Source organism: Cheilinus undulatus, linkage group 11 (genome assembly GCF_018320785.1).
Source record: "Cheilinus undulatus linkage group 11, ASM1832078v1, whole genome shotgun sequence".
Taxonomy (NCBI): Eukaryota; Metazoa; Chordata; class Actinopteri; order Labriformes; family Labridae; genus Cheilinus; species Cheilinus undulatus.
In genome coordinates, this window is record NC_054875.1 from 18,521,156 (window position 1) to 18,643,051 (window position 121,896).

At 39.2% G+C, this 121,896-nt stretch overlaps 2 protein-coding genes and 1 pseudogene across 3 annotated transcripts in view; all 3 read left to right on the top strand.

Annotated features, from left to right (window-relative positions):
• The window catches only part of acot7 (acyl-CoA thioesterase 7), a 173,614-nt gene extending 137,450 nt beyond the window's left edge, over positions 1 to 36,164 (top strand). For both annotated transcript variants that reach the window (XM_041799647.1, XM_041799648.1), the window contains one exon: positions 35,678 to 36,164. In XM_041799647.1, coding sequence (XP_041655581.1) covers positions 35,678 to 35,797 — 120 coding nt within the window. In that variant the 3' untranslated portion in view covers positions 35,798 to 36,164. The remainder of the gene's footprint in view (positions 1 to 35,677) is intronic.
• A 7,251-nt stretch (positions 36,165 to 43,415) lies between these two features.
• Positions 43,416 to 120,089, top strand: LOC121517511 (probable G-protein coupled receptor 153). Its single transcript, XM_041799336.1, has 6 exons — positions 43,416 to 43,792; positions 84,381 to 84,998; positions 102,191 to 102,620; positions 108,063 to 108,252; positions 114,054 to 114,238; positions 117,213 to 120,089. Exons 2-6 carry the CDS (start codon positions 84,625 to 84,627, stop codon positions 118,068 to 118,070), a joined length of 2,037 nt encoding a protein of 678 aa, XP_041655270.1. The 5' UTR covers positions 43,416 to 43,792; positions 84,381 to 84,624; the 3' UTR covers positions 118,071 to 120,089.
• Positions 70,838 to 71,384, top strand: LOC121517163 (annotated as a pseudogene).
• Positions 120,090 to 121,896: the final 1,807 nt, after the last annotated feature.

Here is a 121,896-nt window from a genome sequence, read left to right on the forward strand (position 1 = left end):
GCATGCACAAGCACACATGCTGATTGTTTAAGCCAGACTGGAGGTAGCTGTGCCCAGATGCAGCTGAGTCGCGTTTGTGGAATGAGTTGAGGCTTAAGTGAAGGTTGTAGCTAGTTCAAGTCAGGTTAATTTAGGAAAGCTCAGCCTTCATTAGCTACTTTAATGGAATACCCCCAGGACATGTTTATCTGAAAACAGTGTCAGGTTGTGATGAAAAAACTCAAAACGGAACCCAAGTGTAGATAAAAACATACTAAATTTAATTAACAAAAATCCAAAGGAAAAACTTCAACAAAACTTACTTTCACCTAAAACATTAAACAAAACAGGTAACTGAAGTCTTTGCAAACACATGGAGGACTAGGCAGCAACGCATATATCAGACATCAAACAATGAACTGACACAAGACAGGGAGAAACACAGAACCTAAATACACAGGGACTGATTAGACACAGGGAGACAAGTGAGGACAATGAGACACAGGTGAGGGCTAACAAGACACAGGTGAAACTAGTGAGGGTAATCAAAGTGGAAGGAAACTCAGGCAGGAAGGAAGGAAGGAAGACAGGGAACAAATGCCAACACTCATAAATACCAAAGAGTACAAACTAGGAAACCTAAATACAGCATAAAAACTAAATACAACATTGGTCTGTCTTTTCAAAAGCTCAAACAGTGGAGCAGATGTGAGCTTCGGCTATTGTGTTTTTTGCTGTTTACATTCATGAGTTTTATTTTTTTATTTTTTATTTTTATCACCGCAGGCTTCCCGTGGGTTTTGTTTTAATGTCAGTGAATTACAGTGATTAGGGTTGTTGTGATGTACCTTTCAACCTCAATTTTATAAAGATAGGCTAAAATGTGTTTTTTAAATAAAATATCATCACTATAAAGGGAAGTCTAAATGAGCTAGGGCTGCCAGACTTCTGGGCCCCGTTCCTCGTACCTGGCTGACTCAGTTAGCTGGATAATTTAAGGATAACCTGACGTCATGTCAGGCTTGTTTCGTGCCTCGAAGCAGGTTAAGCTAAATCACTCTAGTAACAGATCAATAAACTTAAACCTGCTCCGGGGCAGGTTTATTTCAAGAAGCCGGATCTTAAGACACACAACCCAAAAGAAAAAAAAGAGGAAGCTCCATTCCTAAGAGACCAAGTCGATAGGAGCAATAATAATTCGTGCTGCATTTCATAGGGAAAGACTGATCCGAGATCGCCAAGATCCTTTATCATTTTCTGATGATTTTTTTTATGAGCATTACTGTTGCAGTCCCCAAGGCATTATTTATTTGCAACAGCTGATAGGGCCATACATTGCCAATACTACCTGGCGCAGCCGTGTACTTAGTGTCACGCAGACTTTGTGTAGGATTGTGTTTTTTTGCGAGTGACACATACGAGGAACATTTCTAATTCAACACCATGGAGCAAATGATATTTCCTTACCACACTGAATAATGTTCTTGTGTTTTATTTTTAATTTGTTCCCAAGTTTACTTGACATTTGGGTTTGTTTTATATGAAGCGATAAGAGGAGAAAAAGTGCACAATATATAAATATAAAAACAGATAGCTGGGCCTATAGGCTATATAAAACATATTGTCTCAAATTAGTATGCTTTCTAGTACCTTTAGAAAATACACAAGGTTCATTAATGATAGAAAGTAATTAATCTAGGTCATTAGGCTACGAGGTGTCATGTTTGTATAGTGGGTTCTTCATTAATATGCCAGGTTTACTTAAAGAGAAATACTTTAATAACGGTAACTTCATTCATTCACATCTTACAGGTACGGTTGTCTGTAAGCTTACAGCTCATCAGGCTCGTAAACACTATGCATGCTCCAACAACTATGGCAGCTCTTAAGGGAGGCAAAACATCTGTTGCTCATAACATTACTTGAGGTTACGGCAAACACACATTTAAATTAATAGCCTAGGCTATAGCCTTATACAGCAATGCATAACTATAGTCCTACATATTCCTTACTTGGGCATTTAACTTGTCCACAATCCTTTGCCAAACTGAATGTCTTGCCTTTGCTGCAGCCAAGGTGTTGGATTTCAAAGTTACAATGTTTTTGTAATTTTCAACGTGCATGCGCAAGTATCCTGATCACTCATGTCTGGTTCCAATTAACATCACTGATTTAGCGCGATTCAGCCGTGGAGGAACGGACTTAGCCAGCCTTCAATCATCAGGTTATTGAATCAGGTTAAAAGGACATTAGCTCTGATTATTTGAACCATGTACGAGGACCGGGGCCCAGATGTACCCTTTCAGATAAACATAGCAGGAATAAGCATTTGTGGCTGTTCATGTGTTAGGGGAAAAAGAATTGGGCAAGAGTACAATACAGAGTGTGTGTGTTTGTGTGTAAAATGAAGACAAATAAAGCATGTTTAATTTTGTGTGAGAGAGAGCAAGATTGCATGTGGATGGGCTGTGCTTGAACAGATCGCTAAGCACAAATTTGTGTGTTTATTTAAATGAGTGAGAGAGGGATGATGAAGCTCAATCAGAGCTATTTCTGGCTTTATGAGTATTTACTGAGAGCTTCAACACAGGATTAGATTGAACCGGGGGGGGGGCTGATGGCTGTAGGCTTTAGACAGGCATCACATGCAGGAAATAAGGGTTAACACATCAATTAACACCTGAGATTCCCCTGCCAGTGAGATGGGACTGTGAGCGATGGAAATGCAATGATGAAAACAATCAGCCTTGTTAGCCATGCAAAAAAAAAAAAAAGGGGGGGGGGGGATTTGTAATTCTGTAATTTTAGGTAGTTTTTTCACAGGTGCACATACTTTTCTCTGCATTCTCCAGTGAAAGAGTTGGAGAGACAAAAAGTAAAAGCAGTAAATTTGTTTAAGTCTGAAATAGGTTGTTGTGAGCTGACATTTTTTGAATCAGTCTTATAAGGATATTCATAGGAATTATTGGTCCTTTCTTTTTCAAGCTTTTAGTAATGACATTTTTCTTTTTTCAAAAAGAATGACAGTGTTTTTCAAATGATTAATGTTGCTTACCTGCACCCTGCAGTCCATCAGATTTAAACCCAAACTGCATGGAGAAGTTACCCAACACGGAGGATATGTTTATTTGTGCATCCATCTTGCAAATCTCCAGTCTGAAACATTTGTGCCTGGTCTGAGACCAGACCTGACCAGTCAGCATCATTTGAAGAAAATGAGACGGTAGCTGTGGGCAGGGTTTATTTGTGCTGGAAGCCATTAATAATAGCTGCTACAGAGTAGTTATAGTAAAGCAAAACTGTAAAACTGTCAATTTCTTACTCACCATTGTACTTTATGCTCTAAAGTCAGCTGGGCTTATTTAAGTACATATTGTCTTGGACATTGGTATGCCTTAAATTCTGTGGTGGGTAGAGTACACAGTTACAGTACTCAATTAAAAGTACTGTTACTTAACAATAATAATTACTCAAGTAGAAGTACTCATAAAAATAAGTACTTGAGTAAGAGTAAAAAAGTACCTTCTTACAAGACTACTCAGGTAGTGACTAACTTCATGAGTAACTTCATTTTGTACAATTTATTAAAATGTATTGCATTACGATATATTATTCAGGGGTAGTAATGTAAACTGCACATTGTCATAAATAAAGTAGCATAACTTGCCAAAAGTAAACGAAATAATAAACCTAACTTAATACATAAAGCAGCAGTCACGTTATGTTTGTTAATCACAATCATGAAATAAAAAATTCAATATAATGAGAAAAAATGGACTCTCTCGTTATAGTTACCTTATTTCTACATGATGATTTTAATCTCACATGAATTTGTACCTTGCAGTTCTTACTTTTTAATCACATTATATTTATTTCATCATGTGTTAATGATTTTTGGCTTGTATTTATGAAATTAATCTTATGAACTGTCCCCATTTCCGACTTTTGGTCTTTTTTTAATTTAATTTTTACTTTTTGCTCTAATTTATGAATTTTTATCCTGATTATCACTCAACAAATTTAGCCCACTAGCCCCACGTTATAAACATGTTAGGTATAATCACTGATATTAGAGACATGCCACACGCAGATGACAATATCACCTACGACATAACGTTAAATGGCGTGTAAAATCCCGCTTGTGGCAGAGTTGCATAGATGGTTGAACAACTGTGTCTTTGAAGTTAGCAAGTTAAAACAGAGCTTTGAACTAATACATTTAGCTAACTAGAAGTGCTTTTGTTAGCTTATTTAGCTTTCTTACCATAACAAGCTTTCTTGGATTTGACGTGCTATTTTTGAAGCTTGATATTTCCACCATTTTAGGTAGACAGGGTAGGCAGCATACTAATGTGGCTGTTGTTCCTCGTTGTTTGAAAGGCAAAGAGAGTCTTGGTGTTGGGCCAGGGATGAACCTGTTCATCTGAAGGAGACGCAGGTATTACATCTACAGCCATTATCTTCAACTGTTGATAGTTTGGGGGGGGGGAGGGGAATTCTGTGGTGCTAAGGATTTTACCTCACGCTGCTGTGAGAGCTCAGCTGAGTGTAAAAAGTGTAAAACAATACTTAATGAAAATAAAAAATACTTAATGAAAATAAATTATAGACAAGTAAAAGTAGCAACCAGCGTATTGCCCAATGTATGGAGTAAAAGTATTGTTTTTTCATCACAAATGTAAAGGAGTAGGAATAAAAAGTAATCTGTTCAATAACTACTCTTAGAAGTAGGATTTTTCAAAAAAACTACTCAAGTACATGTAACAGAGTAAATGTAACATGTTACTAACCACCTCTGCTTAATTTACAAAGCCATTCTCTTTAAATTCTGCATTGTATTTCCTTTTTTTTTTTTTTTTTTTTTTTAGCCTGAGGGCACAACTCCTGATTGTTGAACTTTGTGCAGTTTATTGTTTGCGGAGTCCAGACCGAGTTGGGAAAGAAGGAATTTAGATTTTCAGCACCTTTTGCTTGGAACAATCTGCAGGCTGAATTTAAACAGCAAAACTTGGTGGCCAAATATTTTTAAATCCCTGCTGAAGACTTTTGAATCCAAGTTGAGCTGTTTGGTAAGCTGAGTAGCCATTAGCTCAGAGGTAGCTTTAGTATAGCTGCAGTTTTATCACAACTGGAATGTGTTTCTTTATTTAAACAAGAGCAAAGCAGAGATCTTTTTCCTGATGGGCTTCAGCATAAATGTTAGACACTGATAGGTTCTGCCATTTACTACAGCAGTGCAAGCTGTTATATTTAAAGTAGAGCTGTGCATGTCTCCTACCTCATTTTGTCTTGTCCATCTAAATGGCCTGTCATAAATGTAACAGATATAACGTTTGTCCTACCACCTTTTAAGATTTTTTTAAAAAGTCCAGCCCTTCCTAAACACTTGGGAGGTTTCCCAGATGAATGTGAAATATATCCATGCAATTAATATATGAAAAATTCTGTCTGGCTCGTCAGGGTATGTTTTGACTCTTCTCCCAACCTGGTTCGGCATGAATTTGCAATAGTTATGGACAGGGTTTAGTTTTTCTGTGAGCCCGTATACACAATGGCTGCTTGTGATGTGATTAGCTTGGATGTAGCCACAGCCACATTTCTTCATTAAAACAAGAGACAAGTGCAAAGGATTGCAAAGAAAGTATTTTATGGCAGAAAAGATGTTTTCACACAAACTGCTTTGGCATGCGTTTGCAATAGTAACGGATAAGGTTTAGTTACATTGCAAGCCATGGCAGTGACTGCTGCCAGCGACACTGTCAGCTTGGATGTAACTTTAGCAATAGTTTTTATCAGATCTTGGCAGCATTACGTTTCTGAAGAGGCACAAAGATCTACACCGAAAGATTTTCTTGTTTTGCATGCCTACTTCCTCAGTCTGTCTTGTGGCTCTGATTGGCAACAGACAGAACTTTCATCCAGTCACCTTCTGAGAATTTTTTGAAAAGTCCTGCTCCTACCTAAGACTTTATATAGGAAGCTTCCCAGATTAATATGAAATGTAACTCATGCAATGGATATATGAAATGGTCATCTGGTGTGCCAGGTTAGGGCAACACTCTATACTTAGTGTTTGGGAAAGGCAGAACCTGTAAAAAAAAAAAAGAGCAAACAAACAACAAACTTATATGGGTTATCAGACAAATGTTCTGGCAGTCTCATTAATTATGGGCCAATCAGGGCAATAAAACATTTGACATAGGATGTGTGATGCTTCAACTTGTAATTCATGTTATAGCCATTTTGACAGTGCCACCCTAGGGAGTTAATGACATCATGCAAGCTCAACAGGTAATGGCAGAGAAAGTTGGTAAAATAGACAACTACCAAAGTCAGTCAGGAGAAGAGTACAAACTTCTCTTTCACCATGAAAAAGCTTTCAGTGTGATTCTTTGCTATTCTTATTATAAAGAAATGTTCAGTTCAGATGAAACCACCACTGTAGCTGTATCCATGCTGATCCCTTTACTGGCCACTGTTCTTTGCAGATATGCAGTACAAGTTAACCCCACCCACGCCCAAGACCTTTCACAAACTCATCAGTTACGCTTGATTCTAACTCCATAGTGTAAGAGGTTGGAGCTGGCATTTCTCATGTGATGTAGTGTATACTATGTCTGTGTGTAATGTTTTGCGAGAGCAAGATTAGTTCAGTAAAAGAACCCCACAGGCTTAAAACCCCAGCTGTATTAAAACACTTTGGATGCAGATACACAATATACAACAAATAGTGCCTCTTCTCAATTGTACTAACTAGAGCCCTGAACGGGACCCTTTTCTTAATCCTGCTTATGCCTGATCCCTCAGAAAGATTGAACACCTGGTTATTGCTTAGTAATAGCAATGTAAAGAGATATTTTTGACCGTATTTAGATATGTATTTTTAAGTCATACGGACATGATATTGTGTCCTGATCTCTAGAAAGTTTGTGTGTCATAAAAACTGCAGCACACTTCCATCAGTTCTTGCAGTCAGTAGGCTATTCTTTACTCTATTATGCCATGCTGTTCCCATCCTCATCATTAGATGCTTAATGCAATAAAGCCAATTTGCATGGAAAGGGGTGTATTTTCCCCAAATGTAACTGCATATGAGCAGTGTCTCTGCATGCCAGTGCGTTTGTGCAATGACAGGCTTACAACACAATAAGGGGAGCATTAAAGCTGTGCCTTTTGAGTTGTTTACAAAGTTTTAGTGCACACACTTTTTTTGTGGAGCTTTAATATAGCATCACACCTACTGTGTAATGCTGGCTAAACAGAGACAGACCCATATTCAAATAGTTTAAACAGCATCGGCAACTACAGCGACAAAACAGCAATTAAACTGGGATTTCTAAGTGAATGATTCTAACAGCAACATGTGATACATATCCTCTGTTAACTTGTTTAAGATGAGCATGGAGAAGTGCTTTAAAGGGATACTTCAACATTTTGGCAAATTTGTCCATTGCCATAATCCTTATAGTCTTAGTAATAGGTTCGTTGCCTTCAGTTGTCGGTGCAAGCTATTTTTAGATCGCCGCTGCTGAGTTCGGACCTGCTGTGCCAACTCAATGTAAGCAGACGGTATTCTGACTTTCCCTCATCAAACTCATCAAATACTCAATCCAACAACTCCAAAACGCTCTTGTGGACAAGTTGTGACCTGCACATTCACCATGCTATGAAACAATAATGTATAATTATGTAACATTACCACGCATGAAGCAAATACTCGGAACTATTTCTTGAGTAAACCACTGGGCGAAGTGACACAGTGCAGCAGCCATGTCTTGAGTGTAGTTCCGGCTTTGCATTTAGCTTTAAAACATCTCCATCTCGTAATGTTCCATGATTATTTCATAGCGTGGTGAATGTACAGGCCACAACTTGTCCACAAGAGCATTTTGGAGTTGTTGGATTGTGTATTTGATGAGTTTGATGAGAAAAAGCCGGAACACCATCTGCTTACATTGAGTTGGCACAGCAGGTCCGAACTTGGCAGCGGCGATCTAAAAATAGCTTGCACCGACAACTGAAGGTAACGAACCTATTACTAAGACTATAGGAATTATGGCAATGGACAAATTTGCCAAAATGTTAAAGTATCCCTTTAAAGACAGCTTACTTTGGTTGGGGATTGTGGAGCAGGTGTATCCTCTCATCCAAATATGTTTCCTTGTGGGTGTGTTTAAACAAAGTCTAGTTGTTTTCTGGCTCTGTAATGTACTCTTATGAGCTCATAGAAAATGGAATGCATTCAACTCAGGACATCACCACCAGCTCAGACATCTGACTTTCAAGGTAAATGACGTTCCTGAATGATGACTTGGCACAACATTTTGGGATTATATAGGAAATCTGTACATGTTTATGATTCCTTTCATGGCCCCAATTTCAATCCAGTACATCTAATAGTCTTCTCAGAGGTATCAAGGACAATTGGAGAAACAGTGTGGTGTGCAAATTGACACAGACAGACAAACACAAACACGAAGACATGGCGCCAATTACAGTAAGCCGTGTGCTTTTTATGTTTTTTTTTTTTTCTTGACAGGTTCTGACAGCTTAGTTCAAACACTGAAAACAAGGGAACTGCTCCCTTAGCTCTGTCTTCAGTTCATTACTCATCAGAGCAAAGCAGACAATGTGCAAAGTACTTCTGCAAATCTCAGTTAGAAAAAGCTAAACCTAGCTTGAGTTATGTGTGTAAAAATAATCTTTACTGCAATTAGCATTGAAGCCAGGCTAGCTGTTCAGCAATCTTGAAACTATACTTATTCAACAGACTCCTGGTTGTAGCCTTAGATTTACCCTTCTTTTTTACTTGTTCTAGTTGTTTATAGTGAGGATGGTTTTCAGCATCTGCGTCACTATGCTGTGATTCTGAATCCTTAACATTGATTTCTCATTGTGTAGCACATGCATGTAGTCAGTGTAGGGCTTTATGGACAACAGGATAGGCAACTGTAAATGGATTGGATACACATCAGAGATACCATACTCCATTCTCTAACAGTTACCTTACCAAAGCCCACTCTATTTCCCCACTTTTATCAAAAGCCAGGGAGATTTAATGCAGATTTATATCTGTGTATGGCTCCATTTGAAGAGCTTGCATGAACCTAACTGTTTGGTGGAAACATAGATGTATCCTCATGTAAAAACCCTCCCTGATAAAATTTTCATGACATTGTGGCAGATTGTGCTCCAGTTGTGCGCTATAAATAGCTGGATTGAAAGGACAGCTCTGCTATTTTTGACTGCAGGTGCTTTTCCCCAGTTCTCTCATCCTCGTTTTCTCCTCAGTGAGCTCGCTGCAGTTACTATTTTTAGATTTTCCCATTTTAGTTCGACGTGGGGGTTTGCTGTGTATTTGTTTGTAAAGGATGGGGGTTTGTGTTGTCGACTGGCTGCCACTAACACATATAGTTAAAGCTGAAGAAGGAAGAGAGGGTTTAAGAGGGGAAGATGTGTGTATATGTGTGGGTGTACGGTATGTGGGGATGGGTGGATGGGGGGGTTGCCTCACCCATCACTCTGGTCCAGTTTATAAAAGATCAGAGTGTGTCTTTGTTGTCATTCCTGGTGATTATTTAGGACAGCAGATGCCTAAAGGTAAAAAACAAACTGACTTGCAACCTGAAGGTCAGTTGGTTGTCAGTTTTATCTAAATATTACCTGGTTTGGAGAGATTTGTCTTTTCTGTGGTTTTAACTCCATAAAGCTTGAGTGTATGTGTACAACAAGATGAATGACAAGGTGGTTGCAACACTCTTTAGTAAGCAGTTCATGTGTGAATCCATCATGGACAACATACATTAGGTTTTGAGATCTTGTTATGTCTTTATCTCTCTTCTTTTTTTTCATGAATCCCCCTCCCCTCCCTCTTTAGTTCAGTCTCTCTCTCGATCCTTCCTTCAATCCCCCCAGCAGCCTTTTTTCTTTATTTCTCCCTCCTTCCTTTGCCTCCACTGTTCTCACTCCTTCTCTTTCCTTCTTGCTGCCAGAGACTCAGCTGGCCTCCTGTGACACAAAAACAAGCATGGTTGTCATGGCAACCTTCTGTAGACCACATGAAGTGATGCACATTTATTTTTAGATGCCTCCAATTCAAGACAATTAGCAACGGGTTAACGGGCAAGCTCAAGCCAGAGTTACAGATATTTCACACTGTACTGATCTCCTATGCTTGTGCGTCGGTTCATTAGTCTACAAAGAATGTTAAATCCTGAATATAAATAGTTAGGTTTTGTGGAGAAAATCATATTGGTTCAACCATTTTCTAGAATGCGTATATATGCATCTTAGTTTGTTAGCATGCACTCATGTGTTCATGCCTTATACATGCTTCCATCTTTAACAGAAATGTGTTCAGGATGTATCTCCTTCTATCCAAATTACAATTAGAGACCATTTATTTGCAGGCAAAAAGCATTGGTTGATCAGGTTTATTATTTTTTTTTTAATAATTTTTACATACTTCCTTGCAGCTAAATGCTCAGACACACTTGAAAATTTACTGTATGACGTATTTTAATTTGAAGAATATGATGTGTTTCCAGAAAACAATTAAACTAGAAAGTATAGTGGAGCTGTGGGTAAGTGTTAGGTTCCGATACCTCTCAATTGGATCTCCTGCAGTTGACACCGCAGTTGTGCTTTTTTTATGCAGTACTGATGTTGCTGAGATCAATATTATTGACAGTTTTGTTTAACTGGTTTATACTCTGAAGTAAAGACAGGAAAAGTGGCAGCATCAAATATTAATAAGGACTGAGCAGATAGAGTCATGGAGGAGCAAAGTTCTTTTCAGTAGTCAGAAGAAGCCAGCATAGAGGATTTGAGAGAAGTAATTTTTTTTTTAACTTTATAAATAAAACTCATTTTGTCATTGTCTTGAATGCCATCCTTTGTGCATCAGTTCCTCTCACCCCTCCCTCTCCTTCGCTCTCTGTCTTTCACACATAAACATATGTTAGTATCCATACCCATGTCAGTCCAGATGGCTATTATTTTCTTGAGCTGGTTGCTTTCAGCATAGTGCTACTTTTGAGACACTGGCATTTGGCAGTAGCCCTGATACCCCGTGCCTGCTCTAATAACAGCTTGTGCCAACACAATGAAACCCCTCTGTCACTTTGGTGGCATCATCTGCGTCAATTTTCCACAGCTTGTACTTGTTCCATGTTCACTCCATTAGTTTGTCAAATTCCTTTCAGAGGTCTACATGATCACACTATGATAAACTTTTGTGTTTTTATTTTTATTGTTGTCATTATTATTGGACCCAGTTTTGGTTTTTAGGTAGCAGTGTTGAAATAGATCATTTTATTTGTTTAGAGTAGAGCTGCGCCAAGTGTGCAAATCAGGGCTAATACTGATGTCAAATTACATATTGGTGTAATAAATCCATGCTGTCAGCTTTTTTTTCATGTTTGACCATTACATCATAATCCTCTTCTTTGTATCAGTAGTTAGGTATGCTTGATGCAAGAACTAAATTAATATGACACAATGGATGCACATCTGCTACTGGCATAAATCCATGTCCCATTTTTTGCAGATGGGCCAATGTCTGTCAACAGTGCCAATATGGGATGATACTGAGATTAAAATGATACATTGGTGCATCCCTATTTAGAGCAATGCATTGCAGCAGGCTGGGTAATTATAATTTCATGCTGTTTGATTGTCAGCTAGTGACTTGTTGTTTAGACAGAGGAGAGCTGTAGTTATTACAAGTCATATGATGTGGCTCAACTTTCTTATGATCATATTTTATATGTATTTTCAATTTCAATTTATGAATTTTATTTCATCCTATGCACAGATAAGCCTGTTTTAAACTATAGTTTAAAAAAAAAACAGAAAAAGCATAAACTCTGCAGTGTTGGTTTTGAAATAAGAAATAAGAAATATCCATTTGAACTAACCTTAATAAATCAGAAAACAACTCTTGCAAACTCTCCTCTGTGCTGTTTCCAAGGTTAGGGCTTATAACAATTTGTATCATTGTTTTATGATGATTAAAACTGGTAAGAACAAGGTGCCAAATTCTTTGATGCCAAAAACATCAAAAGAAATGGAACAGGGCCAGGGTTAGGGAATTTACTCAAAAAGTAATACACTACACCAAACAGCAGTATGCTGCGGCCAAACTTAAAGGGATATTTCGGGATTTTTGAAGTTGGGTCGTATGAGGTGCTTGACTATAGTAGTAGCATTAGCCTTCGGTGATTTCCGTGTAATTTGATCCTGTTGTTATTACGAGCTCAGAGAGAGCCGGCGCATAGCGACTGTAGATGGGAACGTTTTGTCCATGTAAATTGATGAGTTTTAGGATAAAATGGGCCAAGAAAATATGTTGGTTTGCCTGTGCGCTGTGTCAAAAACGTATACAGCATTTCATTTCTCCCAAAAACCCCCTCTGTGTCAGGTACTAATTTACGATGCAGCTAATGCTACTACCCAAATAATATTTTTAGTGCTAAAATAGAATTATTATTCTTGTCCATGAATTTTCAAATGTACTGATTTACAAGAAAAACTGAAAAAATAGTAAAGCACATTATTATTTCTTGATTAATATGTCAAATTATAGTTATTTACTTGTATTCCTGAACAGAAAAGTTAGTTTTAGTGGTTGAATGTTGTGCTTGATTCATTTCTGACTTCTCAGAGAAGCACAGTGAGCCGGTTCAAATATGGGTGAATTCAGTTTGAAATCCCTCATTCCTGTTCAAAATGGTAAAATGTGGAGAGCTCACTGAAAATGAAAGAGTCCGCATTAAAGCACTTCATGATGCTGGATGGTCTTTGAGACAAATATGACAGGTGGTCCAATTAATTTGCTAAGCACTGTATATCAATATATCGATTGGTTGATTAATGATCCAATCAGATCGATGGAATGTCAAAACATCAATCTAAATGGATGCTTCAAGCTATACTTTTATTTTGAAATCCCCCCCGTATGCCCATTGACAGTTTCCACCCCAGGCAGCATCCTCAACTAGCTAGCCGCAAGCAAACTAAGTAGTAGTCGTGGCTTAAAGTTTCGCGGCTAAGGGAAAGAGGATTTCCTCTCCTCTCTCTGCTGTGAGGATATATTTCAGACAGACACTACTGCAGGACGGGTCTCCCCTTAGTTTGCTGACTATATCTACGTCTTTATCTGTATATAACCACCGTATGAGATTGTTCACGGATAAGAACACTCCACCCGTTATGGCTGAGGAAGCGAGTGCTGTCTGCAGCAGACAGCAGATATACAGAGAGGAAAAAGTCCACTTCTGCAAATCTCCTTTGATGCACTTATTTTACATTGCCATCTCACGTTAGATTTATAATGAAAATAAGCTGTCCGAACTTAACGTGGTTCAAGCAGGACAACTGTTTTCTGTATACTCTCCACCCCCTCGCTCTTGTTATAAAGCTGCACATCATAAGAACGTCTTTTATAATAAAACTTTGCTCTAGTATTCTGTCTAACCTTTCCAGTTATTAAAATCAAGGATGCAATAAATGAAATATGATGAAGAATCATTATATAAATCATATGCCCCATATTTTACCTCATTTAAATCTCATAAGGTGAATAAACTAAATGAACTATCTGCCACATTAACAGGCCCCTGTGTAAGGTATAAAGGGCTGATATAGAGCAGAAATATCTGTTTTAAGTCCGCATGTGTGTAAATAAGTTTAAGAAAAAAAATCTAAAATGGGAACACAGGCCAAACATTTTGATCATTACTATAAAGGGTTGCAGAAAAAGTCCGTAGCTATTGGTGCTTTAGAGTGATCTAGGGATGTGGGGAAATAAAATGGCACTGAAAATGTTTGCTGTTTTAAATCAACATGTTTTAACACAAATGTGCATAGTTCCTAATTTAAAGGTAATCAGGGGTAAATCAGGTCTTTGTTGTTTTTGTTAAAAACATATTAAATAGAGACCTGTCAATAATTTAATTGCAGAAGAAGTTTTTTTTTTTTTTTTTTTTTTTTCCTGTAACTGTGTGAAATTTTTTGCAGAAAATCGCCTTATATCGTTCCTGGGCCCATATCAAATCGAAACGAAATCGTACCATGGCAGATTTTGTGATATCGGAAAAAATCGTATCACTGTCCAAAATATCGAAATCGTATCGTATTGGTTTGAAACTAGTGATTTACACCCCTACCTAACATGGCACTTTTTTCTCCATTTTCCACTCGTCTTCACAACCCAGATTATGACACGCACACTGATGATGTCACAGTTCGCAAGGAAGAACCAACTATTTTCTGGTTGTGGCTTATATAGAGAGCCACAGGTGATGACAGAAAAACTGGCATTGGTTAAATAAATAAATAAATAAATAAATAAATAAAGGTAAAGCAACCTCTGTCATATGGAGCAATTCTAGTTTTGGCCTGTGAATAACTTGAAGGATTGTTTACATGGTTGTGGCTGCCAGTCAAGGTTAAGATTTATGTAACTCATATGAAATTAACACATAAAAATAACCACTTTGTATGACACTGCAATATAGGAATAAAAGGCAAAAGCTCCTCAGCTCGTCAACCAAAACATGTTTTAAGGACATGCCTTTAATACAGCTGCATACCCAACCAGCTCCTGTAGACATACAAATATAACAAAGGCTGTAAAATTGATGCTAGCAATAGACAGGCCTAAGAAACTGCTTAGTCCTCCCTGTGTCAATGTTTTGTTGTTATATATTAGCCACAGGAGTATATCACCACTTCATTGAAAACATAGGTAACTTCTTTATATCTACCATTTTTATTATTTTATATTTGGGGCCGTAAAGAGATTAAAATTTTTAATTGCGATTAATCTTACAACTCTTATAATTAACTCATGAGTAATCATAAATGAATCACATCAGTTTTGTTTGTTCTAGATGCACCAATCGAGAATATTTCCCAAGATTCAAATACGCTTATAAACACATACGTGTACAAAAAGGCTTTCTTTATGTAATGTTTGTTCATGGCAACAACCCAAAACAATGAACAAACATTAATGTCCAAAAAAATCTCTAGATTAAGCTCAAAGATATTGAATGCTCCAAAAATATGCTGAGAGCATAACATGGTAAACTCATGCCCAACAAGCAACAACAGATGGAGATACTGACCTTAATGTAACATTATTAAATAACATCAGAATGTGGTGTTCAACTTCAGACCTCTAGAAGTTAACTCCTCTGTTGTTCTCAGCAGCTTAACACATAACAACGGATCTCATACATCACACATGTACATACGGCATGGTCAGTTAAGTTTAAATCACTTAAAGATCATTCCCTGGCTCCTTCACACTTAAAGCAGAGAATTTCAGCCTCACATGGGGGAAATAAAAGCTCACAGAAACATCCCTTTCCACCAAGAGGGCTTAACAGGATGATACAAGAAAAGATATAATAAACACAGTTACCGAATTTACACTAGAGAAATCAAGTCTCTGGTGAGAGCAGACATGAAGACGAGAAAGACATTTAGTATTTTACCTACAATAATGGCTCTTAAAGAAAGTTCATAAGTGCAGCCATTTGATGCAAATTGTTTTTAGCAGAATGTCACCCTTCACAAAATTAATTGCCTGTAATCCGTAGCCACCTACTGAAGTGTAAAGAGTGTTTAAGTTCAATAAATGCATGTAAGGCAGATATTGTCTTTTGTGACTAATTATGTTTAGAAGTCATGATCCCATTGTCAATTAAATTGATCATGTTTATGATTTTTACCACAGTCTAGCCATCCCTGTATTTATAGTCCATATATTGTCTTAGATAGTACTGTAACAATTTCTTTTAGTCAGACAGGAGCGTTTGTTTACCTGCTTTACATGTTTCAGCTACTTCCTGTAGCCTTCTTCAGAAGTGTCATGTGATGGTGCTGTGATGTGTCTTGTAGGCTGCTTTTAAGGTTTTGTCAGACAGTAGGGGGGAGGCTTATGCCCCCTACTGTCTGACACCTTCTCCAAGACCGCATCTCATGTGCGTGACAAGGTGTAGGCTCCCTCGTCCCGGTTTATGCTCCTTGGACCTCGTTTGCGGATCTTGATGGCCTCTCTGATCCAGTGGTGGTATTTGCTGCTTTCGGCACGGATGACCCTGGCGTTTTTCCAGTCCATGATGTGGTTTTGTCTTTTGCAGTGCTCAGATATGGCTGATTTCAAGTTTTCCTGCTCTGCTTATTCTTTTATTGCTCTTGTCTGTCTGTTTACACTTTCGGAGGAAGGCTACAGGAAGTAGCTGAAACATGTAAAGTAGGTAAACAAACGCTCCTGCCTGACTAAAAGAAATTGTTACAGTACAGTTCAAACAAAAGACGGAATAAATCTCTATCTGAGATTCAAAGAAAGTTTTGGACAAAGCGTTGTCAAGGCTTGCCAGGCATTAGAACAACAGCACAAGAAATTGGTGCTATAGAAACCATCTCTGTTTCCATCTGCGGTGCCGGGACGAAGGACTTACCCCACAGAGTTTATACATCAAAAACCTGAACAAGACCAAAAATGCTGAGGACATCGTGAAGAAGGCACGGATGGCCCTGGTAAAGGAGAGAATACGGTGCATAACAAATAACATCGCGCAAATCAATTCCGGCATAGCAGAAAAAAGACGATCTTTCAAACAGACCTATCATCCAAAAATGGAGTTAGAAAAGGACATGACGGATCATCTCAAACAGAAACACGAAAGGGAATTTATCAAAACCAAAGAGAGAGACATGCAAAAAATGTAAAAACTTACCACCAAAGCCAAAAAGAGGACCGCTAACCACACAGCAACTCCGGACAACTGGGTAAACAACACAAAGTCACACATACATGGAAACAACAGTGTTAGCTAAAGGACTCAACTATGCTGTCACACCAGAGGAAATACCGTACGAAATTTTCAATTTAGCCACAGAACTTGCATGTCAATCCATACACGATCAGGGAAAGATGGCAGAACTACACAACAAAGTAGCAGGCATACTAAAAACTGCACATTTACCACCCAGCAACGTCATGAAAGAGGAGAGGAGAGCCATAAACACACTAGCAAAACAACAAGATATCATCATACTTCCAGCAGATAAGCGCATCACCACAGTTGTTATGGACAGAGACAGTTATGAGGACTAAATGGAGAAACCTTTACAGGATGACAGCACTTACCATATTCCCAAGAAAGATCCATCTGAACAACTAAAAAGGGCACTCAGATCACTACTCAAGCCTCTATTGACCAGAAATAAAATAACCCAGGACACCTACAATCACCTCATACCCACAGCTACCATCACACCCTGGATATATGGAACTCCAAAAATACACAAAACTGGTACACCACTTCGCCCAATAATCCGCAGCATAGGATCAGTCACATACAACCTTTCAAAATCATTAGTTGAAATAATCAAACCACTACTAGGACTCATGGATCAGCACTGTAAAAACTCAGCAAGGACAAATCACTCCGGAAAAGAACCAAACTCACAACAGAAGACATAATGACACTCCTCAGATTCGTGGCCACATCCACTTATTTTCAATACCAAGGAACAATATACAAACAAAAAGAAGGATTTGCCATGGGAGACCCACCATCAGCAATATTGAGTATTTTTTTTATGGAAGACCTGGAACAACAAGCCATCACCACAGCACCATCTGACTGCAGAGTCACACTCTGGAAAAGATATGTTGACAACATTCTGGAAAAAATCAAAACAGGCTACACACAACAGCTCACAGACCATCTGAACACCATTGACCACACTGGCTGCATCAAATTCACACAAGAAGAGGAGTCAAACAAGGAAATAGCATTGTTTGACCTTAAAATACACCATAACAAGGACGGCAGAATACACATAAAAATACATAGGAAACCCACACACATGGACCAATACCTACTATGGACATCTGAGCACCCAACAGCACATACACTGTCAGTAGTCAGGACGCTATATAACTGGACCACCATCATCACAGATGCTCAGGACGAGGAGGAGGAGGAGGCACACATACACAATGCACTCACCAAATGTCAGTATCCACAATGGGCTATAGACAAAGGAAAACAGCGGGCACAAAACACTGAAAAGAAAAAGAGGAAACAGAACACTCACAACATCAACAAACCTGCGATAGTCATGTTACCAAACATCAGGGGGGGTCACAGAACGCATACAGAGAGCCATGAGGAAACACGACATAAACACTGCAGTCAAACCTCACACAAAACTCAGACAGTTACCAGTCAAACCAAAGGACAGAATACAGCCAGAACACAAGAGTGATGTAATATATATGAGATACCATGTCTATCATGCAATAAAACATATGTGGGGGAAACAGGAAGATCTTTTAGAACTCAGAAAAAAGAACACCAAAAAAAACTGTAAACAGACAAACAAGAGCAATAAAAGAACAAGCAGAGCAGGAAAACTTGAAATCAGCCATATCTGAGCACTGCAAAAGACAAAACTACATCATGGACTGGAAAAACGCCAGGGTCATCCGTGCCGAAAGCAACAAATACCACCGCTGGATCAGAGAGGCCATCGAGATCCGCAAACGAGGTCCGAGGAGCATAAACCGGGACGAGGGAGCCTACACCTTGTCACGCACATGGGATGCGGTCTTGGAGAAAGTGTCAGACAGTAGGGGGCATAAGCCTCCCCCCTACTGTCTGACAAAACCTTAAAAGCAGCCTACAAGACACATCACTAGGGATGCACCGATCCACTTTTTTTCAGTTCCGATCCGATTCCGATAAATATGTGCCAATACCAATACTGATTCCAATACATTTATATTTTTTAACAATTGATATTGTTGTTGGTATAATGTGTGAGGTTACATGAAGCTGTAGTAAACCACCCAGCTCCTCTTGTTAAAAAGCAAAAAAATGAAATTGAATTGAATTTTAATGTATTCCAAACAAATTTAGTTGAACTACTAAACACTGATTTACTAGTCGGTTAAAATAATTACCTATCATTTTTTATGAACATGTGCTTGAAATCCCTGTCTATAATGCTCTTTTAAACTGTAACGGACCTCCTGCCACTAGAGACTGCTGTAGCTTCAGTTAATGGCCGCAGCCTTCCTCTCTGACCTTTTACCCGATGTCAACAATCAGTAGTTTGTTGGTGGCTAATGGCAGTTAGCGACAGTTTTTAAGAGGAGTAAAATGGAAATAAAGTGGTAGGTAGGCTGTCAAGGGTTAAGCTCACGTATGACTACTCATCCGAAGTGAAAAGAGGCCAAATATCAGAGCATGATATTAATCTGCAAAGAGGAACGAAGGCGCTAGTGGCGCTAGCTTTCAATGCTAGCGCCGTCTGTTATCAGGCTAACGTCACACCCACTCTTCTTTGTGCTCTCTCATCTTTAGACTAGTTTTGACTATTCTAAATACAGATTTACATTTAATCTACTAGGTAATTATACCGCTAAGAATATCCAAACTAATACTCACTCAGTTACACACAGACTGTCTTGTGTTAGACTGTGGTGCGTTCATGGTCTACCACAAACTGTAGGATGGATTTGGATCGGTCACTTGGATCGGCGCCGCCAGTCAGATATCCCATCTATTATCCATCCATCCATCCATCTTCTTCCGCTTATCCGAGATCAGGTCACGGGGGCAGCAGCCTAAGCAGAGAATCCCAGACTTCCCTCTCTCTGGCCACTTCGTCCAGCTCTTCCCAGGGGATCCCAAGGCGTTCCCAGGCCAGCCGAGCGACATGGTCTCTCCAGCGTGTCCTGGGTCTTCCCCGGGGCCTCCTCCCAGTGGGACTTGGCCGGAACATCTCACCAGGGAGGCGTCCAGGAGGCATCCGGACCAGATGCCCGAGCTACCTCATCCAGCTCCTCTCAACGGCTCTACTCCAAGTCTCTCCCGGATGGCCAAGCTTCTCACCCTATCTCTAAGGGAGAGCCCAGACACCCTGCGGAGGAAACTAATTTCAGCTGCCTGTATCTGCGATCTCGTTCTTTCAGTCACAACCCACAGCTCATGACCACAGGTGAGGGTGGGAATGTAGATCAACTAGTAAATCGAGAGCTTCACCTTTCAACTCAGCTCTTTCTTCACCACGACAGACCGATGCAGAGACCGCATCACTGCTGACGCCACACCGATCCGCCTGTCGATCTCCTGCTCCATTCTTCCCTCACTCGTGAACAAGACTCCGAGATTCTTGAACTCATCCACTTGGGGCAGGATCTCATTCCCAACCTGGAGAGGTTATTCCACCCTTTTCTGACTGAGGACCATGGTCTCGGATTTGGAGGTGCTGATTCTCATCCCAGCCACTTCACAATCGGTTGCGAACCGTTCCAGTGAGAGCTGGAGGTCCCAGTCTAATGAAGCCAACAGGACCACATCATCCGCGAAAAGCAGAGACCTAATCCTGAGGCCACCAAACCTCAACGCCCTGGCTGCGCCTCGAGATTCTGTCCATAAAAGTTATGAACAGAACTGGTGACAAAGGGTAGCCCTGGCGGAGTCCAACACACACTGGGAACGAGTCCGACTTACTTCCAGCAATGCGGACCAAGCTAGGGCACCGGTCGTACAGGGACCGAACTGCCCTTATCAGGGGTCCGGCACCCCATACTCCCAGAGCACCCTCCACAGGGTCTATTAATTACGTCCATATCGGACCCGATACCGATATTGGATTGGATCGGTACCGGATCGGTCCCGTCCCTACATGTCACATTACCATCATGTGATTTTTCTGAGGAAGGCTACAGGAAGTAGCTGAAACATGTAAGGCAGGTAAACAAACGCTCCTGTCTGACTAAAAGAAATTGTTACAGTACAGTTTAAACAAAAGACAGAATGAATCTCTATCTAAGATATTGTCTTAGATGTATATATCTCTGCCTCTCTGCCTCATCTGCTTTTTTGGTGTTTGCATCATGCTCATTCCTTCAGCATCATTCAGCGACAGGAGGTTTAAAGTGGCATGATGCTTTCTTTTGCCGTGCTCTGAAAGATTCCTAACGTGACACGTCAGATCTGGAAAACCTTCAATACTAAGAATGCGGGAAAGGGCAGAGGCTTTTAAAAACACTCAGAGTATGATTGGATGAACATTCTGTCTGTCACATCTCTATGAGCCAATAAGAGCAACAAAACGTGACGTAGCCTCAACCGAGGTGCGCATGCGCAGCTAGCAAGGAATAACGTGAACCATGGTGACTATAGACATGTCAGTACATGACTTTTGTCATTTTTGAAAAGAAAACAACTCACTGCTGTTCTTTGTTCTTCTTTAAATGAAGAAATTTCATCAAGTTCTGATAAAACTGGCGCTTTAAGCAGCATTCACGCTAAGCTCTTCTACCATAATTGCACCGGCCTCTTGTTGCTGATTGCTTACGTCATGACTCCACCTGAAAGTACTGCCCCTCGTCACTGATTGGTCCTGTCACTTTCTAACCGGGCCCAAACGGTTCAGACGGGAGCTTTGCAAGATGGATTCGCCAGTGAGAAACATAGAAACAGACGTTTCCATCTGCTTTGCAAGGTTAAAAGATTCCAAAATTCAAATTCAAAGTAGCATGTTCAGTGCTTAACAAATTTTTTTGACCACCACCCAAAGTAAGGTTTATGCCACAGCTGTCCTAAACTAACAGCATTGGTAATTATTAAAATCATTTTTTATGTTTCTGCAATGGTTAATACACCAGTATGTAGAAGCTCTTTAACCCAAATGATATTTTTAGTGCTAAAATAGAATTACTATTATTGTTATCCATGAATTTTCAAATTTACTGTTTTACAAAAAACAGAAAAAAATAGTAAAGCACATTATTATTTCTTGATTAATATGTCAAATAATAGTTATTTACTTGCATTCCTGAACAGAAAAATTAGTTTTAGTGGTTGAATTTAGTTTGAAATTTTACAAGAAGCAGATGCAATTTCTCGTATGCTGGTGCATTTTATCATGTTTTTAGATTGAAAATTATCTCCCTCTTTCATTGTTTTTTTCTTGGAGCCTGCATGGTCTGCAATTACTGTCTACTATGTTCTGGTGTAATACACAGAGGACTGACACTGACAACTTTTTTGACACTTTATTCTCTATTTAATTTCATTTAATTTTTATTCTATTTGCATCTGATTTTTAGAAATTAAACTTGTTTCGGGCTTTGTAGCAAGCACTGACCTACTCTTTGCAGAAAAAAACTGCCTGTCACCTTTCAGCACTCACCTCAGCAACAGAGCTGTCTCCACTGCCCCTGCCTCTGATTTAATCTCAATCTCAACCACCTATATCAGGAGACATAGAGATGCATTGAGCATTCTTTCATACTGATAATTGAAATAAGCTTAATGTAGATTGTTCATATGAAGATTTCTGTGATGTAGTTCAGTCATGTTATCAGCATATCAAATACACAGGTAGTATAGCAGCCTAATAATTATGTAGGCTACATTAGAAATGGGCCACCTCCTTAAAAAATGACTGAGCAGTTTGACAGTTCAGATATTGTCAAATGTGTGTTAAGACCTGGAGTCTTTTTTTTAATGAACGCTGTCAGAGAGAGGAATAATGTCATGAGAGAGAAAAAAGTGAATAAAAAAGACCCTAAATATGTTTAGAACTACAAATGAACTTCCTTCTGTTGATTCTTGTTTTTATAATGTCACAATTCCAACCCTCATTCTTTATCTGGGCTTAGGACTGGCAAAAATGACTCAAGAGAGATAGTCTGGCAGTTACTTCAAATTGTATTTTTAGTTGTTTTTTAAATTCTATTTTTCATAAGTTTAGTTTTCTTAATTTTGGTTAAGTTTTGAAACTTATGGTCCATTTAAAAGCCTGCAACAAATCACAGTGAGACATGAACATTTTTAACCATTTGATTCATAATGTTTTTTCTTTTTTTCTTTGGTTCTAAATGAACCAAAGAGACAATAGAAAAACTGCCAAAGCGACGTGGAGGGGCGAACGTCTCCTGCTCCACTGCAGCTGAGAGGGACTATTGTGTGTTTTTGATTGATTTTCATCCCTATTTTTTACTTTATTGATCATATTGAAGCCTTTGGGCATCAGTTCTGCATATTCACAAAAACTCAAATAGTGGAGGATGCCTTTTTTTACTCAGTGGCTTTCTTTATTAGATTTAATTATGTCACTCTCTGTCACCTTAAACCACATAGCAATAGCTGTATATCTTGACTGCAGAGAAATACACTCTTCCAGTAATAGTTTGAACATAATAACTTTTGAAAAATCTACTGCTCACACAATATTTAATTAAATTTTTCTAAAATATATCTTCCACTAGTCTCAGGGCCGCAGCCCTTCAGAAGGATGTGCTTGGTAAGTACAGTACATTAGCAGAGTTAAAATAGGGTGATTAACGACCTCACTTTGAGGTAGTCTTCCCAGCTGTGTCAGGGTTTAATATAATAATTTGTTAATGACAATTTCAGTTTACTGTGCCTGCAGTCCAGTTGGCAATGTTAATTAATATAGCAATTATATGTGTTTAATCACTGCACACAATAACAGTATTAAGGCAGTTGCATATCCATATCTGCATAGTTAAAAACTCAAAAGTTATAATAATAATAATGATAATAATAATATCTTGAATTTATATAGCGCCTTTCAAGAAACCCAAGGATGCTTTACAGGAACACATAGACATGGACAAACTATGTGAGGGGTAGGATGAGTGTAAGGGGGGGTTTAGTGAAGACTGTAGGCTGTGGTGAACAGGGGGTGCTTGAGACGTTTTTTGAAAATGTCCAGAGATGGAGCGCTACGGATGTCTGCAGGAAGAGTGTTCCAGAGGGTGGGAGCTGCAGCGCTGAAGGCTCTGTCTCCATAGGTTTGGAGTTTGGTTTTGGGCATGGAAAGTAGGCCGGTATCTGAAGATCGAAGGTTACGGGATGGTGTGTATGGATGGAGGAGATCAGAAAGGTACTGGGGAGCCAGAGCATGGAGAGATTTGTATGTGAGGAGGAGGACTTTGTAGTTGATAGGGGACTTAATAGGGAGCCAGTGGAGGTGGATGAGGGTCGGAGTGATGTGTTGCCAGGGTCTAGTGCAGGTGGGAACTCTAGCTGCAGAGTTTTGGATGTACTGAAGCCTGTCCAGGGTTTTGCTGGGTACTCCAGACAGGACTCCATTACAGTAGTCCAGGCCAGAGGTTATGAAAGCATGAATGAGTGTTTCAGCCACAGAATCAGGGAGTGATGGTTAAGAGTCTGTAGATGTTCTTGAGATGATAGAAGGCAGATTTGGTAACAGACTTTATGTGGGACTAGAAGGAAAGGGTGGAGTCCAGGATGACGCCCAGGTTTCGGACCTCAGAGGACGTACAGATGGAGGTCCCATCCACATCGAGCATGAGATCTCCAACCTTCTGCAGCAGCGCTTTGGGGGCCACAACCATGAGCTCTGTTTTATTGCTGTTGAGTTTGAGTTGGTTAGATGTCACCCAGGCTTTGATGTCGTGGAGGCAGTTTACCAGGGAGTGGGGAGGGAGCTGGGTGGATGGTTTGGTGCTGAGGTAGAGTTGGGTGTCATCTGCATAAGAGAGGAAGCTGAGACCGTGTTTGTGAATAATCTGTCCAAGGGGAAGCATGTAGATGGTGAAAAGGAGAGGTCCAAGAACAGAGCCTTGAGGCACGCCCTGGTTAACTGGGGCGGGGGATGAGTGAGAGGTGCCAATGGTAACAAACTGTTTTCTTTGTGAGAGATATGAGTGAAACCAGGAGAGAGCTGTACCAGTGATGCCAAGATGGTGAGACAGGCGGTCGAGGAGGATGGTGTGGGATATTGTGTCGAAGGCAGCGGTTAGGTCAAGGAGAATGAGGAGGCTACTGTGTCCAGAATCTGCAGCTGTGAGGACGCCGTTGGTTATTTTGATAAGGGCGGTCTCAGTGCTGTGGTGAGTATGAAATCCTGATTGGAGAGGTTCATGGAGCTCATGGTTGGACATTGTTGCTGGAGTTGGGCAGCGACTGCTTTTTCGAGAATTTTGCTGATGAAGGGAAGGTTGGAGATCCGTCGATAGCTGGAGAGGTCCTCTGGGTCTGACCCGGGCTTCTTGATGATGGGGGTTACTGAGGCAGTTTTGAAGGATGAGGGGACAATTCCAGATGATAATAAGGTGTTGATGATGTCTACCATGATGGGGCACAGAACAGAGATGCTTTCACGAGTGGTGTGGGCATGGGGTCGAGAGAGCAGGTGGATGCCTTGGCCTTCTTGACCCATTCGGTCACTTGGAGAGTGTCCAGGGGTGTGAAGCAGGAAAGACAGCAGTGAGGCGGAGGAGCGGTGTCCTGGTGTGAAGTGAAATCCTGAGGTGGAGGTCCAGATGAAAGTTGCTACTGGATGGAGGCAAATTTATCCTGGAAAAATTGCAGGTTTCTAGGGCAGCGGTCGAAGTTGGCTGGGGAATGAAGGTTGTCAATGGGCCGGAGAAGGCGATTTATTGTGGAGAAGAGCATCCGGGGATGGTTTTGCTGGTCACTGATGAGAGATGAGTAGTAGCTGGACTTTGCTCTGGAGAGAGCTTCTTTGTAGGAGCGCACATGCTCTTTATAGGCCTCCAGATGGACGGTGAGGCCAGATTTTTTAGAAAGTCTCTCCAGCTGTCGACCAGAAGAGATGAGGTTGAGAAGCTGCTGGGGCGAGTATTTGAAGAGCACCATGTTAGCTGAGCAAGGAAGAAGTGGGAGCAAGTTATAATGTAATGTATAATGACTTGCATCACTGACTCAGGTCACCACTTTAGAGAAGATGCATGCTTACTATGTAGTGATTAAGAAGAAAAAAAAACCCTGGGTGTTACTGTTTCTTTATGACTTGTTCCATCATCATGTACTATTTAGATGGACGATATGTTTGTAAGAATAATTACTAATATAGCCAAAATAAGATAAACTGATATTCCTCACAGGATATGAAAGAAGTCTACACATGCAGAGATCAATGTTAACAGCTGTCAGTCTATACACAATCAGTGACTTTAACACAGTTGAAAGTGATCTGACAATTCTTGGTTGAGCATTTTGTTACAGATTTTGAGTAAGAAATTCACACTTTGAAAAAACAGCAAGAATTGTGTTATTGTTGAGATGCATTTCTAAAAACACTTGAATTGAAGGGAAGCGTGGTCTCTTTTTTCCTTGTAAGTCAACAAACTGGAATTATCCATTACTTTCAGTTGGATGGCAAAAGCAAAATTGACTGAGCAGTATGTTCACTGTTATGTAACCAGCATACAACAAACACACCAATAGTACATCTTTATGCACCTGAATCTGCTCTACAGGGAAGAGAATCTCACCATTTGTGGCTCAGGATCACTAATTTAATGTTTTCATTGCATTTGAGCCATGACCTCTGGGCTTGTCCCTTGCATGAAATTTTGTCAAATCTGTTCCTACTCTACTCTCTTGCTGAAGTTAAGGTGCCATCTGTTAATTTTATACCTAGAGTGCTGAGTGACAGGTGCTCTTTAATCTGTCAACCACCTGGTGTGCATAAACAGGACCTCCATCTAAAAACCCTCTTTTAAAACAGCTTAATATGTTACCTAACAAATAGCACACAAACATATGCACTCCCCCCCAAAAGTATTGGAGTGGTTGGCCCAATTTCTTTACTTTCGCTGTAGAGTGAAAACATTTGGGTTTGACATAAAAAGATGAATACGAGACAAGAGATCAACATTTCAGCTTTTATTTCCAGGTATTTACATCTGGATCTGATACACACTTAGGAGATAGCTTTATTTGTGATGGAACATCAAATTTTGAGGTGAGCAAAAGTATTGGAGCAGAGAGACTTAAATACATTGAAGTGAATAAGACTTAATATTTAGTTACAAATCCTTTTTTTGCAGTAACTGCATCAAGCCTGTGACCCACTGACATCACCAAACTTTTACATTCTTCTTTTGTGATACTTTATCAGGCTTTCACCACAGCCTCTTTCAATCGTTTGTTTTGGGGGGTTACTTCCTTCAGTCTCTTCTTTAGCAGGTAAAATGCATGCTGTAGAGGGTTTAGGTCTGGAGATTGACTTGGCCAGTCTAAAACCTTCCACTTCTTGCCTCTGATGAACTTCTTTGTAGTTTTGGCAGTGTGTTTTAGGTCATTATCTCGCTGCATGATGAAGGATCTCCCAATCAGTTTGGTTGCATCTTTCTCTAAATTGGCAGGCCAAATGTTTCTGTAGACTTCTGAATTTCTTTTGCTGCTACCATCATGTGTTACATCATCAATGAAAATTAATGAGCCCGTCTCAGAAGAAGCCATGCGAGCCCAAGCCATGACATTACCTGCACTTTGTTTCATAGATGAGCTTGTATATCTGGGATCATGAGCAGATTCTTTCTCTCTTCAAACTTCAGCCTTTCCATCACTTTGGTAAAGGTTCATTTTTGTCTAATCAGTCCATAAAACATTGTCCTAGAATCTTTCAGGGTGGTCCCTGTACTTTTTGGCAAATTCCAGCAGGACCTTCCTGTTCTTCTTGCTAATGAGTGGTTTACATCTTCTGGTGTAGCCTCTGTACTTTTGTTCATTAAGTCTTCTGTGATCAGTAGATGATGATACCTTCACTCCTGCTCCTGGAGGTTGTTGATGATGTCACTAACAGTTGTTTTAGGGTCTTTCTTTACAGCTCTCACAATGTTTCTGTCATCAACTGCTGCTGTTTTCCTGGGTCTAACCATTCACGACTGTTACTGAGTACACCAGTGGTTTCTTTCTTCTTCAGGACATTCCTAAAGATTATATTGGCTATGGCCAATGTTTTTGCCATGGCCCTGATTGATTTTACATCTTCTCTCAGTTTCACAATCACCTGTTTTTCACCCATAGACAGCCCTCTGGTTTTCATATTGGAATCACCTCTATAAATGCAGTCTGCACAGGCAAAACCCAAATCTGAAACTGAGCGTAGACATCCAGCACTATTTATTGTGTGACTAATCAAATGTCATTGGCACACCTGGGCAACAGAACACATCTGTCAGTCAAATTTTCTAATACTTTTGCTCACATGAAAAATGAGAACAAATAAACAAATAATATCTTCAAAGTGGTGTATCAGATCAAGACATAAATACCTGGAAAGCTGAAATGTTGATCTGTTGTCTCATATTCATCTTTTGATGTCAAACCCAAATGATTTTAGTCTACAGCAAAAATAAAGGAATCAGGCTAACCGTTTCAATACTTTTGGAGGGGACTGTAGGTGCACATCCTTACATACAGCACACTCCCCTGTTCCCCCAGAACAGTATGCAGAGGTAGTGGGAGAGCTAGCAGCACCATGAAAGTAAGTGTTGACATTGTTGCTGGTTGTGGAATTATTGTTAGAGTTATGAGGTTGCTAGGTAGTCTAATTATACTGTGGAGGCTAAGTGCCTCCACCTATGAATCAGCAACCAAACTGAGATAAGGAGACGATTTTTTCTCTTCATTAGCCTTAGTGTGCTTTGCACATTTAAAAATAGAACACAGAATTCTAAGTGCCATCAATAGTAAAGTTTAATGCCAATGTATTTCATAAATGGAAGGCCACATCTACATTTTTACATTTTTTTAGCAGACACTTTTGTCCACAGTGATGTTTATCTGTAAGTTAAACACAGGCAACACAAGCAAGGAGGAAACAATGTCAGTAAGTGCCAACAAATAGTTTCAAGCCCCGTCTCATAGAGGTGCTGATGGGCAATGCATAGAGGCCATGTTTAGATGGTACAGAATAGATCTTTTTTAATCATCATCATTAACAGCAACAGCTCTTTAATATCATTATCATCATCATCATTATCATCAGTATTGTTTAAATATCATCAGCGGCATCAAGATCATTTTGTGCAAACATGTTCATCACAGATCTATTTTTTTTTTTCTTTTTTTTTTTAAAAGGAAAGGGGCTCTTCAGGGACTTTAGACAGACTTTGTGCACATGAGTTTAGTTTGTCCAAGCTGTATTTCAGTTGAACAAGGTAACTGGTTGTAATGACATGGAGCTTAGTCTTACAAAGGTTGAGCTAAAGGGGCAGTTCTTTCCTTCATCTGATGCAGTGGTTCTCAACCTTTTTTCAGTGATGTACCTCCAGAGGAATATTTTTTCAGCCAAGTACCCCCAACGCAAAGCATTTTTGGCTGAAAAAAATATGTTAAACAGTGCTGTATTATAAGTATCTGGTTTATTAGTGGGGATGCTGAGTCGGCATCCACACTATTAATATTCGCGTCTGCCATTTTCTTTATTAGTGGGGATGCTGAGTAAGCATCCAGACTATTGATATTCGCGTCAGCCATTTTCTGTATCATTATTAGTGGGGATGCTGAGTAAGCATCCACACTATTGATATTCACGTCGTCCATTTTTTTTATTGCTGCGAATGCCTTTAGCATCCACAGCTATTGTTATTCTGCGTGAAAATTCTTTATATTTATTCTTCCGCTCACTTTTTCGCCGTGCTTCTTCTCCCACAAAATTCAACCGATTTTCACCGTTCAAATTTCAAAAGATTCAGCTTCATTAGGGACAATACTGCTATGACTTTTCTAAGAAATATTCATTAAACATTCTGAGATATTCAGTTTTTTTCACCAAAATTTCCCCCCGTAGAAATCAATGGGTAGAATGTTCAAAAGGGCTTCAACCTCCACATTTCACACATCTTCTAACCTTCATTCAACACCTTATAACTCATTCATACTTTCACTTACAGACTCCATTCCAGCTCTTAAATATTCACGGAGATTTGCCTATCTCAGAATGATTCAGCTCCTTCGTATCTTTCATCGTTTCTTCACAGCGATCCTTTAAATTCACTAAACCATTTTTCTCCTGTCACTTCTAACCCCATTCATTTCAATGGGAGAGAACTTTTGGCAGTTAATTCAGGGTGCATTCACACCAGAGCTGTTTGGTCTGCTTTAAATGAACTCTGGTCCATTTCCCCGGATAGTCCGGTTCGTTTGGGGTGGTGTGAAAGCTCACACGAACTCTGGTGCGGACCAAACAAGCGGACTCTGGTCCGCTTAAAACAGGGAGTCTCGGTCCGCTTCCAAACGAGCCCTGGTGCAGTTCGTTAGAGGTGTGAAAGCAAAGCGGACCAACTTGTAAACCAAAGGCAGGAAGTGGCATAAAGCGTAATGATATACGGATTTATATGTGATTAAATATGCTCAAATACATGTCGGTACCTCGCTTGGTGTCTGGGTAGCCATGGCAACACGTCGTAGTCCATGCTGATTTATTTGTCTCATGTAAAGGACAACATGCTAGACAGCTAACCACCTTGCTGGCTGCTCATAATGCAACATTGCAAGAGAAGAAACCACAAGACAGTGTAAATTCGGTGTTTTTTTATTGTTTATGTGGAAGAAAAGACCGAAGAAGTTTCATCTTCTTCTATGCCTTTTGTTCTTCTTAGTCAGCGTTTGTTCGTGGAGAAAGTGCCACTAGCAGGCAGAGGTTGTTGGTGTTCAGACGGTTTGGTCCACTTGACCAAAAGAGCAGTGTGAAAGTGAACCAAATCAAACCAGGGACACACAGAGGGCTGGGCTGAGCCCAGTCAGGTACAATGAGGAGGATGGACCTGTCAAACTTTGTCACTGTAGATCCAATTCTGACACCTCATTTATCATGGATTATTTTTTCTTTCTCATTTTAGCTCTTTCAAAGACATTTCTGATCAGCTACTGTTTAATCAGGTTAGAATTCTTTACAACAAGCTTTTTACAACCACTACATCAAGAGTCTCTATTGGTAACTACTTTGCAGTTGAAACAACAGCAGTTGGCCCTGGGCCTTTAAACAGTATATTAAGCTGGTTTAAAGGATTATTTTTAGTTGCATTTTCCAAAGTACTTTCTATTTGATTAAAACTTGTCTTTCTTTTCTTTACTGATGCAGGTTTTTTTTTAACATTACAATAAGCTTCTGCCCTACAAACTTCATTCCCACTATTAGCAGTTTGGCATTAGCCATTCAAAATGACATTTAGCTTCTTTTGAAGATTTTTCCTACCCACCATTAGGACTTCAGCACGAGCCATTCAAGATAGCATTTACCTTCTTTGGCAGAATTTTAAAAACCCTGCATTAGCAGTTTTACTTGAGCCAAACTGCAAAGCACTTAGCTTCTTTCACAGATTTTTCATACCCACCACTAGCAGTTTGGCATTAGCCATTCAAGATAGTATTTAGCTTCTTTCAGGGAATATTGAAAACCCTGCATTAGCAGTTTGGCTTTAGCCATTCAACATGACATTTAGCTTCTTTCTGAGATTTTTGTCTACCCATCATTAGCAGTGTCGCATCAGTGATTCAAGATTACATTTAGCTTCTTTCAGGGAAAATTAATAACTCTGCATTAGCAGTTTGGCTTTAGCCATTCAAAATTACATTGAGCTTCATTCTAAGATTATTCATACCCACTATTAGTTGTTCAGTTTTAGCCATTCAAGATAACCTTTAGGTTCTTTTTCAGATTTTTCAAACCCACCATTAGCAGGTAGGTGTCAGCCATTCAAGAATTCATTTAGCTTCTTTCAGGGATTTTTTCAACCCAGCATTAGCAGGTCTGTGTGGCTGTTCAAGATTACCTTTAGCTTCTTTCAGGGTGTTTTTCTACTCAGCATTAGCAGTTCAGCGCAGCTGTTCAGCAAATTAGCAAATCAGCGCAATTTCTTCAGAAATTGCATTCTCTAGTTATTATTCTTCTTACGTGTCCGCTATCTCCTCCTTCATACTTTGTCATATCAACACTGTTTAAGCTTTAAAAAATTCAGTTTGTTTGTAATTTGATTGCTATGACTTTTCTCATTTCTGACTTTTATAATTTTTAGAATATTTAACTTTGTTTAACAATGTTAAACAGATAGCAGAATTTCACAAATCTGCTTTCTTCAACTCCTCATTACTTTGGCATTCCTTGGGCTATTTGCACTATTCTACTACCATACTCTTCAGCTTCTTGTGATCTTTTCAGCTATTTTTAATACTTTTTATAGTATTTATACTTTTTGAACTATTTGGCTTTTTCTAAAACTAAAATAACACTATTTCAGATGCATCAGCTCTTCGAATCCTCTAAAACTCTTTCAACTTCTAAGACTTTTAACTTCAGCTCATTGCCATGTACAGACTTCATTTTTGCTTTAAAACAAAGACAAACTCTTTAGCTATTTAGGAATGATTCACATTTTTTATATCTTCTATAGATTTCTAAAAATCACTGATCAAACTTCAATGAAGATTTTGGCTCTCTCACACGTTAACAGTGGAGTAGATGAGAGGCTTAGAGTGATGAAATCACTGCTAGAGCGGGCCAGAGCTCAGGATTCGAAAGCAAAACTTCCCAAACAAACTGCTCTTCTAAAAAAATGTTTGCTCCAGAGAAATAATTTAAATTGCAAACATTGCCACACATCTCCTCTTGCTCACACAAAAAATTTGAGGTCAAAGGATCAACAGTTATGGCACAGTGAGCTTCAAAGCGTGAATGACACCCCTACAGCTGGCTGTCTCCTTTAATATAAATTTTCATCCTGAGGTTCTCAGTGGGGGGCTTTCAGAACCCCTTTTTGAACTCGCTCTTGAACCATGATTTTTTGCTTCCCACACATAAAAAAACATATCACCGCGTTCAGCAACTTCTGCTGATTCTCATGATATCTTTGGTACTCTGCTAGGTTTTACAACCAAAGCTTAAATTGACTTGAGTGCATGTACTCCTCTCTCAACTCAGTTTTCTGAGGTGTCTCAAACTGAAAATTTAACAGGTGTGACTAATTAGCTTTGATCTCAGCTGTGACTGATTAGCTATGATGTAATGCGGGCACTCGTTACCATAGCAACCTAGGAGCCCTACACAAACACACAAATAAATGTATCAACACTCCCCTTTATCTATCACATACATGTAGCTTATACTATAATAGATTTAAAACTGTTAACCAGTGATACTCCACGTGTGGCTCTTTTGTGACTATTTGTGGCTCTTTTATATCTTGATTTTAAATATTATTCCCCCAGAAAACCTTAAAAGGGAAATTGCCAATTTTCACCCATTTAAGCTACCTTTTGCCATTAATCACCACTTTTTTCAACTTTTTTTACCCATTTTGACCAGTTTTTTGCAACTTTTTGCCCATTATTTGCCACTTTTATCCCATTTTTGCCCCGTCATCATTTTTGTTGCCATTCTTCAACCATTTAAGCTGCCTGTTGCCATTAAATACCACTTGCTTCCTCTTTTTTGCCTTTTTTTGCCACTTCTTTTTGCCACTATATCCCATTTTTGTCCTTTTCACCATCAGTGTGGGGCGCCGGTAGTTGAGTGGTTAAGGCGTGCACCATGTACACGGGCAGCCTGGGTTTGAATCCGGCCTGCGGCACCATTTCCCACATGTCTTGCCCCCCTTTCTCTCTGTTTCCAAATCTATCCTTTGTTCTCCTCTATCTAATAAAGGCGCAAAAAGGCCCCAAAAAAATCTTGAAAAAAAAAAATTCAACAGTGTGCAAAACATTGCTCATTTTATAGAAGTCTCTCTTGAACTAGTTTGAAATAAGACCACAGAACGTCTTCAACTTCTTTAAAAAAAAAAAAAAAAAGAAGAAGAAAGAATTAACTTCATTATAAATAAAGATATATGCACACCAAAATTCAGTGATTTCACTGAGCTTTGCTCCTTTAAGAAGTGAGTTTTTTGTAAAAATGGGTCATAAAACAATGTTGGCCTGACCGTACACGCTATCAACATTTTTGAAGAATTTTATTTTATACCTAGAAAGCCTCTGTGTTTTTGTCCCAGTGTTTCAGTGCAAGAGCATGTAACTGATAGCCAAAGCCTGCATCTGTTTTGCTGTATAGCCTAGCTTCCTGGCCAGCACAACCATCAAGTCTTCTTAAAGGAGCAATGCTCACTAAAATCACTGGGGGCTAATTGTAATGCGAGGTACCTCATACGGCCCTACTTCAAAAATTCTGAAATATCCCTTCAAATCATAACCTTAGTTAAAGATTAACATTTCTTCACAAAAAAAAAAAAAGAAAGGAAAAAAAAAAAGAAATCATGTGCGCAGATGGTTGAGTGGTTTAAGGCACTACCCATGTACGCGGGTCTGGCCCTGTTTCCTTGTTTATCCACTGTTCTTTCTCTATCTAATAAAGGCATGAAAAGGCCCAAAAATTAAACTTAAAAAAAAAAAAAAGAAATCATTCACATATTTATTAACAGAGTAATTGAGACAATATTGACTGACAGGTGATGTCATGTGGCATGTGCCAGGGTGGGTCAAACCATCCTGCCATGGGGGAGACTCTGGGTCTTTTAGGATAATAAAACTGAATAGCCTACTAAATATTAACTTCGGTTTATGAACTTACACTTATATTTTATTGGAATATTTAAAAGTTACATCCAAGGGTTTTTTGCATGGATACTATTTTTCTTATATATATATTTATTTATTTATTTTTTAAATCTCATATACCCCCTGGAGTGCCTTCATGAGCCCCAGGGGTATGTGTACCACTATTTGCGAACCACTGATCTAGAGATATCAATGAGGCTGTTTTGTTATCTGGCTGGAATGACAAGAAGAGCAAAGTAATATTAAGAGAAAAACTCAGAGACAATGACTGCACCAAGTGGTGTATGTGTATTAAGAAGAGAGGGATAGATGTTCTGACCCTTGAGGAATCCCAGGGGATAAGCTGCATGCTTTTGGCACTTCAATTATCCAAGATACTGTTATGATACCTCCCTGTGAGTTGACCCAAGCAGCAACTGTTACCAGCAGTGTCAGAAAACTGATCATGCTTCATCCTAGTGATTATGGTCTAAATACTTACTGAAGTTATGCCACAACCTGTAGATTTTTTATTAAATTGCACTGCTTAAAATCTGAGGATACATTCTGTTTGAATCCACATTTTTTGTGGAGATTTCACCCTGTTGTTCATTTCCTCTTGTTCCTTTCCAGACATAAAATATGATAAAATTGTGATTTTTGTTCTTTTTTTTTTTTTTTTTACTAAAAAAAACCCTGAACATTGCTGACCTGTTTGTTATGTCAACTGTAAGGGCAGCAGTCACCATTTATCATCATTAACAAGCCATAGGAATTATGCTATAGGTCAGTTAACTGTTAAAATCACAAAAAATGTTTTGAAAACTGGAATGCAGTTGTCCTGGTAAAGTGATATTTTATGACAAAGAACTCACCTCACAGACAGCATGATTGAATGACAGTTGAATCCTTAAGCATTGCTGCCAACGTTGGATCAAAAATACGGTGGGCAGAACGAAGAAAACAGAGTCACAATGTAATGTGCTTTCTCACATTTTGTGAATTCCTTCTGAAACAAATGCAGTTTCACAGATTTCAAATGTCCTGCAAATGCCTTGCAGATTCTGCAAGGTTGTGTTTAACTTTGGTTAAATAGATTCCAAGTATCTTCTGAAAGCACACAATGTCTCTGTGATTTAATGATGTATTCTATATTTCATTAAGAAGATGAATGGCAATAACAAGAGCACAGACTGATAAATTAGATCAGAGCTTTATGCCCACAGTTAATAGAATAACAGTTGTGGAAACGTTCCAGTGCAAAATATGTGGAAATGATAAATGTGTCTGAAAACAAATTCTTTTTTTTTCTGTTTCTTCAGATCAATGGAGAGGAGGAGCAAAGGCGTGCAGAGGAGGGTAAGGCGCGTTACCTCCAGAATAAAGCAAAGAGGCAGGCAGAAAAGGAGCGCCAGATTGCTGCTACTGCTCACCAACGTTAAACCCCACCACCAACAGTATAACCCACGGCACACCTGCAGTAAAACCCTATAAAAATCTAGTCTCCTATTGTGTAATTGTAGCCTCCTTTTAAACCTGAACCTGTGACTATTATTTTTCTGTAAAGCACACCAAAGTGTCCACATTGAGCTGAGTATATGTCAAAGTAATCCATTATTTTTGGGGAGATCTTTATTAAGCTATAGTTTGAAGCAATTTCATTGTCAGTGCAAGTAAGATTTCTATTTTGTTGTAGGAATATTTTAGGGTGAAGACTTTATGATAAATGTGAATGCAACGCAAAAATTTGAGTGCGAGAAAATGATGAATAAGTGAGTGAAAAATAATGAATAAAAGATCCAAGTGTGAGTTTGGGGCTCTTGTTTCATGTCCTTGCTTGTTTGATGATGTCATTGTCTTGGGCATGCCCTTTGTAGAGATGGCACACGCTATCCATCTTTTCAGCTCTGTGTCTTTCACAGAGAATTCAGGGGAGCTTGGGGGCTTTGACTCAACTTGCATCTCCCACGCCCACCCTTCCCCTCCCTCCCTGCTTCTCCTCCTCTTATTCCCGTCTGTCACACTGTGAATCCAGCGTTCACTGTGCCCTGCCATGCTCGCCTTTCCCTCACTTGCCTAATGTCGTGTACTCATCCACCTCCAGTCTCTGGCAATGTCACTTTTCCTCCTCTCATTCACTCAATGTGTCCCTCTGTCTACCCCAATTTTCTCACAGTCTCACTCCTTTTGTCTCTAAATGACATGCGAGGGCTCAATGGAGCAGATATAGGAATAAATATGTCTGTATGGGCCTCTCTCTCTGCATATATCCTCATTTTATGCATGCATGTATGCAAAAAAGTGAAATCTCATACCACTGGAAAGTCTGTTTATTTCCCTTTTAAAGCAACATGCATTTGTGGGATGAGCAGCAGAGATGAGTTATGTGGGTTGATGCCATGAATAATTTGCCAAATCTCTACCAATGCCAAACAGCTTATTTTGATGTTGACTCTTGTGTGGTGTTTGGTGGATTGGATGATCCATCTCTACTGCCAAATTCTGAAAATAGTCTCTGATAAACCTTGCTCTGTGGGGCGACTGCTGTCATCTTGGAGGAAAGAGTTCAGTCCCAGACAGTGGAGATATGGAATTGCCATTGGCTGCAGAATCTGATTTCAATATCTTGGTGCACTGAGATTGCCTCTGATTACAAGCCACCAGTGAGGGAGACACTGCCCCAAACCATCACTCCTGCAAAAGATGTTACTCTATCGGTGCAGCAATCAAACTAGAGTTCTCTATGTCCTCTTCACACATATGGACTCAGTGCTGAAATTAACAGGTTACCAATCAGGCTCCTGATTGTCAGCATCTGGGGTACCAGAGGCTTAATGAGTTAAGAACAACAGTAAAATAAGCTGTTTGGTATTGGCAGAGAAGATTTGGAAAATTTTTATATGGACACACACTTTTGTGCTAAGTATACTTAGCACAAAAAGTAAGGAAGTTTGTGTTTGGTAGATTATTTCTTTGTTGTAACAATGCTTCTTGGCAAAAAAAAAAAAAAAAATCTTATACCATTGGAAAGCCTGTTTATTTCCCTTTTAAATGGTGCCACATCTGTAAGGAACATGCATTTGTGGGATGAGCAGCAGAGCTGAGTTTGTGGGTTGTGCCCATGAAAAATTTACCAAATCTTCTCTGCCAATGCCAAACAACTTATTTTGCTGTTTCTACTAACTCTTGTTTTGAGCTTCTGGTACCCCCAGGTACTGCCAGTGGTGCCTGATTGGCACCTGATTGGCAGCACCTGTGACCATGGGCCCTTTTACAGTGGTCAGTAGGTATCTGCTCAAAGAATTGGCATGCCACGTTTGACTGATCTGGATACGGCCCGTGTGATAGGGCAACTTCAAGTTGGTGTTCTGCAAAACCAAGTTGCAGCATTGTTTGGAGTGAGCCCTAGTACCATCTCTGAAACTGAAGGCCAAGTTTCATGTAACTGGGGAAGCACTGTACTTGCGTCTTTTCATTTGTTCTGCATCTCACAAATGTTCTTCTGTTTGATCCAAAGACCTCCAACTTGGAATCATCCTTTCACAACACCTTCTTCAGTGTCCAGTCTTTTTGCTCCCTTATTAGTAAAATGGTATTTAGCTGTGCAACAGGATTGACTTCGATTAGCAGCCGTACAAGGAGATTCATACAGAGGACTGACAGTTGTTAAGAAATGTTTGTAAACTGCATGAAAATGTTTTTCTTTGGAAAACAAATAAATTTGTCAGTGATCCCAAACTTTTGAGCGGTAGTGTGAATATATATATATATATATATATATATATATATATATATATATATGTACATACTGTATATGAATATATATAAATATATTCATATATGTTTACATACTGTATACATACATATATATATATATATATATTAGTTCTGTAAATTGATTTTAAAAATTAATCAAGGTAATCACATCACTATGCTGTTTTCTTTAGTTTTAGTAATTTTTAGATTTTTAAATATTCTTACTATCAAGTGTTCATTTTCATTATTTTATCTTTATGTACAGCACTTTGAAAGTGCTTTTTATTAAAAAATGTATTTTTATTAAGCTTGTTATTTTATTAGTATTATTATTATTATTATTATCTATAAACTAACATTTAAAATACTACCATTTACTTGTATTTTTGGTTAAGATAAATTTGTAAAAGTATAGTGTTTAAATGAGGAAATATTAAACAAACTAGAGTTTTTAAACTTATTTGTGGTTTGTAAATCAGAGCGTCTTAATTCACTGAGCAATAACATTTATAAACTGCAAACAAGCCCAGCAGACAAACACATCAGGCACAAAACAACTTGTGCTGTAAAGTGAATGATCAGGTGTGCTGTTACCATGAGGTAGCTGAAGTTGCTGGCTGATGTCCAGTGGTCTCTCATCGGTGGAATTAAAGACCCTGTAAAGTAAAAATAAATCTGTATTTAGGTTTGTCGTATGATAGATCACTGTGTTATGAACCCCCAGGTCAAATTTCAGTCACATAAAGCATCTCCAAGTTTATAAAATTAAGCATCAAATCATGAAAAATGAGGCAGCAAAATCTGCTCCAGGATGGTGTGGGCGTGTCTTTTGAATGAGCTGAAGCCACTCCCACTCAGGACACAGGTAGTCTGCAGCATTAACCCCCTCACTCATGGTGTCATACTTGGAAAAATACTTTCCCCTTAAAACATGAACCAATAAACAAAACATGCATAACTATAACTTTGCAATAAAACATGAACATTATAGAACAATACAAGAGCACAAGACTGAATTCCTTTGCACAAAATGAACCAGAGGTCCTTGCTCCAGGTGACTGCTTCCTTCCACAATATTGTAGTGTTAGAGGGGCAGGGTCATTCTCTACTGTGGGCTCATGACATCATGAGTTGACATATTGGCCCCGCCCACATGAAACCAAGCCAAAAGAGATGAAATGGCCTAAATCCAGAATTCAGTCTCATGTAGATCTCAGAGTTTTCACATGTTTACAGCAACCACATTCCAACATTTCTAGAGTGTTAAGACAAAAACTTGGGATTTCAATTTATGGGGTCTTTAATGTAGCTCGGGCAAGCTGCTCCACTTTAGTTGCCTTTTTAGCAGTCATACAGTTCACGGATTCTTGTGACAGTAGTTCTCGTAGATGTTCTGTGTTACGGATCATCAGAGGTGACCCGGATGATGTCTTGAAGCACCTTGTTGTTAATGATGTCCATAGTTCACTTAGATGTTGTCATTTTGGGGACAAATCTGAGTCTAATGGACTGCGTCGGTGTAGCTTGACATTATTGCTTGATCCCGTATAGTTGTTAGTGTCTTGCTTACAGTAGCTATCATGGCTTACCCATGTTGTTTTTAGCATAGACACTATATACGTATATTATTATGTCTATGGTTGTTAGCGGCTGTGCTAACATTAGAAAAGATGTGTTTTGCCCGGAGGTGGTACTTCAGCATCATTGTGCTTCAGCGTATAGACAGTTCATCACCGAAGTATGTACACACAACTTTTGTTTCATCCAGACTTCCATTAGACAGCTTAATAAATCTAAATTTGCCATGAAGCAGACCTGGGTCTGTCTCCTCATTCATCACTGCTGGCTGCGTTTGACCCACCTTTAACCTTTTCACCCCAGGAACGTAAACATCCGCGCAGGAAGACTGTGGGAGGAAGTTGTGGTCAAACTTAGCCATATGATTAGATTGCGTTATATATATATATATATATATATATATGAAAATATGAGAGAGAGAGAGAGAGAAATAAAGAGTGACAGAGGGAAAGAAAGAGCTCTACAAGAACAGAGATAATGCATTTTTGTACCTTGGCTTCTAGATTTTCTTGCACTGACAGGAATTGATTTATTAGTTTGTCATTGTAATCTCTTTGTCCCTCTTTATGTTCTTTTGATTTCCTCCATGAAAATAAAATTAGGCTCAAGCTGCAGCAGGGGTTTACGTCTATTTTTAATCCTTGGAAGTCATCACACTTTGTGGGGGAAGGAAAGCACAGGGAGAGGAGAGAAAACACGATACAGGTATATGATATCCTTCTTACATGGAAAATTAATATTCCAGTGTAATTTGACACAAACATCTATCAGCACAGGCATACCTGATTGTCAGAAAACATTTTAAAAAATATATGATTAATTTCATTACTGTCTACAGCCATTTCAGCTGATAGCAGCTGGCCTCCATATGTAGACACACAATGTGGTAACCATGGTTACTTATGTGAAAGAACAGACTTGAAATGGAAGAGATGACATCATTAAAAAATGGGTGTTTCTCTTTCAGTCGTAATCTAATTAAATAACCTGACTTAGTCCCCCCATATAGAATCCATGCTACACATAAATCTTACATTTATAGGAATCTGCTGAAGAAACTGACACTAGAGGAATTATATGCCAAACAGTATTTTCCAATCAGTGCATAATGTTAAGACACCAGAAAAATCTGATCTTATATTTCTCCTCATGTCTTTACATCTAAATAAGGGGACTAGCAGCTCTCCCACTGGACCCTCTAAGTAAAGAGGAAATGATTAGATGACTCCAAAGATGAATGATCATCTGGTGAAGGAGAATAACCATTAAGGACTCTGAATAAAGGATAAAACAATAAGGTGGTGTTGGTGAAAGTCTCATCTTTCACTCCCAGGTGACCCTTTCAGCATTTTCTCTTGGTCTCAGTTGTCAGTCATTTTCTGACTGAGCTTTGCTTACACATAAGACAACACAGAAACCTTAACCGTGTGCATATCATAATTCAAGGTCACTTGTGGAAATAAGTTTGTCAATATTCATGTGAGGAAATGCTACTGTTGTGCAATGGCAGATGATAGAGATGCTCTAAGGTGTGGGCTTTAAACAGACAAAGGTTAATCAAGTCAATGTATTCTTTAAATGTTTGTTTGTGCTTCATGGAACATCTTCACAGAGTTGAAAGATGAGTCCTACATCTAGTTCTCCTGTTATCTGGGCTGGGAGCCAGCAGGGCTTTCCTTGCAGAGGAGTAGGTGATGTACTACACTTTTGTCTAGCCTGGAACCTCCCTTTTTCCTCACTCACAGGGGACCTCACTGGGAGTGCCTACTACTCAGTTAGACTGCCTCTGACACACAACCCCACAAGGAGAGGTGGCAACACTTTAGAGGACATGAAAAGTAGATCATAAGAGGGCACATCAGCAGGACATTCAAAACAATGTTAACTATTAAACAGCTTCTATGACTGTGCTTGTGTTTGTGTGTGTGTGCGGGTGTGTGTGTGTGTGTGATGTGCTGTGTGACGCTAGAGCTGATGGTAAGAGTGGGGGCAGCCAATTGCCAGTAGAGCCAGTGGGCGGGAATGCCTTCTGTTGCTTTTTACTTCCAGGCCACCTAGCATCACACAGGAGAAGCTGGAGATGGACAGTGATTTTCTTTCAGCAAACTCAAACTCACTTAAATGCTCGGAATCTGCTCATTTAATCAACAAGCCCCATCTAAAATCATTTAAATAAAATGTGAAATATGCTGGGTGTATTTGCTGCAAGCCCATTATTTAGTAGTCCACAATTATTCAATGCCCTTTTTAGAAAAAATAAATAAATAAATAAATAAATCTGTAACTTGATGGCTGATACATGCATCCTCCGACCAATTTACAGTCCCATCTAACTTGGGGACTTCATGATGTAGCCTTTAAGACTCTCTAGTACAAAGGCAGAAAAGGGCTAATTCCTGCAAAGCCACACACAGTAAAATGAAACATTGCTGTGCATTAAGGCTGGTTTGTATTTTGCTTTTAAGTTGCTAAAAATGTAAATATTTCACCAGGGGAAACTTTGCACTCACTTGTCTTCACAAACCCCCATCTTGTGTTCTATTACTTATAAATCTGTGGGCTGCACACAAATTTCAACTTCTCTTTTATTCTCTTGCTTGCATCTTTCAAGCTTTTATTGTGCATCATTAGTGTCTCTGCTCATCTTATGCTGTACATTTTCATTTTAACATATCCTTACAAAAGTAGGGTCAGTTACAGTGTCAGGATGAGAATATGAAATGAAACAAAAAAGATCTTAGTTGCAGCAATAGAGATGTTTGTAAATCATGTAAACCATCTGGTCCTGTTTGGAATAGAAAATTGAAGGCAAACTGGACAAATCTCTATTTATTTTGCACTCTCTTTGAGATGTGAATAAAGAGAAAAGGCTGCAACTGTAGCTAAAATAAGTATTGACTCAATCGGCTGTGAAGCTAAGGGTAAATTTCATACCCTGCCTCTGCATTTGGAGGAGCTTTTCTTTTAAGGCACTTCAGTACTGAACACAGCTGTGTAGTGCTGCATGGGTAGCTCCTGAGTGCCATGTGTGTGCCTGTTTAATGAATGGGAAGCTGAGAGTGTACACAGCTCATCAGACCATCAACCAAATAAAAATAATTCTTAATATAGAAGCAAAAAACCAAGGGACCTCTCTGCGCCGCTTCTCTCTTGTGGGGCCTATTAGTTTTCTCACTGGGTACAATGTAAGCCCTAAGGGAGGAAAAGCTGCTCTTACAGAATCATCCAGAGGAGTCTTACATAACAAGTCGTATAATGTCAATGAAAAGGGCCCATTAACAGAAGAATGAACAACGACATGAAAGAAAATCGTGCATCAATGGGTTTGAGATGGTCAGTGTAGTTCGCATTAAAATGTTATAATAAAACTCAGTCAAATTGAATGATTAGTTTGGCTGTGAAAGACGTCAAGGATTTAATTTCCATCTGTCCATTAGTCAAAACTCAGTGAAGTCAGTTTACAGCTAATCAGCTCAACCTAGACCCTAAAATATGGCCGACTGCCTACTCTCATTTTCCTTTTTGAGCTTCAGCAGCAAAACGGTAGGTTTAATCGAAAGCAAACGTGCAAGATGCAGAGCAGTTCCGTTCAAGTCTCAATGCCGACCTTTTTTCTATGAATTATTTCTTATTGCGGTTCACTCCCACGGCCATGGAGCGTCTGAAACGTGAACGAGCTTGTACTCTCGGGAGCGCGCGCTGCAATCATGCCTCATCCCTCGCTCGCCTCACTATTGTCAGGAAACAGAAGATGGAATTCGTCTTTGCCGAAAATCTCGCAATATGTTAGCGCTCTTGCTTTCGCGCGATTGCTCGCCTCGTAGTGAAGATCTAGAATTTTTCCAAACACGTCGATAATCAGTTGTTTCCCCCTTCTCCATGAGCCAATAGGCAAAAATACACTAAAGGGGTCCTGCTGTGTTGATTCATGTCGGGGCTCACCCTTCATCTCGCAGGTCATTCCTTTAACTCGATGACGCTGTTCAGTTTGGGGATGTAAACGCTTGGAAGTCTCTCCAACGGACCCGAACTGATATGGCAATCTTCGAGAGACTGTCTTCATTCCCGGGAACAATGAACCACTAGGAGTCGATGCGTAGAAGGTAAGACGAGAATCTCAGCTGATTTTAATATCGTCAAATCAGCCAGCATTAAGCTAATTTAGCTAGTTAACAAAACAAGGCTTTGTCCATACAGGTGGTGTCCTGTAGCACGAGCAGCTTTTTAACGAAAAAAGCTGAAATGTAGCGTAAGATTCCATCTAACAAACCTTGGAAGTTGACCCATTTTATGTACCATATTAGTGTCAAATTATATGTAAGAGAAAAGCAAATGAAGAAGTGCCCTTATAAGAACATTTATCACAGATTCCCGTTAAAGTGTAGGCTGACACTGTGCAAAACGCTTCTTTCGCATCCAGTCTGTGCTGTATTAGGAAGTGTGACTCCACAGAGCTGGGATAACAGTAAATTAGCAAGATTAGATACTGGGCTGATAGTCTTGGTTAGAGAGCACACAAGTCATTAAGACGGATACAATAATGTGGGTATTGGACTGTTATTTAGGCTACTTGAGGCAGTTTGTGCCACAAGAACATTTAGTCTTCTGCGTTGACAAATCTTAGCGAACATGCTGGGTACAAGCTGAGCGCCTCCATTTTTCTTCAATGAGTGTATCCCTTCATTCTGGTTTTATGACTTTCTTCTCATCTTATTTTCATCTAGCCCACCGCTCTTGTTTGGGCTATCATTAATTTTACGTTTGGTGATGTTCCTAAGACGTGCACTTAAACAGAATAATCCATGTTTCCAAAGTTAATCAACAATTCAAAGTTTAGATTAAAGAATGACAGTTTTAGATAACATGATTCACACAGTTTGTAAGAGTTCCCAGCGGAATCTTATGAAATAAAATGAAATGGTTGAGTAAAGACACATAAAACACATTCTAATAGTTTTTTTTAGGTACAGGCAACTTAAACCATAAGAAGCTCTCTTTTGAAAGTATCCAGCAGTGATCATAAAGATGGCGGCTCTGTTTTCTTAGATCTAGTGCAATATCAGTCCTGAGGACACTTTTGGGAGAGGGCTTAAATTGATTGTCATCTTCTGCAATCCTATTTTTTTCTCCTGTGAATTCTTGCTGTGGCTTGTGGAAGACTGCTCGTGATGGTATGGTTTTTGTCTGTCCTTATGTGAATATTGACTGCTGTCAGAGTGGACAGAGTTTTGGCTTGAAATATGGAAAATGTTATGAAAATAATTTCGGATCTTACATGGAAAAAAATGGCAGAGAATCAGTAGGGAATTTATCTTCACATTCTTCCAAATACTTTCTAAATAAATCTCCCTATAGAGAATTCACTGTAGAAATGGAAAGGAGGGTGTCACAGGTGAGAGTGAGGCCATGTGGCCAATGATCACATTCACTGCACAGAGAAAGTGCTGTATTCTTCATGTGACAGTTGGTGCTACACCACAAAGCCTTGCAACAGATCTCAGTGTTTCACAGGGCATATGTGACATTTTGTTTGTCACACATTTGGCTCTGTCATTTTATGACAGTGCTAGCCTGTGTTCACACTTTACTGTTTTTCACTCACACACAAAACATTGTCCAGAGTCTGCTGAGACCGAATAATATGCTAATGTTGCATTAGAGAAGGGTATTGACAACTTAAAATCTCTTCTGAACACTTTAAGTGCCTTGCACTGGCTTACATTGAATAATAACAATGATAACAATAATAATACTAGTAGTAATATTATTATAATAAAAAATCCTACAGTATGACTAGTTTGTCATTGAAGTCATTTCTGTTTCCAGGACAAACTCTAAACTCTGCCATATGGCTAACAGTGATCCAGCGACAGTCATAGCTGGAGGTAGCTTAATAAAAACAGGAAGAGAGCCTCCAGGGTTACGTTTGTGATGGAAAATTAAACTACTCTTTGACAGACCAGTTCCTCAGCTACAAAAATGCTTGTAATTAGCCTCAAGATAATTAAACAGAATGCTAGTTTGTGGTCTGTGACAGACCCTATATCTTATCTTACTACTATAATTGGAGAGCTGTCTGTCTGTCTGTCTGTCTGTCTGTCTGTCTGTCTCGATTTGCAAACCTCCCTGTTGCTCCAGTTGTCATTCATACCTCTCAAAGGACTTCTTGGGTATACTGGTTTGAGACTGGAACCATAACAACTTCATGATTATGTCTGGATTTTGTATGAAACTCCAAAATTGCTGTTTTTCTGCTTTAGTTTGTTCCACCTCGTCCCCATCCACCGTACAGCTGACATGCTGACGTATGGTCAGCATATTGTATCACTTCCTCTTTGATACTGTTTATGTGACTTTTCTGAGCGTCCGTCATGGCTTTGAACGAGCTCCTGTTCAATTTCTTACTCTTTGTACTTCTTATCACAACTGCTCTATTGCTGTTGTGTGCTTACGCGTACGTATAGTTAACAACAAGCACCCTTGCAGTTTAGCTGCTTTTCTCTTAGCCTTCCTTTCCGCTTCCGCAACTTCGCCTCGCTTAACCTCGGCTACTCTGCCTCTCCTTGGTGTGCCAGTTGTCAGTTTTTCCCCATCCTCCTTTACAGATAATAGTAAAAATGTTTCACCGAGGGAGAACAGAAGTTTGAAGATAACGCAGAGGTTTTATATGTACACAATATAGGTGTTAAATTCAGCCCATTTTTATAGGCAGCTACTGCTCACTATGGTGATAAAGATAAGCTGGGGTATGACCAGATAATTATAATTTCACCACATAAATAATTTAGGGCCTAACCATTTTAACTAAATTTATTGATCTGTTTGTTAAGGAAGTAATTTTAAGCTAACAATGTGTAGTGAGGCATATTGTTAAAAATAATAGTGGTTAATCATTCTGTTAACTCTGGATGATTAATGATGATCTAAAGATTTATGATATTATAAAACAAGGACAGGAGAGGAGTTATCACTATATTGTTAGCCTCATAGCATAATTGGCAAAGTCATATTTTAAGTTTCTTTTAGAAAAAAAAAACACATTTTGGCAGACACATAGGATTTTTGATTTATACTGTAACAGTACAGTCAAAGTTCTACCCAGATGTGTGTACGAGTTTCTTAAAAAAGAACAGCCACAACAAGGACTACATGACGAATAAAAGTGACTCAATAGATAATGATTAATAGATAATTTAGGAATATTGTGATTATGGACTGTAACAAGCTCTCTGATTGGCTGAGGATTTTGGCAGTAAGACACAATGAATCAGCAGCATTAGGAGAGTAGAGTTAGGCAGATATCACAATTTGGCCAAAAAATGATTCAGGCAATAATGCTTTGAGGCTAAGGATATGGCACATATACTTCCAATGACTGCTACACACAATTATTAATTAAATGATTGGTGTATTTGCAACAGTAGTTTGGACATGTACCCTGAGAGGTAAAAATAAAAAATGACTTTTTTGTGTAAATCTAAACCAAGTCTAAGTTTCTCTGGCTTTCAATAGATCACAAAGTTACAACCAATTCAAAAGTCACTTTTGAATTAATTGTTTTCACAAACTACCGGTAAAATGAAATGCCGGTACCCATGGCTTGACATTAACTTTTTTGCTCACCAGCCACGGTGGCTAGTGGTTTTGCAAACTTACTAGCCACTCTGTATTTCCACTAGCCACAATTTTGGTGTTTGGAAACTATGAGCTATATGCCAAATTTGGTACAAAGGGTATGATATGACACACGTGCTCTACTTTCCCTCATCAGTATGATCAATATCAGCTCTCCTTTTAATAAAGCACCTCTCCCTGTACACAGCATGACACAGCAGTCAAAACTCTTCGATTTTTATTTTCTTCAATGATATTAAGTTTATGCTAATATTAAAATACTGTTAATTGGCTGTTTATTAGGAAAAACTACAGCAGATTACATGAACATCTCTAAGGTGGCTTTCACACTAGGGGCCCAGTCCCAGATCCGAGAGCACTTGATCCCAAAGTCTGGTTCGTTTTGGTAGTGTGAATGCAAACAAACCGCGCCTGGGCACCGGGCCCACTTGTGGAGGTGGTCTCGGGCGGGATTCAAGTGGACTCTGGCACTGTTCAGATGAGAGGTGAATGCAACCACACTCAGATACGGGACAGAGTGTCATATCAGCTTTATGACATCAGCGTAAAAACGAAACTTCTTTCAAAGCACGGCAATTTATTTTATCCGTAAGGTGAGTCTGTTGTGACTCACCTTACGGATGAACACAAGTTGGAGTCAGTGAGAGGGGGTGCAAAGGCAATAAAAGTCTCTTGTCACCTCAAAAACTGCTATATCTGTGCAGCACGAGCCCATTTAATCCTCTGAGCTGCATGTAGATGTGCAGATACAAAGAGCAAAGTTGCTGGCATCTTAAAAAGTGATTTTAATCATCCATGACTGCTGGATGGAATTTTTGCCGGGTCAAAACAAAAGCAATCTTCACTCAGGTCATGACCCCAGTGGTTGCCATGGTAGCTTCTTCTTCTTTTCCCTTCTTTGCAGAGTTGTAAACCAGCTACTTGCATACCGCCACCTGCTGTTTCAGATCGAGTAAATACACAAGTGCACCCGGGCACGGTTTGATATTGCAAGTGTGAAAGCAAGTCAAGGGGGAGGGGGAGGGGAGGAATCGCTGTGGCGCGATTCGAAACAACTGGGCCTAATGTGAAAGAACCTAATTTTCACTCTGACTAACCTCACCAGAGAATGTTGACTGTAAAACTTCTCCTGTCCTCTGCTCTATTCCTTTTTAAACTGTACGGTTGGAAATGTCTTCATATGTGTCTAAAATTAATTAGAATATCTGTTTAAATAATAGATGACTTACATTTTGTGCATGAAGATCACGTTTGGAGAACATTAAACAACTCTACTGTCTGTTGTTTAATATTAGAAGCAAAAAAAAGGCAAAAAAACAAAATCCCTGGTTAGTTGAATTCTGTTTGACTCCTAAGTAAACAGTTACAGACTTTTATCCTCCTGCATCTGTTTCTCACTGCCTCAGTGAACTGATTCAAAGTTTCTGTGTTTCTCTCGTCTTTTATATCCGTTAATTACCGATATATGGCAAATCATTATACAAACGTATCAAAGGTTTTAATAATGTTAAAATTATGCTCTTATTTGCTGAGGTTTTATCATTTAGATCGCCCTTAACAAACAAAGAATATAGATGGAGTATTAATCAAACAATGTTCAGCCACACTACACACCCTGGCTTGCATGAGCAACAGAGACACACAGCTGGAGCTCACACACACACAAACGGCGCTGACGCGCTGATCCTCCATGGGCAGAGAGAAGCTTTAAAGCAGAAGGAGAAGGTTCAGGTCTGAGCTCATCCTCCAACATTCTGAAACATTTTCCCTAAACAGATAGAAGCCTTCAGTCTACATTACCAGCATGTCAGTGCAAGTGTGTGTCAGTATATGTTTGTCATGCAGCATCAAAGCCCTTGGCGCTGCGTAAAAACGCACAAACAACTGAAGAGACCAGTCCCTTCAGTTGTTTTAGAAAGAAATTTGAGCCTCTGTGTGCTGAACGGCCTCTCTGTAAGCCTAAATCATAACGGCTAACAGACAAGCATGGTCAGAGTGAAGCATTAGTTACAACACTGATAAATTCAACCCGCCATCGTGGCTAGTTAAGAGTCACGCTGTTACCCGCCACGGCTGAAATCTACCAGTATTTGGCTAGTCGGCGGGTGTAAATGTCAAGCCCTGCCATTACCAGTAATTGGCTAAATGCCAAATGTTGGCATCAATAATTGACCAGGCCAATGATCAGCCTACTTCTTCCTTAAAGTATAATTAAGCAGTAGAAGTAGTAGTCGAGAGGGGGTTAAAAATGGTTATTGCTGTGATTCCATTGTAGGCATGATGATTATAATATTCAGAATCATACCCTGACCTAGAGTTAGATATTGCTTTTATACAGTTATACAAGCAGAAAATAAAAGTAAAAATGAAAAAATTAACAACAGATTAATTTTAGCTGGTTAAGTAGGACTTAAATTGCTTAAATCACTTAAATCACGTATCCACACGGATACACACAGAGTGACAGAAGCAAAAAGAGAAAGACAAAATCACCCCCGCACCAACAAAAGTGAATCGGCTACATAATGGCTGATATGGATTAATCTGTGAAACGCTATAATCGGCCCAATTAATCAGCCTGCCGATAAATTGGTCAGGCTCTAAAGAAAACCACTGTCAGCTAAATCTAAAAATGCATACTGGCTTGAAGTGATCCCAGTCACAATGGTCTCATATATTGTCATTTCATGCAGTGCCTCTGCAGAATACATGGTTGAGACTGTTTTATAATTCTATTTCTAATTTGATGGCTGTTTAATCAGTGATACTTAATAAAAGAAGCTCTGACATCATCAAGTCTATTCAAAGTAAATTGTTAATGACTGATGGAAAGATAATGTGCTTATAACTAATGGTGCAAATATGTCTATTTCAAAAACTTAAATAAATAAAAAGACATACTTAAGTGACTTAGCATGAAAAAAAGGTAACTGAAAAAGCTTTATGATTTTGTATTTTTAATTGCCAAAAATTGCAAGAAAAATCCTGCACACTGTAAATTGCTTCACTATTGAAATGCTGCCAGGGAGTGTTCTGTGCAATATAGACAATGTCTTTGTTTGTCCCAAAAAACCATCTGATCTGTCTTTAAATATCCAGAGTCTTAATGTATGGTTGCTTTTCAATTTTATGTCTGATGCAGTTATAATTTTTACGCCCAGGTGCAAAGTTGGCACATTTCCATCTTGTTAATGCAAAAAACGACTGTGCCTTCAAACCTCCTTCAAAGTCTAAACTCTTGCACAGTGTGTTCCTGATAGAGGATGCATTAGAAAGATGGGCATATCCACTGAGCATGGTCGTGCAGCATGTTCATTTAACAGGTTATTTGCTATATGTTCAAATAAAATACAAATATAAAGGGGGTTGAGAGACAGAAGGCTTTGTGACTGTTTGTTCCCAAGCTCTCCTCTGTGCAGCCTTATTCAGGAATACATAACAGAGACACATGCAGAAGCACACACAAGCTCTCATGCTACAGGGAATTGGATTCAGATTCAGCCTCCATCCACACACACATGAATTTAGGAGTATACATTTTTTGTCATATCGGCATTTCATCCACACAGAAACAGCGTTTGTGAGGCCATAAACGCTATTATTTGAAACCGGGTTCCAGAGTGAACAAATCTGTATACGTTTACCGTTTCGTCTCTGTGTGCACAGCCAGCCGCATCTTTCTTGAAACTATTACGTCATACTTAGAATAGCCCACTTCAGCCGCATGCATCGATCCAGCAGAAACAACAACGGTGGATTACAGGGTTGTGTTCGTGCTGCCGAAGCTACTGAGTTTATTCTGGCTTTTACAGCAAAATCTGATGCTTCTTTACCACTACTGCGAACAACAAATGGTCATGGAGAACAGCATGCACCAGATGTTCTTAGATCCACTGCAGAAATATTATAATAGATTACACGTATGCTCAGTAATTTCTTCTCTCTTTTGGATGCATTTCTGTGGCAAATGCTTTCAAAACAAAAAAAAAAACATGGTTTCCGTCTCTGTGTAGACAAGACCTCAATCTCATAACGTCGTTACAGTTACAGAGAATTTCAATCACTTGTTACTTTTAGAACTGACAACTTGATGGTAAAGGTTAGTAAACATCTGGTAAGCCAGACAAAATGACGGGATCGTAGCAGCATCCTGCTTCAGCAGGATTAGTTTAGCTTCAGCTAAATATTGATGAGAATTTCTGCTATTTTCAGTGATCTGGCTCATTTGGCTTGGCTAAGCAAAAAGAGCTGTCTCTTTCGGCTCCCAAACAGCTCTTCATTCAGGTACCAGCTTCGGTCCATTTGACCTGCCACTTTTAGCAATTTTATAACATATGATTGATATTTGGGCAGGTATTTTGCCCCAGCTATGCTCAATTTTTAAAATTGATGAAAATATCATGTAATTTTTCAAAATCTACTGTCTACCCAGAACACCTTGTGGGTCAGATGAAATCTGCTCACTGGCTGGGATGTATGATACAACTGACAGAAAACATTAATGCTACACCATCAAACATTTATTTATTTATTTATTTATTTATTTATTTATTTAAGGCTTATTTAATAGGGACAGAAACAATAAACACAGACAACTGAGAACAGGCATCCCATGCAAGTATCATAGTGTTTGTAGTAAATGCTAATTTGCAACACCCCTCCCTAGAAGGGCTTTTGTAAGAATAAAAAGCTAAAACAGTTGATTAAAAAGGGAAAAAAATGACCGGGTACAATAGAGACGGTAAAAAACACATTAAAAAGTGACTGTGTTACAGAAAATCAAACATGAGAGCAGCTCTGTTGTGAAATAACCAGGATTTGTTAGCTCTCTTAAAGGTGGTGAAGTTTGTGATACATTTCAGGTGTTCAGGTAGAGAATTCCAGAATTTCACCCCTTTCACAGAGAGTGCAGTCTAAGCAAATGATATTTTGCAAAATGAAATGACACAGTTTCCATTTGATGTTGCTCTGGTGGATCTGCTGCAGCTCTGTAGTATCCTTATATATGTGCAGAAAGGTGGAGGAGCAAGTCCATTTAAGCATTTAAACACAAACTTTAAATTGTGAAAATTTATAAAATTACTAAAACTTAAGATCTTGTCTTTGTAACACGAGTCCTTAATGCATGGTGTGCCTGTGGTAGAGGATAAAAGATCATCCCTACTAGTCAATCAAATAACACACAGACACACACAACCAATATACAAATGATAATACCAATAATAATACTACTAAAAATAATAGTTATAAAAAATATGATCAGGCTCTTATCGTTCATATAAAAGAACTGGCTCTTTGGACTGGCTCGTTTATGAACTACCCATCACTACAGCTAGTTACCAGAGAGCGGGACGCTACAAACACCGGTAACCCAGGTGCAGCTCACGTTAGCTTGGCAGATCAAGCAGCAGCCACTCCATGCAAACAACCGAGGCTGGATTTTAAATCGCCACCAGCTGCACAGTGTGACACCAAGGAAGCATTAAACAGCCTGATAGCAAGGTATGTTGTTCAAGACATGCCTCTGATATAAGCTGTAGAGGCTGCTGCCTTCAGAGAAATAATGAGAAAAAACAGGTAAGACAAGAGATAGGACCGCCATACAGAAAGACATTTGGAGAGCAGCTGGGATTTAATCTGTACACTGTAAATAGAGTACAGCTATTTTAGACTTCTTAAACAGTGTACAAACGCTTTAACACTGTCAGAAGTTGAGAAACATTTGTACTGTGTTCTATTGTTTCATCACTTTCTAACATAATGATAATGGCTACAATGTTACAGGAAAATAGTTATTTCCTCCCACACTGCTACAAAAACCCAAATTAATGTGATGTGTACAATAAGAGGATTGAAGCAAAAAAGGAACACCTTAGTTGCTTTTCAAAGTAACTAGTTACTTTTACGATGCAGTAACTCAGTTACTTTTTGCTAGCAGTAACTAGTAACTGTAAGTAGTTACTATTTTTCAGTAACTTGCCCAACACTGCTCATAACTATGATGGCACCCATTGTAAAATCATGCACACCTGTCACACATGCATTACAGATTAAAATAAAGGATTTCAATTTAGAAAATAATTGACAAATGTGTGCAGCCCATTTTTTGATGTTGAGTTCACAGAAGATTGATTTATATCGGCTGAGATTTGTGCCACTAGAAACTAAATTTGAATAATGATATTGAATTTTGGGAGGGTGGTGGAAATTGTTCCTCTCAAACAGGTATAACTGATCACTGATGTGAAACCCTGCGCTGTCAGACAGCCATTCCCCCTGTTCATGCTTACCTGTTCAGTAACAGGTGCACTGCGGCTGTCAGACAGCCTGTCTGTCCCGTTTCCTTTCCTGCAAAAATGTTTACTATTTTAAATGGCGTTAAAGTAACTTGGCTGTTTGAGAGGAACAATTTCCAACACCCCCAGCTGGCTTCTACTTCAATCTAGCTGTGAATTTCATGCACTGGAGGAAAATGCTATAAGCCAGCTATCCCTGTTATATTGACTGAAGCTATGCTGAACCATATTAGTAGCTAGCTCCAATAGCTACAGTAATGTTAGGACTTGCATTGTGTTTTTCTTCCTGTAAACGATGATAAATATGAATAATTTTAAGTTTAATACAAACCTGATTATTGTGTCCCTGGTCTTGAGACATCGCAGAAAAGACGCCAGCTCCGCTTAGTTCTTCTTCTTCTTGTAGGCTATTTTCGGCAGTCCTGCTCAGTTGAGAACTATCTGTGCTCGGTTACTCTTCCTCGCAGAAGTGGATGATGTAAATGGCTTGCCACGCTGAACTGAAATTGAATGGTATTACTGAATTTGAATTGAATGAACTGAAATTGAATTTTATATTTTTGAATTTAAGGAATATACAGATTTGAATGCTCAAGTGAATAAAATACAATTTCATAGCAAACAAATTCAATTTCAAAGCAAAAAAATCCAATTTCAAAGAAAATAAATTCAATTTCAAAGCAAATAAATTCAGTTTCAAAACAATAAATTCAGTTTCAAAACATTAAATTCAAATTCAAAACATTAAATTCAAATTCAGTTTCTAGTGGCACAAATCTCAGCCCATAGATTTACATCTGTCCAATGCTGTAGAGGTGTCTTTAAAAAAACAAAACAAAAAAAAACAAAACATGTAGTTACGCTTTATTCTGCCATGAGGAATTGTCATTCTTTTTGATTATTTGTGATGTTGTAGAGATATAACTTGAATACACCAACAACATAATTCAAACAGTGCCCCATGTGTGTTTTGTGTGAGTTGGTTTGCCTCTGTTTCATTTTAAGTGATAATATGCCTTAAATTTGCCAACGTATAAATAGGGCACATAATTCATTCTCTTTTTGCTCTGGGCTTGCACTGGGATTGTCTGCCATAAAGATAGCAAAATGTAGATAGCTATACCCCATATCACTTAGCACTTTAGAGACATGCTTTATGTTGTCAAAACCTATACTACCATTTGAACCTATATAAACTTTAATGGATCCTTGCTGCTCTTTTGCTTAGTAGTGTAGGGTTTAAATTGGGGCTGTTAACTTTAATGCTTTAATGCTTGTGATTAATCTTGAAACCTCAACGCGTTAAAAAATTTCCAGAATTTAATCAAATGACTAATTCTGACCACAACTTGCTCCCATAGTCCTCTAGTGTGGATGTTTACGTGCCTAGGGGTGAAGAGGTGAGAGGTGGGTTGGACACAGCCAGCAGTGATGATGGAGGAGGCAGACCCAGGTCTGCTTAACAGCAATTTTCTTTCTCAAAGCTGGCGAATGTTAGTTAAAGGTACAATGTGTAGAATTTGGCTGCATTTCGCCGAACAGAAACGGTGTACATGGGATATAATGTTTATATATCTATGTGAAGTATGTTAAAATAAGTGCACAATCATCCCCTTTAAACTTTCGTTTTCTTTTTACAAAATTAGAAAAAAGCTTTATAAATTTACATTACCGAGGATCGCCCTCACGGAGGCTGCCATATTGAACCGCCATGTTGTCTACGGCAACGTTTTGGGGACAGAAAGAGCGAAATGCGATTTTTAAATACAAACCTGCCCGCCGGTCCTGAAAGCTACCTGGAAGGCAGGTGGAGAAGACGACTGACCTATAATCTATAAAAATTATGGTTACAAAAATGAATGAATAAACCCTCACCTCGTCACTGCTGTAAATGATGTCCGGCTCACAATCCTTTTTGGTCTTCACAGGCTCTCGTCGCCTAGTGATGTGACGTTTTGGTAACAGATCGGCTCATTCTAAAATCTGAATGCTAGATGTCGCTAAAATGCCAAATTCTACACATTGTCCCTTTAAGATAAACCCAAAATTGTGGGTACATACTGCAGTGATGGACTGTCTGTACACCGAAGCACAACGAGTCTCAAGTACCACCTTCGAGCAAAGCACATCTTTGCTAGTGTTAGCAAAGACGCTAAAATGACAAAAATGATGTAAAAATGGGAAAATGTAGTTTTTGATGAGAAACTTGATAACTTGATAAGAAAGTATTGATAAGGGTATCAATATCAATGAAAATTAACAATGCCCATACCTATAAGCCTTGCAAAGCAGATAGATTCACCCGTTTCCATGTTTCTCACTGACGAATCCATCTTGCAAAGCTCCTGTCTGAGCAGTTTGGGCCTGGTTAAAAAGCGACAGGACCAATCAGCGTCGAGGGGCAGTACTTTTGGGTGCGGCAGAGTCGTGACCAGTGGCGGCTGGCCAAGAGGGGACGCTGGGGCACAGCCCCCCCCCCCCCCCCCCCCAGGTTTAAGGCGAGGTTTCACCAATGGCTGATTTACTATAGAAATGAGTGACGTACCGATGAGCTGATCAGCGCGCTCAAACTAGATCGGGGCTAGTTTCAAGTCGCCCATCGCTCAGTCATTTGTTTGCAGGTTATCTGCAGTTTGTTTGCGTTCATTTTCACCCAAAATACACCTCTGCTGCAGGGAGAACAGTTCCTTTTAATACCACTGGTTGCTGCAGCACCTAAAACTCCTGTAGCAGTGCACTCCTTATTATACCATGGCAAACTTTAAGCTGAACTCTTCTTTTATGGACAACAACCTTCAGGGCACTCTGACAGAAACTGTGAGTCTTCATCATCACAGTACTGATGAAAACAGCTGGATCTGAGAGGTGGTCACAGAGACACACAGTTATCTAAATACTCAGGCTCTGTTCTTCATAGAAAAATACGTTTAAAAACATATCTGACTTTAGTAGGAGAGTCAGTGAAAGGTTTTTCTCTCTAAAAGGAGGAAGGATCCCACTACAAACCAACATTTCTGACCAAGATAAGAGAGTTAATAAGAGTTTTACCTCTCAGAAAGACCAAGGAATCCTACCACAAATCAGCTGTTGGAAATACATGCAGGGTCTCTCACATGATTATTATTGTCAGTAGTTGTACTCAGACTTATTTGTTCAAAGCAGCTTTAACTAACACAGTTTTATTTATTTTATACAGTGCTGTAAAAGGAACTGCTATGGTTCATGCATCTTGTTTATTGTATACAGATTTAGGTGCTTTGATAGAACATTCTGCTGATGAAGCTACAGGACAGGACAGCAGATTGTCTTTGAGAAAGGAGAAACATTTCCGAAGCAGAAAATTACTGGAGGTCAAGATCTCTGCATCTCAAAGCTCTTGTAAACATGCTACTATCTGTTTATATGTCATTACTGGTAACTGTAGCACATGCTCACTTACATGCTGCATGTCTCCTACTGAATCTTCCCTTGATAATAAGGTGTGTACCCATTAAGCCCAGGCACCATTTAAGCCCACTTGCAACTTTGAAGTCAATTAAAAAAAAAAAAAAAGAGGGGCCTGTCTGATGTTATACATTATTTTTTCCAATCACACAATTTCTTAATTAAATGTCAGTTTTTGTTTGACACCAATCACATTTGTCGATACTGAAAAAGGCTTGCCTACATTCCTGCAGTCTCAAGGAGGCTCAGATAAAGTCGCCTCAAAACTTTGGTGTTTTGGGACCCCTCAGAAAGAACCTCTTTTCAACTATTTTCAGCCACTGACTTGGTAAATACATTCATGTTATGTAATTTGAGAGATTATTGATTTGTTTTTGTGTATAGACAAGTAGTTTTTTGTCATTTCTTACTATTTAGTTTCATGTGAAAAGATGAGTCATGCTAGCTAGTGTAGCGAGCGAATCACTAGTCAGTACATGTAGCCCTACTGATAGATACACTGCTTCAGGATTAAAAATAGTAAGTACACAAACTAAGTGTTTTCTGATTCATTTTACATAAATCTTCAAATTAAGACACAAAAAAATGGTGTGTCAGGTTACATACCTATACCAATTCAAGGCATAATCAAAATATACTTAAACTGTAAAAAAATACTGTGATTAACCATGATTAATCACAGCGTAGTGATGTGATTAACTTGATTTTTTTCCAAACAGCACTAGTTTAAATATGACTGAAGATTTGCCCTTTTAAAAAAATGTATGTACTTTTAAGTTCTATCAGTCATTAAAACAATGGGCGGTATATAGTTTTAAAATGTGATTAAAAAAATATCAGAATATTATACATTTTGACAAAGTTATTTTGCTTACCTGTTTTGGTGGCACAGTCAGAGGTCATAGCCTCTGATGTCCGTCTAAAGGTTGCTATTTTCTAATGACTGGAGGATAGCTTTTCCATCACTTGGTTTAGAGACTTAAGTGGAACCAGGCTTACACAGGGACTAAAATCTTGGTCATCTAGTTTAACTGCCTACTGCCAACACTCCTACTGTGCATCACTGAAACTAAGTGATCAAACAGAAAGTGGCATTTGCTCTCAGCATATCATTTTTATTGTTGTTTGTGTTTCAGTCCTCGATTACAAGTGCTTGTGGATATGTGTCAGCTGGTGTCATATGTTGTAAGTGGATACTTTAAAATGACAGCAATGAAGTAGTTTACCATAGAGGGATCATTGTACTGGATAACTGCAAGTTGTCATCTCTGATAACAGAGACCAAGGGACATCATTCCAAAAAAAAAAAAGCCTCAAAGACAGTTTTCAATTCATAACTTATAAAAATTCACCAGCTACTGAAAAGCAAACTTAAACATGGTGTTTCTCAGGTAAACTACAGTGAGATGGATTTAAGGCCAGGACAGCCATACATTTATCTTACACATTGTTGTTGCTCTGCCTTTTAATATCTGCATCTTCCTCTTCTCTCTTTCTGGATGCCTATTTTCTCTATCCTGACAATCCATTGCGTAGGTTATACACTCCCCTCCAAAAGTATTGGAACAGTTGGCCGAATTCCTTTTTTTTTTTTTCCTTTTTTTTTTTTTTTTTTTGCTGTAGACTTAAAACATTTGAGTTTGACATCAAAAGATGAATATGAGACAATAGATCAACATTTCAGCTTTTATTTCCAGGTATTTACATCTGGATCTGACACACAACTTTATTTGTAATGGAACACCAAATTTTTAGGTGAGCAAAAGTATTGGAACAGATAGACTTAAAATAGATTAAAGTGAATAAGACTTAATACTTAGTTACAAATCCTTTTCTTGCTGTAACTGCATCAAGCCTGTGACCCACTGACATCACCAAACTTTTACGCTCTTATTTTGTCATGCTTTCACCACAGCCTCTTCCAGTTGTTGTTTGTTTTGGGGGTTTACTCCCTTCAGTCTCCTTTGTAACAATCAAAATGCATGTTATATAGGGTTCAAGTCTGGAGATTGACTTGGCAAGTCTAAAACCTTCCACTTCTTGCCTCTGATGAACAAATTTGTTGTTCTGTCAGTGTGTTTTAGGCCATTATGTTGCTGCATGATGAAGGATCTCCCAACCAGTCTGGTTGCATCTTTCTTTACATTGGCAGACAAAATGTTTCTGCAGACTTTTGAGTTCATTTTGCTGCTACCATCATGTGTTACATCATCAGTGAAGATTAATGATAACCTTGCAAAGCAGATGGATACGCCTGTTTCTGTGTTTCTCACTGGCGAATCCATCTTGCAAAGCTCCCGTCTGAACAGTTTGGGCCCGATTAGAAAGTGACAGGACCAATCAGTGACAAGAGGCAGTAGTTTTAGGCACGGCGGAGTCGTGACGTAAGCAAGCAGCAACAAGAGGCCAGTGCAATTATGGTGGAAGAGATTAGCGTGGATGCTGCTAAAGCATAAGTTTATCAGATCTTGATGACATTGTTTAAAGAAGAACAAAGAACAGCATTGAGTTGTTTTCTTTTCAAAAATGACAAAAGTCGTGTACAGACATGTCTACAGTTGCCATGGTTTGCGTGATGTGGATCTCTATGGAGTTTACCTGTTGGTAGGCATGCACCTCGGTTAGAGGTTAAGTCATGTTTTATTGTTCTGATTGAAGGAGAAAAGTCTACACGCACATCAAAACCAACATAGGCAGGTGCCAAGTCGAAAATAAGATTATCAATAAACAGAAAGATGTCTCTCAAACTGCAGGGCTCCAGAAATACAATTATATATTGCACCAACTTAGTGAAGTTTCGAGCACTGTTGCTCTTCATCAGACAGATGATGAATGAAGAGCAACAGTGCTTGAAACTCATGTTATCTTTGTTTTAGCTTGGTGTGGTGTTATTATTCCTGTAGAAGCCCGCAGACCCACACAGCTGATCAGAGGATATTAGTGCGTGGTGGAAGGAGACAAAATGGTGAAAGCTGCATCATAAATTAGTGCCTGTCACAGAGGGTTTTTTTGGGAGAAGTGAAGTGCTTTGTACATTTTGGACACAGCGTACAGGCGAACCAACAGGTTATTGGCCCATTTTTATGTAAAAATCCTTAAACCATGCGGATAAAACATTCCCAGCCACTGTGCAGTGGATCTCTCTCAGCTCGTAATAACCATCAGATCAACTTTCATAAAAATTACTCAAGGCTACTGTCACTACTACACCTCATAGCACCTCATACGTCCCAACTTCAAAAATCCTGAAATATCCCTTTAAGATCATATATTTTTCATTAAAAAAATGTAGTCATATAATGAGGATTACTCTTTCTATCTCATCTCTGTTAGCACAGAAAACACTAAAGCATGTTATTCAAAAGGAAAGCAGGTAAAAAGGTTCTCTTGGTTTGAATTTTGGAAAGTTCCATCTATCACTGTATTTTAATAACCACCTTAGGCTGGCCACAAACTAGACAATTTTCCAATCTTAGACTGGCCACACACTAAACAATTTTACAATCTTAGACTGGCCACATACTAGACGATTTCTCCAATCTTAGACTGGCCAGACACTAGACGAATTTCCAGTCTTAGACTGGCCACACACTAGATGAATTTCCAGTCTTAGACTGGCCACACACTAGATGAATTTCCAATCTTAGACTGGCCACACACTAGATGAATTTCCAGTCTTAGACTGGCCACACACTAGATGATTTTTCCAATTTTAGACTGGCCACACACTAGAAGAATTTCCAGTTTTAGACTGGCAACACACTAGATAATTTTCCAATCTTAGACTGGCCAAACATTAGACGATTTTCCAATCTTAGACTGGCCACATACTAGACGATTTCTCCAATCTTAGACTGGCCAGACACTAGACGAATTTCCAGTCTTAGACTGGCCACACACTAGATGAATTTCCAGTCTTAGACTGGCCACACACTAGACGAATTTCCAGTCTTAGACTGGCCACACACTAGATGATTTTTCCAATTTTAGACTGGCCACACACTAGATGATTTTCCGGTCTTAGACTGGCCACACATTAGACAATTTTCCAATCTTAGAACCAGTACCGGCACACAACGTTACCCATTTTTAGTACTTTGTGTGTGTGTATGTGATAATACCTGTTATTTAGTTAATCAGAAAAATCTAAAAGTTTCTGAATTTTAGATGTTTATTTCTCAATATCAAAACAGCATCAAATCATCAAACAGCATCGTCTTTCCTTGTGCAGTTCTTTTTCAACACTATAATGTCAGCTTTCTCAGGTAAGAAGCAGAGTCCTCGCCACAGTCAATCAATCATGCGGTCATCCACGCAAAAGCATAACCGAGACTTAATTTGAAAAAAACGTCACACACCCGAACCTTAAACACTGTGTCCGTTGCATTCTACTTGTATTTACTGTGAAAATTAGTAAAATGTGACAAATTGTTTTGAACTGCCATAAAACTAAGCAGTGAGAATGAGCTTGTGGCTCTGTCACTCTATAAACATCACACTTGATACAGCGATCCAGACAAAGCGCTTCATACAGCACCAGCTGTGGAGAGATGCAGAGCAACTTTTAGGATGCACTCACACTGAGCAATCCGTGCTGTGCTTGAGTGTGTTAGAGCTTAATTGAGTCTCTGTTAGAGAGAACAGAGTTGTGCTGCTTTTATCTGGTACATTTCCGTGGTTGATATCCACATGATAAATGGGCAAATCACGCTGTTTAAAGTTTTCGGTGCGTGAGAGGGAGAGAGGTAGGTCGGTGAGTGAGTAACAGAGAGGGAAGCAGAAGCAGTATCTCTTTGCTACCTCAGATTAGCAGTATTGCTGTGGTAAGCCTTGTACTACACGTCACAAATATTGTAGTGGAATCTGCATTGTATTTTGAAGCGTGGAGCCATACCTTCGATCTCTTCCTATCAGCTGTGCTTGCTTTGACATCATGCCCTTATTGTGCAATGCTGCATTTGAGTGCAGGATGGAAAATCACCTACTCTTCTTCTCTCTCACAGTCACAATGTGTTTAGGTTCTGAAATATGGTACCGTTTGATTTTACGTGAATCAATACTTGGTAGTACCAGCCATTTGGTCAGTACCTATAAAAGTACCGAATTTGGTACCCATCCCTACACACACTAGATTGCTTGGCCTGACTTTGAGACCACTGAGACCACACACATGCTGACTTATTAACAACCTTGTGAAATCACGACTTCAGAAGGAAAAACATGGATGTATATCGATACCCTCTTGCTGTCCCTCCACAACAAGCTAGTGTGTGTTACAGTTGCAGAAAAAAGCATTAAACAAGGAAAATGATCAGAATAAAATCCTGTCTGAAATGAACATACAGTTGTGTTTAAGTTTGTGAGCAGTGAAATTACGTAAAATATGGCTGGTGATGCTGCCCAGTCAGCTCACTCTCATTGGTTGTTGTGGGTTTTCTGTTGGAGGCATTATGACCTAGAATCGTACATAGTCAACAAGTTTGATACAGGGTCTGGGAGGCTACATGCGATTTGAAGCAGTATAATCATCATGGTGAAACCACACAATAAAGGTACAATGTGTAAAATTTGGCTGCATTTTACCAAACAGAAACGGTGTACATGGGATATAATGTTTATATATCTATGTGAAGTATGTAAGTGCACAATCATCCCCTTTAAACTTTCATTTTCTTTTCACAAAATTAGAAAAAAGCTTTTTAAATTTACATTACTGCGGGTTGCCCTCATGGAGGCTGACATAACGAACCACCATGTTGTCTACGGCAACGTTTTGGGGACAGAAAGAGCGAAACGCGATTTTTAAATACGAACCTGCCCGCCGGTCCTGAAAGCTACCTGGAAGGCAGGTGGAGAAGACGACCGACCTATAATCTATAAAAATAATGGTTACAAAAATGAATGAATAAACCCTTACCTCATCACTGCTGTAATTGATGTCCGGCTCACGATCCTTTTTGGTCTTCACAGGCCCTTGTCGCTTAGTGATGTGACATTTTGGTAACAGATCGGCTCATTCTGAAATCTGAATGCTAGATGTTGCTAAAATGCCAAATTTTACACATTGTATCTGTAAGGATTATTTAGGCAAATAACGATTTGCAATGAGCCTCCTCTCTAGATAAGCCCAAATTGATCATCCGGGGAGGCAAATCTGGCCTCGAATGGAGCTTGAAATCCTGAAGTGTGTGGCCAGCCTTCATTGTCTGTGGCTTGGGCAGGACTGTTGGTTCAAGCCCAGACTCTGGAGATAATTTGTCATGCAAGTAGGGACCTCTCCTGGACTCTCACTGAATGAATGATGATACTGGAGTTGAGTGAGATTGATGATATTTTTGCCTGTGAGTGCCATTGTATCCCTCATGGGGAGAGGGAGAGTTCTTCACCTGCTCTGAAAGGGTGCCACCATGCACTCTGTTTCAACTTTTTGTTCAGACTGTGGATTAGTTTTAAGGGTTTACAATAAATCACCTGAGTATGTATATGAATCTGTATTCTAAATATGAGGAGAACATGTCTCAAAGCCTTTTCAAAACATTCACTAGAAAATCAAAATTAATTTTAGAAATACTCATCCTGACAAATAAACTCACCTTTCCATGAACAGTCTTGTTCAGGAGTGTGACAAAAAAAATCCACCTGTTTCACAAAAAGATGATTCATCATTGCTTGAAAGTCTTCACAGCATAGTTCAGATTTTTGGATACACATCAGGTGCCATTGGTGGAACTTTACCCTTTCAGAACATCTTAAAAGTGCTAATTTCTGGTAATTTAGCCTGTAATGACGTAAACAACAACAGCAGGCTGTCAATGGAAGAAACGGTTTTTCATTGTGCTTTTGGGCTGCAAAATTTTCAGCTTTTACAACCTTTGCAAAAAGCAGGTGGCTTCTGATCAGTTTTTGATTACTGAAGTTTAGCTGAATTTGGAAGATGTGTTCCCTTAATCATCTTTTTCTGTTAGGAAGATAAAAAAGTCCAGAGTTAGTTTATAAATCATATTTGTTAAGCTTGGACCAGACATCACAGTTTGATGTCAGTCTTGGCTGTTGATTCTCATCAGCAGCATAAAAATACACCAGATGCAACAACCCTCATTGAGACCATGTCCTTTAAACGAGGGAAACTATTTCTGTAACAATGAAATTGAATTGATTGGGGATTTTGATTAGAAAGTTCAAACATATGGATCCATATTAGTAATATGGAAACAGTATTTCCCCATTAACACACAGCAAATGATCTGAGTGACAACAGGACAACCTGTACATTAAGAACACATTTAAAACTGGCAATAAGCTATAGTGGCTTTATCATATTAAGATATTTTATAGCCAAATTGCTTTAGAGTGGGACAGAGAAATAAAGCACAGCCGCTGGCATTTCCTGTGGAAAACACTGAACCCTCAAAGCTGCAGAGGACTGTGCTTGTTCCAGACAGCTGCTTAGCTCAAGTGTCTGAAAATGTGTTAATGTCAAAAATGGCTGCAGCTGCACAAAAATGTTATATAAATTAATAAAAAGCTGTGTAACCTCAGGGGCCCTAGTATTTTCTCTCTGACAGCTCCAGGGACAAGTGGCTGCTCAGGAAATAAGACCCCATACATCACACCTTTCAGCAGGGAGCTTATATGAAAGATCGACCTTTCCTTGCTTTTTCCAGCTCATGTCAATTTGAAGCTAAGGGACTGTGAGTGGGCATCACACATGTGTGCCAGCTGTCACTGGGTATGAAACCCCACACACTGACCAACATGTGACATAAATAGAGCCCTGAAAATAATTAGGTTTCCTTCTATGTAATTATTATTCTGGCCTCATTCAGACACACAATCATTCAGTTGGCTTTTGTCTTAAGAAAAAGATCATATTTCTTTATCCTGCCAAGATCTATCCAGGAACACTCATGTTCTCCTCTCAGTCTCTCTGCTGATTTAGTTTCAGAGGAAAAATGTAAATATTTCATTTCTAGCAAAATGTAATGCATTTGTTAAGTGATGTCAGTCAGGAGAGAAAACAGTCCTACGCAGCAATTTTATTCATAGCAGCACAATATTCTGATGGCATGTCTATAAATGCTTTAGACTGCTGCTTTATGCTGAAAGTGATGGCTACATAATTTAGTGGATAAAATGACACGACTGTACCTACAAGCAACGCATTGTAGATCATAGAAATACTTTAGATGTTTTGTGTTTTCCAGCCTGCAGAAGACAGTAGTTGATAATTTTGCTTACAGAAAACACTAATACATAAAATCCTATGTTTTAAATTGGTTCCAGAACTAAAGCAAGAACAAGGCTTTGATATGATATGACAGAGAGAACAGTCTGGACCAGGGATGCATGATATTGGATCTTAGACAATATCAATATATAAATTTATATAGCCAGGCAACTGCTTGAGAGATTTAAAGTCTGGTGCTTTATGGCATCATACCCCTGTGCAATGGCCCTTCCTACTGTATGACTTGCCCATGTCCCAAGTGGAAGGGATGGAAAGACTGTATAGCAAGTTCTTGCAAAATTGACTGGGAGTCCCCCATCCTTTAGCGCAGTCAACCTGTACAGCTTCCCTTGCCAGTAGGGATAACATGATTACCTGTTTTCATGATTTATTGCAGTATTAAACTTTACGATAAGTTAATCGCAATGTTTCCTAAATACCGTCAATTTCCAGAAAAGATTATGCTGGGTACCATTTTGGTACTAGACATAGACCGATATTGTTTTTTCAGGGCCGATAACCAATATTTGGAGCCGATATTCGTTGGCAGTAAAAATGAAAATATTGGCATCAAAATTTTGAATAATACAAACTCCAACACCTAACTTTGTCAAAACTAGGCTGCTACATTACTATCGATTAATGTTACTATAGCTGAAAAAATAGTACGATGGCAATAGAAGAGACAATTCATTCCTGAACACCATGCAGTTCATGTAGGCTTTATGAGGCAGTTACGTCTCAAGTCTTGAACAGCAATATCGTGCTCCTCTCTACAAGAAACTATCAAAGACAGCTTCAGGACACACTTCATCTAACGATGTCATTTTCTGCTGCTTGGGATCTCTCAATCAACACAGAGAAATGTAAAGTAAAATAGCTTGGTAGTTAAACAGCCATTATTGCCCTCTCACACAAACAAAACCGAAGACGAAGAAGTAACAGACAGCTGCCATGCTGCCACTAACAATAACATTAGTAGTCGTGAGTTGTAGAGTTTCTCACGTGGCTTCTACACAAACACACCATAACAGACATTCTCCCAGTCACTTCAGTCTGCTGAGCGTCTAGAGCCAGAGGAGGAGAAAGTGGACTGGTGGGCTAGCCAGTGGGCTAACATTATGCTAAAAGCTAATCAGCCTTCACCTCAACGTGGTTTCCTGCAATAAAACTGGACTGAATTGAGTTCATTAGGTTTTTACTTTCTCTCACTCACACACACACACACACACCCACACACCCACACACCCACACACACCCCTATACTATCACAGACTATTTCCTTATCAATATTATCAGCAACCTTGTTTCCAGTGATGAACAGACACATCTGGAGGGACTGCGAGCAAGCAGAGCTGCCGTTTATGTTTATATAACGTTATAGGGCTCACAGTAACGTTACTAGTATTTTGAGTTGTAGAGGACTGGGATGTTTATTACAATTTCAGAAGTGTCTGCTGCCTTAACTTACCCTCGAAACATATAACTGCTCTCCCAAGCATCTCCACTCGGCAAAACTTTTTCTCCTCTAATCTCCGCTGTGTTCATGTGCATAGCTTTCACTGCTGATTGGCTGTTACCCGTACCGTGGTGCCGCATGTAACCAATTAGATTGTGCTGTGGCACAGACTGTGCTGGATAGAGAGTAGGGACTCCAGACAGAGAAGCGTGGCTGCATCAGAGCCAAAATAACCCAGTTTTAAATTGATCTCTTATCAGCCGTTTGATTAAAAAAAGGCCGATGCCGATATGCGTCAAAATGCTGAATATTTGTGCCGATAATCGGTCTATCCTTTATTGGTATGTCAGCACAACTCGTCCGGAATGAAAACAAAGTTACACAACAACCACATGTCAATGGCTCCTGTTGCTTGCGTGCAGTTGCAGGCGGAGGCGTGTCACAGTCCCAAACAAACTACAGCATGGAAGAGGAAGAGCTGTTTCCTCCAAATAAACGGTTGAAGTCAGCCGTGAGGAATTTTTTGGATACAAAAAAATGACCAGTGTGTCATTGTGGAAGATGGCCAGCCTAAATATAAAACATGCCACAAAAAAGTTGCTGTGAAATCAGGCAGTACTTATGGCAATACAGTACCTGTGGGATAACCACCCGGCGTTGTACGCCAAAATAAAGGTAAATAGTAACTGGGTAAAGTCATGTCAATGTTACGGATGGGGATCAAAACCCGGGACCATAAGGACCCAGTTCTGTGTTCTGAAATACCTCTGTGACGTAACGTCATTTTAAGATAAGACTGGTGTAAAAACATTCATCAGTTCTTTGAAGGGGAACATACACTAGAAGTGTCATGCATCACATCAAACAAGAATGTACCTTAAACTGTCGGCTTGAGGAAAAAAGACGCTGCCTGTGAGTCGCATGCTATCATACAGTATCCTTCAGTGCAGGGAGTAACAGGCTCATATCCCTCACTTCAGCTGCTTCAGGACAGTTTTCTTCTTCAGCTGCTCAGATAAATGCTGAAAAATGCTCCAAAACTTTGAGCAAGTCCTGTTTGTTAACAATCTTATTAATTAATCCAGTGTAGACATCTGCGGTGGAATCGGCAGAATTGAAGTTAATTAGTGAACTTTACAAGCTGATGATGGAAAATTTGATGTGTTCAGGTAACCTTAGTAAATTAAACAACTGTAGTCTATATGTTATGATGTGTTCAAATGCCAACAAAAAGTGGGAAAATTTAGTTTTTGACGAGAAACTTCAATAAATACAGACGTGAATATGAAGAATGTGTTTATATTTTAGGGATATAAAATAGATGTGATCAACTGAATTATAGCTTTTTAACTCAAACACTACTCAGCTAAGACCACTCCAGTGGTCCATCCAAATGGGATTATTGTCATATTGATTGTAGTTTTTGGTTACTTTACATTGTTGATATATTATTTTGTTATGAGAGCATCCTAAGATGGAAATAAATTAAAATACAAGACCTATAAGGAGTATTCATGTGATTTTACGTATTCATGTTAGTGTGAAATTAATGCAAAAATAATCGTGATAATCGTAAAATCGCAATTATTTCTCTGACAATAATTGCACCAAGAAAATCTGTAATCGTGACATCCCTACTTGCCAGTCTCTTTGGTGGTGGTGAAATTTTAAGTAGGGGTGGGCAATATGGAAAAAAAAAAAATCATATCACCATTTTTTTATGGCCAGATGACGATCTCAGTTTTATCACAATTGTTTTCATTAAATTATTAAGATAAATTTGCAAGTTAGTGACCAGAAAAAACAAACTTTTCTCTGATTTTTTTCTCTATTTCTTCTGCACCATCTTGTTGGCCAATGCATTATATATGTGTGTGTGTGTGTGGGTGTGTGTGTGTGTGTGTGTATACATATATACATATGTGTGTGTACATATACATATATGTATATATATATATATATATATATATATATATATATATATATTTATACACACACACACATACATATACACACACATACACACACACACACACACACACACCCACACAGACATATATATACACACATATATATATATATACACACACACATATATATATGTATAGAGGTCTTATCTCAAATCATATTAAAGTTCCAAACATTTCTTTTCCTGCATTCTGATCTATTCTGTCTTCTGGAACCAATTTCTAAATTTTCTGCACCACTTTAGAATTATTATGTGTGTCTTCCTCTGTGTTTTAAAATCTACTTTACTGATTATTATGCACATTTTGACACTTTGATTTGCATTTTAAAGTATATGGTCTTTAAAAAGAATTCCTGCAGCTGAAGCTTTAAACGAGTAGCCAGTTCATACAGTTTGCAGTTTAACATCACATTTTCTTTAGCCTTGTTTACAGACTGCCAAATAAAGAAAATCTTAATATGACACAAATTTGATGAATTTTTGAGACATGTTGTTATGCAGTTAAGTAGTGACTGTATGTTATTTTAACACAACTTTGATTTTTATTATAAAAAAGGTCATGTAAACGTGGATTTACTGCTTTGAATAAGGCTGTGATGAGCAGTGACATTAACTTGTAACACTGGCACCTGTCTGCTGCTTACAATGAAGGAGAGAAGAGGAGGAAAGACAGGATTACGTGCTGCAATAGTATGACTGTAGGCCAAAGAAATGCATGTAAATCAATGATTTTACTGTTTAAAACATTTTCTAATGATGATCCATGTCTTGACCTCTTGGACATCACCACCTCCCTCCGTAAAAAGATGCTGATGTTATAACGTTTCAGGCGTGACTGTGTTATCTTTATGTTTACTTGCCAAGTGGAAAGGCTTGTAAATAACTCGGAAAATAATAATTAAAAGCCAAACAATGTTGGCTGTAACAGTTACAACAGTAGGCTACCTGCCTCAGACACACTTTACCCTGCTGAACCGCAGTATACGGATGGCAGACCGGAGGACGCTGTCTTTAGAGCCCACCAGAAAAACGTTGATAAGCTTTGTGCAGATTGTGCAAATACATTTTTTTTTTTGCACACTGATGGTTCAGGAAACCAAGATGAAACTTCGTATAAGAGTTAGAAATCGTCATGAGAACTAAATCTTAAGTTTCACTTTCACTTTTGCAGTGCGAGTCCCTACTGCATCACTGCTGGAGCAGAAGGGGGGGCAAAGAGCGAGAAGTAGTAGAGCTGATCCTACAATAAAACAGAATAAGCAGATCGACAATACATTGTATTTATTTATGATCTGAGATCGTGCACCCCTAGTTTAAAGCCACCAAGGCAAGGGCAATCAGTACGCTCTTTTTGTCTGAAGATGGGAAAGTAAGACGCAAGTAAGACCATCAAATGTGGCAGAAAGGGGAAGCCCCAGTAAGCAATGACGGAAGCAGAATCCCACTGGAAACATTAAGAAATTATGGGCGTCGTATTCCAGGGCCCATTGAAGCCGGCTGCCACGGGTTACCAGCAAGATCGATGTGCTACTTCCTCCAGAGGGTTGGGCTGGAGCCCAAACAGCTGAAGAAAGCCACCAGGGACATAACCGCAACAGCCAAGACCAGCTCAAGATGGCTGTGGCTGAAGAGAGCCCACAGTGGAACCCTTCTGCAGGTGAAGGCTCATCAGTCTTTACTACCCCACTCAGATGAGATCTACAGGTTAAGGGGGAAAACACCTGTGAACCTGAGATCCCTGCTGATGATGCAGAAGGATTTCTAACAATGTGGATGCTCCAAGGAATACCATCTCGGAAGAGAATTTGGATCACCATAGTTAGCGTAGTTCCTGCAGTTGCAGCTTGTGGCAAAGAATCTCTGATGTTTACTTCATATGTATATAAAAGTTTGGGCTCACTGGCAAATTTATTTACAGATGGTTCTTTCTTGTTGGAACACAATGTCTGAATGACACCTCCGTCCATGCGCTTACCCTTACTCACTCAACTCAAGTGCCATGGAGGAATCAAGTAGTTGATGTTTCTTGCTGCAACCTTCTCTTTTTAAGCTTTCTTCCCGTCTGATCATTCTGATCCCTGACCAGTTTTACTGGCGACTTTCTAATGAGCTCTCATCATGCAGTACATCATAGGCATCAGTGGCGTAACCAATGGAGGGAAAACCACCCTCACCAACAGACTGATCAAAAACCTGCCCAACTGTTGTGTGGTCCATCAGGATGACTTCTTCAAGTCCCACGATCAGATTGAAGTTGGTGAAGATGGCTTTAAGCAGTACGATGTCATCACTGCTCTGGACATGGACGCCATGATGAGTACGATCTACGCATGGTTGGAGAACCTGGTGAAGTTTGAGAAATCTCATGGCGTTAATAACACTGAGTCGTCCCAAAGTCTGACACTAAGGAAGAGGCTCACATCCTTATTGTGGAAAGCTTTCTGCTTTACACCTACGAACCTTTGATCAACATGCTGAACCAGTGTTACTTTTTTTCCATCCCATATGAAGAATGCAAAAGAGGAAGTGCTCTAGGAACTACACGGTACCAGATCCACCCGGCCTGTTTGATGGCCATGTCTGGTCCATGTATTTAAAACACAAGAAATCAAAAAACATTTTCATGCAGTTCACAAACAGTTATCAGCAACTGTTAGTTCTCTAGTATGGCTGCTAATCCAAGTTAATCATGTTGCACAACTAAAAACATTTTAATAATAAGAGAGCGAAAAGACTGGACACTGGAAGACTGTAAGAAGGTGCTGTGCATGGATGTGTCCAAGTTTGAGGTCTTTGGATCAAACAGAAGAATATTTGTGAAATGAGAACAAATGAAAAGATGCAAGTACAGTGCTTAAAACCATCAGCCATACCCTATGGGCAGCACTTGCTTGTGGCAAATTTCATCCTACAACAGGATAATGACCCAAAACACACCTACAAAGTGTCTATGAAATATTAAAAGAATAAGCAGTCAGCCAGAATTCTGACTGTAATGGAGTGACCAGCACAGTCTTTAGATCTGAACCCTGTTGACCTGTTGTGGGAGCAGTGTAACCGTATGGTACAAAGGAAGACTCCATCAAGCCAGTCCATCTTGTGGAAAATGCTCCAGGAAGCATGGGGTGGAATCTCATCAGATTACCTTGAAAAACTGACAACTAGAATGCCTGAGGTCTGCATGACTGTAATTGCTGCAAAGGGTGTTTTTTTTTTCTATGACGGAAAAGCTTAAAGAACATTTTTCACTGAAATAATTATTTCTTACTCTGACAATGTCAGCATGTCCAGTTCATTTGCTGTATTTCTTATTCAGTACGGGCCTCTCGGTATGGTTCAGATGTGTACTGAATGAATACATGTGGATCAAAGCTCACATACAGACAGAAAACCAGAGCGCAACTCACTGTCACATTGTCCTGGCAACCACACAACTACAGCAAACAACAGCTACAGCCTGAATAAGCAGGGTTTCCTCCAGGATTTTTCAAAACTGTGGGGGAGGAATTTGAGGGCTACCCCCCCGACCCTGGAAAAAAAAAACCTTGGGGTCCTTTAATTAAAAATTGAACATGGATATTCCAAAGCTGTCAAAGTAATGTTAGAGTTTAAATGTCTATATTCTTAAAACTAGCTTGAACATGCCACAGCATAAACACACTAATACAAAAAAAAAAAAAAAAAAAAAAAAAAAAAATCAAATAAAGAATGATATTTTTTATGCTTTTACTTTGCCTCCCTCCTTACAAACATATATAAACAATTTAAGATCATGACAACAACCCGGGGATAAGACTCCTATGGTGGGGTTCTGCTTTTATTAAGTCCTCTTGCAATTATTTTATCCCAGAGGAGCCACAGGCAAGCCTCAGCCTCTTAAAGTTGTTGATATTATGGTAACTTATAAACATTTATCACTCACGTATTCAACCACCTAACGTTAGTTCATTCATGCTTATCATCAGACTGACCTGCACTCATGGACGGACACACAAACTCTCCCCTCTGACACACATACACAGACCCACACCCAACTGCTTCTCTCTCCCTGTGACTGCAGCTTACACTCTCCCTTCTTCTCTCCTGTTTTAGCGGACACTTAGAACGCAAAGTGGGGCAAATATCATGGATTAGATGAACGCCTGACAGTCCATCACTGTTGTTTTTATCCAGTCTCGTATTGTAACAGAAACAAAACTAAAGTTCCAGAGTCTTTACGACAACAAGCTATTTTTAGATTGCTAGCGTCTCATCTCCATCATGAGACTCGGTTGATGATGAATATATCTACTCAAGTTTACCGCTTATCATCGGATTATAATCAGGGAAGTACTAAACTAAGCGAAAGTAAATTATCAGTCCGTGTGTGACGACAGACAGGAAGTTGTGACTCCGTTGTTCATTTTTCAAAATTAAGTTACTTGCAGAGCAGTGTCACATTTCATGATTACAATTTCATACCCTTATTATGGTATGTAAATGTGCGCAAATGTAGACTATAATGTTTACATTTTTAATTTACATTTTTAACATCTGAAAAAAAATATAATTCTGAAGGCATGGCGGCTTTTGTTTTAGCATGGCGGTGCGCCACCATCAATTACATGTAGCAGAAACCCTGAAAGGTGTCCTGTTTAGGGACACTTTGTTTGCCAGTAAAATACAACAGTGGACAAAGACAACAACAGTAGTGCTGATATTATTCAGTAGTGTCGCTGACAGCACATCCTTCAGCAGACCAATCAAAGCATTTTAAAAAGCTCCACTCAAACAAGACGTCACTGTAATGAGGAGGAAGAACAAAAAGTCTCACCGGCCAGCTATGAATTTCCTACTCTTCAAGATCGTTTTTATTATAACAATGGTGCTCTGGCTTTGTGTATCAACTTAATTTTACCTTCAACAGTCAGCCTCGGAGCAGGGGGAGAGGGACTCTGCAGCTGCGTGATGGGTAAAGCAATCCTCAGATTTCACACGGCTTTTGCCTCTTTAACCGCCAAGATGGGCAGTGAAAAATTCTCCCAAACTTTGTAGTAGGTCCCATTCAGTAGTCGAGTTGTAAAAAATAATAAGGGGGGATGGTCAGGGCTGTAGCCAGGATTTCAAAATAAGTGAGATCCAGAATCACACCCACCCTTGCAATAAATATGTATATATTTATTTCTATATCTTTCCATATTTTAGTTGCTTTTGACCATTTTTCTCACGTTTGCCCATTTTAGTCACTTTTACCCTTTTTTTTGCCATGTTTTTGCTGCTTTTTGACCCTTTTTCTCCCATTTTTGCCCATTTAAGTTACTTTTATACTCTTTTATTGCTGTTTTTCCTACTTTTAGACTTTTTTCTCTCATTTTTGCCCATTTAAGTTACCTTTACACTTATTTTTGCCATGTTTTTGCTGCTTTTTGACCATTTTTCTCACAGTTTTGCCCATTTTAGTCACTTTTACACTTATTTTTTGCTGTTTTTCCTACTTCTGTATTTCAGTAATACCCAAAAATCAATAACATTTTAGCTTTATGATACTGCTATCAAGTCTCACAGGCTCTATGACATAATGTCCTTTTAAGATATAACCGGTGTCAAAACTTCATCAGTTTTTGCAAGGGGAACATAATAGCACATCAATATTGTGCATCACATTAAACCAGAATGTTGTACCTTTAACTGTTGGCTTGAGGAAACAGACTCTTACCACTCTGTTCAGCTTCTTCAGGACAGTTTTATTCTTCAGCTACTCAGATAAATGATTAAAGGGCTCCAAAAAATTAGCAAACTTTACAAGCTGAAAGATGGAAAATATGAGGCGTTCAGGTAACCTCAGTAAATTGGACGACTATATTCTATATGTTGTGATGCGTTCAAATGTCACATAAAAATGGGAAAATTTTGTCAAGAGACCATTGGAAATCAGTCTAGACTACCTCAGGGTAACAGGATACCTGATCATTTACTTTACAGCAGAAGTTATTTTTTACCTGATGTGTTTGTCTGCTGTGCAATAGAGAGGCCCATTTGCAATACAAGTCAAAAAATCATCACTATAAGTTTTTTATTTTTATTTTTATTTTTATTTTTTTTATTGTTCAGCCCTACTTTGATTTAAAGGTAGAATATCCGAAATTTTACTCTTAAATGTAATAAAAATCAAACATATGCTATGTAAATGTTTTTCTGAGTACAGTATCAACACACTGAATTAAAACTTCGGTACCCTGTAGTTTTTGTGTATATGGGATGTTTATAACTCTGTCCGGACCGGATTGGGGTGGTAACCTTCTCCTCTGGCACATGCCCCTCTCCTCCTAGAAGTGCCTTCAGGGGCAGCAGTGCTGCTGCAGGTAAATGTTTCACCCAAACAGCTGAGAGGAGTGTAAATAGCAGACTCCAGTCCGAAGTGGCAGACCGAAGGTCTGCCACCGGCTTCCCCTCCACCTAAAATGCCTCGACATTTGTCTAGGAAACCCTCTGACAAAGCGAAAGGAAAAACTAGAGTTAATATCGGACTTGCTTTTCCTCGGCTACGTGATGCTAAAAAGCTCTTGCATGACTCAGAACTGGCTTTGCTTCTCGTGGATTCGTAAGTAGGCTACATCTTTTCATTCATTGTGTGCATTGTCTCAGCATTTGTCCAGTGTTGATTTATTGACACAGCAATATTCTTATGGTTGGACATTTAAGCTGAGTGTGATAGCGCGGCTGAAATAAATGTGGGGTAAAACTGAATGGAAGCTAGGCATGCTGATGTTAGCCTGCTGCTAATAAATGGAGGCTGCAGATGGAGGTAGCTCTACTCAAATCAGGTAGTGTCTCAAATTTTGTTTATCTCAAATCACCCAAGTCTTGTTTGAAGCTGATGCTTTCAATTGATGCTATAACATAACCGGCCAGGATAAGAAGAGCTCGTGAAATGGTTTACTGCAGCAAAAGATATTAGCAGTAAAGGTTGCCTTGAACGTTACATATAAACTTGTATATGATCGGTGTTTAGGATCAACAGAGTTTAAAGGGGGAGGCTTCAAAGTGGCAGAGGTGTGTCAAAAACTCCTCTTTGTTTACATTTTCAAGGCTTTGCTCTCCTACGACACCTAATGGAAAAAAAATCACATAGTCTACCTTTAATATTGTGTTGGTTTTAATATAGTTGATTTAATGCTTGGGTTTGTTGGAAAATAAATAAGATGAGGAACTTCACAAATGATCGCATATCAAATCGCAATCACAATATTTGAGGAAAAAAAATATTTTCCCAAATCATTCAGCCCTACACACAAGAGACTTTGGCAGCTCGTTCTATTCACCAGGTGAGGACGAGCAAGTATTATCACCGAGGATGATCCATTGTTGTTGTGGGTAGCAGACATTTTGGGGCAGAGGCGCTTCTTCTCTGTCAGAGGAGGCTGGTGCCCAAGTTGTGTAAAGATAAATGGCTTACAGGAACATCTTTTTGACCTGCTTTCCTTGCTCACACTGCCGCCTAGTGGTGATGCATTTAAGAATGTAATCCTCCATCCTGAATGTGCTCTATCAATCATATCAGAGCCACATAAGACCTGCAAAGAGATGCCGAACAGCAGAGAATTCTAATACTGGACCATTTGGAAGAAAACATACAGATAAAGTACCAAAATTTTGGTATACTGTGCAACACTAGTCTGTACTGCAGTCTGCTGACAGAAAGACCAAGGTACAGAGTGAGAGAATTAGAAGATAAGACTGAAAAAAGCCATTTTACTCTAGGGTGGGTGGACTCTGAAATGTTTATGTTTGTTGTCCCAAATTACAGTTTACAACCTGTGTGTTTCAAGTGTTTTAGGTCGTATATCATTTGCATGGGCAACTGTCCATACAAATTGTTTGGGAAAGGGCTGAACCTTTCAAAAAATCTAGAGGGGTGATTGGAGGACATTCATTGTTTACCAGCCTGCCATTCGATTAAACCACGCCTGTAGCTACTGCTCATTCTCTTCAAACAATGCTCAGTGATCTAGTAAGTTTTTTCAGACTTGGCACAAATGTTCCAGGCTGGAGCTTTACAAGATGGATTTGCCTGATGAAAGACATGGAATTTGGCCTATCCTTCGATTTCCAAGGTTAGTTTAAACAGATAAAGAATAGATAAAACTAAGAACGAGAGTGACTTCATGAAAAGGATAGTTTGCTTTCAGTAATACCTCTAGATGTTTCTAGAGCAGGGGTTATCAACTACATTTGTACAAGGGCCAACACTATGAGGGCCGGCGCATAAAATGAACTAAATAAAAGAAAAATTTTTGTCTCAATGATTGTAATTTCTTTTAAATGTCCCTTATTTTTAGCCTTTAGCAGTGAATTCAGTCCCTATTCAAGCAGTTAAAACCCTATAATGCAGCAAGCCACAAGGGGGATTCAGATATTTAAGCCATATATTTCTGGGGCTGCCATGTAGTTTGGTGTGAATAATATGCGGTGTCCTCATTGGTGAAAAGCAGATGAGGGAAGATTTTGTTTTAAAAATAAACTCTCAACACCCACCCCCCTGACTGTTAAGTTTACGCAGAAATCTGCTGATTTCATCAAGAATGAACTTATGAGTAAGTTTGTCATGCATCTTATTTGCTAATAATGGTCAATAATAGCTCGAATTTAGCAAACCTGATCAAACATTAAGCCATTTTGAAAATTTTTCAATTTCACTTACTTTGGTTACTTAAATATCTGTAGCGATCATTAAAGGAAAAAAAAAGGTGCCTAGATACAGCAAAATATTTTTTCCTCAGCACTTTTTCTGAGTTTAATCGAGCTTCTGGTGGCTGGATGGGAAGCTGTGGGGGGCCTGATTTGGCCCCTGGGTCTCCAGTTGATGAGCAGTGTCGAAGAGGTAGAGAAACAGCCATTGCCTGTAAACATCCTGTTATAACATGGTTAGACTTTATTGCAATTTCTTTAATTGAAATCTGCCATTGTCCCTCTGGGGTCTAGTGAATCACCCTAGCAGAGGAGATTAGAATGTATATTATACTGTTCTCATTCTGTGTTGGTAAATGAGAAGCACAGCTGGATAGAGTCAAAGTGGAATTGTTTTTGTGCTTCATGCAAGGTTAAAACATGACTTATTAAGACACAGTCTAGGATTAGTGGTTGTTTTTGTGTTGTTTCCAGGGCTGCACAACATCATTATGGAACATTTTCCAACATGACTCAAAATGAATGAAAGGTCATGTCCTTTACTGCGGATGAAACAGTTTCCTCATTTCTGGTTAGCTCTGTTGTTAAGGCACAACATAGTGAAGTAAAGCTTTAATTTAACCTCAAAATGATCTATTTACCATAACAGTAAAGATATCACAAAGTAAATGTACTACAAAGTAGAGAGTTAAAGCATGTTTTATTGATTAAAAGAAGCTTTAATTTTCTTGATTTTCTCTCTAGTGCTAAGTTGAATTCTCAGAATTAAAGGGTGAGTTGAGTTAAGGAAGTTCCATCTCCATCCATCCATCATCTTCCGCTTATCCGAGATCGGCCTAAGCAGGGAGACCCAGACAAAGGCGTGTCAACCAAGACAGCCTTACAGCATCCAGAGCCTTTAAGGAACTCAGGGCTGATCTCATCCACCCCTGGGGCCTTGCCACCGAGGAACTTTTTGACCACCTTGGCGACCTCAGACCCAGAGATAGAAGAGCCCACACCCGGATCCCCAGCCTCTGCTTCCCCATCGGAAGGCGTGTCGATGGGATTGAGGAGGTCTTTGAAGTACTCCTTCCACCGACTCACAACGTCCCGAGTTGAGGTCAACAGCGCGCCATCTCCACCATACAAGGTGTTGACAGCGTACTGCTTCCCCCTCCTAAGACGCCGGATGGTGGTCCAGAATATTCTTGAAGCCGTACGGAAGTCGTTCTCCATTGCCTCCCCAAACTCCTCCCACGTCTGGGTTTTTGCCTTGGCAACCTCTGAAGCCGCAAACCGCTTGGCCTGCCGGTACCTGTCAGCTGCCTCTGGAGTCCCGCAGGCCTAAAGGGCCTGATAAGACTCCTTCAGCTTGACGGCATCCCTCACCGCTGGTGTCCACCAGCGGGCTCGGGGTTACCACCACGACAGGCACCAACCACCTTACGGCCGCAGCTCATCTCAGCCACCTTGACAATAGAGATATGGAACACGGCCCACTTGGACTCAATGTCCCCCGCCTCCCCTGAAACATGGTTGAAGCTCTGTCGGAGGTGAGAGTTGAAGCGCCTTCTGACAGGGGACTCCACCAGATGTTCCCAGCAGACCCTCACCATATGTTTGGGCCTGCTAGGTCTGACCGGCATCCTCCCCCACCAGCGGAGCTAACTCACCACCAGGTGGTGATCAGTTGACAGCTCCGCCCCTCTCTCTGTACCTGAGTGTCCAGGACATGTGGCCACAGGTCCGATGATATGACTACAAAATCGATCATCGAACTGCGACCTAGAGTGTCCTGGTGCCAAGTGCACATGTGGACACCCTTATGCCTAATTATGGTGTTTGTTATAGACATTCCATGACAAGCACAAAAGTCCAGCAACAGAACACCCCTTCAGATCAGGGGGGCCATGCCTCCCAGTCACCCCCTTCCAAGTCTCACTGTCACTGACTACATAAGCATTGAAGTCCCCCAGCAGAATGAAGGAGTACCAAGAGGGAGCGCTCTCCAGCACCCTCTTCAGCGACTCCAAAAAGGGTGAGTACTTTAAACTGCTGTTTGGTGCATACGCACAAACAACAGTCAGGACCCGTCCCCCCACCCAAAGGCAGAGGGAGGCTACCCTCTTGTCCACCGGGGTAAACCCCAATGTACAGGCTGCCAGCCCGGGGGCAATCAGTATGCCCACACCTGCTCGACGCCTCTCACCAAGGGCAACTCTAGAGTGGAAAAGAGTCCAACCCCTCTCAAGAGGACTGGTTTCAGAGCCCAAGCTGTGCGTCGGGGTGAGACCAACTATATCTAGCTGGTACCGCTCAGCCTCACGCACAAGCTCAGGCTCCTTCCCCACCAGAGAGGTGACGTTCCATGTCCCCAGAGCCAGCTTCTGCAGCCAAGGATCAGACCGCCAGGGTCCCCGCCTTCGGCCGCCGCCCAGCACACAACGCACCCGACCTCTATGGCCCCTCCTACGGGTGGTGAGTCCATTGGAGGGGGGGCCCATGTTACTTCTTCGGGCTGTGCCCGGCCGGGCCCCATGGGTGCAGGCCCAGCCACCAGGCGTTCGCCATCGAGCCCCACTCCCAGGCCTGGCTCCAGTAGGGGGCCCCAGTGACCCACGTCTGGGCGAGGGAGATTGATTTCTATCCTGCTGCTCCACCATATGAGGTCTGTGAGCTACACTTTGTCTGGTCCCTCACCTAGGACCTGTTTTCCTTGAGAGACCCTACCAGGGGCATGAACCCTCCGACAACATAGTTTCTAGGATCACTGAGACACGCAAACCCCTCCACCATGTTAAGGTGGCAGCTCAGGGAGGGGGAATTAAGGAAGTTAATGAATGAAATTATCATTCATCCTTTACAATTATTAACTGCATTTTCTTCCATTTGTATGAGTCAATTTGATTTAAAGACTGATTGCATTTAAGATTTTGGACCTCATTTGCTGAAGTATTTTTTAATTGCATATTTAGCACTTTCTATAATTTCTATTACCTGGTCTTTATCGAAGCAAACACACAGCAGAGAAAAGTTTCAGAATGATTCTAATTAAGTCTATATACTATGTAATTAAAAAGGGAATTAGAATCTCCAAATTTTTGAATGCCCCCTTCATCCATCCATCCTTTCTTTTTCTTACGCTTATCGATTTTGGGGGCATGGTGGCAGCAGGCTTAGCAAGTCAGCCCAGACCTCTCTCCCCAGCAACATTTTCCAGCTCCTCCCGGGGGCTTCCAAGGCATTCCAAAGCCAGAAAATTAGAATACCACAAAAAAGTTCATTTTTTTCTGTGACTTAAACTAAAAAAAAAAACAACAAACAAATTCACATTTTCTAGATTCATCTCATACTAGAGAGTTTGAGACCTTTTTTGTTTTAATCTTGATGATGGCTAAGGGTGCGTTCAAACCAGAGCTGTTTGGTCTGCTTTAACCGAACTCTGATCCGTTTCCCCAGATAGTCCGGTTTGTTTCGAGAGGTGTGAATGCTCACATGAACACTGGTGCGGACCAAACAAGCGGACTCTGGACCGCCTGAAATAGGTGGTCTCAGTCTGTCCTTTAATGAACCCTGGTGTGGTTCGTTGGAGGTGTGAACGCAAAGCAGACCAACTTGTGAACCAAAGGCAGGATGAGGCATAAACCGTAATGATATATGGATTTATATGTGATTTAATACACTGAAATATATGTCGGTACCTCCCTTGGCATCTGGGTAGCCATGGCATCACGTTGTAGTCCATGCTTATTTATTCGTCTCGTGTAAAGGACGACATGCTGGACAGCTCACCACCTTGCTGGCTGCTCATAATGTCGAAATGCAAGAGCAGAAACCACAAGACAGCGTAAATTCTGTGTTTTTTCATTGTGTATGTGGAAGAAAAGACTGGCGGAAGGAGTTTCGTCTAGTTCTATGCCTTCTTTTCTTCTTGGTCGCCGTTTGTTTGTGGCGACAGCGCCCCTAGAGGGCAGAGGTTGTAGGTGTTCAGATGGTTTGGTCCGCTTGACCAAGAGAGCAGTGTGAAAGTGAACCAAACCAAAGGAAAGTGAAACAATGTTGCCGTTTCTATTCTAAAAGGGACCGAGTCCCTGGACTATCAGGTGTGAACATGGCCTAAGGCTTAACAATAATTAAAAAAAGATTTATAATGCAGAAATAACTACCATCTGGAAAACTATGTTCATTTATGTTCTCAGTAGTCGGTCAACCCCCCCTTAACACAAATCACTGCAACAATGCAACATAGCAATGAAGGCAGGCAATCAGTCTGTGGCACTGCTGAGGTATTATGAAGCCAAGTGTTCATTGATGGCAGCCTTCAGCTAATCTGTATTGTTGAGTCTGGTGTCTCTCATCTTCCTCTTGACATTTCCCCAGAGATTCTCTACGTCAGGTGAACTGGCTGGCCAGTCAAACACAGTAATACCATGGTCACTAAATCAGTTTCTGGTAGTTTTGGCTTCACTGTGGGCAGGTGCCAAGTCCTGCTGGAAAAGAAAATCATTATCTTCATAAAGCCTCTCAGCAGATGTGCTCAAAAATGTTCTGGTAAACGGCTGACAGTGTTGAATCTGGACTTGATAAATCACAGTGGGCCAACAGCAGCAGATGACATGGCATCCCAAACCATCACTGACTGTGGAAACTGAAAACACTAGACCTCAAACACCACGGATTATGGGCCTCTCTAAATTTCTTCCAGACTCTGGGACCTTGATTTACAAACATTAACTAAATTTACTGTGATCTGAAAACAGGACTATGGACCATTTAGTATCAGTCCAGTTCTTTTTCTCTTAGCCTAGCCGAGATGCTGTGGTATAGCTGGTCCAGAAGTTACCCGACACTAGGAACATGGCATGTGTAGCCCATTTCCTGGATATGTCTGTGTGGTGGCTCTTACTGACTCTAGCCAATTCACTCCCTATGAAGCTCCCCTAAGTTCTTGAAAACTGTCAACTGTCAACTTTGCATCCCAATTAAACTCAACCTCAGTGTCTGCTTTGAATGGTGATGTTGATTTTTAGAGGTGTTATGTCAAAATATTATTACATTTGGCTTTCCTTTCTGTAGAAGCAGTTTCAGTAGAATTTTTCATCTCTTTTGGCTCTGAATTTGCAGAAAAAGTTAGAGCTGGCTTGATTTCTTTCACAAATTCAGCAGTTACTTAGAAGATAACAAAACTTGAAATGGTCAGCATGACACAGTAAATTATGTTCCCCCTGTGGGTGAGATTAGACAAGGTTGGGGTGATCTAGAGACAAACTTTGTTCATACTGTCAGTAGCAGCTCATGACTCAGAGGCTGATAAATGAGGAGATGTAATTATGATTTTTCGGGTAACACCAAAGGCTGTGTTGAAGTTAGTGATCCATACTGTGCTATGATCTAAAAATGAGTTAGACTGCTTTGGCTGGGAGTCGCACAAAATAAGGGAACGTTAATAAAATTAACATTTCCTCACTGGCAGATCAAACAACGGAACTCACAATTGGTATCAGTTAGACTTTAATTGCTTTTCTGCCTTTGGTTTGGATGCTTTCATAAAAAAAACCCACAGTATTACCATCTTTTCACCATGGCATTAGCCTAGATGTTCCAACCTGTCATGTTTTTTGTTGCACTTTTGAAGTGTTAATTGTTTAACTCCACAGAGGTTTCAGTCAACAGACAGATTGATTCTCAGTCTGTCTCAACCAGCTGAGGATTCCTGGATCAAAGCTTTGAATCATTCCTTTTATATCCTGGCCCCGCTTTAAAGGGTTTATAAGGTTTTGAGCATCTGATAAAACTTATATATGAATAAATATATGTTTTTACATAGTTTACACACTATATCAAGACTAAGCAACTTGTACAATAACAAAAGTCTATGTAACACTTAGCAGGAAGGTCAAAATTAATACACATGTTCCTTTAATTTATTATAATATGCAGTTTACCCATAAAGGTGATTTATAAAGAAAGAAATAAAAAAGATAAAGCTCAGTGTAAGCACGTTTGCCCCAAATTTAAAATATTGTATAAATTATACATTTATAAAGTCTGAGACACTGCCTGTTGTCTGTCTTGGTAGCGCTGCACAATGTGGCTCCATAAATTTCCTCCTAGAACTATGACAGCAAGGGGACCTTAAATTTTGATCATAATTTGGAACCTTATTGGTGTTTCTCTCTCATGGTCAAAATAGTAAAGTCAGTGTGTTAGTTTGCTGGTCAAGTTTTTATTATCCTACTAAAATAAGCTGCAAAATATTCACATGGTTCTTGTGGAATTAGGAGCCAAGAAGCTAAACTTGATTTTGGCTCACAGATTGGCACTGGAGTAAAAAGTGTGAGGTGAATGAGATCAGTGGAAGAGACCAAGGCAATGATGACCTGGTTCTTGTCAATTCCAGTGTCTCTCAGGGGTTTTGCCCACAACCTATCAGTGTTTAGACAAGCCAAAAGACAGGAAATGGATGTGACAACATGCTTCAGCTGTGCCAAACATTTTTCACTTCACAGATGAAACTGACAACAGAAATAGAGTTCTCTTCTTTGGCGTTTCTCTGGCTTGAGTTAGGTAAAGTTTGAAAGGGTCCAAAGAACAAACCAAAGCGATAGAAAGTGACTTTTAAGTCAGTGTTCAGGTAGTGTCTTTAAATTTAGTAGCACTACCAACAATTGCATAATGTTATGAAACCAACATTACCCAGACAGTATCACCAATAATGAATACGAATTAATTTATAATTGGAGTACAACTCTCAATCTGTTAGCATTTTCATGAGTCTTCTAAAATAAGCCTGATCACTGTCCAGTTGTTATCATATGAAAAAAATAGCTTTCAGTGGAGATAGTGATAGATAATCTGTAATGGTGTACATAACCCTGTTAGTTCACTGAGATGAGAAATTATGTAAGATGAAGGAATATTCTAATTTGAGGTGAGTGATAAGTTTCCTTGCATCCTCCCTCCCTCTGTTTTGGATCACTGTGCCTCACACTTCTCTCTCTCTCCCTTTCAGCCTTAGGCTCGTCAAGAAACTGGCCCAGCTCTTCATCCTCCCCCTCTACATCCCACTGTGTCTCATGGCTACCATGTTCTCTCCCTTCTGTGCTCATCCCATGGAGAATGCATACCCACCTAGATAGGATGCCTGCCCTGTCTGATGCCCTGCTTCCCCTCCTGCCCATCACCACCTCCTTCTCCTTGTGTGTACCTGCTCTCGCCAACAGTTCCTTGCGGCCTCCACCCTGCAGCACTCCAGCATGGTGGATGAGGTAACCACCATGAAGGATGATGTCATCAACGCCAACACGCTGGCTTGGCTGGTCTGTTCGGGTGTGTCCATCCTTGCCAACACATGGAGCATTCTCAGTGTCAGTGCCAAGCAGAAAAAGTGGAAGCCTCTGGAGTTCCTCATTTGCACGCTGGCAGGCACACACATCCTCAACATGGCCATCCCCATCACCATGTACTGTGTTATAACGCTGCGACGCCAGCACTCTAACTATGAGTGGAACGAGGGGCTCTGCAAGGTGTTTGTCTCCACCTTCTACACTCTCACACTGGTCACCTGCTTCTCTGTCACCTCGCTCTCTTACCACCGTATGTGGATGGTACGCTGGCCTGTGAACTACAGGTAAGCAAACAAATTAAGCCTGTTCAGAATATGCCAATGTGAGTGGTGATTTTTTTAAAAGCCAGATTTCATACTCATTACAAACTTGGCATGCAGGTTCTGTTTAGATAATTAATTTTGTACTCTGGAAGATCTCTTTTCAAATTTGGTAAAGAAATATGGGGATAATGCTTCTAGTAAGGTTAGTGATGTTCCTAGGTGAACAGTTTACCATCTGATTAAATGTAATTATAGAATTGGTTTTAGTCATCCAGTGTTAACACAACAAAACACTAAGGAAACAGTCAAAACTGAAATCTTTCTATTTAACAAAGGATCACTGCCACAGACACATGTACAACTATACCCCCCATTTTATGGAACAAAACAGCTATAGCTAAACTGTGCTGATCCTACTTGATGCTATCAATGCAGTCAGTTCAGTGATGTTTTCATCTGGTTAAAGATCTGTGGCAGCATGACAGTAGCTGTTAACTGGAGGTACAGTGGCTATTATTGATAAACAACTGTGTTACAGTTTAGGCAGTGTTTGACCAGGATTATGGTAACCTTGCAAAGCCAGTGGATCGCCTCAACTCTGTGTCATCAGGCAAATTCTTCTTGAAAAGCTTCAATCCAAAACGCTTGTGCAGAACCAAACAAGGTCCAGACCAATCACTGTCATTTGAGGACAATGAGGCAGTAGCTGTGGGCTGGGTTTAGTTGTACTGTGAGCCAATAACAATGGCTTACGCTTACTGTAGCTGTTAGTTTGGATGTAGCTTTAGTATAGTAGAAGTTTTATCAGAGCTGGACCACATTTCCTTATAAAAGAGCAAAGAACAACATTAAAAGCTTTTCATGGCAGAGATCCCTTTACCTAGATCCCTTTGGTAAGATAAAGCAGAGAGAGTATTTTTTATGACAGATCTGTCGCATTTGTAATCACATCTGTTTTAACACATTTTTCTAGGTAAAGAAACGTGTCTGTGATGTCTAACTTACAAAGCTTTGCTTGTTTGGAATCAAGCCATTAAATTTTCTTAAAAAAAAACAGAACTTTTAATTTGTTACATATAAAAACATCTTGCAATAATTAATGCAGATTCTGCTGCAGTCACGTAATATGACAGAAATGGTGCGAGTAGCTGCTCTTTTTTGGCCCCTTAGTTATTCTTCAGCTGGAGTATTGTTTTGCATGTACTTTAAATGTGAGAGGAATGCACAGCATCAGGTGAAATCTCTCTGGCCAACACATCAGCTTGTTGCTGATAATTGTGGTAACACCATGTATAACCATCCAGACTGAACAACTGCTAGTACTTGCTTCTGCCTTAATTTGGCTCCTCACAACAAGTGATATTACCAGCTAACACCGAATGATTAAGATCACATTCACCTCATGTTGACAGTCAACTCCCTGCAGCAGTAACACTATTGTGGTTCTGTTAGACTCCCAGGAAATCTGCTCCTTACACATAGTCAGATGTTCAGAGCAAAATTGACACTTAAATACAAGGATTACATTTCTTTTTCTTTCTGTGTGTCAGAGAGACACAAGCAATGCTTTAGTATTTTCTAGTCTAATGATAGTCAAATCCATCCATTATCTATAACACTTACCCTGTTCGGGGTTGCAGATGGTTGTTAAACCTGCCATTACTTAATTTTTGTTTTTGGCACCAGTTTAAAATAAAGCTTTTACGAACTCATTCAAGTGTGCACGACCTGCAGACAACTTTGCAAATTTTGCAGATAAGCAGATATTTAAATTAGATATGCAAACTTTCTCTTTAATCTCTGCTCAGTGTTGTTTTCTGTACTGTTTGTGCAGCTGCTGTTGATGGATGATGTCCATGAAGAGATATCAAGCTTTGCACAAATGCTTTATCCACCTTGTCTGGTCTCTATCTCATCTGAGTACATCCTCATCTCCTGTCTGAAAACACTAACTTTCCTCTTAGCATCTCCTGCTCTTATTTTCAAGTCACTTATAACAATGATATGGCAAAGTAATTGCCCAGGCGTGTAATTGCTGTTCATCTTTCATTTAAATCATTCCACTTTGCCCTGCTGAGGTAGCATGGCTGCCTTGTCTTTGACGTTAACACACACTGAAGTCCTGAATTATGAATTTTAACCTTGTACTTTGGCAGCTGTTCTCATCACCCTGCGCTCACCATCTTTAAAGAGCTTTTTCCCTCGCAAAGCTCTCTCTCTGGTAATAGAATCCAGCAGCTTTATGACGTAATCTCCACATCACATGCACCCCAGGCACATTCAGGAAAGGCTAGCATAATTATTCACAGTGACAACAAGACCTACTTGTCTTTGCACAGAGCCAAAGATAGAGACCAGCACTGCCCTCTGTTAAGTCTCTCATAACGTGCCAGTATATGGAAGCTAATGCATATGGTGTTAAATTTCATTAGCTATATTTTGGAATCATTTAGTATGTGAGGGGATATATTCTATATCTAGCTGATGCCCCTCTAGAGGATCCTAATGAGAGGGAGGAGAGGACAGGCCACATGTGCTTTGGCTCTCTTCAGGGAGATGGATTGAGTTTCCTGTAAATCTGCTCCTCGACAAGTGACGCTTAACAGAGAATTGCTGTATTCTCTCACAACTAAATGAAAGAGACAGACATGAGACAGAAACATTACCTTTATAGATCATTTCATCCACTTTTAAAAAATAACCTATTTATAAGTGCTCAGCTAAGTGTATGATAAAATTCAAAGTTTCAAAAGACATGAAAGGATTGTGGCTATGTTTGTCAGGAGCTATTAAAGATTGATCTCTATCTTTGATTTGCTGCTTATGCAGTCTACAGTTCAGAAATGCTTTACTTGCAAATGTTTTGGCAGGATACCACAGACTTTGATTTAGTTTGGGAACACCAGTAAACGATAGTCATATTTTTAGATATATGTGTTCTGTTGCAAACCTGAAAGAGGCACACCACCAAAGGACATAAAACAAATTGTTCAACTGTAGCAATTACTTGGAGGTGAGAGGAAATAGAAATCCCTTCATGCTGAAATAGACCTAGATGACAAATAGAGCGAGGGATGTGAAAAGCAATCTTTTGCCATTGAGAAAGCATTGATTTCCCTCCATTTGTGTCCAGTTGACCTAAGTGATGAGTGTGTGAGATTTTTATATATATATATTCAGACTACAGGTTTTTGTAGCATTTACAGCATTTTGCATTAGCTTTGCTATAGAAGTCTTTATTGTACAGAGCTGGTTTACAATAGTAATGTTAAGATACTTTGCAAACCAGACAGTTCTAGACACTGATCTTTTTGTATTAATCACAAAGATCATACATTTATTCTCTTCACAACACTTTGCAAAGTTACAGTCTTTAAGCAGAACCAGACTTATGTTGAACAGCCATCTGTCCCAGCTGTGTTTGGGCTCTGAGGGGATAGAAGGTGGTGCAGAAAAAGAGAGAGACAAAGTCACCAACCACAATAAAAAGATACATTTATGGCTCTTGTAGGGCACGTCCACAGGAGCAGGCCACCCATGTCTGTAATAATGCTAACAGTATGTTCGATGTTAGCATATCATCATGCTGTCTTACATATCTTGTAAGATGTGTACTGTATGATGTTAAGTGTCCTAGCTGGTATTGGAATATTCACTTACTGATATGATATGACTGCATACAGATTCATATATTGTGCCAGGACTCTACAGTCTAAGCCTGTAGCAGCATAACTAAGGGTTGGAGCTTGAGCCAGCCCTACCTTTTAACTTTATCAACAAGACTAGATTAAAACCTAGTATATGGCTGACTGCATCTGTCTGGGATGTCTGTAGAAATGCCTGACTGAAATGTGTGTTCTGGCAGAGTGACTTTTTGTAGAGGTGTGTAATTGTGCTGGCCCTATGTGGGTTGAGGATTGAAGGATCTTTATTCCTGCTCAGTTCAGAGATCTGGATGATATGGTTCAGTTCAGCAAGAAGAGCCGGCTCTTTAAGCTCCCAAAAGGCTCTTCATTCAATACCACTTTGTCTTTGAAATTACAGAAATTAAGCATTTGATTGATTTAGGCTAACAGCATGTTGTATTTTTGCCAAAAACTGTTGGACTAAATCTTTGTTCTCAGAATAGCAAACATGTTAGCTAATGCTTGATATAAAATATTTTTTTAGACGATCAAGCACCAGTACTATGACGTGTACTAGGGGTGTAAGAAAATATCGATACACTGATACATTGCGATATTTCATGGCGCAATACTGTATCAATATTTAAAAATGCAGTATCGATAATTTTTAATTAATAATTTACTTTGTTGGTGCGGTAGTTTGTGGTGTAATTTCACCCCCTGACTGCTAGTTTGCAGCAGGTACCACCAGCTGGCAGAAAGCAGTTAACTGTTCCCTCTTTTCTTCTGCTTAGACAACGAGATCACGTGAGACTTCCGGTCTAAGCGAGCCGGTTGCTCATGCTTACACAGCAGTGCAGCTTCTGCTGCATTCATAGCGGATATGTGGACTTGTTTAGGTTTCCAAAACATTAAAGACAGTACAAACTTAGACAGGAGTCAACTCGTTTGTAAGATATGCCACACCAGAGTGAAGTACTCAGACAACACGACGGACCTGACAACATAGCAATAGCTTAGCAGCTAACAGCTAATGTGAAAGAAGCCTGCTGAAGCTACCACTGGTTTTTACTCATGCAACCGTAAATACAGTCAATACTTTGTTTTATTTGTAAGGACGTCCGCTGTGTAGTGAACCTTAGTAATGATGGCTTCCGTAATATGATCAAAACACTGGCAAGTCATGTCCTCCTCACAACACAGTCTATCAGTCCTTAAAGCTGGACATGAGGATCAGCTTGTGTTCCATAGTCTCTCTCCACAAGCACTCTGTCATTACATAAAGACAGACACTGCTTTCCACATTGTTATGCAAATGACATTTTTTCTCTTATTTTCCTAAATACTAATGCAAATGACAGAATATTTTTCATGTCATCAGCCTTTAGAGCATAATTAAAATGTTTTTGAACAAACTTCTTAATGATAACCTTTTTTTTTTTTTAAATAAAAACCTCAAAATGCGCTGTTCCACATTATTAAGCAGGCCACAGGTTTCAAGCAATATGGGAAAGAAAAAGGATCTCTCTGCTGCCGAAAAGTGTCAAATAGTGTAATGCCTTGGACAAGGAATGAAAACATTAGATATTTCATGAAAAAATAATCGTGATCATCGTACTGTGAAGAAATTTGTGGCTGATTCAGAGCACAGATGGGTTTGTGCAAATAAAGGCATAATGAGGAAGGTTTTGACGGACAATTTCATTGAATTAAGAGAGCAGCTGCTGAAATACCATTACAAAGCAGCAAACAGGTATTTGAAGCTGCTGTGGTGCCTCTGGAGTCCCACCAACCTCAAGGTGTAGGATCCTCCAGAGGCTTGCAGTTGTGCATTAATCTATATTCAGCCACCCCTGGGCCCAGAAATACATGAAGACTCATTTTCAAACAGTCTTGTTTACTAATGAGTGCTGTGCAACCCTGGATGATCCAGATGGAGGAGTAGTGGATGGCTGGTGGATGGCCACCATGTCCCAACAAGGCTGTGACGTCAGCAAGGATGTGGTGGAGTCATGTTTTGGGACGGATTCATGAGGATAGAGCTGGAAGGCCCCTTAGAGTCCCAGAAGGTGTGAAAATGACCTCAGCAAAGTATATAGAGTTTCTGACTGACCACTTTCTTCCATGGTACAAAAAGTAGAGCAGTGCCTTCTGTAGTAAAATTTTCTTCATGCATGACAATGCACCATCTCATGCTGTAAAGAATACCTCTGTGTCATTGGCTGCTATGGGCATAAAAGGAGAGAAACTGATGGTGTGGCCCCCATCCTCCCCTTACCTCAACCCTATTGAGAACATTTGGAGCATCCTCAAGCTAAAGCTCTATGAGGGTGGGAGGCAGTTCACATCAAACTGCAGCTCTGGGAGGCTATTCTGACATCCTGCAAAGAAATTCCAGCAGAAACGCTCCAAAAACTCAAGTTCAATGGATGCAAGAATTGTGAAGGTGATATCAAAGAAGGGCTCCTATGTTAACATGTAACTTGGCCTGTTAAGATGTTTTTGATTGAAATAGCTTTTAATTTTAGTAAATATGACCTCCTAATGCTGCAAATTCAACAAATGACCATTTTCAGTTCTTTACAACCTATGAAATCTTTTAAAACTCTGTTGTGCTTAATAATGTGGAACAGTGCATTTTGAGGTTTTATTTAAAAAAAAAAAATGGTTATCATTATGAAGTTTGTTCAAAAACATTTGAATTATGCTCCAATGGCTGATGACTTGAAAAATATTCTGTCATTTGCATTAATATTTAGGAAAATAAGAGAAAAATTTCATTTGCATAATAATGTGGAAAGCAGTGTACAAGCTGATATACCGTGAAATATAAAAGATTTGGGTACATTTACTTTATATTGATTATTTTTTCAAATTTCTCATAAAAATCCTAAAAGCATTTTTATTCACTACAACAAATGGAAAAATCCTCATCTTCAGATTGCATGCATGACCATGACCATATATATATATATATATATATATATATTTTTTTTTTTTTTTTTTTTAACTGATGACAGTAATTTCTTACTGTCAGCATTTATTTTACATTTGGGCATTTTTTAATTTCAAAGTAAAAATATGATAAATAATAGCAGACATTTTTAAAGTAATTACTTGCTTTTTCTCTTGGGTAGGGCAGATGTGTCCACCTTACTCACCTCTGACCACATCAGAACAGTGAAACACCATTAGATGTGTCTGTGCCTTACTGCTGAGCTCTCAGCTGAGACTTGACTTCTCTCAGTAATCTGTAGTGTAATTCTCTAACTGTATTTAGTCTCTCTTTTTTTGTATTGTCCTGTTGTGAGTCCTCCTGGTGTAAAGGGATGTTTCTGTGAACCTTTATTTCCCCCATTTTAGGTTGAAATTCTGTGCTTTAGTGTGAAGGACCCAGGAATGATCTTTAAATTATTTAAACTTGACTGACCATGTTCTTTATGTCCATGTGTGATGATGAGATCTGTTGTTCTGTGTTAAGCTGCAGAGAACAGAGGAATTAACTTCTAGAATTTTAAAGTTAAACACTATTGTGGTATTATTCAGTAATGTTACATTAAGGTCAGTATCTCTATCTGTTGTCCTTATTGGGCTTGAGTTTACCATGTTATGCTCTCAACAGATTATTGGAGCATTCAGTATCTTTAAACTTGGGCTAGAGAATTTTCTGGACTTTATCTGTTGTTGTTTTGGGTTGTTAACATGAACAAACATTTGCATAAAGAAAGCATTTTTGTCCACTTGTATTGATAAAGGTATTTAAATCTTGAGAAATAGTCCTGTAAGGTACATTTAGAACAGACAAAAAAAAAGTGTGACTAATTTGCAATGAATCTCGAATTAACTATGAAATTTGTGAGATTAATCGCAATTAAAAATTTAAATCTATTGACAGCCCTGATATATATATATATAAACATAGCATGGGGACAATAAAAAAACAGAAAAAATGACTTCATTTTATGTAATACAACCAGGTACCATCCTTATTAATATGGGGACACGTCACTACGGGAGACCTGCAAACATCTTCTCTGCCAAGACGAGCTTTCAGTGTGGCCCTCTGCTCTGATTTTAACAAGGAAAATGGTCCAGGCGTTCCTAGAGGGACATCCAAGCTAACCGCTAAAGGGCTAGCAGGCCTTGAACATACTGGACAAGCCGACTAAAATGATGGGAAACCTATACCAAAGCAGAGCGGGAGTAGGGTGAATACATCTTTCTGTCATGTAAAGTTGTAAGTGTTGCTCTCTGCGTGTGTTTTAATAAAGACACATCTTCCAGCTCAGACACAACCGCTGCTGCAGGCAGCTAACCCCACAGCTCCTCTAGCAGGCCTTGTATACAACCACACACAACCACAAACCCTTTCCCCGTATCTATTGACTACCTATACCCGGCAAAGCAGGTCAGCAGAAGAGCGACAGCATGTTTTCTGTTGTGGAAAGCTTTATGTGTTGCTCTCTGCGCTTGCTTTAATAAAGGAATTCCATCCATTTCTGAAAAAAGGACCACTATGGCTAATTTTGAACTAACAGCTCCACTAACAGGCCTTGTATACAAAGCACCAATCAGCAACCTCTGGTCCTGAAAAATGAAGCCAATGCAAAAAATTGCAATATGGTTAGTGTCCACTTGAGGCTGGCTGCAGGAACACCAGAAGTCACATACACAACACATATTAAAAAACTTTTTTTACACTTGAAATAAACTGGTTTACAGCCTGGCTTAAAAAACAAACGTGTGTCATTAGCTAATGTCTTCATGTGCTCTCATGATACTGGAGGTGAATTTTTACCACCAGGGTTGCCAGGTCTGTGTGACAAAATCAGCCCAATGGCCAATAAAAACTAGCCCAAAACCAGCCCAGTGACCGATAAAACTAGTCCAAAAACAAGCCCAATGCTGAAATTCAAAATATTACAGTTAAAACCTCTCCCATACTGCATATATTGCTTGTGTGCCTGCAGACATTCTGCTTTTCTGTGGGTGGTGTGTATATCTGTGCCATGTTCCATGTTTTCCTGCCTCTCTGCAGGTTGTTTTAGTTGTACTTGAGTGTAAATACAGTAGTTTCTCTGCTACAGATATTAAATACTCATACACAAGACACAGGTGTGACTCTGTTAATTTAAAGGGATGCTTTCTTTTTTTTCTCTAATTTTTGATACTTTTAGCTAAAGGGGGAGGGTCCCCATGTTTTTTCTTTGCCCTGGGCCTCCAAATAGCTTAAACCAACCCTGCCTCACACCTGCAGCTTACCCTCACAAATTGTTCTGCCAGTTTGTTGTTTTCATTTTTCTGTTTCTGCCCTTTTGACAGGATTTATCATTGGTACGTTTAAGATCAAATAAAACACCCACGTTTGGACAAGTTTTACTCAGTTTTACATTATTTTAAGATGTGATCCGTGTGTGTTTGGCTCGTTGATGATGATGCGCATCACAAAAGTCATCATCAAATACGAGTATGGGAGAGCATCGGCAGGAAATGACTGAAGAAATGTGTTAAAACGAGAGCATTAGAAGCTTCAACACAACACAGCACACCTTTATGAAGGTATTATGGACTTACTGAAGAGACGCGCCGTCAGTGGACTTCCTCTGCGCTCTTTTACGCTTGTCCTCCGTCCTGGGCTCACCCGACGGTAATAATATACAAGTTTTCATTTGAATTTGGCAGTTAAAGTCTGTCTTCTTTGTGTGGACTTAGATTTATTGATATGACTTGTTGCAGTCTTTAGGCTACTGCTGACAGTTTTCACCTTTTATAGAGGATTTTGGGGGAATTTTTTTTGTAAAGTAAGCCTTGTAAGAGCCACGATTCAAATGAAAGCACCCACGTGCTCGAGGGAGCGCGCACTGGAGAGCCTTATAGTGTGTGTGGAGGGGGCGAGAGGAGGGGAGGTGAAGGAGCGGAGGGGCGCCTAATCAGAGAAGTGCCTCAGTTATTGATCGTATCATTTACACATGCACAAACAGCTGTTAAATATAGAAAATGCCAATTTGAAATAATTTTACCCCATTGCTTTGGTGCTCCTATGCGCCGCATATAGTGCATACCCACTTTTTGTGCCACTGACAAAACATAAAAAATGGGTCTGCTCAACCCACGGACAACAAAATCTAACCGCAGCAGTACGTTAAAAGTAGCCCAATTCCGTGGTAAAACCGCGGATCTGGCAACCCTGTATACCACAGTCGTTTCGACTATATTTAGCTAAAATCTTCCTGCGCACTGATTGGCATATCTCGTTTGATTGACAAATAGCTTGACAAGCAGAAGCTACGTTTCTGTCAACCAGAATGCTAGCTAGCCAGCTGATAGGTAGTCAAGCTTAGTGGGCGGGCCATTAGGTTGATCCGAAGTTAGGTTGAAACAGTGATTTCAATACTTATGTATGGCTCTTGTTACCACAGTGGAGGCAGGCTGAGTGACTGACTCAGTCAGACACAGACATAGCCATCTGTTTGCCCTCTACACCACACCACTGGGGTGACAGGGTGACTGGGTCACCTAACCTAGCCTGCGCCTTCGGACTGTGCTGGGCTCCTTTAATGCCCCTGATGCATTGCCTGGCATTCATGTGCTGGTTACTGGTTCACCTTTGCCTTCCTTCATCTTCAAGACTCCACCTGCACTCTGGCTAGGGCTGACCTCAGCGGTCAGCCAAAAAGAGATGTTTCAAGCCTTCCCTAGAGAGTATGGCTAAATGACTTGGGAAAATAATCTAGTTGGTTTTCCAATAAAGTGACTGCCATTTAATATGCAATAATTTAAAAGTTCCTTATCTTGTGCAGTGTTTAGTGAACACTGGCAATAAATCATTCTTTATCATAACCAACACATTATTACAAAGTTAAACTTGGGCTGAACTATTTAAAAAAATGTAATTGCAATCATTTTGGCTCATAGTGCCAATTTGATATGAATTTTTAAATTAAAGGGAATGATCATTTTTATTTCATTCTCATTTTTACAAGAAAAGCATACAAAAAGGAGAGTATGATTCTTTGTAAACCACTTGGAATATTGACACTTAAATATGTGCATGTTGTGTAGAGCATAACATATCTGCAACAAAAACATGTATTCAACTGGTATTTTGTCACACAGCGGCGCATTGAAACTTGCGCACCATGGCATGGCACAGTGCTGCATGGCATTACGGTATGGTCTTCTGTAAAGGCAAACTGTGAAACGTTCACTGCTGGCTGTACTAAAATCCATGAGAACGTGAGTTTAAAAGTATTTTAACCCTTCTTTCTAAGCGTAGATCAGTGATTACAAATTATGAGGTTTATTAATAACCACACACGCGCATCCTGCAGCAGCAGCAGCACTCTCTAAACACTTCCAATACTGGTTTATTTTTCGCTGCACTAGGGCCATGGCACTGCTATCTCACTTGAGGAAACCAGCAAGGGACGGGGGGGGGGGGGGGGTCCAGCCAATGAGGAGGCTAGTACTCGCAGCCAATCAGGCTCAGGTCAGAGGGAGCATTCCTATCGGCTGCTGTAGCTTCCGTATCTCAGCTCAGTGAGAAGTTGATTCAATGGCGGAATTACGGCGGTGTTCGGTCCTGTGTAGTATTTGTTCATGATGAGATGAAGTGTTTTCTTGCCTGTGATTTGGCCATTGATTTCTGTGGAAAAGCAGAGCAAAATCACTCCACGAGCACCTTGCCACCGTCAGTATTCAATTCAGCGGACATTCTCATTCGCGAGGAGGTACGTATGCATCCTTATACTTATCATTCATATGTATACTTAACATTCGTTAAAATTACTTAACAGGTGGTAATACCGTATACCCCGGTGAAATCTGGGGAGGGTATGATGATATTAAAAAATGGATACTGCCCAATCCTACTGAAGACACACACACTCTACCTGCACAGTTTTCAGTTCTCTGACTTCTGATGGTGATTTCAGGCTGACTTACATTCAAATAAGGCACGGTTAGAGAAAACTCATACTTTGGCTTGGAAGTGGCAGCCTGATGTGCTTCAGGTCACGACAAAAATTGCAAGTTCTTGCAATATGACTATTGTGAATGCGCATATGGCCATTGTGATTGAAAAACAATATGTCATTCAGCCCTAAACCCTAGTATCATTGTGTCTTAGAGCTGTCCTCAAATAAACGGTTCTTCTGGGGAAGTTACTAAACTGATCAACCACTAGGGATGCAACTAACGACTATTCCTATAGTCGACTAGTCACGGACCACTGAAACAATTAGTGGACTAGTCGGGTGGCACGCTATGGGATCTACTAACAGCTTAAACAAGAACTTTGACGTACTTGCAAACATGTATGAACTAAAAATCTAGACAATAAGTCAGAGTTCTTCATTCAAAAATGTATTTGATGAGACTTAGGTCTCGTCAACACAGAAACGAATTCAGGCATATACACAAAATTTTTTGTTGGATCCACATGGAAACATATGGACTGAGCCATCACTCAAAAACTCGTTGGCCAATAGGGATACGCCCTCAGAACTGAGACCAAAAACTCAAGAAATGCAAAGGATCAGGCAGCGCAGAAGAGAGAAAAACAGGAATGCTGAACAACAAGACAGATGTTCAGAATTCAAAGTCTAATAATTTGGTTGCTATTTTAAATTTGTTCTCTTGATCTGAACTTTTTTTTTTGCTTGGATCACATTTTTTTGTTCTCAAATGCTAATTTTTGTATGATGCTGAAAAAGTTTGTTCGAATCTTTTTGACACAAATCTCTCCATAGAAACGACGTTTCAGGTGACTGTAAAAGGTACTTTTTGAAAACTGGTCCCAGAGTGCATAAATCCGTAAATGACGTACCGTCTCCATGTGGACAGCTATCAGCATCTTTCTTGAAACGATTACGTCACACACAGCGTAGCTCTCTTACAACGCCTGCGCAGGTCTGACCAAAACAACAATGGCTGAGTACAGGGTTGTGTTCATGCTGCAGAAGCTACTGAGCTTGTTATGGCTTTTATAGCAAAATCTGATGCTCCTTTACCACCACCGGGAAACGCATACACTATATGTTCTTAACCCTCTGACCCTACTATGTCCGTTTTGAGGACATTCATCATTTTAATCATTGTTTTTTTAGTTAATAGTCACATTTTTATCGATTGAGGCATCAAATTTGGCCAAAGTTATTATTTTCCTTCATATTAAAAAAAAATTAAAAAATGAAAACTGTGTTGCCCACAGAACGCCCATGACGAAATAGCTCCATCCACCCATGTTTGTCCGAAATCGGACACATAGACTTCCATTAAAAACACATTTTTTGACTGTGTGTCTAGGGCACCAAAACAACTTATAGCAACTGTTTTTTTGCAGTCGATCACCAGGGATCTAAATTTCCCCATTCCACAGTGATCCAGCAGATAGTGCCAGCACACCATTTTAACCCTTTCAGCAGTGCAGACATGATTTACCTTCCATGTGCTCAGACTGTTTGGAGCACTATTTCACCCGTTAAACATTATCAGAATTAAATGAACCGATTCATGCCACTAGATATGGTTGTCTGAGAGTGGGCTACATGTGTAAGGAAAAGTTCGTGTGCTCCTACGTGTGTGATCGGGTGCGAATCTGCGTCTATGTTTCCAGACGGACATGCTGTAAGTGGATTGTTTACAGTAGGAAATGTTGCCTGTGGATTCTGCAGCCTGGGACTAAGAAAGAGGGACATTTGGACAATTTCAACTTTGCCCTCACTTCATAGCAAGTGGATTTACATGCATGAGGATGCACGGGTCCTTGCGATCAATAGGTAAGAATATATCATATCTCAAAGATGCAGTACATTTATATCTGCGCATAGTTGGCATATTTATGGTCACATTTTGGTTAGAGGTTGAAATGCACGTGTTCGTGATTCATATCGTACATATATCCTCTGATTCTTTATGCCTGTACATAAAATAAACCTAACATAAACAAATGCATTCGCTCGCATATGATTTGGTAGAAGAGGAGGCATGAGAAAAGGATGGTAAAACTGGCGTGTTTTACGCACGGATGGACTCATCTGTTTACCATGGACGAATCCAAGTCATAGGCATAGTGTACAATAAGTGGCATAAAAAGGGTTTAACATTGAAATTTTTTCAATTTTTTGTTCCAGTAGTCAGGGTTGAAGTTGTTGAGGAGATCTGAAGCAGTCAAAGTTCAAAAAAAAAAAGTTGAAAAATTAGTAGTTTATTAACACCTTTCTGCATGTCTGTTTTTGGACAAACAAGGACAGATGTAGCTTAAGTATGGCATTTGGCACTACAGAAAAAATTTCAATGCATCAAAATCAGTTTTACTACTAATCATTGGGATGGCCCAGACTCTATTTATTAAAAAAAAAAAAAAAAAATTCTAGATCATTTTATATGGGAATTATGGTGTTTTTGTGTTTTTTTTTCCGATAAAAAATAGCAGTGACATGGTGTACAATATCTGGCATAAAAAGGGTGTAACATTGAATTGAATTTTTTTTTTTTTTAAGTGGTCAGGGTTGAAGTTGTTGAAGAGATTTGAAGCAGTGAAAGTAAAAAAAATATGTTGAAAAATGGTTATTTTTTATTAACATCTTTCTGCATGTCTGTTTTCAGGACAAACAAGGACAGATTTAGATAAAAATTACAAGGGACCGAGGGTTAAATCCAACACAGAGAACAATCAGAAGGGCAACTAGAAGAAAGTTTGTGTCAGTTTTCTGTGATCTTCTTCTCTCGTTTGGCAAATGTCTGTGGCAGCGTTACAGCGCCACACACAGGCTTGACATATACAAGACAACGTTTTCAGCGTTTCCGTGCTTACGCGGATATTTTCTTAAACGATCCCGTCTTTACGGTAAACTTTTTCAAAACAAAACGGCAATATATTGTTTTCAACTCTGTGTGGACAGGGCCTCAACTGCTTATGTTGCAGCTCTAATACAAAAGATGTGTAAAAAAATAATGTTTTTGTCCATTTAAAACCAAGGACAGGCAAAAGTGCTGATATATAAAAAATACTTTAATAATTATTAATTACATTGAAATTAATTATCAATTGAATATCATACTAATTATTATATGTTAGTTAAAGTTCGCTCCACTGTTTAAATGTTGACAAGCAGTGAAAGAGTGAAATCCATCACTCCCTATATAATGTGTTAACATCAGAGGTAGAAAATGGGATGAGGGAAAAAAAAATGCCATTGTTATGTCATACCTTTTAGTTAGAAGAATAAAGGGAAGAGTGTTGGGTTCTGTCTACAGCACTGTAGTGTTACATTTATGTTAAAAGCCAAGACAACCGACAGTAGATGACCACATTCTTTAGCATAGAAAGTAAAAACCAAAGCTGGCTGAGCTCGCTGCATCACTCATGAGTCCCACGTGCCATCTTTTCAAATGCTCCTGAACTGCTGGTGTGCTCCTGTGATATGTAAGGTCTGCTTTACATATTTTACAAGCTTTCTTTTTGAACCGTTGACAGTGAAATACTCCTGGAATTTCAAAGTTTTAGGACGTGCAGATGGCACCGCCGTTTCTGTTTTTCTTTTTCTGTCAATCAGCATTGAGCATGCGCAATTCTTGACAAGAGGTGAAGTCCATCACTCCCTATGTAATGTGTTAACATCTAGGTAAGGTAAGTTTTAGTACATGCAGATGTTGCATCAGGCACCGCCATTTCTCTCTGTTTTTCTTTTTCTGTCAAACACTCTTGAGCATGCACAGTTCTTGACAAGAGTATGAATGACAGATGCTCACTCCCAAGCAGGCCCGCCCCTGCCTAAATGCAAACTACGCATAGGACTTAGGGCCTCAACATAGTGGGGAGTCTCACTTTGAAATTTTGTTTTTTTTCTCTCTCTCTCTGCACATCAGTCCGGTGTTTGTATAAGAAATATGATCAAGGTAATATTGTTACGTGTGGCCTGGAGTGCTGCATGCCCTCTCTCTCCCTGGCTCTCTGGTCCCCCTCCTCCCTCTACCTGTGTGGCTGCAGCACACCTGAGTGCTGTTAGCACTCAGGGTGGAGGAGGGGAGTATTTATAGTGGCAGGGGAGAGGAGCATGCAGAGCTGAGCTGAGCCAAGCCGAGCCAAGCTAAGCTGAGCTGAGCTGAGCTGAGCTGAGCCAGATACAGAGCCACACGCACTCCTGGACAAACACGTGAGGAGGTTTGTTTGTTTAAACCTTCTCTTTTCGTGAATTAATTTATTCGTTTTCCAAGCGTTTTGTTTTTCCCTGTTCGTTTATATCCCCCATGCCTGTTAAGATTGCTGGGTTTTGTTATTTTAGTTTGGCTGTAGTTGCCGGTAGTCCTATTTTCTCATTGTTTTATTTTTCTGATTAAATAGGTAGATTCTTTTTGGTAAGGTAGTTTTAGTTAGGGGTGGTGGCTGGTCCAATGGCCCATTGCGCGGTTAGCCATGTCCACCACCCCTCTTTTGTTCTTTTTGGCCGGTGCCTGCAGCCCTTTTTATTTCATTGATTTATTTACTGTTTGATTGATTAATTAATTACTGTTTAAATAAAGCTTGGAATTTTTGTTGACACTCAAAATCTTTGTCTGTGTCCTTTTTATATATGTTATTGGTCTCTTTTGTACGAGCCTTATTTTTGTGGGTTAAATTAATCATTTATAAGAGGCCATAACAAATATATATACGCAGTGTTCGCTTGCTCTTTCTCCCTCTCTCTCTCCTGACGCTTGCAGCACAGAAACTCTCATCACGTCTGTTCTGTATATCCACCCATTATTCTGCAACCTCTGTCAAAAGTCTAACCTTGCAAAGCAGATGGATCTGCCCGTTTCCATATTTCTCACTGGCGAATCCATCTTGCAAAGCTCCCCTCTGAGCCGTTTGGGCCTGGTTAGAAAGTGAGAGGACCAATCGGTGACGAGGGGCAGTACTTTCAGGCGCGGCGGAGTCGTGACGTAAGCAAGTGGCAACAAGAAGTCGGTGCATTTATGGCGGAGAACATTAGCCTGGATGCTGCTAAAGCGCCAGTTTTATCAGAACTTGACAACATTTCTTTGTTGAAAGAGGAACAAAGAACGGCACTGAGTTGTTTTCTATTCAAAAACGACAAAAGTTGGGTACGGACATGTCTATAGTTGCCATGGTTCGCGTTATGATGTTCTATATGGAGTTTATTCCTCGGTAGCAGTGCACGCGCACCTTGGTAGTGGCTACGATGTCACGTGTTTTGTTGCTCTGATTGGCCAGTAAAGATTTGACAGACAGAACGTTAATCCAATCATTCTCCGAGTTTTTTTTCAAAGGCTCTGCCCTTTCCCAAACACGGTCTATCAGTATGGTCAGTATGGGTATGGTCTAGAAGCACAGACAGCTTAATTGAGTTAAGGAAAAGCTTGTGTAAAGTGTAGTTTGACAAAGTGTTATCTGTTGAATATTTCTAACATATTCTTGACCAAAAAACTCTTTCAAAGAAGTTAAGCAAGTGGAGTGAGGTAGTAGAATTAAATGTTCTGGAAACATATTAGCTGTCCATATTTGTTTTAATTTGAGGTCCTTGTTGTCGTTTGTTATGAAGTTGACTTACCCAATGCATCAAACTGTTTTTCTGCTTTCAGGTTGAGTAACACCAAGAAGCAGGCGGTGCACACAGTGATGGGCATCTGGATGGTCTCCTTCATCCTGTCCACACTTCCAGCAGTTGGTTGGCACGACACCATTGATCGCTTCTACACCTCTGACTGTCGATTTATTGTGACGGAGATTGGTCTTGGTTTTGGTGTGTGCTTTCTGCTGCTGATAGGGGGCAGTGTGGCAATGGGTGTGATCTGCATCGGCATTGCTCTCTTCCAGACCTTTTCAATTCAGGCGGGACACAAAGCTGACAAGAACAAGTTCAATGTCCCCACCATAGTGGTGGAGGATGCCCAGGGGAAGCGCAGATCATCTATTGATGGATCAGAGCCTCTGAAGACCTCACTGCAGATCACCTACCTGATCAGCGGTATCGTCTTCATCTATGACTTCCTGACTGGATTCCCCATACTGGTTAGTAAAACTAAACCTGCATGTGTGAACATTATCATCAATCAGTGAACAGATGTGGCTTACAAATCAAAAGGTCCAGTTGAAGCAGAACTTTGCATCTTTTTCGTGTTGTGACAGGAATAAATATATTTTAAAGTTTGTAAGCATATTCTAGATACCAAAGCTTATGTATAGACTGTGGGTATTTATACTCAGAACTAGTTCACCTAGATACTTAGATATCCATTTTTTTAGATATGTGTATATAGCACATTGTTCCCCTTTTAAGGAACAGAAACAAACACACTATATACTGGGATAGGCTCGAAGTAGCAGTTTTTGTACCTCTGCATCACTCTCTTGAGGTGAGGAAGGTTGTACGGGTTAGTCAGAGGAAAAATGGTAAATAATAATAAAATAACAGTTTGAGAGTGGAGTGTAGCATGTCTGACCATACCAAACTGTGGTATTATTTACATAAACTTAAATGTGTCCTCCCATCTGGGGCTTTAAGTAGGTCAGGCTTTGAACATGTTTTGTGTCTGACTATATATTTGTGGGCTATATGTGTGGGAGGATAGGTCTGTCTATGATACTAGCATTAAGAAAATGTTCGGGTCTTCAATAGTGTAGATGATTCTGATGCCTAACTGCCAAATGGTCTGTGACCTATGAACAAAAACTGCTGGGATATATCCAGATTTGTTGACTAAGAAGCTAGTGTAAGATCCCTCCTCCTTCAGGGAAATCTGATTCTCCTAGTGCATTATAGCTACATGAAGGATGAAGGGAGGGGGTTCTGTCTTAGTGAGTTGCCATTTGGTTTACAAATTCCACTCTCAGGTTCTCATCCATCTTTTAACAAGTCAATTCATTGTTTTTCCATGCACACCATAGAGCCAGTAGAAGGCTCAAGGCTTACTTCTTGTGATGCAGCCAAAACAGTCATCCTGTCATCTTAAAAGTAAGCCTCCATGGTAGAGGATTTTCAGGAGCAAGAGCAATGTGAATGCGAACCAAACCAAAGGAAAGTGCAACAATGTTGCAATTTTCATTCCAAAACGGACCGAGTCCTCCAGACTATCAGGTGTGAAAACGATCTTACTCTGAATGCCATAAAGTACCAGAGCTCTGTTATCATTTCCACAAGCCATCTGTTGGTAGTATTTTACAACATTATAAGATTTTTTTTTTTTCAATGAAGCTTTGTACACCTGAGGCAAGCCTCATAGAAAGAAAGCATTACTAGGTCTTCCAACACCTGGTATGTAGAAATGTGAAAAATAAACCAAGATAGGAATTAGCTTGTTGGGCCTGGCTGAAATACCTGGGAGATTTTTGCTACTACAGTTTGCAACAGCATGAATTTAGAAAAAGAAGAGACAAAAACATATTGACCCCTTGCTGGTAACAGCAAATAGTGTGGACTGGTGGGCTTGTCGATCTTAAGGCACCATAGTTGCTTTTTTTCCTCAAAGAATCTGTTATCTGGGAGATTTATGCACACATTTTATTAATTAGTAGACACAGCTGTAGGAGGGAACATAATTAGTGCATAACTACAGTGGTGTGAAAAAGTATTTGCCCCCTTTCTGATTCCTGAGTTTTTTGCATATTTATCACACTTAAATGTTTCGGATCATCAAACCAATTTTTATATTTCACAAAGACAACCCAAGTAAATGGAAAATGCGGTGTTTGAAAGATTATTTCATTTTTTAATAAATAAAAATAATCCAAACCTCTCTGGCCCTGTGTGAAAAAGTAATTGCCCCCCCTTGTTAAATCATGAGTTAACTGTGATTAACTACAGTTTTTGGAAAGCTGAGTTCAATTGCTGTGTTTCTCTGTCACTTGCGTGAGCCAAGGTTGTGCGCTATGTTAAAAAATATTTGGTAAATATTCCCTTAATACTATATGATTATGGGGAACAAATAAATGTTAAAATCCCCGCATTTGCGTTGTTAAGAGAACGCTACTTAAACATTTAGCACGCCTTTATTTGCAGGGAATATGATAAATATGCTGTTTATAGAAAATTAACATATAAAAAAACAATTGTAACACTAAAATAGATTTTCAGCTTAATTTTACACATATAAAGACCCTTGCACACCTGTCTGAGGGGAATGAGAAATGTTCATGAAACCTGCTGCAGTGTTTTATTGTTAGTATAAACTTACTACCATTAAACACTTATATCTGCCAAATAAACATTTAATTTCCAGTGACTCAGTGTCTGTCTCTATCAGTGAAGTGTGACACATGTCTCTGTAGTGTTTCATACGTACACAAAGAAGAGCTTTATTAACAGGAGAGACAGAGAGAGAGGACAGCATGTAGCTATACATTTAAGTTGCCACAATAAATTTGGCTCACAAAAAATAACAATAAGGACAAAATCACTCTGCCAGTCAGGCATTTCAACAGGCATCCCAGATAGTTGCGGTAAGCCATATACTAGGTTTTAACCAAGTCTAGTTTATGTATGGCCAAGTTAGAGTGTATAACATTGTTACTTGTTAATTTCAACAGCATCAAGCCTCCATTATGACAACTGGAAATCAGAGGTGAAACCACATTCCTATTGTTTCATAAGCTGAAAGCTGTTACGAAAACACAACACTAACATTTCCTGTGCACACTTTATACAAAAAAGGATACAAAAAAGGGTAGAGCACTGATGTGTTGATTAAAAATATACTATTTTAGTGCACTATCAGAAGAAACAAAAGAGCTGCTTGGCCTCTTTATAACTGGATGTAATGAGTAATTTAAATGCATTGAGAGTTGTGACTCGCATATAAATACTGGGTAGGAGACAAAACGACCAAAACAGAATCAGCACTTGGGGAATAATATGATTGCAAATCAAAACATAACAGAATTATTGAAGTGTGCATATATTCCTCATCCTTCCAGAAACTCATCATTTCTACATGTAGCACTGTTCATATGAAAACAAAGCTATGATTGATTAAGGCTGGACAATTAATCACAATTTAGATTAAATCACAATTTTGGCTTCTGCAATATTCAAATCAGAGGATTTTTTTTTTTTTTTTTACTGGAAATGTGTGGCAAAATACGAGTTTAATACTTTATTGTAGCAGAAATGTTGTGCTTTACGCATTCTGCAAGTGCCTTTTTTAGAATAGCGCAAAAAAATCCTACTTTCCTTATTTTAGTAGATGTTTTTCTTATTAAAAATGAGAAAGGCATAAAAAATTGTTTTCTCTTCAATGCAACACTCCATATAAAATTTGCAATATGAGTCAGAATAATTGCAATAAAACATTTTTTCCCAAATCTTTCAGCCCTGGTTAAATCTATTCACCATTGTATTGGTTTGTAATGAAGGGCCAGATAAAAGGACCCACAAGCAGACTCAGGACAACAGGAAAAAGGTCTCCATTCGTTTAATCAAAAATAGGTTCAGTTCACAGGAGGTCAATATAAACAAGCAGAGGTACAAAATCGGCAGGCAAAAACTTGGAAACTGAGGACTAGAACTAGGTCAAAAAACACTAGGATTTATCAAAAAAGAAGGCTCGAAAGTAATGCACACAGGAGGTAACAAGACAATCTCACACAGAGGGGAGCGAGTGAATGAACTAAATGCACAAGGACAGGGAAGCTACAGATGGGGATCACCAGGTGCAGCCACTCAGACAATCAACGCAGGTGAAACACATCTCCCAATAGTAAAGAATCCTTTCAAAAATTCCTGAATCCAGACGGTGATCTGATCACTCCCAAAATCTAATCAGTTCTTCCTTATGCCATTTCTGACATTTCCTGAAAATTACATCAAATTCCGTCCATAACTTTTTGAGTTATGTTGCTAACAAACAAACTCACAAACAAACCCTGCCGATCACATAACCTCCTTGGCGGAGGTAATAAAACAGAAAATGACAAGACTGGAAACATGAGGGAAGAATTAACTAACTTAACCAGGGGATGTGACATGGTTTTTTATATAGAATTATGTTTTGGATGAAAATTGAAAGGTTGAGGACATTTAAAAAACAATAAAAAAAAAACATCCCAAATAGATTTTTTTCACCAATCTGTTGCTCCCTTGATGGGATGTTGTATTTAAAAGCAGTAGCCACAATGTATTTATTCATGGTACAAGTTACACAAAACCACTGTTGTAAACCACCCTGCAGCTGTAATAGGTGCATCACAGTCACTGCAAATAGACTCATACTAAAGTTCATGTTGGGCATCAAATACCAGTAACACTTATTTAGAGCTCTACTGATAAGCTTTTTAAATTAAGTACTCATCAACCTTACAAGCATCATGATCCCCAGAATCCTGATATTGTGCAATCCATCACCACATGTACTGATGCAAGAATGACTGTAGAAAAACATGACAATTTATTTAAATATATAAGATGATAGATAGTTGGATACTTAATTGATTCTGAAGGAAATCAAAGAATGTAGAATTTAGATGTATACCTGTTAAAAATCAGTAGGGTGATTGTTGCTCCTGTTTGTTGCACCATTTCTTTCATCTCAGCCCTGATAAAACTGAAGTCATTGGCCTTGATAATTTTAGTGAAGAGGTTGGCCAGTATATCATACCCCTCTCAAGTCCCCTGAGAATCTTGATGTTGTTTTTGCCTAAGATTTAAGTCATATCCCTAAGCTGGTTAAATCCTACTTCTTTCAGTCAAGAATCACTGCAAAAAATCTAAACCAATAGTAACAACCAAACTCACTGAGCTTTTAATGCACATTTCAATCTTCTCCTGGTTGGATTACATTAACAGTCTTTACTGGAATCAATCAACTCTCAATATCATGTCTACAATTGGCCTAAAATGCAGCAAAAATGCTTTATCATTGTATTACCCTAAATCTTGCCTCTTTTCTTTTGCTTCCAGTTTAGTTCATCACCACTTTCAAATTTTTACTTTTCACAGACAAGGCCCTGCATAGCCTGGCTCCTACATATATAACACAATTACTGTCCCCTTGTTCTAGCAGCCACTTTCTCAGATCATCTGATCAGGGCCTTTTAATAGTTTGTCTTTCATATTTTAAATCCAGAGGTTATTGTCATTTGCAGTGACAGCTCCTAAACTCTGGAACAGTCTTCCCTAAAATATCTGCTGGCATATGATGCTTGTGTTTTTCATTGGTGTGTGCTATTTCATGTACTGGTGGATTGTTATTGCTGTTGTTTCAACTTATTTCTATGTTATTATGTTGGCAGCTAAATGAGCACAATACTTGGAGTACCTGACAAATTTCCCCAAGGGGACAATAAAGTGTGTTGTATCATATCATATATTGTGTAACATCAGGTCTGCAAAATATTTTCTAAATATCACTGAATGTCTTTTGTTGAGACTGTGTAATGTAACACAGTAAGAAGTCTGACATTTGTTAATACATTGAGAGGGATTATGTACTTATCACATCCTCTTCTGATCATGTTCAGGTTGTGAGCTTTGCCAGTCTAAAGTTTGACCGCTCCTACAACTGGATGGTGCTGTGTGTGCTGTGGTGCTCCATTGTCCAGTCCATCCTGCTGCCCATGTTCCTTTGGGCTTGTGACCGCTATCGTGCAGACATCCGCATGGTCTGGGAGAAGTGTGTTGCTATCATGTCCAATGATGATGTGGACGAGGGTAAGTCACTGTTAGCTGTCACACTCCTGTTCTGCCTCCTTTTTCCTCTTTTGCACATGATGATGTGAACGCTAAGAATGATTCCTATAGTCAAAGACAGCTCAGTGTGAAAAAGTGAATAAGCTTAGAGTAGGATTTAGTCAGTTGGCATATTTTAGCAGCAATGCTTGCTCTGAAAGTAGATTTCAAAGAATCATCCTGATTTAACAACATCCTAGGAACAGCTGAAGATTTAACTGACTCTTTAAATTTAAGGTTTGGAAAAACTTTGTGTTGAAGTGATCTGGGCTGTCTTTGGCTGTAGGAATTACTGTGAAAAATGTTGTGGATCAACCTGAAAAGTTTTGTCCTGTAGCCAAAGGTGGGGAAATTGAAGGAAGCATTTTGTAGAAAGGAAACAGAGGTTAGGATCAAGCTAAAATAGTTTATAACATGATTTTGACCTCTGGCTCTGAAGATATCTCATGGTGTCACTTCTAAGATCAGTCCTAATATGTAAACGTTCCCCTACACTTTACTTCCTAATTATCAAATGCTTTTATTAGATTAGGTCTTAAAACCTTTACATTTTAAGTTTTTATTTTTATTTCCATACAAACTTCAATTCCAAAAAAAGTTGGAACATTGTGTCAAATGTGAATAAAATCATGATACAGTGTTGCAAATCATTACAGTATGCTACAGTATATTCAAATGAATACAACACGACTACGTGATGTTAAATGTTTCAGCTGATAAACTTTGTCATCTTGAAAATATATACACTTTATTATGTGATGCCTTCCACATAGGTTGGGACAGGGGCACTTTGTGTCATCGCCTTTTAGCACACTTTATAAGCATCTGGGGAGTGAAGATACTACCGTATTGACCCAAATTTAGGACGACCTTGATTATAAGACAAACCCCCCTCTTTTCAAGACTAATCTTCAGAAAAAGACTCTAATAACCAAATTTTACTTCCTTTAGAGAAATGATTTTTTTTATTGAAATTATGAGAAAAAAATAATTGAAATCATAATTAAAGATTCCATTTTTGGCTATAAATACAATCATTAGCAATTCCTAAGTATACACGAACCACTCACTGAGCAATTTAGAATTTAAATACTAGTACTTCATGAGCCATAATAGTGAGATCAATTCGTCAAGCAGTTTGACAGAAACAGAAACCACAGTATTGCTATGTCCTCTGCCTTGCTGTGCTCACTGTCACTTCCATTCCCATGCTGCTGCCCCGTCACCTCCCACAAAACGCCATCCTCACTACCATCCAATGCATTTGATATGCAGCACTTTTTAAATCCACTGATGGTGCTTTCTGGTGTTACTTCATCCCATGCATAGGGGATCTATTTACAAAGCCAATGGTGGGCATGCCTTCGTTACGTTACTCAATAACAAACCCTCCTGTCAATCTCTTGGAAGCAGCCTCTTTGAGGATCACGATAAGCTTTTCTCTTACTGTTACCAATTTTCAGATGGTCTTTTTGCACGCGCCATCTTTGGACATTACACTCCGTAACACCATTATTTCTTGGCTGCCTGACAGTTGTTTGACATCTCTGCTGCATTGACAACCAGTATCTTAAAATTAGCCTCATAACTCCACCTCAGTTGTCTTTTAACTTGCCCCACTTTTAATCTTCTTTGCTCCAAACAATCACTGCTCCTCTCCATTTTTCATCTCCTGTCACTTTAGCTCCACTGTGATTGACAGATGACCAAAGCCATAGTGAAGTCACTTGCATTACAAAAAACTGCTTCCCTCTGCTGTTGCAATTGTGTAGCCTCCTTAGACAACTACCAGCATGTGTCTATGGTTAGTCCCCAATTACAAAGACGACCTCACTTTGTGTGTATATATATATATATATATATAATTTGTAATTTTTCAATTTTGTCTAGAAACAGCAAAAGTGGAAATAATAAATAAATAAATAAAAAATAAAGACAAACAACAGGGCTCAGACAGTCAGTTACCAAACAAAACAATGTGCAAAGCTACAAATCATACAATGTGACTCAAAATGCTGTGCATCAAATTTTGAGGCAGAGAGTAATAGGTAAATGTAAAAATGAAAATATAATGTGGACATAAGATATGTTTGCATGCAGACAAATGGATCCCAGATAAGCAGAGAAAGTTTTTATAGAGTCAGTCCTTAAAAATCTGAGTCTCTCCGTCTATATGACTGACAACGTACTAGAAACCCATTTCTGGAAAGAAGGTGGAGAGGGGGATTTCCAGTCACCAAGAATGAGTCTCTTGGCCACAATCATTCCCAAAATTAGTGCCTGTTTCAAGGGTGTTGGAAGTCCTTTAGTTGAGCTTGAGTGGCCAAAGATTGCAAGACCACATTCTGGTTTGAGAGATCTGTTGTAAGCTTTTGAATACCAGTCAAATATTTTAGACCAGAATGCTGTTAATGATGAGCAAAACCAAAATGTGTGGGACAGCTTACCCTCCCACACTTTACTCCTGTCACACAGTGGTGAAATTGCGGGATAAAATGTATGCAGGTGACTTTGGAATAATGCAGATGATGAACAACCTTAATCTGGATTAACTGATGCCTACTGTTTACAGAGCATACAACCTCACTTTTTAACATTATTTTCAACGAAAAAAAAAACATTGTCCTATATTCGGGTCAATACGGCAAGTTTTGAAGTATAAAAAGTGGAATCCTTTCCCGCTCTTTCTTCATGTACATATCTTAAGCTGCTCAACAGTGAAAGATTTCTGTTGTTGTATTTGCGCTTCATCATACACTACCAGGCAAGTCTGGTACTTGCACTCTATCACTGAGGGGCCGTTCTGTTGTATCTGGTGTAAAATGTGGTTTAGCTTTGTCTTGCTGAGATAAGCGAGGACATCCATGAAAAATACATTGTTTGGATGAAAGCATATATTGCTCCCAGAACCTGTATGTACCTTTCAGTATTAATGGTGCTTTCACAAATGTGCAAGTTACCCATGCCACAGACACTAGTCCACTCCCACACCATCACAGATGCTCTAACTGACAATAGTTCTCCAAGTCTTTCTGAGCCCACATTGTAATATCCTTTACAGAATGACTCCAGTTTTTCATGCAGTGCTACTTGAGGTATCTGAGGTCATGGGCATCTAATGTTGGTTTTCAGCCTTGCCTTTTACATGCAGAGATTTCTTCAGATTCTCTGAATCTTTTGATGATGTCGAGGACTGCTGTTCATAAACTGTTGGATTATTTGCTAACACATTCTTCTGAGAACCTTGCACATCACTGATTGCGAACTACTGAGCTTTTCAGAAGGGCTACTTTCATACACAAACACGGTACCTTCACCTGTTACCAATTAACTTACTTACATGTGGAAAGTCCCAGGTATTCCTTGGAACATTCTACAGCTTTCCTAACCTTTTCTTGCCCCTTATCAGCATACTTTGGAATGTTTTGAGGCTGGCATCAAATTCAGATTGTGTTTATTTTAAAAAATCAATTAACTTTATTAGTTGAACATTGAACTTTACTTTGTGCTGTAATCTTTAGAATATAGTTTGAAAAAGATTGCGAATCATTGTCTTCTGTTTTATTCACATTGTACACAATGTCACAACTTTTTTGGAACTGAGGTTTGTACTTGAAGGAAACTTTTTAGACAGTTGTAGAATAAAATAAATGTTTAATAGATTATTTCAGAGTGTGTTTTGACAGGTGCTGCTGTCAAATTATAGTGTTAGTTCAAGTGCATTGTTTATTAGGTAGGCATGGTTGCAGATAAGTTACACAGTCTGACATTAATGTGGTGCTTTTCAACCAATTCAAGAGGGCTTCAGAAACATTAGAATGTTTATACACAAATTCATGTTTTTTTGGTAAAGGATCCCTTGTGACAGTGGCAGCCTTATTTTGCAGACAGGAATCAAGTTCATGATGCAAATTATGGGAAAAAATGATTATGCAACAGATTTTTATATTAAAAACGGAAAACCTCTGTTGGTCTTCCTGATTAAAACTTGTGCCCAATCTTTAAGATTTTTAATTGTGTTTATTTTTTAAAATATTTTCATATTTGATCAGACTTCTACGGAGTGGTTGTTACCTTTGTAAACCAGTCCTGAGTTTTACAGATTTTGTATGTGACTCTTAAAAGAATTCTGTTGACTTTTTAGTTTGTTTGTAATGGTCAGTATTCATACATTTGACATAATTTCTAGAGGTCTAACTTTAGTGGTCAAATGTTATCATGTGACCTATACTGTGACCATTATAGTCAGAAAGATTAAACTGAGGGGACAAGTGTCTGTGTCACATACCTCTCTAAAGTAAAAAAAAAAAACTGTTTTTCTGTGTTTTTTTCTTCTGTGGTGTGGACCTAATGAAATGATTTACATTCTCATGCTTTCAGATTGATGTCGTTACAAAGAAAAAGAAGATAGAAATGTTGCTGGACAAAGGACATATTTTTCCAGCAGCACTTCTTCCTTCTTCTCATCAGTCAGTCTTCCTCTATAGTGCCCTGGCATTAGAGGATGATAAAATAAATGGTTCTCCATTTATTTGTTAGGGTCCAATAGTGATCACAATAAAGCTGAAAAACACTTTCATGTCATCGTGATGGTCATATTTTCCTCAAGTCACAAAGGAATCTACCCTTGTTGGGAATAAAATATATATTCAATGAATTAAATGGTTTTTTTTTTATTTGTTTTGTTTAATTTTTATTTGGCAGGGTTTTTTTGGTCAAGCTTTCTGGTAAAATTAAAGTAAAAAACACAAATTAAAATCAAGTGAAATCTAAGTTAGACATTTCAGTAAAACAGCACTTAGCAGACATCTAAGTTACAGATGTAAGAGAAACAAATCTCGCAAGAAGTGCCTCAATTGTTGAAATATCCAGGGGGGTGAAAATGACACACTTCAGCAAGGAATCACAGACACTTCAACAAAATTTGGTCCTTAAATTAGGTCACATGATAATGATTATGAGGCTAGTCCATGATCAGATCACCATAGTCATGCAAACTGATGACAGTGTGAACCATCTGCCTTTTTTATTGGCAATGTTTAAACTCAACCCAATCTGAACCTTTCCGTCTTGTTTCTGATCCTTCCAAACCTTCTGATTCTCTTCCTCCTCACACCCTCCCTGATAACTGCTCGTTGTCCAACAGGAGCCATAAAATAACACAGGGCAGAACACATTCTGTGTGATAATTAACACTGCCAGTTCTCTGCTTTTTTCCAGAGGGCTTGCCATGTATAACTCATCACAGTTGTATGTATAAGGGTTATTTCCTGTTTTTCCAAAGCTACTGACTTGCATGCCAAGCTGCCTGTGCAAAAAGCTACTTCCATCTTCCATCTTTTTGGCTAGCATCTTTCTCAAGATCCACATTTTACACCCATCTCCAATTGATCTTTAAAGAACATGAACACAGTAATCTCTGTAACAAATCTGGTTGATGGTTATTAAAAAAAACTTGACTTGTGTTTTTTTTTTTTTTTTTTAATTAAGAATTTAAGCTCTAGACCTTCAAAGATTCTTTATACCACTGTTTGGCATAGTTTCTGAGTTCAGAACCAATTTGGGACTTTTTGTTTTCATACCGAAAATTTGAATTGATTATTTTGAACTTGAACATGTTTGATCCAAACCATATATTCATGAACAGACCTGTAGGTGAAGTCAACTAATCGGAGAACAATTGAACTTGTCTCTCTTATCTATTCGTCTGTCTGTCTGTCTGTCTTGTGTATTGAGTACGTTGCTCTCTAATCCTGACGCTCGTGCTTTTCTGCACTTTGCAGAAAACAGCCAAGATGGAGGAATACATGCCGACTTAATAAATGACAGACCATATGACTATAGCTCGCCGCCTGAAATCGTGACGGTAGACCGTAATGCCAAGTATGAGTTCTCAACCTTAGAAAGGGGGGTTCTGCAAGGGTATCCATTGAGGGAACAACAGGAAGATAAAATGCAGTATTTGCAGGTATATTTTCATGAATTTCCTTCATTTCTTTCAATTGATCAATTGAACTATTTTTCATGACACTTCATTGCTTATGTGCATGGTGAAATGGCCCAGTGGGCCTTTAGAATATATTGTTTGAATTTTATGAAATCATTTGGACATTTTGTTATGCTGTCTCTTCCAGATTTTCTTTTTATCTTTTAAAACAAACTATATTTGACAAATGTTTGGTAAATATGACCATCTACAGTCCCATTAACATATTAGATATTACTCATTTATCACCTCGTGTCTCATGGTCATAGGCCTACATGTTCTGTTTTGTAAGAGGTTAAGAGTTCAGTAACTGGCTGACCAGTTTTAGATTTTATCAAAAACAAAACTCGTTCAAACATGCAGCCTTAAAGGACAAAATAACAGTACCTCTTTTGATTTCAGCACTTAACAAACTGTCCCTGACACAAAAAAGAATGAAGCTTGATTCAATTTATTTATAAAAAATAATTGAGGATGAGAATCTCTTTGGACTTGGCCTGCAAGACTGTGGTGAAGATACGTTTATACATGCTGAAGAAAATACAACTCACAAATGATTAACTTTTATAAATATTGGAATTTTGTAACCAAAAAAAAAAAAAAATAAAACTGGTATAACACCCCCGAAGTCCAGCATTATCGCAGAAATTTTAAATAAACTTAGCACAAAAAGTACGGAAATTTGTGTTTGGTACATTATTTCTTTGTTGTAACAATGCTTCTTCGCAATAAATCTTATACTGTTGGAAAGCCTGTTTATTACCCTTTTAAATGGTGCTACATTTGTAAGGAACACGTATTTGTGGGATGAGCAGCAGAGCTAAGTATGTGGGTTGCGCCTGTGAAAAATTTGCCAAATCTTCTCTGCCAATGCCAAACAGCTTATTCTGCCATGACTCTTGTTTTGGTGTTTGGTGGACTGGATGATTGAAGTTTGAAGGAACAAGACATATTGGCAATTTAACCATTTAATAATTGAACAAACAGGAGCCTCAGTAGCTGGTGGAAGAATCACACACAGCCACAACAGCACTTGCACCTCCTCCTCATGCTGGTCACCAGCCTGGTCACACACTGCTGTGGGATGGCATCCCATTCCTCAACCAGCATTTGTCGCAAGTTAGCCAGTGTGGTTGTGTTGGTTACTCTGGCACAAATGGCATGCCCAAGTTGAACCCATAAGTGTTCAATGGGTTTGAGGTCAGGACTGCTGGTAGGCCATTCCATCCTCTCCAGTCCCAAATTCTGAGGTTGATGTCTGATAAACCCTGCTCTGTAGGGTGAGGGTTGTCATCTTAGAGGACAGAGTTCGGTCCCAGACTATGGAGATATGGGATTGCAACTGGTTGCAGAATCTCATCTCAATATCTCTCTGCATCAAGATTGCCTCCAGTGATGAAAAACAGGCACCTGATTCTCTCCACCTGGGGGTACCAGAAGCTCAAGCTACTGAGGCTCCTGTTTGTTAAATGGTTAAATTGCCAATATGTCTTGTTCCTTCAAACTTCAATCATCCAGTCCACCAAACACCAAAACAAGAGTCATGGCAAAATAAGCTGTTTGGCATTGGCAGAGAAGATTTGGCAAATTTTTCATGGGTGCAACCCACATACTCAGCTTTGCTGCTCATCTCACAAATGCATGTTCCTGACAAATGTGGCACCGTTTAAAAGGGTAATAAACAGACTTTCCAAGGGTATGAGATTTATCGCCAAGAAGCATTGCTACAACAAAGAAATAATGTACCAAACACAAATTGCCATACTTTTTGTGCTACGTTTAGTGTCAGACTTTTTAGAAAGCCTTGAAACAGAGATGTATACAGTAGCCATTCATTTCATTCGACCAAACCATTACTCCATACATTGCTTTTGTGTCTGACATATCTCGTCACACAACAATAGATTCATTGATCATAAAGCAGTTTTTAGCTGTGCTTGTCCGCTGCTGTGTATATGTGATGGTGAAACAAATATGGTGCATTTTTAACTTCAGTGAGTTGTGATGTATCCTAATATTTTTGATGCTGTTTGAAGGGTTAAAAGCTGAATTAGCCCATAAACCAAAAACCCTTCAAGTCATGATCAAGAAACAGCTCCATTTGAGAAGTGCTAAGGTATTTCTCAAGTCACTCCATTAATTAATAAAGCCTTCTCTTTGGCTTTATGGCTTTTTGTGATGTGTTTGTCTTGTTTTCTCCCTCTTACCATCCAACATACTCTCCTGCATCCTTTTTCATTCTAATGCTTGTGCTGCCCTCTGCTGTTCAGCCCTCCCACCTACCAAACACTGCTACTGTATCATCTGCTGTCTCATGTCTCTGCATTTACTAAAAGCAACCACAGGGGGGCAGGCTGATATCAATCTTGTGGCTCTTGACGTCACCTTGACAAACCCTCTCTCTCTTGCATAGTTGACAGAACAGAATGGAATGTAAGTATAACATAAAGAGAATTACCAACTTTGCATACTAGTGAAGAAATAACCATGTAAATGCATGTTTCACTGTTCAAAAGTAATAACATGACTAAGGGACTAACAAAAATAGAAGCTGCAGTTAACAGCTTGAACATACAAGTTAATTGTATGTGTGACATGTAGGATTTTACAAAATGCTTCAAATTAATCGGTTATTAAACTCATAACGATACCTCAAACTAAAATGTTTCCTGCATTGAGAGTAATGCAAGAAAGCTTATGAATTACACAGGACAGTTAATTGGGACAACTGCAAGTTATATTCATGTCAAAGTTGCAGAATACAGTAAACTTTCAAAAATCCTACATGCAATTTCTTTTATAATATCTGTATAAATGTTTAAAAAAAACTAAAGGAGTGTTTCGTAACATGACTTGGTTAATGTATTTATCTATTCTGTATTGCTGTAGAATTCTAAATGAGTAAATATTAACATCACTGCTAGACTGAAGGTATTGATCTGTGTGTTGGATTCAGGTGCCCCCTACAAGAAGATACTCCCACGACGAAACCGACATGTGGACCAGCGACCGGATCCCCTCATACCTTCACAGATGGGGCTCCAGCGAGGACATGATAGTGAGTGCCCACTACAGCTCCACCTTGCCGCGCCACGAGAGGCGCAGGAGCAGCCTGGTCTCCTACCACGAGGAGAGCCACCATCATCATCACCATCACCATCACCCACACCGCAAACGGCGACGCTCTGAGGACAGTGTGCACCCCCTAAAACACCTGCCACGTGTGGTTTGTGGTGGGGAGCGCTATGAAGATGAGCTGCGGTGTTTCAGCCGTGATGAAGTGATTAACTTTATTGATGAGACACCACTGCCTAGTCCCAGGAAGAGCCCGCGACGCACATCCACCATCTCACTTATCCCCAACGTGTATGAACAACACACAGTGATCCTTCCTTACTTTCCGCTCACAGACTTTGAACGTGAGCCTCAAGCGCTCAGGCGGCTCTCTGAACACAAACGGAGCAGTAGTCGGGGTAACTCACCTGAGGGCTCCCCCAAACCAGACAGGCCTGATGGCAAAAAAAGCCCTGGGGCATGTGGCTCTGGTAAAGGCTGCCATGAGCGCTCACGAGACAAGGAACTGCATTGTGAAACAGGCTCTCCTAGATGCAGCCGTCAGACTCTCGGGCATTCTGCCTTCAAGCAAAGGACAGGTGGGAGTGCTGGGGCAGGTGCCACGGCAGACTGGGTGCATCAGAAGCACTTGAGCAAGGTAGAGGGGAAAGGAAGCACAAACAGTTTTGTAAGCACACCATCGGCATCTTCCTCGGGGAACATGACCTTTCACTCTGACTCTGTCGGTTCCGCCACCTAGAAATTTCTTTCCTAGTACATCTCAGCATCTTAACTGAAATTCTCTTAATGGAAACCTGGCGGTTACAGAGAAGTCCTATACTACAGTGTATGGCCTTTTTTACTTGTGCCAATGTTCTGTTTACTTGGTGTACCACCTATTAAATATGATGGGAAATGACTTTGGGAGCTTTGGTGAATGAATCTAACAGATTTTTTTAAAGGTGGATTTGAAAAGGTTGGAGGTTCTGCTTTAAGACATCAAGAAATATCTACAAAGGATGCTTTTTGCAGCACAGACACAAACAATTTTAAATGGCGTGAACATCCCCACCCTTTGTTTTGCTGTTTGATGTTGTTTCTTAAGAAATTCAAAGAATTGAGGGAGGTAGCTGTTGGAGTGGTGCATTTTTTCTTTTATGTTTCTTTGGTTGCACTTTTAACTTACAGTTGTATTTTATTTGGCCTGTAATGGCTGTGTGTTTTGTTGTATGGACACATTTACTTTAAACCAAACTCTCCTGAACACTACTCAGTAACCTCAAGATTTACTTCAGGATGTGACACATTATACATACTTATTTCATTTTGATCATGATGTAAAACTTTTATATTAACATTATTACTGAAAACAAATTCTAAACTTTTTGAAAGCGCCCTTTGTTGCAGTAAAAGAGAGGTGATCCTAATGCCTCAGTTTTACAGTTGCTGTGTGAGATATGGAGATACCATATGAAACCCCTTTTATGGAAACTTGAATTATTTACGAGAATAACTTGTCATGTATATATGAAGGATAATGGATTTATGGTTCAGTTGTTTTGATTTGTTTATGGGCGCCTTCACTAAGTAAATTTCCTCCCAGTTCTTCTTATTCTAACATTTGTGTTAACTTCAGAGATCATTGGACAAGAGATGCTAATTTCACTGGATATTTATATAAAAAATCTCTGACCAGTACAGCTGAAAATGGTGCCAGACCTCACCTCTAGTATGTTTCAGTAAATGGTTAAAACCAGTAACAAAAACGCCAAATGGTCCAAAATGAGATATAACAGCCTTCAAACTGCATAGATGTAGCATAACTTAAATGCCGGTGTTGTTACTAAACCCCAACATATTGGCTCTAATAAGAACTACTGTCTTTGACTGTGAATTGATGATTAACACCAAGACCAAAGAAGGACATATTTGAAGAGTTTTCTTATCTGTTTTATGACTCTTAAGTAATTCCTCCTTATCTATTATCCTGTTTAAAGGCAAGTTATATGAAATTTAAGGACCCACAGTCAAAGATGCTAAGTGCACAATATTATAGATTTGTTAATTTTCTAATCTAAAGAAACATCTGGATTATGAATTAAGTTATTATTAAAAAAGTCAATTTTAAACATTGTTTTGCAAAATTATCAGAGAAATATCCTCTACTAAATAATGAAGGCCACACTAGCTCAAAATAATTTCGGTCAGCACAAAATGGACGCTGGCTCATTAAAATTGAGACAACTTCTCAATCCACTGTTAACTACAAACTTAGAATAAGAAATGGTATAGTCTGTTGACAAACAGGTGATGAAAACTTCTCTACTGGTAGCAGAACACACTTTAGTGTCTTTGGTTAAAGACTTATTGTTATGAATGTAATTGAAAAAAAATTAGATGCACATTTTCAAAAAACAACAACAAAAAAAAGACTATATTAAATGAAAATTTCCTAATTAAAAATCTTATAGTTTATATATTTGTCGTTACCTCCCATTTAATGAAACATGCATTAACTACTTCATACAATGGCAGTCATTTAGATTTTTAGTTTCAGTTTTCATGTTTAAGTGTACCTTTCATTCATTGCAGCCAATAAAATAGCTAAAATATTTCTCTTTTCTATGAAAACAATGCATTTCCTTGTCAAACATTGCTGTCATAGCTTTTTTCTCTTTTGTGTTAATATTAAAAATAATTTTGTAACATTCAGATATCAAAAATTAAATGATGTTAAATGTTATGCTTTTCTTGTTTAAATGAGGAATTTGTTAAAAGATATGACCAATTAAATTTGAAAGGTGATACTTCAAGGTGTTTTTTAATTGTGTTCTTTTTTTCTTTCTTTTTTTTTTTTTTTAATGTTATTTGCTTATCAGCACCCAAAGTAGCTGTGCTTTCTGTTTGTTTATTCTATTTTTTCCCTAGGGTTGAAGTGCAGCAAGAGGGACAAATCAATTGATAATCTGAAGTCAAGTAAAGTTTTTTACAAAAAATAATTAAAACTACCATGATGGATTTTGCCTCATTAGTCATAGAAGTGGTGGAAATGACCAGATCTTAATGAGGAAATAGGATGGGCTATGAGAATGGTTTTGAAAATGGCTAAATGCTTTTGAAGCCATTCCCTCTCAAGTGGCGTTAGTAGTTCACTTTCATGCCTCTCCCTAAACATGAGCCACCAAGATGCAGGACCTGTCCTCAGAGGTGGGAAAAAGTATATGATTGTAATACTCCAGTAAAAGTACAGTTACTCTGGTTAGAATTTACTTAAGTAAACGTACTGGTCTATAAACTTAAGTAGAACTTGTGTAAAAGTACAAAGTATTTAAAGTTCACTTAAAGTACTGAGTAGATACTATGATCGTACCTTATTGACAATAACAACATGAGAATATGGATTTCCAACCAGGCTTTTTAGGTAAAGCCCTATCTCTATAATATAGTAAAATGCAACAGCAGATTTGGGATGTGATGTGGAATCATTCTGAGAGAATGATTTTTGCGCAGATTTTTGCCCATATCTGATATGCTGACTTTTACAAGTTAATTTTAGCCGATACCAACATCGACATCGATATCTAAATTAAATTTAGACCTAGGTTCAGTCCTTAAAACACACAATTTAAAGTTTGAGGATGGAACACATTAAAAAATTTCAGTCTCTAAAAAAGTTTTTTTAATGTTGAGACATGATGATGAACAAAGAAAAGACTTCAGCTGATGTCCAGTTGGTCCAACCTCAAACTCCACTAACTTGTTTGTTAAGCCAATATTTACCACTGATATAGGCAGATTATTGCCAAACATTGACTGTAAATATCATCAGAAATTTTCATATGTGCTGATACAGATTTACTTTTTAAGCCTAATACCTGCTGACACTGATATCATGCCAATAATATCATGCATCCCTGCTCACTATGTGCTACTGTTTAGTCAACAGAGGTGGAAAAAGTACAGGGGGGTACTGTAGCCTACGCAAGTAAAAGTACAGTTAATCAGGTTAGAACTTACTTAAGAAGAATTAATTTCAAAATGTAATCAGAAAAGTACAAGTAGCCAAAAAAGCTACTAAATTACTGTAATATGAGTAAAAGTAATTAGTTACTTCCACTTTTCACTATACCTTAAATATTAACTTCAACATAGAGCTCACATAGCCTATTTCTTCGATTTACATGTTAAAGTAAATGTCATGGTAACAGAACGGTGACATTACGTGAGGTTATTTAAGGACGGGCCAGAGATAGACTGTGGCTGAGCTACTTTGGAGGTAAGATATTTTTAAATACAGTGCTTAACTAATTTATTAGACCACCTGTCATAAAAATGAGAAAACATAAATATTTTGATGAAGTGCTTTAATGCAGACTCTTTCATTTTCAGTGAGCTCTCCACATTTTACCATTTTGAACAGGAATGAGGAATTTCAAACTGAATTCACCTTTTTTTATACCCAAATTTGAGCCAGCTCACTGGACTCCTCTGAGAAGTCAGAAATTAATCAAGCTTAACATTCAACCACCAAAACTCATTTTTCTGTTCAGGAATGCAAATGAATAACTATAATTTGACATATTAAT

Bases quoted from the DNA above. Each gene is read 5' to 3' on its own strand.
- LOC121517511 (XM_041799336.1), top strand. From the start codon at position 84,625: ATGGTGGATGAGGTAACCACCATGAAGGATGATGTCATCAACGCCAAC. The intron at 84,999-102,190 runs GTAAGCAAACAA...TTCTGCTTTCAG, and splicing joins CGCTGGCCTGTGAACTACAG to GTTGAGTAACACCAAGAAGC. The intron at 102,621-108,062 runs GTTAGTAAAACT...GATCATGTTCAG, and splicing joins TGACTGGATTCCCCATACTG to GTTGTGAGCTTTGCCAGTCT.